Source organism: Cynocephalus volans, chromosome 6 (genome assembly GCF_027409185.1).
Source record: "Cynocephalus volans isolate mCynVol1 chromosome 6, mCynVol1.pri, whole genome shotgun sequence".
Taxonomy (NCBI): domain Eukaryota; kingdom Metazoa; phylum Chordata; class Mammalia; order Dermoptera; family Cynocephalidae; genus Cynocephalus; species Cynocephalus volans.
Genome location: NC_084465.1, coordinates 113,415,147 through 113,556,068, shown reverse-complemented (window position 1 = coordinate 113,556,068; position 140,922 = coordinate 113,415,147). Strand labels below are relative to the sequence as shown.

The following is a 140,922-nucleotide window of genomic DNA, read 5'->3' as shown; positions in this document are numbered from 1 at the left end:
AGAGTAGAGCTGAGACATGAGGCAATCTGCTCCAAAGGCCAACAGGTTATACTGCCTATGATGTTTGTTAAAAGAGACAAACAAGATTCAGAACAGTATCATAGAATGCTAGCATTTGTTGGGAAAAGGGGGAAATACACACAATAGCATTTTCTGGAAGGATAATCACCATAAACTGATAATATTGGTTACCTGTTGGGAGAGAATGAGGTGGTTGTGAGACGAGATTTTTCATTGTATTATCATTTTGTTTCTTTACATTTGGAACTTTAAAAAAATGTTTAAATATTTGAGTGTATTACCTACTTTTTAAAAAAGTAACTGTTCATGGGAGAATAAATTGGTGCCGCTATTTTGGAAAAGAGTTTGGCCTTAGTGAATAAAGCTGAACGTGTACAAACCCAGTGCCCCAGCAATTCCACCCATAGGGCATGCCCAGAGAAACTCTTGCACACGTTTCCCAGGAGACATGAATAAGAATGACTGTAGAGTTCTGGAAACTGGTTGCACAACAATGTGAATGTACTTAACACTACTGAACTGTACACTTAAAAATAGATGGTTAAAACAGTTAAGATGAGGGCCGGCTCGTGTCTCACTTGGGAGAGTGTGGTGCTGACAACGCCAAGTCAAAGGTTAGGATCCCCTTACCAGTCATCTTTATTAAAAAAAAAAAAAAAAATGGTTAAGATGGATTAGATCATTATACAATATGTGCATGTATTGAAACTACAAACTGTACTCCATAAACATGTACAAAGAAAAAAAAAAATAAAAATAATTCTTAACCCATCACAAAAAATGGTTAAGATGGTAAATTTTATGTTATACGTATTTTACCACAATAAAAAATATTTTAAAATTACATAGGAGATACAGATCTTACAGTATATCATTACATTTGGTTATTTATTTATTCATTTATTTATTTTTGCATATTATGGGGTACAGAGTTGACTATCAGTATTTGTGTACAGTATGTGATGATCAAATCAGTACTATTAGACATTTGGTTTTTATTACTGCACAATACAATATTGAGGCATGGAGTGAATTGGAAGGAAATTGAATGTTATAATAAGATGGAGTTGCAGTCTTGACTGTACAAATGACCTTTGGCAAATTATCTAACCTCAGTTTCATTACCTGTAACATAGTTCTTCACCGGAAGATAATAATAATACCAAATAGGAATGTTATGAGAATCAAATGAAAAAAATATGTGTATAGCACTTAACACAGTTCCTGGCTGATGGTAAACTCAGAATGAATGAGAACCTATTATCATACAGTACTGTTCATGTGGATGTAGGTCTGGACTTTAAATTTACAAAACTTACAACATCTTGTAAAGTTTTTGAAAGAATCTACTTAGAAAAATGAAGATTGAAAACAAAGAATCTACTTATCTTTCTTTTTTTTTTTTTTTTTTTAAAAGATGACCGGTAAGGTGATCTTAACCCTTGACTTGGTGTGGTCAGCACCACGCTCACCCAGTGAGCGAACCGGCCATCCGTATATGGGATCCGAACCCGGGGCCTTGGTGTTATTAGCACCGCACTCTCCCGAGTGAGCCACGGGCCGGCCCTACTTATCTTTCTTAAAAAATAAAAATGACTGTAAGAGCAACATGTGACATTGTAATATTTATGTATTGGAAACAATCTGTGACATTATAATATTTATATATTGGTTTTCATTCACAATTCCTGGCTCATGCTACTCTCTGGCCTTCTCCTGCCCTCCTTTCACCTGCTCCTTTTTCTCCCTGAGGCCGGAAATTCTCTGACCTACCTTGTCTGATTGTAGGTCATAAGACCCCCATTTCAGGAGGGGCCCTGCCTCATGCCCCAGAGAAAGGAATGCTGCACAGAGATGTCAGGAGGAAACTGTACAGACAGGCCTTGCAGGATTTCCCCACCCAGGCAGTTAGTGTTAGATCAGACCCTTTTTTTGTCCAATCACATTTCTACATGATTGTCCATGCTTCAGTCATGCCTACCTCATGAAACTTCCATAAAGATCCAAGAGCGCAGGATTCAGGGAGCTTCCAGATAGTTGGACACGGGGTTCCTGGAGGGTGGCGAGCCTGTGCAGGGCATGGAAGCGCTGCACTCCTTCCCCCATACCTCGCCCTATGCATCTCTTCATCTGTATCCTTTGTAACATCCTTCCTAATAATAAGTATGGGCTTTCCTGAGTTCTGTGAGCTGCTCAAGCAAACTAATCGAACCCAAGGAAGGGGTTGTGGAACCCCGATTTATAGCTGGCTGGTCAGAAGTTCCAGAGGCCTGGGCTTGTGACTGAAGTAGGGTGCGGTGTTGGGTACTGAGCCCTCACCCTGTGGGATCTGATGCTATCTCCAGGTAGATAGTGTCAGAACTGAAATAAATTAGAGGACACCCAGATGGTGGTCACTGAAGAATCGCTGCCTTGTTTGCTAGTGAGGAGAAATCCCCACACTTTTGGTCACAGAAGTCAGAAGTAGGTCTTCTGTAGTGTTGATTATTGCTTAGTAAGAGTGTATGAAAAACACTTTGTGTTTTTTCTGTATACTCATACACAACCCAAATGTCTGCTAACAGGAAATGCATAAATAGATTGTGGCATAATCATACAATGGAATATCATTTACATGTGAAAATGAATTATAGGTATAAGCATCATCAATATGGAGAATCTCAAAAAGCAAAATGTTGGTACTAAGAAGCAAGTTACAGAAGAAAACATAAACTATGATGCCATTTACATAAAGTTTAACCTCAGTCAAAATAATAATATAGTTAAGAGATACGTACATAAATGATAAAAACTTTTTAAAAAGGCAACAGAATACACTCAAAATTTAGGGCTTATTTCTGGGGAGGGGGACATAAGAAGCTCTTGGGCTATGTTGAATTCTGTTTCTTGGGTTGGTGGTGGGTAAATGGGTGTTGTTTAGACCGTACATATCTGTTTTCCCACACTCTTTTTGTAAGTAAGCTGTATTTCAACATAAAAAAAAAAGGGAAAATGAGGTCTTGCCTGTTAGCCCAGTTGGTTAGAGTGCAGTGTTATAACACTAAGTTCAAGGGTTTGGATTCCCATACCAGCCAGCCCCTTCCCCCCAAACTGTTATATTCAGAATTTTTAAAACAAAAAGGAAAAAATGGTACAGTGAAAAAATAATAGATGCAGAAACAAAAGACTTGTGGATTTTGTCTGACCTCGGAATTGCTATCAATGAGCTGTCTGAGTTCATGTATATCCTCTCTGCACCTTGGTTTCCACTTCTGTGAAGGTCAGAATCTCTGTTTAAGATGTGGTGTAAGACTATCTGCAATTGTTTGAGGAACCTCCATACCATTTTCCATAGAGGCTGCACCATTTTGCAGTCCCACCAACAATGTATGAGAGTTCCTTTTTCTCCGCAACCTCGCCAGCATTTATCGTTCAGAGTCTTGGATTTTAGCCATCCTAACTGGGGTTAGATGGTATCTCAGTGTGGTTTTGATTTGCATTTCCCGGATGCTGAGTGATGTTGAGCATTTTTTCATATGTCTGTTGGCCATTTGTATATCTTCCTTAGAGAAATGCCTACTTAGCTCTTTTGCCCATTTTTTAATTGGGTTGCTTGTTTTCTTCTTGTAAAGTTGTTTGAGTTCCTTATATATTCTGGATATTAATCCTTTGTCAGATGTATATTTTGCAAATATTTTCTCCCACTCTGTTGGTTGTCTTTTAACTCTGTTAATTGTTTCTTTTGCTGTGTAGAAGCTTTTTAGTTTGATATAATCCCAGATAGATCTACCATACGACCCAGCTATCCCACTGCTGGGAATATACCCAGAGGAATGGAAATCATCAAGTCGAAGGTATACCTGTTCCCCAATGTTCATCGCAGCCCTCTTTACAATAGCCAAGAGTTGGAACCAGCCCAAATGTCCATCATCGGATGAGTGGATACGGAAAATGTGGTACATCTACACAATGGAATACTACTCAGCTATAAAAAACTAATGAAATACTGCCATTTGCAACAACATGGATAGACCTCAAGAGAATTATACTAAGTGAAACAAGTCAGGCACAGAAAGAGAAATACCACATGTTCTCACTTATTGGTGGGAGCTAAAAATTAATATATAAATTCACACACACACACACACACAAAACCGGGGGGGGGAAGAAGATATAACAACCACAATTACTTGAAGTTGATACGACAAGCAAACAGAAAGGACATTGTTGGGGGGGAGGGGGGGAGGGAGAAGGGAGGGAGGTTTTGGTGATGGGGAGCAATAATCAGCCAAAATGTATATCGACAAAATAAAATTTAAAAAAATAAAAAATAAAAAAATAAAAAGATGTGGTGTAAGGACCACATGAAAACCTTAACTGTGAAAAGTTCTTTGCAAAATGTTCAGCATATTATACACGTGTACTTATATCACTAAGGGAAAAAGGAAAACATTCTATTACGTTTATAATCACCTCACCTGAGTTAAAAAGTGACTAGATCAGGTGCTGCTGGTTACTTGCTCTCTTAGTTCTTTGGACTTTTCCCTCTCAGCATTTAGCACAAGGTGTAACTCTTTATGCCATAACTATCTGTCTGCCCCACTAGTGTGTTTTCTGCACCCTGTTGCCCTAGTACTTTACATGGTAATTACATTTGTAGATTAATAAATCATTTCATATAATTACCCATACCATTCGCTGAGCACATGATGATCCAGGCATGTTGCTAAGTATTTTGCATTTATTTATCTCCTCATTTAATCCTCAAGGCAGCCCCCGGAAATTGGCATTATTATTTCCATTTTGTTTATTTTTTACATCCCCACCCTCCATTTTACAGAAGAGAAAACTGAGGTCCCTGAAAAGTGAGACTCTAGCAGACAGGGTCGCCAGCTAAGAAGCGACACAGCGAGAATGTCAGAACCAGATCCTCTACCTCTCAGCCAGGATCCTCCTTGGTAATACCACACCACTCCCCTCAAGGAAGTAAAAGTTTTTATCCATACGGTTTCCTGTTACCTGACTTGGAAGCAACTTTCACTTGGGCCAGTACAAAGAAATTTGCCTTGGCCAGTGACCAAGTTCGTTTGCCTTTGTGCAGGTGGTCCACATGGGCCTTGCAAGGATGGTCCCTGTGACTGTGAATCCTTTTTATCTTGTTATTGTTTCTCTCTGAGAGATCCATTGCACCACATTTCTCATCAGGGAATAGCATGTGGGTCAAAGATCACAAAAGTAACGAGCTGGGGGTGGGGTGGGAGAGCAGATGAGGAATTTTAAAGAATAAGAGGATCTGAGTACCAGCCTCTCATTTGTTCTTCACACACGACATTTGGGCTAGCTATTTTTTTTTTTTTATATAACTCAGAGTTATAACATTATGCTTTAAGGTTCAGTATTCTTAAAAAAAATTTTTTACTGATAAAATAGACATAGCTTCAGTACACTTTTAGTTACATTTTTTGCTTATTTCAAAATCATTCTGTTGTTATTGTAGGAAAACCATAAAATATAGCTTAGTAAAAAGAAAGAAAGTTAAAATAACTTGAAATCCCACTTCCCAGAAAGAAGTACTATTAACACCTCTTGGAGAGTATCTTAGACATTTTCTTTCATGTATGTAGACGGCCACCACCTCACAGTGAACTCTAGGGGGCGCTCTGTGACCCTTCACCCTGTGTGGAGCAGTGCACTAGGTGGGTGCCCTGTGTATGCAGCCTTTTTTTTCAAGCAAAATTGGGATGATACCATTTATTTCTGGTAAGAAATAAAATACATATGTCTAAAAATTATCCAGCATGTTATAGATGCTCAATACTCTCCCAGATTCATTCACGAAGACTGAATTTACTGAAGATCCCCTCTGTGCCAGCCACTGTTCTAGACACTGGAGGTACAGCAGTGAACCCAACAGACAATAATACCTGTCCTTGTGGAGCTGACATACTAGTGGAGGGAGACAGTCATCGATGAAATCAATCATTTGTTAGTTAGGGATGGATGCTAAGGAGAAAAAGTGAAATCTGAAGGAGGTTAGGAAGTGTATACCACACTGAGTGTGTATTATGCATCCGTGGCCAGGGAGGGGCCTCACTGAGAATGTGACTTTGAAGTAAAGGCTTGAATGAAATGAGGAATGAATACATGGGTCTCTGGGGAAGAGTGTTTTAGGCAGAGAACAGCAAGTGCAAAGGTCCTGAGGCCTCAGTTCCCAACATCCATCTCCCTCCGGAGACCCATGGGACCTCCAGCAACAGGCTCTGCCTCAGCAGACTTGAGGGGTGACACCCTGGCCACAGCACCCACACCCCCTCCACCCTCCCACTAGCAGAAAGCTTCAGCTTTCTATCTGGGGCAAATGTGAGAAGCCCGAGTGAGTCACCTCTTGCCTCAAGAACAGGAAAGAGAGACTCAGAGCAATGGCAGATGGAGGAGACAAGATAGAGACAGAGAATGAGAGGGTGGCTTTGAAGGGGTGAGGGAGGGTGTCATGTGACCATCTGAGGAGGAGCATTCCAGGCAGAGCAGGTACATGGCCAAGAGGCCGACCTTGCAGGGTCTTCGGGGCCACTGTAAGGCCTTTGGCTTTGATCCTGGGCAAGACAGGAGCCATTGGAGGATTTAGACCAGAGAAGTGATATGATAATTCTGGTTGCTGCTGAGGGGAGCCGGGGTGGGGAGAGTGGAGGCAAGACAGTGAGGAGGCTCCTGCAAAAACCCAGGGGAGGGAGGCAAGGATGGCTTGCTCGAGGGTGGGTCCGTGGAGATGTGAGAGGTGGTCAGATTCTGGGTATGTTTTGAAGATAGAGCCAACAGGACTTCCTGATGGATTGGACATAAGATCTGATGGGTCATGTGAAGGATTTCTGGACTTTTTATCCTAAGAGAAAGAGGAAGCCACGGAAGGGTTCTAAGCGGGGGAATGATCCAGTTGGATTTGTGTTTCTGAAAGATCCCTTTGGCTGTTGGATGGGGAATAGACTGGAGGGGCAGGACACATCAGAAGACCAGTGAAGGTGGGGGATGGCTTGGGCCAGGGTGGAGAGGGGGGAGGAGGTGGGCGGAGGTGCCCTTTGTCACCCAAAAGCCCTTTGCAGTGGCTGTTTCTCTGCCCAACAAACACTTTAAGACTCCAGGAAGTCCTTCTTCTGTGATCCCATAACCCTGGGCTTTCCTGTGTTCTAGCATTTACAAAGTCGGGTGTTCTCTGACACCTGCAAGCTCCTCAAAGCTGGAGCCAACCCTCACTGGGCTCCCTGAACCCAAGGCCCGACATGCAGTCTGGTGCCAAGAAGCCTTAGAGGGTGTTTGCTGTAAGAATAAATGGAAAGAATAAGAATAAGGTAAGAGAGCAGCAGCTGGCACTGAGAGCTAGCCAAAGCATCGCAAATCCTTTATTATTATCATTTCGTGGTTATAAAAGTAATATGTGCTTTTTATTAAAAAAACATTACATATATAGGTGTGTGTGTTTATATATATATAGCATGTGGAAGTTCCCCAAAACCTCATTTTCTATACTCTAGAGATAACTCAAGACATCTCCAGAATCTAGAAATAAAAACTATGCAGAATCCAGTAAATAGCCTCTCCCCGATTTGTTTTAATGTATACACTAAAGAATGTTAGATGTGGGAGTGAGAGGCTAAGAAAAACAGACTTCCTGCCTAGCAGACAAGTAAGATGCTATGCTCTATTGTAACTTGCTTTTTTTTTTGCTTATATTATCATCATCTTTCCATGCAAGTACATGTAAATCTACCATATTTTGTAGGCTGAATAATATTCTGTAAAGTAGATGTACTTAATTGATTTGACCAACTTCTTATTATTTATTTATTTTGGAAGGGCTGGCTGGTACGGGGATTGAACCCTGAGCCTTCGTGTTATCAGCACCAGGCTCTGACCAACCAAGCTAACTATCCAGCCCCCTCCTTCCTTTTTCTATTAAAAGATTTCCTTGAATATCCTTGTCGCATTTATCTTGAGGCACCAGATTTTAGGAGGAAAGTTGAAACAGGGTGGTCAGGGGAATTGAGACTTTGTCTTACGGGGAATATTAGATAGAACTGAGGATGTTCAGCCTGGAAGAGAGACGACCAAGGGGTGACGTGAGTCCTCTCTACATTTCTGAAGGGGCTTCCATATGTGGAAGGGAACAGATTTGTCCTGGACATTTCCACAGGGCAGAACCAGCTCAAAAGTGTGGAAGCCACCAGGAGGCAAATTCACGTGCAACACAAGAGAACATTTTCCTGTAGACAGAGCTGCAGGAGACACAGTAGATCTCCTCAGGAAGTCGTGAGCATCCTCTCTCTGGAGGTGTGTAAGGGGCTGGTTGAACACTTGCTAGGAAGTAATATGATTACAGAAGGGATTTGTGTGAGGCAGGGGAGGGTTGACTTAGGTGATATTTGGGAGTTCTTTCAAATCTGAAATTTTGTTACTACACTTCACCGAGGGTGTCATAAAAGATGGCACAGAGAAGTTGGCATGATGACTTAGAGGCTTCAACATGCGTTGGCAAGTGGTAGTGAGGGATGCACATTCCAGGCAAAGGGGATGGGCTGATGAGATGACAGAAGAGGGAGAGCAGGACACGAGGCTAGGGAGAGAGTGATAGAGTAAGACTGAGCCTCACCCCAGGTAACACATGACTATGGTGTCTGCCTAGCCCTGTGGCCTCTACATCAGAACTGCTTTCCCACCAAGTGAGGTGGCCAGATGCTGGACTTAGGACATGACCCTGTTCCTTTGGCCATATCGACTTACTGTAGGGTGGACATTTGACTCCAGGTGGACCAATCAGATTCTCCCTTCTAAGACTGGAAATTGAGACTTCAGCCTCGGTGGTCTTTTCAATTAAGAATATGTAAAGATGGGAACCGAGGCTGCCCCCAAAGGGCAGCCACCTTCACTCTTTGTCGAAGAGGTGGACGGAAGTGTCCTGCAGAGAGAGAAGAGTGGAGGACACGCATGCCCCCTTCCAATGCAACTGTTGTGTTTGGGTTCCCGTGAGGGTTTTGTGATTTTTTGAACAAATTTATTCCTTTGGTTTTAGCCATCTCAGATAGGCCACAATAGGAGCTTTGGCCAAGACCAAATAATAGGGAACCATTCTAGGCTTGGATGGGAGTCATCCAAACTCCCCAAGGAGCTTCAGGAATATTCTGCTCGAGGAGGAGTGGCAGAAGGGTTGAGGAGAGTCCAGTAGGTGGTCAGAGAAGGCAGGAGGACTTCCCAGTCATCTAGCTATTAGAGATGCTGAATGAATGGGAAAGATGCCCCATCCCACCCCACCTCCAGCGCTTCACCTCATTACCCAATGCAAACACCTCATACAGCAGCAAGCCCTCCAGCTCCTGGTCATGTGTTTTCTAGATGGACTCAGGCTACCTGGTCAGAAGTCCGGGAATGTTTTCCTTTTGCCCATTGAGGGAGAATGATGGCAGGGAGTTCACTCGCCTTGGTGTAACAAGATGAAAAGGGCAGGGGTTACCCACTATGAACTGCTGCAGGCCAAGTTTAGGTTTTGGCTACTTTAGAAGTTCCAAAATGACTGGGCGGGTCTGGAGAACTAATAAGGTGACCCTACAGACGAGTTTTTGCAATGGAGTAGAGAAACTTCCGGGGGTGGGGGAGGGGACTCAAACGAGAGGGAGCTTGACTCAGGAACACAGTCTTGGTCTTCCAAGGGGCGTAGTGATCTTTACTATAGCAAAGTGGCTATTATCCAAGCAGGTGTCTGGCTCAGGCACTTGCACATAAACCTGGGTTCGAGAAACAGAGGAGCATCGGTAAAAACTAAACCAAGCTGTTTCACCAGCCTGTACATGCTGGAGCCCAAGCAGTAGCTTGGGGACACCTTTATCAGGATGTAATCAAAGCAGAGAGAGCTGTTCTCCCCCACTCTGCTACAACCCCCTCAGCTCTGGCACTTCCAGGGCTCAGGGCCAATCACAAGGAGAACCACTGTGTCTAATGTCTTGCCTACAGAACAGCAGGTGAGGCACAGCCTGGGGCAGCGCACAGGAGGGAGCGGAGCGCCAGAGAAATAGCGCTGGAGACATTGTGCCACCGCACTGGAGATTGGCAGGAGGCTGGAGATCTTGCACCAGCAGGTGGGGGTAAAAAGGCAACAACGTGGGGGTATGGAGGGCAATGTGATCCTGTTGGAGCTCACAGATTGGTGAGTCCTGCGGAAGTCTGAGCTATAGACAGAGGAAGGCACGGAGGTCCAGGGAAGGGAAGGGAAGCATCGCAACAGGACAGCAAGAGAATATTGCCCATAGCTGTTCCTGGGTCTCTGGACCTGAACTATTTGCTGTTTTGGCCACACCCACCCACATCCATACACACACACAAATCAATCACACACCTAGAGGCTAGACATGAAGCCCCTGGAGTGATGTCACCCAGTGACAGTAGGGTCCCATGGACTTCATGTGAATGCCCAAGGGATGCCATCCTCAGAAAATCCTACCTGTGCTGTGTTCAGCTCAGCCCTCCCTCGGAAAATCCAAGTTGAGTTTCTAGAACTTTCTTTTTTTTTTTAATGTGTAATTTTATTTATTTTTTGTTGTTGTTGTTATATAAATTTATTTATTTTTTTTATTTTTTTTTATTTATTTATTTTATTTTTAAATTTTCTTTTGTCGATATACATTGTGGCTGATTATTGCTCCCCATCACCAAAACCTCCCTCCCTCCTCCCTCCCCCCTCCCCCCCAACAATGTCCTTTCTGTTTGCTTGTCGTATCAACTTCAAGTGATTGTGGTTGTTATATCTTCTTCCTCCCCCCTGTTTTTTTTTTTTTTTTTTTGTGTGTGTGTGTGTGTGTGTGTGTGTGTGTGTGTGTGTGTGTGTGTGAATTTATAGAGTTTCTAGAACTTTCAAACACAGAGGCCCACCTCCCATGAGATCACAAAGGCCTTGGCATAGGTTGGTGGTCTCCAAGGCTCACCCACCGTGAGCCCCCAGACCTTAGTGACCTCCTTTCCCCTGAGATGCAGCCTCCTTATAACTGCGGGGCAGGTGGGAAGAAGGGGAGGTGCATAGTGGTGACCCACATACTCTGTCAGAAGAACCATCCTGATCAAAGCAGCTATGTCTCCACGCTCAGGAGGAAGTGGTGGGAGGCTGCAGCTGATGGCAACCAGCAGCATCGCACCAGCACGTCTTGTACCAGCAGATCTTCCCTGCGAAGCTGGAAAGGGCTTTAGCCTTGATTTGTGCACGGTCTGTGGGTGGTCAGGCCTGCTGGGTGGGTGTTGGGAGCAGGGAGGCCCAGCCTGATCTTCCGGCCAGACCCCTGGTGCCATCTCCAGCATCACAGACCCACTGGTCCCCATGCTTGCCCAGAGGCTCCCTGCTGCCACGCCCTTGCTTATCCAACATTTTATTCATTTAAGAACCACAGGGGAGGAAGCGCTGGTTGATGAAAGCAGTGTTGATAACACCAAGGTCAAGGGTTCGGATCTCCATACTGGCCAGCCACCAAAAAAAAAAAAAAAAATGCCACAGGTGAGAAAGGTTCAGCATGAGAGTGTGCGGACTGGGACTAGAGAGGCCATTAGGAATGGAGACAGCTCTAGCTGTTGTTGCTGTTCCTCATATTTACCTCTCATGACATCTATTTCTCTGCCTGTCTGTGCTGTTCTTTCACTTATAACTGACCGATCCTCTTTGTGTTCTCCAGTGCAAGTTCTGGAGGGAGCCAACTGATGGGTGTACCTCCCACTGTGTCCTTTGGGCACAGCCCTTCAGGCCAGGCTGTTCATCATCCACTAGCCAGATGTGGCCAACACTCAGGTCGGATGCTCGTGTTTCAGCCAATCCTTAACTACCCCTGTGGAAGGCCAGCTTGGAGCTTTGTCTCTGAGCAGGTGGCATTGGTGTGACAGACAGTGTAAGTTAAAAGTAAAGTCAGGCAGAAGCAGGCACTTCATCGTGAGCATCTGCTCTCTGCCAGGCCTTGTTGCCAGGCCTTGTGCTAACAACCAGGAGACAGAGGCAGCAGAACAGGAGTCTAACCTCGAGGAGAGCAGACTAGTTGGAAGGCGGACATGTTCATCAATAATAATTGATTTTTTTTTTTTTGGCGGCTGGTCTGTGCAGGGATTGAACCCTGGACCTTGGTATTATCAGCACCACCACACTCAGAAGAACGATCCTGACCAACCCAGCTAACCGGCCAGCCCCCATCAATAATAATTAAGAAATGTCACTCGTGGTTGAAGGCTGAGGGTGGGGACAAGGGCTTATGGAGGAGGCATCATCTGGTGGGAACCTTGCGGGGTGAGTGGGATATTGACATGAATAGAGGGGAGAAAGGGAAGTTCTGGTGGAAGGAACACCATGAGGAAAAGCAGGGCAGCCCAGGAAAGCCCTGTGCACAAAGAACAGTTTGGCCATGAGCTGAAAGACAGGGGAAGCGGTGGGCATGAAGTTCATAAGAGAAATGAGACCAAAGTCCCAGACCAGCATCTGGAGTTTGAGATGATTCTATAGGCAGGCATTCATTCAACAAATACTGATTGACAAAGCCAGGTGCTGCGGGTATGATGTAAAAAAAGACAAAGTCTCTGCTTAACCGCCTAGTGGGGAAGTTAAACAATAAGCAGAAATAAAGGCTAGGCAGTGGGGAGCTATCACAAGGCCTTGAATAGAACAAATGGTGTGATCTGTCCCACGCTTGCAAGGCAGGGAAGAACGTGGTTCTGATTAAGTGCTCACCACCTCTTTATACCTGAGGGGTAGGTGTTCAGATCCCCAGCTTACAGGTAAGGAAAGAGCAAATGACAGTGGCTCAGAGAATGGCTCCATCCATCTATCTGGCACCCCCTGCCCCCCACGGTGGTGGGACCCAGTCTGCCAGGCTCCCGAGTCCGTGCCTTTTCACGATTCCTCCTTGCTCTAGGAAAAGGTGTGGGGCAGCAGGAACAAAGCAGGTGTGAACGATTTGGAGCAGAAAAGCCTCATCAGCAGGGAGGCTGTTGCAACCACACAGGAAAAGTAATGAGGGCCTGGACCATGGTGGAGGGTGGGGCTAGAGGGGAGGGGTAGATTCAGGAGCATGTCCCAGGAGGTCTTCAGCTGCCTGGCTGCTCTCAACATGATCCCACCTTGATGAGTCACCCTACCAGGCACCCCTTAAATCTTTCTACAAGGAACTTGAATCCCATCAACAATATTCCCACCAGCTGGTCAGATAGCCTGTGCTTAAGTCTGGGGAATCTCTGCTGAAAATCAAGTTTCAGAAGGACCCTCCCCTGAGTGGGTGATACTCAGAGGGAGGTATCAGTTCTAGCCTATTCGTTTTTGTTTTTCAATTTTTAATTGTGGTGAAATACATATTCCATGAAATACACCATCTTAACTATTTTGAAGTGAACAGCTCAGTGGCATTAGGTAATTGACATTGTTGTGAATCCTCACCACCACCCATCTCCAGAACTCTTTGATGATCCCAAGCTGAAACTCTGTAACCACCAAACGATAACTCCTCTGTTGCTTTGCCCCCCATGGATTTGTCACCCCTCTTCCCTTGGGTGACGGAGATGCAAAGGATTACTCAAAACTCATCTCTTCTGAGCAGTGAGAGACCCTGAAGTGGTTAATCTCCCACCAGAACCCTCAAGCAAGAGGCATTCCTTACTTGGGAAATTAACCCTGAATTGGGATTCTCTTCCTGCATTTATTTTCCCGACCAGGAAGTTAGAGGAAGAGAACATAGGTGGGGTTATAGTTTAACAATATAGGCTGGTAACTTTCAGTGAAACAAGTCAGATAACATTCCATTAGACAATTAACTGATCTTACAGCAATTTCTCAGTATCTTTACATAACAATCAGTAACTAGTCTGTCCTTGAGCCAGCAACCTTGCTGTGCCACAAATCTTTATCATACACCAGAGACTTTATAGCCTGAGGAAAATTTCCAGTCCTCTGCAAGGTCAATATTTGAAACTGCAAGGCTTTGGAAAACCAGGCCCTGTGAAGTACATTTGCTTTATGAATATTCCACACTCCTCATACTCCACCGCACCTCCAGCCCCTGGCAACCACCCTTTGCTTTCTGTTTCTATAAATTTGACCACTCCAGGTACTTCAGTAAGTAGAATCATACAGTATTTGTCCTTTTGTGACTGGCTTATTGCACTTAACATAATGTTTTCAAGGTTCATCCATGTTGTAGCATGTGCCAGAATTTCTGTCCTTTCTAAGGCTGAATAATATTCCATTGTATGTATATACCACTTTTTTTTTTTTTGGCATGAAACAACTAAGGCTGTTTATTAATACTATAAATTAATGTTGTAGGGAATTCAAGAACCTGATGACTGTACTAAAGGGCAAATGCAGAAGATTTCCCCTAGATGTCAAGCACACAATATTCTGCTACTGGTCTTTTTCTTTTTTTTTTTTTTAATTCTTTTAAAAAATCAACAAAATTTGCAAACTGTCACCTCTCCCCCAGGGTGATGGAGATGGAGACACAAAGGATTACTCAAAGCCCATTTTTCAAGAGCAGTGAGAGGCCCAGAAGAGGTTAATTCCAGGAGATCACTTCTTCAAGAGAGAAGGAATTCCTGGGAAATAACCCTGAACTAGGCTTTCTCTCGATTTTTATGGTACAGGCAAAAAGTTACAGAAAAGAACACAGGTGGTTAATCAGTCATAGTGAAAACATAAACAAACTAGCTACATGACAATTTTCATTAAAGCAGGTGCAACTGAAAAATAGTTCGAGCAATTTACAGTCAAAGGAGTCATAAAACTAAGCTATGTGACATATAAAAGAACCAATGAGATAATCATTATGGCAACACTTAGTTTCCTAGGAAACTTAGAGAAACACTTGAAAGTGAAATGTGGAATCAACCACTAACTGCCAGAGTAGCCTTGAAGATTTTAGCACATATTTTTTTCATCAATAGGTTTAGCTGCACCAAGGACATCTGCCCTTAGAGCAAGCACTTTTGCTGTGTTATAATTTTCATATCCACACCAGAGACTTTTTAGTGTTGCTTTGCCTCCCACGGATTTATCACCTGTTTTCCATTGGGTGACAGAGCTGCCAAAGATTACTCAAAGCCCATCTCTTCTGAGCAGTGAGAAGCCCTGAAAAGGGGTTAATCTTCCAGAACCCTGAAGAGAGAGGCATTCCTTCCATTTGGGAAATTAACCATGAATTGGGGTTCTCTTCCCACATTTATTCTCCAGACCAGGAAGTTACAGGAAGAGAACATAGGTGGGGTTTTTGCTAGGTACAGTTTAACAAGTTTAACAATAGAAGCTGGTAACTTTCAGTAAGACAAGCAAGGTGACCTTCCATAATGCAATTTGCAACAAAAGCTTGATTTTAGCAAACATTCTCTTCCTACAGCAATTTCCCAGTATCTTTACATGTCGATCAGTAACCTGTCTTTGAGCCAGCAACCTTGCTGTGTTACAATTCTTTATCTTACAACAGAGACGATAGCCTGGGGAAAATTTCCTGTCCTTTGCAAGGTCAGTATTTGAAACTGCAAGGCTTTGGAAAACCAGGCCTCGTGAAGTACATTTGCTTTATGCATACTCCACATCTCTCCCCATTTTATTTATTTAAAAGAAAAAGCAAAACCTATAGATCAGGTTTTCACAGTTGAGACAAAAGCATTTAAAGCAAAGTTGGTATCATTTAGCATGGCAAGTCCTTTTAATTTATTTCAGGTGAGGACTGATGATATCGTCTCAGAGTGGCTGGATTGGCATCACTCCAGGTGCTGTGAATTGGGTGTAATTACCAATTGTTAAAACTCGGGAATGAGATTCTGCTCCATATAATAGTTGATTCTGCATCCAGAGAGTTTGTTAATGTTCACCTGTCCAGGACATTACTGCTTTCAAAGCATCTAGTCTTTGTAAAAATTTTTAATGTATTATAAATTTTTTGTCTAAGAACAGGGATGTCTCATCCAAGTTACAAACACCCTCTTTAAGGCCAGGAAAATTTAGAGAACTGCTTTTATGGAGAAGATGTTATTTCCCCCTTTATGATCAAGGCATTCCTCATAAAAGCACTGATGATCAATATCTTGATTGGAAAGGTCTTACTTTTCTTTGTATAAATTCCATGCTGTTGGCAAGGCCCTTTCCCAGGTGGTGATCTGTCCCACATTGGGGGGGAAAGATGAACAGCAGGATGAAGCAGCAGTTAAGCCTTAAGACAACATGAAAGAGGGGTCAGCAAATTAGAAGTGAGACATGCTATCTTATATCCAAAGTTTTAAATTATATCCTGTTATAAAGAGAGAGAGTTAATTTTCATTGAATTTATGAAAGTAGCCACATTGTCATAATAATCATAAAGATACTTAAAGTTATTAAATTTGGGGGGGATCAAATAAGGAGAAAACAAATGCTTTTATCTCTGTTTTAAATGATATTTTACCAAACTGTTGTTAGTTATAGATAGCTTAAGAGGAGAGAGAGAGGTTTTTTTTTTTTTAATTTGGAAAACAAAACATTAAGAGAACCAGCAGTGTTTTAAAATAAGGAAATTGTAAAAACCCATAATTATTTTTAATTAGTTCACTAATTAACTTTTGTTGTTTTGACCTTTGTGAACAATTTCACAAACCCATCAGGTTTCTTCATTAGAATTTTGGAACTTTAGTTTAAAGCTATGAACTCAAAGTTTGTCAGGAAACTGTACCTATCAGAGTTTTTTCATGAAATATTTGAAGACATAACATTTTAAAATTATAATTAAACCAAGATTATGACTGGTAGTGTTTATATCAAGACACAGATATTTAAGAAGCTTACAAGACTTTGGAACACATATCCATAACACCTTCAGTACTGACAATGCTTTCCCATATAGTTTAATTTATTAAATAAGCCAATTAGTTTTGATACATTTTTTATATATCCTTTGACTTCTCCAGGGCCCTTGGAACTCCTCAAAGTTAGTTTATTTATTTATTTATTTATTTTTTTAAAGATGACCGGTAAGGGGTTCTTAACCCTTGACTTGGTGTTGTGAGCACCACGCTCAGCCAGTGAGCGAACCGGCCATCCGTATATGGGATCCGAACCCAGGGCCTTGGTGTTCTCAGCACCGCACTCTCCCGAGTGAGCCACGGGCCGGCCCCTCAAAGTTAGTTTAAACCAAAAGTTTGAGCTTTCAGAATTTAGCTTTGTCAAATAATAAAAGGCTTAAAACAGTTGAATAAAATCACAAATTATTATAAAAATAAAACCAAAGTGACAAAGGGTTTCAAAGGCAGAGAGCACAAGAAATTATCATGAAATAAGTTTCTTAAACCAGTTAGCTAAGGGAGAAAGAAAACCTTTCACAATTTTGTATTAAGAGCAGTCAAGTGAAAAGACCTCTAGTAATACTGTTTGATTAGTAAACCCAGGCAATGATGTGTGCTGATAACATTTTTATACATTCAGGTTAGTAAATAGGCATCCATTTATCAGAGCAAATTATGCAAAGCCCAGTTTGAGTTTTAGCTATTTTTACCAAATACACATTTATGGTTTCCCAGCAAAAACTTGGTGTATTAGATCTATACCCTTATCAGTTAATGTTAACTAGGGCCTGTGTGATATTGGGCATAGGTTTCCTTTCACTACCCATTTTGGGTCCCAGGTTTCCACATGGCATTTGGAGCCATGTGGAGCTTAAGACAGAGGGCGGTATTTACAAAGATAATGTCTAAAAGATATTGTTTCTCCCAGCATGGCCAGGAGGCAGAGCTGAGATAGCCAGGAGACATATTGATCTAGAGACAAATTTAGGTAAAAGGTTTAAATAAAAGTTTGAAAATATATTTATCAAAACTTTAGAAAATTTAAGTCACGTGAACTTGAAAAGTATACTTCTCTATTTAATGAGTGTGCATTAATTATAAGCCAATTTGGTACCTTGCAGACAGCATAATTACACATACAGACATGAACATATAGACATAACATACAGCTTACACATGTATATATGCAGATATAGACAACAAGAACAAACAAGGATCTTATAGGTTTTGTTCAAGATGTAAAAAAAGCTCACTAGTAAAAAGGACAGTCAGAAAAAAAAAAAAGGACAGTCAGGTTTAGACTGTGGTTTTTTAAGACTTATTGGTGAGGCCTCACCCTGTTTTAGAGACAGCAAGATAAATTTACATTGTAAAGCAAAGTATGCAAGCCTTTTCAAGAAGATGCAGAGAAAGTTTTCCTTTTTTAAAAAAATGGCACAGAACTTTACCAGAGGATTTTGTGAAGAAATACATAGATGAGACTAGAAGAGAATTTAGAAGTCTGTTTAAGATAACCAGCTGGATGCTAGAAAATTTGAGACCATCTAGTTAAACAGGTAGATTTTAGTTTAGTTTTTATTTTTCAAATGAGTTACTGAACTTAAGGGCTGAGCTATTGAAAGCTATTTGACTGTTGAAGTTTTTTAATTTACCCCAGGTCAATTTGGAGCTTGTTGTCATTATTTTCATTACTGGTGGTCTGATGTGTACCATCCCCAGTGAGATGAATTGAGGTGTGATGGCGAGGCGTTGAGATTTTGGGATCAGATTCAATTCCTCATCTGGTTTGGGGTTCCACATAAGGTTTAACAGCCTTAGGAGGAATCCATAGTGGGCCTGTGGGTGAGAAAACAGATGTATACCCTCTCCCCCATGTTAACAATTTGACAGGTCCCAACCATTGTGGTCCCGTAGGCAGGTGGCAGATAAAACCAAGGGTCTAGGTCTCTTTTTAGGAGGTATAAAGTATTGTTCTATGGCTGTTAATTTTGGGGAATTATGGTTTAAAATATTTAGTGTAAACAGAGTTTTAAAAACCTGTTTATGAGGAGCCATTCCTATATCTATATTACCCTTCCTTTGTTTACCTATTTGACATTTAGGAAGGCCGTTAGCTCTTTCAATAATTGCCTGGCCAGTGGGATTAAATGGGATTCCTGTGATGTGACATGTTTAATGTTTCAGTTGTCACAGAATACTTGAAAGACTTTGGAGGTGTATGCTGGTCCATTATCTGTTTTAATTTGATTAGGAATCCCCATTGTGGCAAAGGCAGAAAGACAATGTTTTTTTAACATGTTTAGCAGTTTCTGCTGTTTGGGCAGTGGCATGAGTAAGACCAGAGTAAGTACCAACAGTAACATGTAAATATTTAAGATGTCCAAAAGTGGAATAATGAGTGACTTCCATTTGCCAAATTTCATTACCTTTTATTTCTCGAGGATTAACTCCTCCAGGGAAATTAGATTTAGAAAACCTCTGACAATCGGGACAAACATGACCAATATCTTGAGCTTGCCTGTAAGAGATCTGATGCAGGTTAGCCACAGCTTGTGCATCCTGATGAAAGCACTGATGAGAATCAACAGCTTTCTGTTGATTATATTATTATGCATACATTATTATACATAACAAAGTGATCAGCCATATAATTTCCAATTGATAAACGGCCAGGAAGACCAGAATGAGAATGCGTGTGAGTTACATAGAAAGGATGATGTCTTTTTTGAATAAGTTTTTGTAAATGTTGAAACATTTCAAATAAAAGAAAATCATTTCCCTCATGGATATGTGCATCTTGAATTACCTGTAAGACTCCAACTACATAGGCAGAGTCAGCTACTAAACTAAGTGGCTGATTGTAAAAATGTTGTAAAGCTGCAATGGCAGCTGCCAATTGAGCCCTTTGAGTGGACTTATGATAAATAGTAACAAAATGTTTCCAGATTCCCTGGTCCTGCCATGTTATAGATCCCTTTCCTGATCTGCCAGAACCGTCGATAAACACAGTTAGTGCTTGAGGGAGGGGAATAGGGGATAAACAGGATTTTAATTGTACGGGCAGTACTTGGAGTCCTTGTAAAATTTTATCACAGGGTAATAAGAATTATATCTTACCAACAAAATCAGCCATAGTTATCTGTAAAGACTTGGATTGTTCAAGGGCAGTGTGAAAATCAGTTTTAGAAAGACCAGGATTAATATTATCAGGATCATACCCAGTAAGTACTTGACAATGGTGTCTCCTCCTAGTGAGTAAATGAATACCTTGTTCTAATTTAGTATTTAATTTATTTTTTTGTTGATGGGGTAAGAAAATCCATTCAATGACTCCTATTTGAGGAAGAAATTGGCAAAGCAAACCTGTGGGACTATGTGGGGGTGTTTAAAATAATGAAATGAATGACTTGAGATTTAACAATACATGTTAGTTATATTGGAATGTAAAAAGGATTCAATCTGTTTTAATTCTTTTTTTTTTTTTTTTTAAGATGACTGGTAAGGGGATCTTAACCCTTGACTTGGTGTTGTCACGCTCAGCCAGTGAGCCAACCGGCCATCCCTATATAGGATCCGAACCCATGGCCTTGGTGTTATCAGCACCGCACTCTCCCGAGTGAGCCATGGGCCAGCCCTCAATCTGTTTTAATTCTAATTTTGCTTCTTCAGAAAAGTAATGAGGGGCGGACAGATCAAGGTCTCCCTTTAAGGTATTAAACAAACGTTGTAATTGCTAAGTAGGAATGCCCATAAGGGTGGAGCCAGTTAATATCACCAAGTAATTTTTGTAAGTCATTTAGAGTAAAAGGCTCCTGAATATGGAAAGATATATTTTGTGGCCGTATATTTCTCTGAGTGATCAAAAAACCAAGGTATTTCCAAGGGTCCTTTTTTTGAATTTTATCTGGAGCTACTTGTAAACCAGCATTATTAACTTGTTTGATTAAATGTAAATAAACTTGTGATAGCAGTTCTGGATTGTCATGAGCATTATCAATTTGTCTAGTTATAGCATCTTGAAGACAATTAATAAAATCTATATAAGGCTCAACGGGTCCCTGTCTAATAGTAGCCAAAGATTTAGTGGGAGTATTCCAGGGACTATGCAATGGCTCTAAATGTCCCATTTGTAAATGTCATTTAACAAGTAAAGTAGCTTGATTCAATTTCTCTGATTAATTTTTTTCAACAGATAATGTCAGTAGTGACTGAGTCTTATCTAATCTTTGTATCCAAAACGCATCAGGGGAAGCAAAAGGGTGAAGTTTAGATTTTGTTTCAGGAATTTTGTTCCAAGCCTTTATGGCTGCCCTATTTGTTTGATCAAGTAACATGTCCATGCTAATTTGAACCTCATTTCATAAATTTTCAAGTGAAATAGCATGTAAGGCTTCCCGAAATTCTTGTAGCCATACAGTATATTGAGCAGGAGTTAAAACAGTTTTTCCAATCCCAAGGGGTCGTATTGTGCCCATTAGCAATTGATTCCAAGTATTCCTTAGTAGAAGTACTATGTAAGCCATTTTCTGTGATGCTCTTTTTAAATCTTTCAAACAAGGAGAATGGGAGGTTTTCATGTCTCGACTGAGTCCCAGTTCTTACAACAGGAAAGACATGATGAGCAGCAACTCCCATGTTATGTCCTTCTTTAAAACAGGACTCCATCAAGCAAATAAATGAGTTATTTATCTCCAAAGGAGGAGGTGGGGGGAGAGGAGGAGGAGGAGGAGGCGAGGATTGTTTTTCATCCTCTTTAATGGCATAAACACGTTTTTTCCCTTTGTTAAGGTTCTGAATAATTTTTAAAGCAATTTGACAACATTTCCAAACCACTATAATCAATAATAATTTAGTTAGATGACAGTTAGTTACTTTATAACCTACTGCCTTAAGGAGACATAGAAGGACTGAACTATGTTGAACTTCCCTCTTTGACAGTAAACTACCCATAATTGCAAGAATAGGTAGAAAAGTGAGAGAGTAAGAAAGCAAACCTTCCGGGCAAAGCCCTAGCTAGACACTGCAGCAGGCATGCAATCGCTTAATCGAAAGCCACCTCTGTGATCCCCTTTACCAGGGTGAGTCCCCCTTACCGGGATTTCCCTCTTGACGGGATGAGTAGACATCCTCTTCCTTTTTCTGGGTGTCTTGTTTCTTTTCCCCCTTTTGTTGGGGCCTCCCTTTTGTCGGGATGAGTGGTGGATGTCCTGTTTCTTTTCCTTTCCAAGGCTTGGCAGGTCAGTCTCTGATCCGTGGACAGAATTCATCATGTCGGGGTCACCATTTGTTGCTTTGCCTCTCATGGATTTGTCACTCATTTTCCCCTGGGTGATGGAGCCACCAAAGATTACTCAGAGCCCATCTCTTCTGAGCAACAAGAAGCCCCAAAGTGGGGTTAATCTCCCGGAATCCTCAAGAGAGAGGCATTCCTTCCATTTGGGAAATTAACCATGAATTGGAGTTCTCTTCCCGCATTTATTCTCCAGACCAGGAAGTTACAGGAAGAGAACATAGGTGGGGTTTTTGCTAAGTATAGTTGAACAATTTTAACAATAGAAGCTGGTAACATTCAGTAAGACAAGCAAGGTGACCTTCCATAATGCAATTAAGTCAATCCACTAACAAAAGCTTGATTTTAGCAAACATTCTCTTCTTACAGCAATTTCTCAGTATCTTTACATGTCAGTCAGTAACCTGTCTGTCTTTGAGCCAGCAACCCTGCTGTGTTACAGTTCTTTATCTTACAACAGAGACTATAGCCTGGGGAAAATTTCCTGTCCTTTGCAAGGTCAATATTTGAAACTTCAAGTCTTTGGAAAACCAGGCCCTGTGAAGTACATTTGCTTTATGCATACTCCGCATTTTAGTCCTGTGAAAGTTTTCTGTTTTTTCCCAAGCTTAGCATTTCTATGTGCAATACTAAGAAGTTAGGCCATTTCCTAAACTACGAGACTTTGGTCTTGCTAACAACTAAAGGGCTGTGGCCCCACTATGCTACAGCCTAAATTAAAGGGCTTTGGCCCTTCTAAAACTAAGGACTGTGGTCCTACTAAGATAAAGATCCTACTAAGCTACAGCCTGATCTAAGGACTGTGGTCCTTCTTATCTAAGGGCTGTGGCCCTACTAAGTTAAAGGTTAAGGCTCTGTGAAATACTTGTGCTTTATTAATTTTAGTACCCTCCACAGCAAATCTTTATGTAGACTGACTAAGAAAAAAGGAGAGAAGATAGAATTTACTCAGTCAGAAATAAAGCAGGGGAATGGTAGAGCAGTTGCTTCTTTTTTTTTTTTTTTTTTAAGATGACCGGTAAGGGGATCTTAACTCTCAACTTGGTGTTGTCAGCAGCACACTCTCCCAAGTGAGCCACAGGCCGGCCCAGAGCAGATACTTCTTCTACTACCCTAGAGTGGGCTTTGAGGAGAGAGACATCCTCTTCTTTTTTCAGTCTCCACTAGTGATTCTCCTTGTATCACTGTAGTCAGGTGTCTGCTGGGCCACCTGAAAGGAAGCTGTGGCTACTGCTATGGCATCAAGCCACTTTTGTGGCAGCCACAGCTGTGGCAGTGGCTGTAGTGGGCCACTGGGAGGAAGTGGTGTTTTCCACATGCTCCTTGCCCATTTCCCAACAGGGGATGCTGCCCTCAGCTTCTGCCTAAATGACCCTGGGCATGCTCTGTTCCTTGCCTCCTATTTGTTAAGTTTTTATGGATATTCCTTCCAACTCAAGGAACATCTTGAACAACTATACAGACATCATCCGTGAACAGTATTCATTCATTTGACAAACATCTTAATCACCCCTGTTTGTCAGGGGCTTCTATTTCATGATGTCCTTTAATGCTTTTAACTGAAGTTTAAGATATTGTTCCCATTTTGCAGATAAAGAAAGCAAGGCTCAGACAATTTATTGAACTTGCCCATTATCACACAGCTATCAAGTATCAGGATTTGGATTTGGACATAGGTCTAACTAACTTTATTGTCTAGATCGGGCATTCTAAATGTGTGGACCACCACCAGCAGCAGCAGCAGCTCCTGGGAACTTGTTAGGAATGAATATTCTTGGGCTTCATCCAAGACCTACTGAATCGAAAACATTGGGGAGGAGTACAGCAGTCTGGCTTTTAGTAAGCCCTCTAGATGATTCTGATGCACTCTCAAGTTTGAGAACAGATGGTCTAAACAAACATATCCATGGATACAATATGATAAGAGGTAAGAACAAATGAGTGAAGGGAAATTAGAGAAGAAAGCAGCCTGAGGAGGGCTTCCCAGGAGAGATATCATTTGTGTAGAGCTTGAAAAAATAACAGCGTTCAGCACGCAGCCTGCTGGACCTGCTGTCTAGTTCTTTAAAGTGGAAGACTCTCATTGCAGGTATAGCAGGTGTGAAAAACACTTAGGTATAAAATAGTTACTTTATTTTTCTAAATTAAATCTGATGTTGAGTCCCCTATGAACTTCTTGGGTGGAAATACAATCTCAATCATGTTTAGGGCACTCTTCCACTTTCCTAGGGTAATCGAAGGGTCCTAGGGTATACATTGCTAGTGAGAATACAAAATGCAAAAGATTTTTGGAAAACAGTTTGGCAGTTTCTTTCTTTCTTTCTTTTTTGGCATCTAGCCAGTATGGGGATCTGAACCCTTGATCTTGGTGTTATGAGCACCACACTGACTGACTGAGCTAACCGGCCAGCCCCACCACTTTCTTATAAAGTTAAACATACATTTCCTATATGATCTAAAAGTCCCACTCCTATTTATTCATACAAGAGAAGTAAAAACATATGTTTGCACAGAAGCCTGTACGCAAATATTTATAGCAGTTTTATTCATAGTCACTAAAAACTGGAAACAACCCAAATGTCGGTCAGCTGATAAATGAACAGAGCGATTGTGGTACTCAGGACGACTACTTAGCAATTTAAAAATATTGGACATGCAACAACAGCATGGATGAATTTCAATAGCATTATGCTAAGTGAATGAAGCCAGACACAAAAGGCTACAAATAATATGATTCCATTTATATAATATTCTGGAAAAAGCAAACTGTAAGGATAGAGATCAGATTAATGGTTGCCAGGGAGTTGGGGTGGATGGAAGGAATTGACTACTAAGTGGCAAAAAGGAGCATTTTGGGGTGATGGAAATATTCTACATCTTGATTGTCATGGTGGTTAGTCAACTGTATACCTTTGTCAAAACTCATGAACTATACTCTTTTAGAGGGTGAATTTTTTTGTATGGAAGGGATACCCTGACTTCCTAGAATCCTTAGGGCTTACTCTTACCTTGTATCTTCCTCAGCCTTATAGTTTTCAAACAGGAAAAAAAATTTTTGTTATGGTTTTTATGTGTCCTTCCAAAATTCATATGTTGGGATGTGCAAGTGTAAAGGCTGGATCTCCAGACTGAAAGGTGGGTGCTTCCTGCACGTGTTGGTGGTTGAGAATCTCCCCACAGCGTTGTAGAGTTCAGATCTCATGACAGAGATAATTCAGGAATGCATAGAAGATTGACTCCCTGAATCAGAGAAGCTAGAGCACATTGGACTATTCAGCCAGGTGGAGATTAAGGCCATCATTAAGAAGGCTTCCAATCTAGAGTACAGAATACAGCGAAGAGCCCTTTACAAGGAAGACTTTATCAATTACGTTCAATATGAAATTCATCTATCGGAGCTGATCCAGAGAAGAACATGCACTGGATATTCATTTAAGAAGGATGAGATTGAGAATTCTATTGTACACCGGGTACAAGGTGTCTTCTGACATGCTTTAGCAACATGGGAGGATGATGTTTAACTTTGGCTACCGTATATAGTTTTTTGTAAGAAATGGGCTACCAAAACTCATCTTAGCAAGATATTCTTTTCAATGTTAGCCATTCATTCAACAAGTCAGCTTTGTGGATCATGGTAGCTAAATGGGAAATCGAAGATCACTTGTCTTCAGAAAGTGCAAGACAACTATTTCTATGGGCATCTGTGCTTTCATCCATATAACCAAAACTTTATCAAGAATACTTTAGGATGGAGCTGATGAATGCTGAAAAACTGAGGAAGGAAAAGCAAGAATTTGAAAAAACTGACATGGATGTGGGGAATCGATCGTCCTGAACTTTAGGGCGAGTTGGCACGGATTATCTATAAACATTCTGTAAGCACAATTAAAGGTGCAGAATTGTATGTACCACTGCTTTCAATCGCACAACTATTTGACTTTGCCAAAGATCTACAAAAAGAAATTTATGATGACCTTCAGGCTCTCCACACAGATGACCCTCTCACTTGGGATGATGTGGCACAGCGAGAATTAGAGATCGAGTCACAGCCAGGAGAAGAACAGCCTGTAACGAAACAAACTAAAGCAGTGGAGATGGGCTGGAGAGGTGGAAGAGTTACATCAACTTTTTCTTGGAAAGATTTGCTAAGAACACAAATAGTGAGTTCCTCAAAAAGAAGAGGCTGGAAAAAACCATAATTGCATTCAGAAAGGCACATGAACTCAAGCTTCTGTCAGAATTCCAGCACAAGCAGTGATTGAGTTGTTGCTGTACCAGGACTTCTTGAAGGAAGCTCTGGAGGTAGCAGTAGCTGGGACTGAGTTGTTTAGAGACTCTGGGACAATGTGGCAGAGGAAGCTGCAGGTGCTGATTGACTCAAAGAGTCCTGACATAGCCATGCTTTTTGAAGAACACTTTGTGCACTTGAAACCCCAGGCTTGTCTGCCATTGTGGATTTCTTGGGCAGAGTGGAGTGAGGGTGCCAAAAGCCACGAAGACATGGAAGCAGTCTCTGAGGAAGCTATCTTAGCTGTCACAGGTGCCGACCCAGTAACTGAAGGATAAGTACCTGGACTGGGCTTATCGAAGTGGTAGCTTCAAGAAGGCCAGAACTGTGTTTAAAAGTTTACAGGAAAGCCATCTATTTTCAGTCCATTTTATCAGGAAAATGATCCAGTTTGAAAAGGAGCAGGAATCCTGCAAGATGGCAAACTTAAGAGAATATTATGAGAGGGCTTTAAGAGGGTTTGGATCTGTAGATACTGATCTTCAGATGAATTACATCAAAGAAGAATTGAACAACTCCCTTGGTAGCCATGAAAATGTTGCAGGGAGAGAGTCAGCAGAGGTGTTTGTAACTAAACATGCTGTGCATCAGGCTGGCCATTTATAAAGAGAAACAGTACAATCAACTTTGTGAAATAGTGCTGTCAGCCCTCTGGGCATGTTTGTATTATTATGAGTCAATCTGTAATTTGCTCAGAGATGGCAGACAAGCTCGCATTCTGATTTTTGAGACATGCTTTAATTTTGTGTTAGTGTGTTACTCTTTAATTCCAGAAAAGAGAACAGCTGATTTAATGACTACTTGTTGAGGCCAGACCTACCACAGGTCCTAAATGTTTTCCAAAGTGTATGGAAATTGTACAACTGAGTTTCATTTATTATCCCAGATCAAGCATTAGTATCTCTAATCTAGACCTAAGAGCCAGTTAAAACAGAGGAGAAAGTATAGTTCTGTTTGTTTATTCCCTCCTTATTATAAAAGTATGCATGATATTCATCTGTTTTAGAAGATATGGAGGAAATAGAGTTGTGTGGGAGAAGACAGTAAAAGCATCTTGTAATCCGTCTAGAGTAAAATGCAGTAATTTAGTGTTCTCGATCAGAATTGGATTTATACTGTTGGGTCATTCACTCATTCATTCATTCCAGAAATATTTGAGTGCTCATCATGTGCAGGAAAGAGGGGAGGACTTTGGGAATGGATGTCCTGAGAGCTGATTGAAGCAGCAGAGAAAGAAGTGCTGGGTGTTGAGAAAAAGTTGTCCTTTAAGAGGGCTGGCCCATGGTTCACTTGGGAGAGCACGGTGCTGATAACACCAAGGCTGTGGGTTCGGATCATATATAGGGATGACCGGTTAGCTCAGTTGGGAGAGCGTGGTGCTGACAACATCAAGTCAAGGGTTAAGATCCCCTTATCAGTCATCTTTAAAAAAAAAAAAGTGTCAACACTCTTAGCTGCACTATTATAGTTTAATTTTTACCATTTTAACAGGCGAAAAGTGAAATTTCATTGCTTTAACATGAATTTCTTTTGATATTAATGAAGTTAATGTGTTTTTCATGTTGCTCTTTTCACATTCTTAGACTATTTTAAAACTTTTTTCTTAGTAATTTGTAAGAGTTTTTTTAATATATTGAGAATATTAATCTTTTGTTTGTCTCTCATTTGTTATAAATAGTTTAACCATCAGCTTTTTCTTTTCTTTTCTTTTTTTTGGTGGTGTTTTGATGCCCATAGGTATTTTGTGTGTGTATTTCTATTGTTTTTAAAATGCTTTGAAAGGCCTTCATCTTGCTGAGGAGAATGTGGAGTATGTATAAAGCAAATGTACTTCACAAGGCCTGGTTTTCCAAAGCCTTGCAGTTTCAAATACTGACCTTGCAAAGGACAGGAAATTTTCCCCAGGCTAAAGTCTCTGTTGTAAGATAAAGAACTGTAACACAGCAGGGTTGCTGGCTCAAAGACAGACAGGTTACTGATTGATATGTAAAGATACTGAGAAATTGCTGTAAGAAGAGAATGTTTGCTAAAATCAAGCTTTTGTTGAAAATTGCATTATGGAAGGTCACCTTGCTTATCTTACTGAATGTTACCAGCTTCTATTGTTAAACTTGTTAAACTATACTTAGCAAAAACCCCACCTATGTTCTCTTCCTGTAATTTCCTGGTCTGGAGAATAAATGTGGGAAGAGAACCTCAATTCGTGGTTAATTTCCCAAATGGAAGGAATGCCTCACTCTTGAGGGTTCCGGGAGATTAACCCCTTTTCAGGGCTTCTCACTGTTCAGAAGAGATGGGCTTTGAGTAATCTTTTGCGGCTCTGTCAGCCAGGGGAAAAGGGGTGACAAATCCGTGGGAGGCAAAGCAACAGGAGAACTCATTTTTTTCCCCAAGGAGTTAATTTATTTTTCCAACACTATTTGGCAAATTTTTTTTTCTCTACTGATTTGTGATGCTGTCCTTATTATTATTATATTTCTATGAATATTTTTTTAAAAAATTCACATGTTGGAACTTAAACCCCAAGGTGATGGTATTAAGAAGTGTGTGCATTGGGAGGTGATTAGACTGTGACAGCTCCACCCTCATGCATGAGATTAGTGCCCTCATAAAAGACCTTGAGGGAGTGAGTTTGTCCCTTTTTGCCCTTCCACCATATGGGGACACAGCAAAAATGAGCCATCTTGGAAGCAGAGAGCAGCCTTCACCAGACATCAAATCTACTGGTGTCTTGATCTTGGACTTCCCAGCCTTCAGAGCTGTGAGAAATAAATTTCTATTATTTACAATTTACCCAGTCTGAGGTATTTTGTTAAAGCAACCTGAATGGACTAAGACAAAAACTGGTACCAAGAATTGGGGTGTTTCTGTAACAAATGCCTAAAACTGTGGAAGCAACTTTGGAACTGGGTAATGGGAAGAGGCTAGAAGAGTTATGAGCTACATTGCTGGGAAAGGAGCCTGAAGGACGATTCTGGTGAGGGCTCAGAAGAAGAGAAGAACTGTAGAGAGAGCCTCAATCTTAGAGATTACTTAAGTAATCATGATCAGAATGTAGGTAGAAATATGAACAGTAAAGGCCATTCTGATGAGGTCTTAGACAGAAGTGAGGGAATAAGTTATTGGAAACTAGAGGAAAGGTCATCCTTGTTATAAAGTGGCAAATAACTTGGCTGATCTGTTTTTGTGTCCTAGTGTTTTGTGGAAGACAAAACTTAAAAGTAATTAAATAGGATATTTGGTGGAAGAAATCTCTAAGCAAAGTCTTGAGGGTACAGCACGGCCTCTCTCGACTGTCATAAAGTGCAACAAGAGAGAAATGAATTAAAGATGGAATTTATCATCAAAAGGGAAGCAAAACTTAAACATTTGGAAAATTGTCAGCCTGGACGTATTAAGAATGAAAAAGCATGTTCAGGAGAGAACACCAAGGGTGTCTGATAAGGAGATTGGTATGGATATAAGGAAGCCACATGCTATTCATCAGAACAGTGGAAGAAAGGCCCCAAAGGCATTTTGGAGCTCTTCAATGCTGCCACTCCCATCACAGGCCGAGAGTGCCAGGGACTTGAGGGTTTCAAGAGAGGGGCCAGGGAAGCCATGGGATCTCACAGCTCACTGCTCAGGGTCACCTCAAGTTTCTGCCTTATGCATTTCAGTGCAGTGCTCCTTGGCTGCCCCAGCTGTGGCTGAAGTGAGCCCAGGTGCAGCTCAGGCTACCACTCCAGAGAGCACAGGTGATAAACCTTGGTGGTGTCCACACAGTGCCATCTCCATGGATGGGCAGAGTGCATAAACTGTGGGGGCAGGGCTACCTCCAACCTAGCTTTCAAAGGATGCCCCAGAAAGCCTTGGGGACCAGGCAGAGAACTGGCTTCAGGGGCTGGGCCTCTGCAGAAAGTCCCCATAGGGTAATGCCCAGTGGAGTTGTAGGGGTGGGGTCACCCCTGAGACTCCAGACCAGTGGAGCCACAGCATGTAACTTCAGCCTGAGAGAACCATAGGAGTATAAGTCCAACGTGGGTTGCCTAGAGCCTTGGGGGCTTAACCCTTGCCCCATTGTATCCAGAAGGTGGGACATGGAGCCAAAGAAGATTATTACAGAGCCTTAAGATTTCATGTTTACTCTTTTAGATTTTGGATTGACTTGGGACCTGTTATCTCTTCTTTTCTATTTCTCCCTTTTGGAATGAGAATGTCTAACCTATGCCTGTCCCAACATTATATTTTGGAGGCATGTAACTAGCTTGATTTCACAGGCCCACAGCTGCAGAAAGAAGTTGCCTCAGGATGAATAATCCCTGGAGTTTCACCTAAGTCTGATTTAGGTGACATTTAGATGAGGCTTTGGATTTAGACTTTAAAGTTCATGCTGGGCTGGCCTGTGGCTCACTTGGGTGAGCGTGGTTCTGACAACATCAAGTCAAGGGTTAAGATCCCCTTAACAGTCATCTTTTAAAAAATAAAAAATTTTTTAAAAAGTTCATGCTGAATTAAGTTAAGACTTTTGGGGCTATTGGGATGGAATGAATGTATTTTTGTGAGAAAGACATGAATTTTGGGTGGCTTGGGTCAGAATGCTATGGTTTGAATGTTTGTGCCCCTCCAAAATTCATGTTAAAGGGCTCACCCATGGCTCACTCGGGAGAGTGCAGTCCCGAAAACACCAAGGCCATGGGTTCGGATCCCATATAGGGATGGCCGGTTAGCTCACTGGGTGAGCGTGGTGCTGACAACACCAAGTCAAGGGTTAAGATCCCCTTAACAGTCATCTTTAAAAAAAAAAAATTCATGTTAAAACTTTATCCCCAGTACAGTAGTGTTTAGAGGTGGGGCCTCCACACTACACACACAAGACATAGTGAGGAGGCACCACCTTTGAGGCAGATGGAACCCTCATCAGATGCTAAATCTTTTTTTTTAAAGATGACCGATAAGGCAATCTTAACCCTTGAGTTGGTGTTGTCAGCACCACGCTCTCCCAAGTGAGCGAACCGGCCATCCCTATATAGGGATCCGAACCCGTGGCCTTGGTGTTATCAGCACCACACTCTCCCAAGTGAGCCACGGGCCAGCCCAGATGCTAAATCTGCTTGCACCTTGATACTGCACTTTGCAACCTCCAGAACTGTAAGAAATAAATTTCTGTTTTTTACAAACTATCCAGTCTAAGGTAATTTGTTATAGCAGCCCAAACAGACTGTGATAGTATTATTATTTTTAATCTGAAACCAGAATATGATAAATATGTAAACAAGTATACTTGTCTGCTGAAACATACACATAATCTGTAATCCAGGCAATGGAGACTTTGAGATTGTTTCCTGAATTCCTTTTATACCAGATATTCTATTCATTGCTGCTGATACACTTAAAATTTCTATAAACTTAAGTCTTAATTCAAGCATTTAAATTTTGAAGATGGTCTAAAGGAAAACTTTCACACTGGGGATGGCTGATTTGATTATTAATTCTGGGTTATATGTTCTACAGTGAGATAATTACAGTTTTTTCAAACAGGTCAAACCTGTATGGTTAATTAGTAGAACGAATACTTTTTTTTTCATGAAGAATGTACAGCTCCAGTTGTTAACAATGGTTATTCTTGGGATTTAGGGATGTGGATGGTTGTCCAAAGAAAATTTTATCTTTTTTCTTTACACACTTCTGTAGCGTTTGAATCTAAAAATGTATATTCTTTTTGTAATTTCAGAACAAAGCAAAAGAATTTGTTTAGTTGTGAATTGGGACTGCTCTACAGAGAATCAAAGAAATCAGTCTGAATTATCTGATTTTAACTGAATTTGAAAAAGACTATCCAATGTCATCTAATTACCACAGCCAACTTGTCGCGTTGCAGTTGCCTGGCAGTAGATTATAGAAAACCTGGTTGCAAAAGCCTTCCCCAAGGCAGTCACACTAGAAGTGACCTTGAAGGTTGAGCAGGATTTCTTCACAGCTCAGGGGGTATCTGAAAAGTCCTTCCCATTTTCCCATAAACAAATACAGTTCCTCTATTCTGTTCTGTTTTTAATTTTTTTTTTTTAATGGTAATTCTATTTCTTAAAATAGTAAAGTTATACATCCTCATTGTAAAAACAATTCAGGCAATATGGAAATGTGTAAACCTCATTCTGCAGAGATAACCACTGTTTAGAGTTTGGTTGTATATCCTTTCAGATTTTTATTTTTTAATTTGTTTGTTTTTGTTTCGGCAGCTGGCTGGTACTGGGATCAAACTCTGGACCTTGGTGTTATCGGCACCACACTCTAACCAACTGAGCTAAACAGCTAGCCCCTAATTATTACTTATTATTATTTTTTTGGTAGCATCTATTTTGAACTAAACTTTCAGATTTTTTATACACACACATATTAATTTTATTTTTTATTACTTTAAAATTTCTTATTGAGATAATTCACATATCATAAAACTCACTATTTTTTTTTTATGCCTTAAATAGGAACGTGTACTTTATTTATTTATTTATTTATTTTTCCAACCAGGTTTTCCCTCCTTCTTTTTTTTTTTTTTTTAAATTTTTATTTTATCGATATATATTGTGGCTGATTATTGCTCCCCATCACCAAAACCTCCCTCCCTCCTCCCTACCCCAAAACTCACTATTTTAAAGTTGCAATTCAATAGCTTTTATATATTAACAAAGTTGTGCAGTCATCCTCATCTAATTTCAGAACATTTCATCACCCCCAAAAAACCCTATACCCATTAGCAGTCACTCCCATTTCCCATTTCCCCCATCCGTGGCAACCACTTTCTGTCTCTATAGATTTGCCTATTTTGGTCGTTTTATTTAAATGGAATCATACAATATGTGACCTTTTGTGCCTGCTTCTTTCGCTTAACATATTTTCAAGGTTTATCCATGTTGTAGCATTTACCAGTACTTCATCTTTTTTATGGGTGAATAATATTGCACTGTACAGATATAGAATATTTTGTTTAACCGTTCATCAGTTGATAGACATGTGGGTTGTTTCCTGTTTTGGGCTCGTATGGATAGTGCTGCTATGAGCATTTGTGTATGAGTTTTTTTGTTTGTTTTGTTTTTTAAAGATGACCGATAAGGGAATCTTAACCCTTGACTTGGTGTTGTCAGCACAACGCTCTCCCAAGTGAGCGAACCAGCCATCCCTGTATAGGGATCCGAACCCGTGGCCTTGGTGTTATCAGCACCACACTCTCCCAAGTGAGCCACAGGCCGGCCCTCGGCCCTAAGTTTTTAATGAACATATGTTTTCAATTATTTTGGGTACATACCTAGGAGAGGAATTGCTGGGTCATATAGTAACTCTGTGTTTAAGTTTTTGGAAGGACTGTCAAACTGTTTTCCACAGCAGCTGCACCATTTCACATTCTCACCAGCAAAGTACCAGGGTTCCAATTTCTCCACATCTTCAGCAACTTATTTTCTTTCTTTTTAAATTCTAGCCATCTTAGTCGGTGTGAAGTGGTATCTCATTGTGGATTCGATTTGCATTTCTCTAATGACTAATAATGTTGAACATCTTTTCATGAGCTTGTTGCCCATTTACATATTATCATTGGAGAAATGTTTATTCAAACTCTTGTTTAAAAAAATTTGGTTATTTGTTTTTTTATTGTTGAGTTATGAGGGGGTTTTTGTTTGCTTTTATGTATTCTGGGTACAAGTCCCTTAGACATATGATTTGCAAATAATTGCTACCATTCTGTGGATTTCACTTTTTTACTTTTTAGAACCAAAATTAGTCACTAAATACACTGTCCTGTAACTTGCTCTTTTTCTTTAACAGTGTATCGTGGGCATTTGTCAATGTCAAGAGAAATCTACTGTATTTTCCCCCTATCTTATTTTTTTCTCCCTCATTTTTTCATGGCTACGTAGCATCCCATAATGGCAGTACCCCAGTTTACTTGGCCAGTGCTCTGCTGAGTGTTCAAGAGTCTTTCACCAATGTGTTAGTGAGAGTCTATGATGCAGCGGCTGCTGAGCAGAGTAGTCATTTAGCCACCATGCTTTCTGCTCTTGGATGATGTGAAAATCACACAGGCACAGGAAATGTCTCTAACTTGCTACACTTCCTCTCTGAACCCTGCAATTTCACACCCCCCACAAGCACACCCTCTGACCCCACCCACTGTCACCAGCCTGGCGCCTCTGTGAGAAAGTTCCATTGGAGGAGGCCCTAGGGCATTATCATTTCCCTCTCTCACCCTGTCTAGGTCACCAGCAAATCCCCAGGGCCCTCTGAGGCTCAGCCTGGGTCCACAAGTCCCTCCAGCTGCTGGAAAGATGAAGAATTCCTGCATCACCATACTGAGGCTGCTGCTGTGGGGGCCCTTTCTCTTCGGTAGGCAAAGGAGGCGGGGAGGGGACGAGACGTGTCTGCGACCAGGAAGACTACAGGGCTTTGCCGAACGGGAGAAAATGAGAAGTTGCTCTAAGGGTGGTGTTGGCCATAGGTAATCTGGGGCCCAGGAATCCCAGATGGAGAGGTGGGGAAAGAAAGAGAAAGAAAGTCAGAACTCAAAGTACAGGCCAAGTATGGAGGAAAAGAGGGGGGTGGGACAAGTTGGTGTAGTGAGGGGGTGGGCCTTACAGAAGACAGGTGGTTAATGGGTACCTAGAGCTGGCAGAGGAGTGCTGGGTTCTGGCGCTTCCCGTGGGACCCCCTCTCTGTGCCTCCTAGGCCAGTCCTTTCCCATTTCTCGCCTTCATCCCTTCATCTGAACAAACAAAGGCATCCCTGACACCCTGGGGGACCCTGAGCTATGCCTGATGCCTGAGGAAAAGCAGCGGGAGGGACAGCAGCACGTGAAAGGACAGTTTGGAGTTTGCAAATGATGCCGAGGCTGTTTGAGGAGGGGGATGGGATGGGGATCTGAGATCTGAGGTTCAGGGAGAGACTGGTCCCTGCGAACAGGGATCAGGGCATCTTGAATTCCCCATCTGTGGGAGGAAGCCTGGGCAGATCATGAGTTCTGGGGCGCCTGGGCCCCCATTCCTGGAGAAGTGGGCGTGTGGGGAGCCGCGCCCTATGCTGGGGCATCCCCTTCTCGTCTCGGTTTCTGCCTGTGCATCTGGCCGCCCCGTGTCTGGGGCCCCTTCCATCCTCTCCTCTCTCAGGCCTCCGCCTTCTCATTCTTCCCTCTTTGCCTGGAGGCCAAACGGGAAGTTCTCGGACCCTGGGAAGCCTGCCCGAGGTCTGGGTGCTTCCATATTCCCAGGGTTACGGCCCTGGAGGGGAAGTGCAGGTGCGGCCCCAGCTCCGCCTGGGTGTGGCGGCCGGGAGGGGCGCGCGGGGCCTGGGCTCGCAGGCGCTGATGCCCTCGCCTTTCTCAGCGCCGGCCTCGAGCTACAACCTGGACGTGCGACATGTGCAGAACTTCTCCGTCCCACGCGCCGGGAGGCACTTTGGGTACCGCGTCCTGCAGGTGGGAAACGGGTGAGCTGCCGCCCCCACGTGCTCCCTGCCCGGCAGAGCGCCCGATGCCCACCCCGAGCTGCCCCCGCGCCGAAACGGGGCAGGTCGCCAGGACATTCCCATCTGGAGGATCAGACCATAGGATGAGGACGGTCGTTAGGGCGCCACATAAGTGCCTAATAAGGGACACATCACAGCCCTTAAAACACTCTGCATCACCTCCTAGGCGCTTGGTTCTCCCTAAACGCGCAGTGAGCTCCTCGAACGCGGGGATTTTATGTCTCGCCCCCTTCCCTTTCCTAGCACTACCCCAGCCTAACACATAGCAGATAAGCCATAATTGGCTTTTGAATTGATGACCGAACTCTTAATGTGACACCCTGGCTGGTCATTCTCTGGGCCTCAGTTTTTTCTAGACTCCAAAAGGAAAGGACCCTTAACTTCCTAGAATTCTGGCATATGGAATTATTTCTCTGGGATTCAGTAGGGGGAGAGGCAGGGGCTAAAGAATCCTCCTGAAGGGGACGGCTGCATTGCTTTGAGGTATTTGGTGGGCTCTGAACCCCCTTACTAGGTAGCAGTAGGTGGATAAAGCCCTGGGCAACTCCATCTCACAGGTGAAATTTCTCAGCAGGGTTGTTGTGGGAGCTCCAGGTGAGGGGAACAGCACAGGAAACCTCTATCAGTGCCAGCCTGGCACAGGGCACTGCCAACCAGTCCGTCTGAGTGGTGAGTAACTGGGGAGGGAGCTGGAGGAGTGGTGTTTCAGGGAAATCGAGGGTGGCCCCATAGCCCTGGATTGCCTGAGTTCCTCCAGACCAACTTTCTGGTGCCTGCAGGTTCCAACTCTACTTCCAAGTACCTGGGAATGACCTTAGCAACAGACCCCACAGATGGAAGCCTTTTGGTAAGAATTTTGTGTTGTGGTGATGATATCAGAGCCTATGAAGCTCGATGCTAGGAAAGAGAGATTGCAAAGTGGAAGAAAGAAAATGGATAAGAGAGCCCATAGAAGTTTAAAGACATCAGAGAGATTCCAATTCTGTTAGTGATATTGAGAACCAAGTATGAGCCAACTCTTCTCTCTTTTTTTTGGCAGCTGGCCGGTATGGGGATCTGAACCCTTGACCTTGGTGTTATAACACCCGTGCTCTAGCCGGCTATTTGCAAAACCTTATTTACTTCAGTTTTTCTTCCAAATGTGAAATATCTGTCACGTTGATATACAACATGATTTTCGGTGACATACAAATTTTTAATGTTTTAGTAGTTATATATTTATTTGATGGCTTGTTAGAAAAAAGTATACTGCAAACTCATCAAATTCATGATTTCATGGATTGTATTGCTTAGGAAGACGTTTAAAAATAAAAAACAAATGTAAAGGAAGATGCTAAGTAATTAATAATATACCCACATGGCAGAAATTTGCACAAGTATTACACAGATGCCTAAAGTCTGGGAAACACTGCTTTATCTCTTTTAACTGTCAAGACACTCAGGTGAGATAGGGATCAGTACATACATTTTACGATGAGGAAACAGGACCAAAGGGGTTAAGAGACTTGGCCAAGGTCACATGGTTGTGAAGTGGTAGAGCCAGGATTTGAATCAAATTCCCAATTGATTCCAAGTTCATCGCTCTTTCCAATTTATCCCAGCCAGCATCCCTCGGACACAGGTGTGTGAGAGATGGAAGACTGAGTGAAATACTGATCCAGAATTTAATTAGCACTTGTTCACTTAGCAGCTATTATATGTCAGTCATCATGCTAGGTTCTGTAGGGAGCAGGGGAATGAAATACCAAGATGACCAGGACACAAGCCTTCCCTTTCCAGAAATTGCAGTCTGGCAGGAAAGATAGTCAAAAGTGAAAGAAACAGCATTTTATATACTGAGAATAGCGAGTATTTGGTTTGGCTTATACAGAATGTGATTGGGAATGGGAGGGCGTGGGCCTGGAAATTTAGGACAGCGCCCAACTGTAAACAATATAAACGTTAAGTGATGGCGTTCAGACTTCATCCTGTAGGCAGTGGGCATGCACTGGCATAGAGCATTGGTAGCAGGGATGGAGAGTTGGCTATGAGAGACGTGTGGAGTCAATTACCTTGCCTTGCTAACCAGTGGCTGAACGGAGGAAGGGAGGGGGACAAGGACTCTGAAGGTTCTTATTCTTGGCTGATGACGCCCAAAAGACACACAGCAGGAGGAAGCCCCAACCCTTTGGCCTTTGCTTCCTTCAGGCCTGTGACCCTGGGCTGTCTCGGACATGTGACCAGAATAAATATCTGAGTGGCCTGTGTTATCTCTTCCACCAGAATCTGGGGGGCCCTGTGCGGCAAGGCCACCCTGGTTATCAGGGTAAGGAACTGGGGACCCAGTGGGTGAAAATACCTCCTAGTGGCTGCCCATTCCTGGGAACCAGCATGGGTGGGCCAAATGCTGGAGACACCTCACCGGGTCCCTTTGTATGTGGCCTCTGCAGAATGTATAAAGGGCAACGTAGACCTGGTATTTCTGTTTGATGGCTCAATGAGCCTGAAATCAGATGAATTTCAGAAAATTGTGGACTTCATGAAGGAAGTGATGAAGAAACTCAGCAACTCTTCCTACCAGGTAAATATGTTAGGATTTTTGGTTGCAGGGGTGAAAGATGCCTACCTGAACTGGTTAAAGCCATAAAAAAGTTTTTTTAGTATGACATATCTCCAGGACCTGTGGGCATGGCTATAAATAAGCCTCTGAAAGGAACAAAAACCAGGGAGTAGAAAGCTTCTAGAATTTTCTATAGTTCTCATTTCTGTTTCTTTTTGTGCTTTTGCTTCCTCCTCCTTCTCGCTCTCTCTGTAGACTGGTTCCCTCAGCTTCCGTGGATCACATGGGTCTGTGGGAAGATCGTAAGTTATTGTGTTAAAGTTCCAGGAGGGATTTTTACCTTCCCCTCAACCAATCCCTTCCTCTGCAAATTTCAAACTCTCAGAGTAGAGATTCTGACTAGCTTAGCCTCAGTCAGTGGCCATCCCCAGCCCTGTCAACTGTATCCCATTAGCAGGGTCACACACTGGGAACCATCCTTATTGGTGTGTAGGCAGGACAAGAGCTCTGTGTTTGTGTATTGCCTCATTTTCAAAAGAATGATTTGGGGCAGGGCTGTGGAATTGGGTTGCCCAGGTCCTGCATAAAAAATAGAGATTGGAGTGGATAAGTGGGAAGACACAAGGAACTACATATCATTTCTTCTTTCCTTTCCTAGTTTGCTGCTGTTCAGTTTTCAACGAGCTACAAAGCAGAATTTAATTTCTTGGATTATGTTAGACTAAAGGACCCTGATGTTCTGCTAGCCAACACAACACACATGCGCCTGTTGACCAACACCTTTGGTGCCATCAACTATGTCATGTGAGTTCCCTTTTGCAGGAGAGAGCATATCCATTCATTTGTCCTGTGTGAGCTAGCTTCATCCAGTTGCAGAGTGGAGGAACTCAATAGGTAGGTACAGCAAGGGGCAGTTTATTGTATGAATTCAAGTGGAGCAATCTTAGTCCAGGTTCTTATGGTTGTAAGTAACAGAAATCTGCTATATACTAACTAAATCTAAAGGGAAATTCTTGAGAGGATTCAAGGATAGCTCATGAACCCTTGGGACAGGAACTATTGCCAGGCCTCATGAGGGACTAGACCAGGACTTGGAAAGTGATCGTGAATCCTGGCAGCCACAGTAGAGTCACATTTTAAACAGGGATCGGCTTTTTCTTTCTTTCTTTTTTTTTTTTTTTTTGTTTCGGTGGCTGGCCAGTATGGGGATCTGAACCCTTGATCTTAGTGTTATTAACACTGTGCTCTAACCAACTGAGCTAACCGGCCAGCCCTGGGGATTAGCTTTGGAACTCAGTGTATAAAGAAAAATCTCAAATAGTCAAAATTATCTTTGAAGAATTCCTTAAATTGTTGATAAAATTCAATATATTCAGGTCACACATTGGAAGCTACCAAAGCCTGATTTCCTAAATCCAATACAGAAATTTTTCCCCCAGAGTTGGATCAGATTGCTGTGTTTAAGTTGAGGCCTAGATGAAAGTAGTTAGATTGTGTTGAAGGACCATATTATATATTCAGAAAACACCTACCTTTGAGCATTAGAAGTGGCCGTGGGAACTGAGATTGATTTGGAGAATAAGAGAATTTATGTCTCCCATATCATACCCCCCTGGGCATAAACTCAAATTGGGTGAAATAGAAGGAAGGATCTCCTGAGCTATTTAGTATATTTTTTTCACTTTTCTTTGCCAAGCATGTAGTATGCATCGTTGAATTTGCATAAGGCAAACATGCCTGTGCGACGTGTCCTCAAGACTCTGTGCATGTGTTTCCAGATATTTCCTCTGGGGCTCCCATGTTCTGTCATGTTCACTTTATTCTCTCTCTGTAGACAGCTTTGGTTGGTACGTGGTCAAGCCACATCTGCTCAAAAAATAGCAGCTTCGTTCCTCAAGTTAGATGAACTACCTGCATTCCAGTTTCCAGGAGAGAAAATCTGGTTGGCTGAGCCTGGGTTAGGTGTCCAGGGGTCCACCCAGCCATAGTCTGGGTCTACTTTATGGTGCAAGATCCCAAGGCACAAACAGATTCTGGGGTCCCACTACGGGAAGGAGTCTAAGAGAAAAGGATCACAGCAGGATGAGAAGACACCCTAAATGATGTCAACTGTGAGAGCAAAAAGAAGTGGTCATGGGAATGTTTGTTGTAAACACCTCCTGACTACCTGCTTTGGTACCAGGCAGTGTTCTGGGTCAGGAGTTGGTAAACTTTTTCTGCAAAGGGCCAGATAATAAATATTTTAAGCTTTTCTGGCCACATATGGTTTCTGCTGCATATTCTTTTTAGTTTTTATAACTCTTTAAAAATATAAAAACCATTCTTAGCTCATGGACCATGCAAAAGCAGACTGCAGGCTGGATTTGGCCTATGAGTTATTGTTTGCTGTGTTCTAGGAACTGGGAATACAGCAGGGAATGAAACAAGGAAAAATCTCTGCCCTCTTGTAGCTTAACACTTTAGTAGGGGAGAGAAATATAATAACAGGATAAGTAAGTAAATTAGAAGATGAAGTTGAAGATGTAAGTTTTATAAAGAAAAATCAAGCAATATTCAATAGGAAGGTCAGGGAAGGTTCCATTGGAGCAGATTCTTGTTGGAGGGGAGGAAGCAAGCCATGTGGATCCCTGGGGGATGACCTCATGGAATAGCAAAAGCCTTGAGATGAGATGATGCTGCGGATGTTCAAGAATAGCCAAGACGCCAGTGTGGCTGGAGAGAAATAAGTGAGAGAGGAGAACACTAGGAGATGAGGTCAGAGAGATAATGGGAATCCAGATGAGTTGGAGGCTTGAAGACTATAGTAAGGACTTTGGCTTTTCCTTTGTGTACGATGAGAAGTCATTGATGGTTCTGAGCAGAGGAGTGATCTGATTTATGTTTTCAAAAAGATCCTTCGGGCTGCAGGGTTGATATTAGACTGTAGAGTGGCAAGGGTGGAGGCAGAGAGGCCAGTTAGGAGGCTACTGAAAAATCCAGATGAGAGATGATAGTGGTTTAAACCAGGATGGGAATCCATGAACTGGACCCATGATAGGCCCCTGTCTATATGGATGGAAGTTGAAGGAACACTTTGCTTCCAAGATAGAAGCCAAGGTCTTGGCAGTAGGCGTCTGTGGGTCAGAGTTTCACATAGAGCTGCTGTGCCAGCAAGAGCTGGAGACAAGCCAACGTGCTCAGGAGGCTGCGGCAGGACGGGAGTCCTGAGCCTTGACCCATCCAGTATTCAGTTCTCTCTTCTTTCATCTCACATGCACTGCACACCTAATCTATGAGGGAGCCAGAGACACAGCAGCAAATCACACGTGGCCCTTTCCTTGAGGAACTCGTGGTTTGGGGGAAATTGACACAGAAACAAGTTGCTGCAGTTCACTAGGATAAACGCTGCAGCAGAGATCTACAGGCAGTCTGAGGAGGTGCCATAGGGGCTTGCTCAGGAAGGTGACTTCTCAATTTTCTTTGACTGTGGAACCCTTTTTCCCCATTGAAATCTCACCTAGATCAACATCTTTAACCAGTTAAAGAGTGGTTGCATGTGGTTGAAATGGACGGTAGGAAACCCAGAGTTGCGGCTCACAAAACCTCCCCTCCCTGCCCATGGACTCTGGCCCACGACACTCCGCGCTGCCTAGAATATGGCACGAAGATCGCTGGTGCAGAGGGAGAGGGGAGGAAGCAAGGGCGAATGGGGGGTTCAGAGGAGGCTGCTGAAGCCCTGGAAAACCTGCCTAGGGGATGGCAAAGGACTTTTGCATAATCAATGGGGCAGTGTGAAGAGGGTGGGGACCTCAGGCCCTGGGATGGGGGGTCTCTCACATGCCCCTTTCCTGGACACAGGACAAACGTGTTCCGGCAAGAGCTGGGGGCCCGGCCAGATGCCACCAAAGTGCTCATCATCATCACTGATGGGGAGGCCACTGACAACGGCAGCATTGAGGCGGCCAAGGACGTCATCCGCTACATCATAGGGGTATGGGCCAGGCCCGGGCTGCTTCTTACATCTTGTCGTCCCTCTCCTGTTCCTGAAACCCAGGCTGCTTTCTCCCCAGGGACAGGGTCTTGTGAAAATCCTAGAAAACTGATCTGAGATTATGGGGATGCCAGCTCTCGACTCTTCACTCCCTCACAGATCGGAAGGCATTTTAGGACCAAGGCGAGTCAGGAGACACTCCACAAATTTGCCTCAGAACCCGCTAAGGAATTTGTAAAGATTCTGGACACATTTGAGAAGCTTAAAGATCTATTCACTGAGCTGCAAAAGAAGATTTACGTCATTGAGGGTGAGTGGCAGGCCCTGGAGAGAGCTGGGGAGGTTGTATACAGAAACTCACCAGGGACATTAGGTTAGAGACACACTGAATAATATTAACGAGCACTTACTGAGTATCTGACACCATGTTAAGAGTGCTCCTAAAATAAGACCTCAAGTAGGAATTTAGGAAAGAGTGATTTAGGAGCAGCCTCTGGTATTTCTCTCTGCAATTCCATCTTCCTTCTGGAGCTCAGCTTGATCTAGGATGGGGCCCAGATTGGCCTGTCTCTTGCTGATGTCATCTGAGCCCTGCAGAATGACTACGATTCCTTCTTCTCCTTGGTCAGCTGTCTCATTTTCACTTATCTTAGGCCTCAGATAACAAGATGGGCAAGCTGGCAGGGGCTAAGTGTGACGAGCCCGCAGGTCCTTTTTCTCGGCCTAGAATAAGCAAATCACCATATGGAGGACCGGTTATGGGATAGTACTGTCCCAGGAAGCCTAGTCTGCTGAAAGACACGATTCCCACAGGGAAGTCCCCTTTGCTAGGACACAACCTTGATGTTCAGCTCAGTTGAAGAAGCATTGTGATATATACACTTGTAATGGGACTGGGCAGACCTCCCCAAGAATCCTCTTATTTGCTGTGTGACCTCAGCCAGGTCACTTCCCTCTTTAAGAATTGTTCTTCTCTGTTCAATGGGGATAATAATACCAGTCTCACAGGGACTCAAGGTTTAACTGTTGTGTTTCCTAGGGCTGCTGTAACACAAGTATCAAAAACTAGGTGGCTTAAAGCAACCGAAATTTATTGTCTTGACAATCTGGAAGCTAGAAGGGCCATGCTCTTTCAAACAGTTCTAGGAGAGAATCCTTCCTGGCCTCTTGTAGCTTCTGGTGTTTGCAGGCAGTCCTTGGCATTTCTCGACTTGTAGATGCCTCATGCCCGTCACATGGCTGTCATCTCTCTGCGTCTCTTCGCACTGTCTTTCCTCTGCATGTGTCTGTCTCTGTGTCCGAATTTCTCCTTTTTATAAGAACACCAGTCATATTGGATTAGGGCCCTTCCTAATGACTTCATTTTGATTACCTCTATAAAGACCCTATTTCCAAATAAGGTCACATTCTGAGGTACTGGGGATTAGGACTTCAACATAGCTTTTTGGGAAGACACAGTCCAACCCATAACAAGTTTAGCAACTTGCCTGATACATTGTAGGCTCTCTATAGATCATAGCTCTTATTATCCTCTAACTTGACCTGCCCCTGCTCATCCTTCAGATCTCAGTTTAGATGTCACTTCCTCTGAATAAGTTCTCGCTGGTGCCCAAGTCTGGGTTAGCATTTCTTCCCATGCGCTGCGGGGATGCTGTGTGTTCCCTGTCCTCGCCCCTATGGCGTGCACAGTATTCTGATTTGTCTGTTCAATAACTGTCCCCCACACTAAACCCAGAGTTCTGTCAGGGCAAGCCTTGTACGTGTGTGTTTTTTTGTTTGTTTGTTTGTTTGTTTTCCCTTCAATGGCTGGCCAGTGCCGGGATCCAAACCCTTGACCTTGTTGTTATAACATCATGCTGTAACCGACAGAGCTAACCCGCCAGCCCGTTGTGTCTCCTTTTTCACCAAGACACTTAGTTACTCTAAATATTTATCAATGAATGAACAAATCATCATAATAGTTGCCGGTTTTCTTGAAAACTTACATGTCACCAGCATGTGATATCATTCAATTCATTTCTCAGCATGGTTGGAAGCTGGTGGTAGTATTTCCACTTTCTTGACTCATGCTTCCAACAGCCACGCACCAGGCCCTGTGAATGAGACACTTAGGATGTCCCTAAAGTGGAGCTCATTCAAGTTGGATACAAAAAGACAGTAAACGAGTCAGAAACTCGATAATTAAAGACGGTGAAAAGTGCTATAAGGAAAATAAATGAGGGCTGGCCCGTGGCTCACTTGGGAGACATGGTGCTGACAACACCAAGTCAGGGGTTAAGATCCCCTTATCGGTCATCTTTAAAAAAAAAATAAAGAAAGTGAATGAAATAATGTGATAGATTTAGCTGGAGGAAGCCACTTTGGATAGGCTTTACAAGGAAGCTTTTTGAGATGACTTTTTTCTTTTTTAATTGGTAAAATTCACTCTGAAATGACTTTTGAGCTGAGACAGGAAAGGCGAGACTCAAGCATCTACACGAGGCATGTGGGCAGAGAACATTCCAGTCAGAGAGAAGAGCAAGGCCGGGAGATGGGAATGGGCTTTGTTGGGCTATCGGAGGAACAGGAGAAAGGCCAGCATGACAGGAGCGTGTGACAGGAGGGGAGGGAGAAGGCGAGAGAGGGAGGCAGGGCAGGGCCTTCTGGGCCCTCGGAAAGACTTTGGATTTTAGCGTGAACTGGAATGGGAAGGAATGAAGTGTTTTTAGATAGGGAAAGAGATGATCTGATATTTTATATTTTTAAAATATCAGATCATTTCTTTTTAAAGACAATTTTTTAAAGACTATTTTAAAGATTTTATAAAGACTATTCTGGCTTTTCTGGAAACAAAGAATGGGGTCAGAGACCAAATGAACAAGCTGTTGTACTCATCAAGCAGGAGATGCAATGTCTTGTCCCGTGTGGTGGCAGGAAGGGGCAGTGAGGTGGTCCAGAGCAGGGGCAGGTGTATTTTGAAGGCAGGACCATGATGATTTGGTGATGTGTTGGAGCTAGGATGGGGGGAAGGGAAGAATCTAGGCTGCTTCCTGGTTTCTTTGCGTCACTCACTAGATGGGTGGGTGCCAGTCACTGACAGTGGGAGCCTGACCAGGAGCAGAAACCAGGAGCTGCTTCTTAGACATGCCGAGTAGCTGGGCATCTGAATCTGGGGCTCCTGGAGTTTTGCCTGAGAAAACTCAGAGTGTTAAGCCACTTTTCCAGGTCCATCTGACTCCAAAGTTCATGCTGTGTCTAACGTGCCCAAATGTGACTGTGGTGCCTCTTCCTCAGTCCTTGCACATGTATCCCTGTTTTTATGGCTCCCTGGGGCTCGGCCCCTTCTCCTCTTCTTTGTCCTTCAGGCACAAGCAAACAGGACCTGACATCCTTCAACATGGAGCTGTCCTCCAGCGGCATCAGCGCTGACCTCAGTCGGGTATGTGGGGAGCCTGAGCAACAGGCAGAGGGGGTGAGAGGGCAGCTGGTTCCAGGAGGATGCTGACCTGCTCACCCCCTTCCCTGGGCAGGGCCATGCAGTCGTGGGGGCAGTTGGAGCCAAGGACTGGGCTGGGGGCTTTCTAGACCTGACGGTGGACCTGCAGGAAGATGCATTTGTTGGAAATGAACCACTGACACCAGAAGTGAAAGAGGGATATTTGGGTGAGTCCATCTCTTTTCTACTGGGTTCTTCCAGTTTTAGAGGCCAGAGAGTTGCTCAGACTGGCTTTCAAAATAATAATGAAAGCAATTAAGCAACCAGCAGGAACAAACTCAGAGTGTAAATATGGTCATAACATTCTTAATTTCCCCCTTAATAACCCCTGACCTGTATATTTATCGGGTTTTTTATTTTCTGATGTTTTGACATCTTGGGCCTTGCTAATCCTGGAGAGACTGCTTCTCCCAGGGCTAGCCAATTCCCGGAGTAATGAACACCTTGCCTCTGAACATGGCTTTCATATGCAAACCAGCCAATCCAGGGCCCGTGGTCCCAGCCACCTCTTTCATTTAACTCTCACACCAAGGCAAGAGTTCCTTGGCCCTAAATCACCCAGGGCCAGGTACCAGCCAACTAGACACCACCTCTATCACCCAGAGCCTGCCAAAACTACTCAAACTGTCCAATCCTAAGCTCGTTCAAACTTGCCTACCATACCTCACTCATTCCACTCCAGGAAACCACAATAAAAGCTCTGGACCATTCTCTCCCCTTCCTCCTTCTGCCTCCCCCATCTGGCCCTGCATGATGTGCTATGTCCTCAGCTTCTGGGGAACTGTGAGTAATAAACTTCTTTCAATGACAGTGACCTCTCCATGTCACCACTCAGTCATATATAGGTACATTTTTTAAAAATTTTAAAAATTTTTTTAGAAAAGATGACCAGTAAGGGGATCTTAACCCTTGACTTGGGGTTGTCCCCACCACGCTCTTCCAAGTGAGCTAACTGGCCATCCCTATATAGGGATCTGAACCCATGGCCTTGGTGTTATCAGCACCACACTCTCCTGAGTGAGCCACAGGCCAGCCCCTATATAGGTACATTTTAAAACAACCTGCGTTATTAGCAGGAGGACTAGTAGCTCCTTCTTGAGGCTTCCTCCTCTTGAATTGCCAGAGAAAGAACTCTAGGGCTTTATTCAGTTTCACAAGTTTTGGGGGTTTTTTTGGGGGGGGATTGAACCCCAGACCTTGGTGTTACCAGCACCATGCTCCAACCATCAAGAGTTCTTTTGATGTCAAGTGTAGAAGAAATGAGCCTTATCAACCCACAACTGCTGTTGCTTCCCTTTACCTCAAGGTGTCACTGTTGTAGTCTTGTCCTGTGCAGTTCTGTGAATGTTTGTCCACCCTGGTGATGCCAGTCTCAGGCTGCCAGGGGTCTCACCCTTGTGCTCTTTCAGTTTCTATTCATATAGTCAGCCTGCCCCAAGGTATGAGTGGCTCCAAAAGCCCTAGGACAGGACTGCTTCCAGGTTCTACTTTCTCATGGATCTAGAACCACCATTCTTTTACCCTGTCTCATCCATGACCACTGCATAGGGTGAGTCACTCCCTTGTTAAGCTCTCAGAACATAAGGTCTCATTAAATTTTCCTCTGGAAAATTGGTGCTATTCATCTTACATTTACCCTTCTGAGGTAGGTTTTTTTTTCTTTTCTTTGTTTTTATGTTTATTTAACATTTTTTACCAAGCATGTATTGTGTGCCAGGCACCATTCTAAGCACTTTACATGTGTTAACATATTTTACCTCATTTGTCCTCACTAAAACTCAGTGAGAAGGTATTTTTTATTATCTTTATTTTACAGATGAAGAAACTGAGCTAAAGAGGGCTTAAATCACTTTCCCAGGGGTACAGAACTAGTGGTGGAGCCCAGGTGATCTAGCACAAAGTCTGTTCTGTAAACCACTACACTTACACTGCAGGACCTACAGTAGTGCCTTCAAGGTGATTTTTTGTTCTTCAGTGTACTGTAAAATAGCTGGCAACATTGCTCACTAAGGAAGAGGAAATAAGTCTAAAGTTTATCCTCTGGTTAGGCACCCTCCCCACTGTACACACATACACATACATAAATATATACATGTATGTGGATATTTATGTGCATATATATAAATAATATGATCTTGAGATTCTTCAGATCTTAGTTTAGCTATCACTAGCATAGTGCAAAGCATCTTATGTCCACAATCTTATTTAATCTTCAAAATCACTCTATGAGGTTCGTACTCATAGGGTGAGAAAACAGAGCCTCAGAGGCATGAAAGAATTTAGTCAAGATTACACAGCTAGGAGGAAGTAGCACTGGGATTTAAACGTCTGATTTCGAAGGGCAAGTTCTTACCCTTCGTGCTTGAGGACTCCACATGACTGAGTGGAGAGGTGGCTCAGGGTCCTCACCCGTCCTCCCATGCATTTCTGTTTCTCTCACTCACTTTCACCTGCTCTGTGCAGAGAAGACCACGGTGGGTTAGTGAATGGTCTCTGGAGTCAGAGCACTCCTATTGGGTGGCTCCTGGTTCTCACCTGGCCCCTGGCTCTCTCTTGATCCTGGGTCCAGTCCCCTGCAGCATCTCCTGAGACATTTTCTCAGTGTCCCCTCAGTAATAGAGGGGAGAGAACTCACCACAGGTGCGAAGCAGGAAGATAGCCTGGAGTGATATCTTTATGTATGACATTTTTCAAGTCTGCTTTGTTTTTAATATTCATGCTGAGTTTACGTTCTCCTTACTAATATATCCAATTGCATTTTATTATTAAAAAGAGGAATCCTCAGGTAAATTGAACCTCAGAGGATGCACCATATTTATCCTGTGGTTCACTGCTGCTTTTCCCTGGGCGTGCATGTCACCCACGGTTTGAGAAATGCAGTATTAGGCCAAGAGGGCAGTGTTTGTGCTGCTCGGAGCACCTGGCTGCTTTTCTCAGGAGAAGGTTTTCTAGCTGTTTTGATACATCTTTGCTACTAATCCAATTTCCAAGCCTCTGCCCCTTTCCCCTTGGTGTCATGTTCCTCCAGAATCCTCTGTGTTCTTAACTCTGAGCCCCTCGCTCTTTCTCTCCTCAGGTTATGCAGTGACCTGGCTGCCCTCCCGAGGACACGCAGCACTGCTGGCAGCTGGAGCCCCCCGATACCAGCACGTGGGGCGGGTGATGCTGTTCCAAGAGCCACAGGGCAGCAGAAACTGGAGCCAGGTCCAGAAAATAGATGGGGTCCAGGTGAGCACAGCCCGAGGGGCATCTGCAGGACGTGGCTGGTGTGACATGAGTTACGTTCCCTGCTGTCCTTTGAATACTCACCCACTGACTGTGTGGCAGGCACTGTGCCAAACACAATCACACTTATTTCTCACAAGCCCTCTGAGGTAAGCCTCATCATCACTACTCTCCAGTTTAAGAAACTGCACTTCAAAGAGCCTAACTTGTCTTAAATCACATAGGTTGTAATGGTGAATCCAGGATTTGAACCTACATTTGAGGGATTGGAATAAGATGGACATGACCCAGCTGAGGGGGAGGGAGGTATCCTGCCATCCCCTGCCATCCCCCAGGGGCTCTTCCTGAAATGTCGTCCTCTCCCTACAGATTGGCTTTTATTTTGGTGGGGAGCTCTTTCTGAAACATCTTCCTCTCCCTACAGATTGGCTCTTATTTTGGTGGGGAGCTATGTGGCATTGACATGGACCAAGATGGGGAGACAGAGCTGCTGCTGATTGGAGCCCCCCTGTTCTATGGGGAGCAGAGAGGAGGCCGGGTGTTCATCTACCAGAGAAAAGAGGTGGGGACCAGGACGTTGAGCTGAGGGGGCGGGGAGAAACAGAGATTCGCAGCCCTCCTCGGGTCCCAATTATTTTGAAAGGCTTTCCTGTCTGATCGTGTGTTAATCAACCTTTAGAACAACAGACGATAGCTAATACCCACTGGGAGTAGACTGTACACACGGCCCAGCACCAAACTTTTTTTTTTTTTAAGATGTGATTTTATCAATATTATTTTTTACATTCTAGGATGTTGTTGCAGAGCAGTTGGGAGGGAGGGGGAGAGGGAAAAGGGGAAGGAAATAGGATGGAAGAAGGAGGAAGGAGGAAGGGCGGGATTGAAGCCTGTGGCACTCCCCTCATTCCCACAGGGGAGATTGGGGGGTTTCCAGCCATGGCTTGGTCATTGCTGGGCTGGGTGCAGATGTCAGGGGGTTGTAACAAAAGCCCTCACCTCCACCATCCCAGCTTGGGAAACCAGGGCCCTTCTTGCTGCAGCTTGGTGGTCGCAGCTGGGCTGGCTGTGGGTGTCAGGGGGGTGTGGCCAAGGCCCAAGGCCCCCCACTGCCCTGGCTTGGGAGAGCCCGGGGTGCATCCCATGGCATCTCAGTGGTCGTCCAGTGCCAAACTTTTTATGTACATGACCTCATCTGATCCTAACGATCACCTCTGAGATCCCACAAGCTTTATTTTACAATGGGGGACACTAAGTCTCAGCAAGGCTAGGATCATTCCCAAGCCACGAGGTCACACAGATAGTAAGAGGTGCAGCTGGCATTGAACCCAGTTAGTCTGATGGTGTCATTCTAATTCTATAAGGGACCACATCGTACATTTCTTTAGAGTTCTTCACTAAATTGTTCTTCCCAGTGCTGTATTCTGTGAAGCTTGCTGAGTGATGGGCCTGTGACCTATTTCCTTGCTCTTTCCCAGCTGAGGTTCGAGGTGGTCTCAGAACTGCAGGGGGATCCTGGCTACCCCCTTGGGCGGTTTGGAGCAGCTATCACTGCCCTGGCAGACCTCAACGGGGATGGGCTGGTGGACTTGGCCGTGGGAGCCCCTCTGGAGGAGCAGGGGGCTGTGTACATCTTCAATGGGCGGCCCGGTGGGCTCGGCCCCCGGCCAAGTCAGGTGAGGTACCCTGTCTGCCAATCAAAACCCATTCCCAGGCACCTGGAAGCCTCCAAGCCTAGACCCCACTCCCCAGGCTGACTCTTCCTGCCCTCCAACCTGTCCTGTCCCCAGCTTAGCATGAATTTCTCTCTTGCTCTCAGCGGATAGAAGGGACCCAGGTGTTCTCAGGAATTCGGTGGTTCGGACGCTCCATCCACGGGGTGAAGGACCTTGGAGGGGATGGCCTGCCAGACGTGGCTGTGGGGGCTGAGGGTCAGGTGATCATGCTGAGGTGAGATGAGACGCCTGCACTCCACCTGATAATCTCAGCTCTCCACCTTTGAACAGTTGCTGTACGCTGGGCACCATGCTAAATGCTGTATGGCATTTTCAGTCTTCACCCCAGTCCTGTGAGATAGATTCTCTTTTTATAGAGGCTTCATGTCTTACTCTGGGTTAAACAGCTGCCATTCAGTGACAGAACTGGGACAGAACCCAGGCCTACGTGGCACTAAAACCTCCTAGAGGATTAACACCATGTGACAGATAAAGGCATGGCTTTAGAACCTGGTGACTGGACTCACGTCAAAGCTCTGCCACTTACTCTTGTGTGATCTTACCCCAGTCACTCAGATTCTCAGGACCTAAATTTCTTCATCTTTGAAACCGTCATGACATTTCCTGCCTTACCCATATCTTAGAGTTGCGAGAAGCATCATGTGTGATATATAGAGAATAGATATTTATTGATCACCTGCTGTGTCTTAAACACTGAGCCAGGCATTGGGTACAGGGTGTACGTATGGGAATATATATAACAAAAAATGAAATAAGTAGATAGGTAATTGCAAATTGTAATAGGTGCCATGAAGGAAATGAACAGGGTACTATGAGAGAGACAAGCAGGGGATGCCTACTGTAGAGGAGGTAATATTTGAGCTAGGAAGTGAAAGCTGAGAAGAGCCAGGCTTGCAGAAATCTGGGGTAAGAGCTTACTGTGTAGAAAGCCCAGCATGTGCCAAGGCCGTAAGGCCAGCAAAAGCTTGATGTGAAAGAGGGCCAGTGTGGCCGGACCACGGTCAGCTCAGGGGAACGTGGTGGGGGTTAAGACTAGAGAGACAGGAAATAGAGCATGTACAGTAAAAAGCTTGAATTTTAGTCTAAATGTCATGTGGCATCATTGAAGGGTTATAAGCATGGAAGTGACTCAATAAGATTTTTCTTTCTAAGAGCTCACCCTTCTGTATGAAAAATGGGTCAGAAGGCTGCTAGAATGAACGGGGGAGCCTTAATTAATTATTATGATTCTTTTCTTTTCTTTTTTTTTTTTAAAAAAGATGACCGGTTAGGGGATCTTAACCCTTGACTTGGTGTTGTCAGCACCACGCTCTCCCAAGTGAGCTACGGGCCGGCCCTATCATGATTATTTTCACTGAGAGGAGACAGTGACGTTGAGTCGCTAGGGAAGGAGAGGGCTGCTGGGTGGGGTCCCGGGTCTGGCGGGGATGTGCAGTTGAGGCGGGGGAGAGACTTGGTTGTCTTCTGCCCACAGCTCCCGGCCCGTGGTGGATGTCATCACTCAGATGTCCTTTTCCCCAGCCGAGATCCCAGTGCACGAAGTGGAGTGCTCATATTCCACCAGTAACAGGAGGAAGGAAGGCGTTAATATCACCGTCTGCTTCCAGGTCCAGTCCCTCATCCCCCAGTTCGAAGGTCAGTGCTGTCCTCCTGCCCACCCCCCCAGCAGCTGCCCGCCTCAAATCCGGGCTTCTGGCCCCAGGACCCCCTACCATTCAACTCCCACCTTTTTCACCCACCCAGGCCGCCTGGTTGCCAATCTCACTTACACTCTGCAGCTGGATGGTCATCGGACCAGAAGCCGGGGGTTCTTCCCAGGAGGGAGCCATGAACTCAGCGGGAACACAGCTGTCACCCCAGATAGGTCCTGCACTAAGTTCTGGTTTCACTTCCCGGTAAGGGAGCCAGTGCACGTGCTGTGGGGAGGGAGGATGAGCTGACAACAGCACAGCGGGGCAGGCTCAGCTCTGCCACTGTCCAGCTGAAGACAAGTCACTGTGATCTCTCTGTATTACCATTTCCTCCACTGTACAATAGGAGTAATAACACGCTTGGCATATTTCCTTCTAGTTTTCAATGTATTTACATAGGCGTTATTAAGATGATCACGATGGCAGTGTAATTATGTTTTTCCTACTCCTTTCACACGTTATATATTAATGCTGCCACCCAGGTTTCGTAATTATTTCTAACGGCTATAGAATATTTAGTCATGCTGGTGTGTCATTATTTGCCGGGAACATACGGTCATTTACTATTAACACCTGTCTCAGAAATAGTTCTTTTAAATATTAGTTTAAACAACTGCTGAAGTATCCAGATTCCATTTGCTTATAGCAGTCCTGTGTAAAAATGGGATTGATATCGAATTATTATGGTCTCAAATATTTCATAAAAGGCTGAGTATAGGATTGATGTATAAGATTTTGAAGTTCAGGCTGGCCGGTTAGCTCAGCTGGTTAGAGCATGGTGTTATAACAACAAGGATAGGGGTTCGGATCCCCCTACAGGCCAGCCACCCCCCAAAAAAGAGTTTGAAGTTTGTTTTAAATTTTTTCTTTTTTTTCTTTTCTTTCTTTTTTTTTTTTTAAAGATCCAAACCCGTGGCCTTGGTGTTATCAGCACCACACTCTCCCGAGTGAGCCACGGGCCGGCCCTTAAATTTTTTCTTATGGAGGGTGTCAGACATACAAAATTAGAAGAAAATAGTTTGATGATCACCCAGTTTTGACAACTATTAACTCAATCTTATTTCATGCATACATCCACTCAGTGCCTCTCTGCCCCCCGCACCCCACCCCTTACAAGATTTGGAAGTTTTAAACATGAAATTGCCAGAGAAGAAGGCAGTGTAACATGGTGGAAAGACCTAGTACTTTGGATTTAAACAGATGTAGATTCAACACTTGGCTCTGTTTCTGCTAGTTTTAGACCTTAGGACAAATGTGTCATTGTTTTAGGCTTCATTTTCCTCATTTTTAATGTGCGATAATAATGCCCACCTTTTTGGACTAGCAGAAACTCTAGGCGAAATGCAAATTGAGTGCCTACAAAGTGCCAGTGTCAGGTACTGGTAGTAAAAAAAGACAAAGACCCATCCCTGTTTTCAAGGAACTAATATTCTAGAACTAGGATATTCTAGTTATTCTAGAATATTCTTTTCTTATGTGAACTTTGATAATGGCTGCCTAGTGCAGTTTGACAAAGATTCAGGACTCCCATTAGGATTCCATGGGGAAAGTGCTGTGATTCATTACTGATGTCTGCCATGGAATTGGGGCTGAGAAGCACCCCTGGGCATATTATAAACATCTAATATAGAGTAAATGTATTTTTACTACTGGTAAGGTCTTAGGCAACTAACTACTGAATTAATCATTTGTAAAGTGCAGATAAGGTATGTGTTTAATTGAAGTGTGGTCAAGGTCAGAACTGTGACAGCTTGACCTCTTATCATTCTCAGATGTGCATTCAAGACCTCATCTCCCCCATCAACGTCTCCCTGAATTTCTCTCTTTGGGAGGAAGAAGAGACGCTGAGGGACCAAAACGCAGTAAGAAGACTGGCTGGGGTATTGAGGGGGGATAGGGGAGAGCAGAAATTCCGTTTAGCAAGAAGTGACTGCATTTATACAGGAGTCTTCAATTATAAGCAACAGAAAGCAAATATGGCTTACTTACACAGTAAGAAGTGTGTAAGGAAAGGAGTATACAGGAGTTTACACTGAAGATGAATTTGAAAAACCAAGTTTGGGAAGAAGGGGGGACAGGGTGTTGGCTCAGGGGGCTCTCAAGAGGAGGCAGTAATGGGCGGGCTCTTCAGGGCTCCTTCGGGGAACCTGCTCCTGGCCCTGCTGTGCATCAGCTCTGGACCTCCTGAGGCTTCTAACACTATTCGCGATGCAGATTCCAGGAAGAGAACTTCAGAAGGCCTAGCTTTAGGCCAGGGCTACACCTTATTGGTGAAAGGACAGGGCACCTTGATTGGCCTTCTCGCCTATGTGTGTTCAGTTAGGGTAATTCCCCTAAAGCCAAATTGGGGTAGTGTTATTATGTAAAAGGTGGCAGGATACCATATCTACCCTAGTGTACTGGATCTGACACTCCCTGCCCAGTGCCAAAAGCCTATTTCCTTTTCTGAAATCCTTGACACGCTGCTGGTGATTTGGCTTGTCTAAAGGCAGCAAGGTGTGGTGGAAAGAACCTGGGCCTGGAAGCCTGAAGATGTGGATTTTTTTCTTCTTCTTCTTCTTCTTTTTTTTTTGTCACAAGCATGAGCAGGTTCTGTCCACCTCTGGGGCTGTTCCCCACCTGTAAGGTGAGTCTCAGCATTGTGAGGTCTCTCCCGGAGCAGGAGACCTCTCACCCCTGCAAGGGGACTTTCCTGGGGCTTTTGGCAATGCATACTGGGTGCACCCCACCCACCCAGGCTTGCTCTGCTGAGAGCCAAAGATAACACTGGCATGCTGACCAAAAATAAAACCCCTGCCTGCCAGATGCTCAGCATGCACTTGAGGAAAGGTGACTGAGCACCTGCCCTGTGCTCAGGCCTCTGCTGGGCTCCACAGCGGTAAATAAACATGGTCCCCACCTTAAAGAGCTCACAGTCTGCTGTTGGAGAGTCAAAGTCCACAGACTGTCACAGGCGCTGTGATGATGGTATGATAGAGTTAGATACAGGGTGGTGATGATCTATGCCAGAGATTTGGGGAGATAAGGAAAGCCTTTCCACAGGGAGAGGGGACCCTTAAGTCCCCAGAGGTGGGCACCCAGAAAGAAGTTGTAATGTGAGCACAGAGAGAGAAAAGAGGAGGAGGAGATTGGCGGCTCTTGAGTGGCCTTTTCGCTGAGAGCATTGAGGAGCCATTAAAGGATTTTTATACAGAGGAAGGAAATATTAAATATGAATACGATTTTTTGATTTCAAGTGTTGGAAACCCAACTCAAACCTGACCTAAGCGAAAAGGGAATCTCCTGACTTTGCAGAGACCAAGGGAGGAGCCTGGCTTCACACAAAGCTGCATCCAGGCACCCAAACAAGGCTGTCAGGAATCTGTCTTTCTCCCTATCATGGCTCGTTATCTGTGTGTTGGTATTATTGCTGGACATGATCTTTACCACTTGGTAACCCGAAGAGTCTGGGCCGTATTCACACTCCTAAACCAACCCCTGGGATCAATCCTGGGTCAGATGCCCATCGCCAGCCCTGGAGTGGAGCAGACATGCATGCAGAGGAGTTGGGAGAAGGGAGAGTGGACATCTCTACTGTCACATATGTATTCTAGGAAGCTAATTCCAGCAGCGACATGGGTTTGGCTTGTAAGGATGTGCTCCTAGAAGCTGGGTGGCCGGGAGGCTGCTATCGTGGTCCTGTTGAGGGACAGTAAGATCTGAACCAGGCTGCTTCTGCAGGAGTGAAGAAGAGGGGTGCACTGAAGAGGGATGTAAGAGTCAGAATTGTCAAGGTGCTGAAAGTCAGGGGAGAGGCAGAAGATGAGGTCCATTTCTGACTTGGATCTGGGTAGATGATGAAGCCGCTCCCCACATCAGGGAGCACTAGGGGAGAAGCAGGTTTGTTAGGAAGGGGAGCTGGTGAGCTCAGCTTTGGACTGGTGGCACTTGGGGCCTGTGAGTCATCCAGGAGGCCAAGGCAAGATGTCAGTCAGATTAGTTATCTGCAAACAGCAGAGATTCAAATTAAAAGTGGCTTTAAAAAAGAAAAGTTGGGGGCCGAGCCCGTGGCGCACTCGGAAGAGTGCAGTGCTGGGAGCGCAGCAACGCTCCCGCCGCGGGTTTGGATCCTATATGGAAATGGCCGGTGCACTCACTGGCTGAGTGCCGGTCACGAAAAAGACAAAAAAAAAAAAAAAAAAAGAAAAGTTGGGCTGACCAGTTAGCTCAGTTGGTTAGAGCATGGTTCTGATAACAGCAAGGTCCAGGGTCTAACCCTGTACCCTCCAGCAACCAACCAAACAAACAAACAAAGAGAGAGAAAAGTCTTTCTCCTATAAGGCAGGTATGATAGTTCTGTGGCTGTAAATCAGGGGTTGGCAAACTTTATCTGGAAAGGGCCAGATAGTAAATATTTTTGGCTTTGCAGGCTATATGGTCTCTGTTGCAACCACTCGGTTCTGCTGTTGCAGCATCAGAGCATCCATAAACAATACATAAACTCACCCTGGCCAGCCACCAAGAAAAAAAAATGTTACTAACAGATAAATTAATGGGTGTAGCCCTCATTTACGTAGAAGGTGGGGGCTGGATTGGCCTTCCAGCCATAGTTTACTTACCCCCACTTTACAATGTCAGCCTTAGCTGCCTTCTGTATTCATCCTCTGTGTGCCTCTTTGTGGTTGAAGATGCTGCTCAAGCTCTAACCCTCATGTCTCAGCCTTGCCAAGGAGGCTGGAAGAAAAGCATACATCTTCCCTTTCGGAATACTTCCTGAAAATCCACATAACACTTTTGCTTATGTCTCATTGGTCAGGACTTAGTCACATGATCACACCTAGCTGCAAGAGAGGCTGGAAAACTCATCCTCTGTCCACATGACTGTGCAACCTGATAAAAAGTGGAGGCTCTATTTTAAAGGCAGGAGGTGAGGAAGGCTATATGGGGACAACCAGCAGTCTCTGCCATAGGCACTAATTAAATGCCAAACTGTATGGTATAGAAACTCGGAGGACAAGAAACCTGAGATCACAGTTGTCAAAAAAGACTTCCTCGGGGAAATGTCATTGGTTCTGGATCTTGAAAAATGAGTGGACTTTGGGTAGGTGGAGAGAGGAGGAAAGGTACAGCAGCAAGTTCAAGGGAAATGGGGAAATGGGCTTAGTTTCTGGCAGAAAGATGGCTGAGCAAGCTTGAGGCCCTGGCTGTGGTCCAATGGGTGATGGGAATCTGTGTATAAATGTTGAGGGTGGGTGGCAAGCAGTCAGCAGAGGCCACCAGGACTCCAGCTCCTGAAGGAAGAGTCTGGAGGCTGCTTGGCAGGTGGCCTGGAAGCAGAGGAGGCTGGAGTCTTTCTAGAATATTCAGTTGATAACCCATAAAATCCTTCCAGGGCCCCATTACCCTTAGGATAAAGTCCCAGCCCCCTAACATGGCCTGTAAGGCTCAGTAGCATCTGGCCCCTGCTTCTCTCCCTGTCCTTTCTAATGCACATGGGGCTCCAGCCAGTCTGAGCATCTTCCTGCTCTGAGCACAAGACACAGTCTCTCCCTTCTCTCTGGGCATCTGTATAGAACTTTCTTCCTCTTTCTCCATTCTCATCAACTGGCTCCCTCCTTCTCATCCTTTAGATTTCAGTTGGGATGCCATTCCTTCAGGAAGCTTCTCTGATCCCCAAGTCTAGGATGGGAGTCCCTTCTGCTGCTCTGAAGATACCTACACTTGTCCTGTCATAACACTTGACCCACTCTGTTGAAATACCATGTCGTTTCTTCCACCAGATTGGGAGGGCAGGCAGCATGTCTGTTTGGTTCTCTGGTGTGTATCCACTGCCCAGCATGCAGCCTGGCCCAGAGTAGCAGTTCAGGAAATGTTGAAGACTTGGCCTTGGTTTGATAAGTAATGGAGAGCTATTCTAGGGCAGATGGGATTCACAGAAGAACCAGAGTGGAAGAGCCATTCACAGGCAGGCGAGTCCAGAGGCTGTGTAGCTAGAGATTCCTGCCAAGGGAGGAGTTTGGGGGTCCACTTTGTCATGACCCAGATCTCCTGTCCCCTGAGCTTCGGCCTTCCATCTAGGAGCTGCTGCCAGAGAGGGCTGCACAGACAGTGTGGGTTGAGACCTGGGAAGACAGCCCAGGTGAGCCCCAAGCTCGGAGTCCCTCCAGCCCTCCTTCATGAGACCTGCTGCCTCAACTAATCTCTGCTGTCTCCAGGTCCCCCCACTCCTTGGTACTCAGCAGGGGAGGGACATGCAGCCCATCCTGAGACCCTCACCACACTTGGAGACCAAGGAGGTAAGTGGGGGAGAGGGGCAGGCAGAGAGGCCTGGGGTCCGGCCGCTCCTGGGTCTGGGGTCCTGAGCCTCCTAGTCCTTTCTTCTTGACATTTCAGGTCCCTTTTGAGAAGAACTGCGGGGAGGACAAGAAATGCGAGGCAAACCTGGAGCTGTCCTTCTCTCCAGCAAGGTCTGTGAAGGTCCCCAAACTCCTGCCACCACCCCACTCCTGTGACCAGTTCCAATCTGTGTTTTCCTGAGGCAGCTTCTGTGTGCTGGAAAGAACATTGAATTAGAGTCAAAAGACCCCCCTCTCCGCTCACTAGATGTGTCCTCTGGGGACACCACTTCCCTCTCTGGGCTTTAGTTTCCTTCTCTGAGAAACGCAAGTCCCTTGTGGAACTCCCATCAGGACCAGATGAGATTGTAAAACTTCAAACCTGAGCATAGGAGCTTTTTTCTTGGTATTTATTTCTTCCGGTCTACCAGATCCCTCCATTCTGAAATCCCCCACTCTTATGCTGCTTCTTTCATCTCAGCCCCCATAACTTTCCCTGATCTCACCCCCAGATCCAGAGTCCTGCGTCTGACCCCCTCTGCCAGCCTGTCTGTGGAACTGACCCTGAGTAACTTAGGAGAAGATGCTTACTGGGTCCAGCTAGACCTGAACTTCACCCGGGGACTCTCCTTCCGCAAGGTGGAGATGCTCAAGGTGAGCACGAGGGCGCACCTGCCTGCATGCTTCCCCTCATGCTTCCCCTCATGCTTCCCGGCATGCTTCCCCCACATGCTTCCCTGCATGCTCCACCTGCAGCTTCCCTGCATGCTTCCCATCATGCTTCCCCTGCATATTGCTTTGCCTCCCACGGATTTGTCACCCCTTTTCCCCTGGGTGATGGAGCCACCAAAGATTACTCAATGCTCATCTCTTCTGAGCAGTGAGAAGCCCAAAAACGGGGTTAATCTCCCGGAACCCTCAAGAGCAAGGCATTCCTTCCATTTGGGAAATTAACCATGAATTGGGGTTCTCCTCCCACATTTATTCTCCAGACCAAGAAGTTACAGAAAGAGAACATAGGTGGGGTTTTTGCTAAGTATAGTTTAACAAGTTTAACAATAGAAGCTGGTAACATTCAGTAAGACAAGCAAGGTGACCTTCCATAATGCAATTTGCAACAAAAGCTTGATTTTAGCAAACATTCTCTTCTTACAGCAATTTCCCAGTATCTTTACATATCAATCAGTAACCTGTCTGTCTTTGAGCCAGCAACCTTGCTGTGTTACACTTCTTTATCTTACAACAAAGACTTTAGCCTGGGGAAGATTTCCTGTCCTTTGCATGGTCAGTATTTGAAACTGCAAGGCTTTGGAAAACCAGGACCCGTGAAGTACATTTGCTTTATGCATACTCCACACCTGCATGCTTCTTCCCCCTTCTTTGAGCCTCAGACAGCCAGGACAGCCTGGACATGGGACAGCAGCTGGTAGGCAGAGGTCTTTGGGTCACATCTGGGTTCTCAGCCTGATGTGACCTTGAACTATGTGATCTGAGGTACCAGTTTTACCTTCTTTGAGCTTTGGATTCCACAACCAAAAAGTGAAGCTGGGCACACCTGCAGGGTTAGTGAGAGTGGTCGCATGAAATGGAGTGTATGAAAGAGGCTCATGGAAGGTGCTCCCAAGTGTGTGCACTGATCAAGATGTGCACAGTTGAGATTAATTTACCTCCCCCATAGAGCTGACCAAAGTGTTTTTGAGACATGGCCTGGATTGTTTTAAATATAACTTTTATTTATTTATTTATTTATTTTGTGAATTATTATTATAAGAGTAATACATGATCATCATGGAATCTTGGAAATCACAGAGAAGTTTAAAGAAGAAGACAATTACTACTTTCAATCTTTTGGTGTTTATCCTTCTTTTTTTTTTTTTTAAAGATGACCGGTAAGGGGATCTTAACCCTTGGCTTGGTGTTGTCAGCACCACGCTCTCCCAAGTGAGCTAACTGGCCATCCCTATACAGGATCCGAACCCATGGCCTTGGTGTTATCAGCACCGCACTCTCCCGAGTGAGCCACGGGCCGGCCCTGGTGTTTATCCTTCTTACTTTCCTATATATATTTATATTATCTGTTTATCTATATACCTTCGCACACATTAAACTGTGTATTTACTTATCCTATGATTGTTTTAACTAATTGGCATTTTGCGCTCCGTATGGTTATTTTTCCTCCATGTTTTTTTTAAAAAGTTTTTATTGTGATAAAATATGTGTAATTTAAGTTTTACCATTTTAACCTTTTTTTTTTTTTTTTTTTTTTTTTTTAACTATTTTTTGTTTTTTGGAGGCCGGCCAGTTGGAGATCTGAACTCTTGACTTTGGTGTTATCTGCACCATACTCTGACCAAGTGTGCTAACCAGCCAGCCCCCACCGTAACCATTTTTAAGCATACAATTCAGTGGCATTGAGCACATTCACAGTGTTGTGCAAACATCATCAATGTCTGATTCCAGAACTTTCTCATCATCTCAAACAGAAGCTCTCGTCCCGTTAAGCAATTACTTCCCATTCCCTGCACCACCTCCCCCACTCCGCCCATCTGTGGTAACCTCCAATCTACTTTCTTTCTCTATGCATTTACCTATTCTAGATATTTCATATAAATGGAGTGATATAATATTTGTCCTTTGTGTCTGGCTCATTTCATTTAGCATAATGTTTTTGAGGTTCATCCACGTGGTAGCACATATGAATCTCCTACCTTTTTAAGGCTGAATATCCCAATGTATGCATATACCACATTTTGTTTATCTATTCAACTTTTGATGGAGACGAATTATTCTTATACAGTGATATTAAACGCTTCCTTGAGGGGCATCTAGTGGAGAGATTAAGAACTTGACAAGGGGCTGGCCCGTGGCTCACTTGGGAGAGCGTGGTGCTGACAACACCAAGTCAAGGGTTAAGATCCCCTTACCGGTCATCTTTAAAAAAAAAAAAAAAAACGTTGAGTTCTGGAGTTCAGATTCTTATGGGATCCCTGCTATTACCCAGTTGTGAGACCTTGGGGAAGTCACTTAACTTCCATGAGCCTCTACTTACCTGTTTCTCTTCCTAATCTGAGGCCGAAATCTGTCCCTCCTAACATTGTGATGAAGACAGATGATTTAATAATGGTTAGCTCAGGATCAAGCTCATTTCAAAAATGGTTGCAGAACGTGTACATGTAGCAGCATTTTAATGATCTCACAGTACTCTCTTCCTCGATTGTGTTGTAATTGACTGAACCATTCCTACCTCTTCAGACTGTTTGATCACTTCCACTTTTTCACTCATAAATAGTGTTGCAGTGAATATCTTTGTACTAAACCTCTGTCTGTGCCTGTGATCCTTTGGCCCTTCCTCTCTGAGAACCTGTCATCACAAGGACAGCCCTGGAGGAGGGGGGCCCTGAGGGTTCGTGGCCTCTGGGGGAACATTTAACCTTGTCGGCCAATGAACTTCTCCCTTTCCTCACTCCCAGCCCCACAACCAGATGCCTGTGAGCTGCGAGGAGCTTCCTGAGGAGTCTGGGCTTCTGATGAGGACACTCTCTTGCAATGTGAGCTCTCCCATCTTTAAGGCAGGCAGCTCGGTGAGTGCTTCCCGTCCTAGGAGCCAAGCAGCCAGGGGCTATGAGCTGGCAGAGGAGAGGGGGCTCTTGGTTCTGGGGAAGGGCACAGATGATTTTGAGGAAGGGCTTTACAGTCCCTATTCCAAGGGGAATGCATGTGGAGCTGTTTTGTGTCATGTCTGCAAGCCTGGACTTTGGATTCAGACAATCCTGGGGTCGGGTTATCCATTTTCTGACCTTACAACATGACCTGACCATTTGCAGCCGTGGTTTGCTTGTCTGTACAATGGGAATAAAACACCTAGCCCGGTTCTCGAGATTATGTGCTCACTGCGATTATAGTGATTAGGCACGGGGGCTGCGAGGTGCCAAAGCTGTCCCTGAGGCCCCTTCCATCTTCATTCTTCTCTCTTCCCCTTTCAGGTTGTTATCCAGGTGATGTTTAATACTCTGCTGAACAGCTTCTGGGGGGACTTGATCGAGCTGCACGCCGCTGTGGAATGGTGAGCAGGCCCCACTGGCGTCTCAGACTGCAATGCAGCCCTGGCCAGGCCCTTCAACTAATATTGCCCTCTACCTTGCTTCAATGCAGTGACAATGAGGATTCAGGCCTCCTGGAGGACAACTCTGCTGCTACCAGCATCCCAGTCCTGTACCCCATCAACATCCTCATCGAGGAGTGAGTCCTTCTGAGCTGCTGTCCAACCGTCTCCTCCCACCTCAGCCTCCCCAGCCAGGGCCCCGACCTTGCCTCCCAGGGCTCTTGCTCTAAGCTCCATTCCTTTGCCAGAGCCCCCAGCAGTAACTGGAACTGATTCTAGCCAGAACCCCAGCAGTTTTCAACACTCCAAAGAGTGAGGTCCCTTTAAGGGCTCTGGGTCAGACAAGTTTCACAATGGCCTGTGCCCTTTATTTGGAGAGACCAAACTCATGCACACACAAAAGCAGTGAATCTCAGAAAGCTGTGGAGGAAGGATCCATGGGGATCACTAGTTGGGTTTTCTCATTTATAGAAAAGAAACTAGAAACGTAGAGTGGCTTTTTCAGTGGTTTGCTCAGTGAGATCAGGACAGGGACAGTGTCTGAGCCCAACTCTTCAGTGCTGTTGAACACAAACGCTGAACAGAATGATATTGATTTGAAATTAGACCTGGGAAAGATCAGCATGGGTTGGCAGAGAGATGGAAGGGTTCATGGAGAAGGTAGGGCTTGGGCTGAGATCTGGAAGACGGGGGGATTTGGATAAGGGGCAGGAAGGAGGCCGGGCGTTCTCATGAGAGCACAGCACAGGCCAAGACAAGGGCAGGTGTGTTTGGGGGAGCAGTGGGAAGGCAGCTGGGATGTGGGGGTTTGGGACCTGACCCTCATGGGCAGCAGGGGGCCATTGACGAGTTCTGAATGAGTGGCAGGATCAGGGAGTGATATTTGGAAGGTCAGCCAGCAGTGTGCGTTGGAAGGACAGGATGGGAGGGCAGTCAGAGGTTGATGCAGTTATCTAGGAGATAAGCAGGGAACCAAGGACAGTGGAGACACTGATGAGGTGGCATGAAGTGAGGAGAGCACAGCCCTGGGCTCCAGTCCTGTCCCTCCACTGTGGTGCTTTGGGCAAGAGTCTGACCCCCTCCAGGAGCCTTAATTTCCAAAGGGAAATAAGATCGTGTGGTCCTGTGCAGTCCCCAGCATAGTGGCTGGCAACACAGAGGTGTCCTGGAGTCTGGATTGCCATCTCCCTCACCTTCCCTCTTTGCTCTTTTCTCTCCACAGCCAGGAAAACTCCACACTCTATATCAGTTTCACCCCTAAAGGTCCCAAGATACACCAAGTCAAGCACATCTACCAGGTATGAACCTCAACATGAAAGGACCTTTATAGATCACATATTCGTTCGTCCCTGTCCTGGGGACTGAGGATGCCGATGCCAATTAGAGGCAGTTCCCGTGCTCAACAGGTCCAGCCCTCCACCTAGTTCTAGAAGCCTTTCTCTGTAGCTTCACAGCCTCTGCTTAAACCCTTCCAGTGGCAGCACACCCACTGACTCCCTTCCACCCCTGGATAGTTATTTATAGAATCACAGAACTTGAGAGCAAGCAGGACTGTGAGCAAGAACCTAGTTTTTGATTCAAGAATTTAATGAGTCACTGTTCTAGTTTAGGTAGTTTGCAAGGTGCTGGGTCAGCAATAAGTAAGACAGGGTCCTTGTCCACCCACCAAACCCAAATTCTGTGCCTGGTGCTTTACATAGGCAACCCCCTATAATTCTCACACCAGCCTGTGCAGTCCTATAAGACAGGCATTGCATTCCCATTTTATGGATGAGAAATCTGCAGCACAGACAGGTCAGTAACTTGCCCAGTTTACACAGCTAATAAGGGGAAGGGGTCAGGCTCAAGCATGTCATTGAATACCAAAATCCATGTATTTAACCTCTAAGTGAATGATCCGCCATTTCTTATGCACCGTAATAGGGATCTTCGTTACAGGGGCGCAGAGGAAGGAGGCTGCCCCCTGAGTCTGAGACTTCCCTAGAAGTAACCTCTGAGAGAGGAGTGGGTGCTGCCTGAGGCAAGAGCTTGTTCATCCCGCCCTGGAGAAGTGCAGTATAGAGTAGTGCAGTATAACTAGGAGTACGATTGCTATTCCTGAAGCTTTGGTCTCAACATATTCTAAACCAAGGCCTCTGGCTTGCTCAGAATCGTTTAAAAGCACCATCTTTTCCTCAAGCATGACTTCCATGTCTGGATGGATTTCTCCTTCCTCTGAGCCTGGCCCCACTGCTCCTTAAGTTCTGTCGTCTGTATCCCCCTCTCTCTTTTACCCCTGCTACCACAGAGACTCAGCTCCTCATCTTGCAGCTGGGCTATGGAGACAGGCTTCCAACTTGGGCTGAGATCCATCTTTCCCAGCTTCTTTCCATGCTATGCCTGCAGTGGAGGAATCTCCCTGGAGCCACTCCCTTCCTCATCTACCTTCCATGGCTCCCCATTGCCTAGTCGATAGTACCCTGACTCCTCGACTTCGGACCTTCTGGGCCCTGCAGTCTGGTCCCAAGCTTCCTTTCCTGCCTTATCTCCTACGTCTCCTTCCCAGACGCCCTCCCCTCCAGCCGTATCACACTCACCTGGGGCTGTCCTAACTCTCTGCATCTTCTCTTTCTGGATTCCCTCCTCATCTTCATCTGCTAAAATCCTGTTCATCTTACACAAAATTCAAATGCTGCCTCTGACATTACACCTTTTCAGTTTAGTTTAACTGATATTTTTAGTGTCCCCAATGTTTGTTGAATGAATAAACGACAGAACCCCTTGAATCGCCTGACCCCCCTAAGACATGATTGGTGCTATTCCTGTGTTGATTTCTTATATGGTTCCAGGTCTCCCAGCTGTAACACAGTTAGCTTTTTATATAAAATGCACTCAGGAAATGTTTCTTAATTCAATGTAGTTGTCAAAATGAGTCTTTCACAAACTGCCCCATGCAAATAATTTTTACATCTCTCCTTATTAAATGTCATTCATTCATTCACTCATTCAAAAACCTTTTTTTTTTTTTTTTCAAAAAGCTTCTTTATTTGATGCCTATTACGGTACTGGGTACTGTGTCAAGCAATAGGGAATTGGAGGTGAAATAAGACATGGCTCCTGTCCTCAGGAAGCTCCTGGTCTAGTGGAGACACAGACGCACAAGCAGATTCTTTGCAACTCTGCTGGGGGTGTACAGAGAGGTGTGGACATACAGCAGGGGGAAGCTGCCCTATCCTTGGGGAGTCAGCCAAATCTTCAGAGATGACATTGGAGCAGGACCCTGCAGAATGCACGAGATTTTGCCACATGGAGAGAGCAGGGATGAGCATTCAGCAGAGGGAAGGGCATGGGACGGGGCGGGCTGTAGCTGATCGTTCCACACTGCCTAACAAATAGTGGGCCTTTGAGATTCAGCCAATGAAGACTGGAAGAGGAATGGAGGGTGTGCAGGGTCTGGGGTGGCAGGTGGGATGGCTGGCATTCAGGGCTCTGCAGTCCCTTGTTCTCTGTGTTAGGTGAGGATTCAGACTTCCATCCATGACCACAACGTGCCCGCCCTGGAGGCCTTGATCAGGGTGCCACAGCCTCACAGTGGGGGGCCCATCATGCATACATGGAGTGTGCAGATGGTAAGTGCTGCCCAGACGAGGGAGAGGGTGTGCAGGGCTGTGGGGGGTGAGCACATACTGGGGAACAGAGGGCAGATGTGTAGAAGGGAGTGAGGATGGACTAATCCAGATCCTGCTAGACTCAATGATGTCTAAATTCATGGAGGGCCAGTGGGGGTGAAGAACCAGAGGCCAAGGTCTCAGCTGGGCTGGGGAGCTCTGGACTAACTGAAGACCCACCCTCTCATTCCTAGGAGCCTCCTGTCCCCTGCCATCATGAGGATCTAAAAAGGGTGCCCAGTGAGGCTGAGGTATGGGCATGCAAGCTAAGAACTTGGGGCGGGCCAGGGCGGGGCAGGTGGGGAGACAGGCCTTTCTGACCCCCTGGATTCCTTATCCCCTGCAGCCTTGTCTCCCCGGAGCTGAGTTCCACTGCCCAGTTGTCTTCAAGCAGGAGAGCCTCATCGAAGTGGTCGGGACCGTGGAGCTGGTGGGAGAGATCGAGGTAGCACCTGCTCATGCCAAACGTGAGGTGGCAATCGGGGGAGTGGCGGGTGGGTTCCCCACCAGGTAGTCTTTCTCCATTTCCCTTTTCCACCTGGATGAAAAATCCCCCATGTTTATACAGTTACAGTTGAAATAGAACCACTATTTGATTGAAATTTGCAGGGCTATTTTCCTGGGTCTACAGATAGTTCTTAAATGTTCTTTACAGAAAAACTTTCCTTCCTCCAGTGGGGAGTGACCCATTAGCATGCTACAGTAGAGACTGAGTAGGGATGGGAGGATCCCACTGGGACCCCATTGTGCTGAGGTGGGGGCAGAAGCCCATGGGATCTTGGTCCTTGTTCTCCTGGTCCTGACGCCTCCCCCTGTCTCCTGCAGGCCTCCTCCATGTTCAGCCTCTGCAGTTCCCTCTCCATCTCCTTCAACAGCAGCAAGCATTTCCACCTCTACGGCAGCAACGCCTCCCTGGCCCAGGTATCTCCACCTCCTCAGAAGACCCAGGAGCAGGCAGCAGAGGGATCTGAGGGACCCCTGGGCAGAGCTAGACGTGGGAGAGCTACATACATGGGAGCATTTTGGGGCTCAGCACAAGTCAGAACTTCCCCATGGTCAGAGCCATCAGCCTTGGGGAAGTTCCCACCCCCCCCCCCCGGTGGGCAAGCAGGCCACAAGGTCACCTGTCTGAGACACAGTAGGCTTACATGCTAGGTAAACACCCATCTGCTGGCAGCTTGGCAAAGGCTACCAACCCAACAGTCAGAGGGTGCAGCGGAGGCTCTGTGCGCAGAGACAGCGACAGGTGAGAAGCCAGTGAAAGCTCAGGTGGGCCATGTACCCATTGGCCAAGTCCCCATGGTGACTGCTGGGGGTGATGTGCTGTGGGGAGATGGTCTAGAGCCAGAGTCGGTGCTGCGATTCAGTCCAGACAGACATGGCAAGACGGGGGACCGAGAACAGGTTCCCAGGAGCTTCTCCAGGTGGGAAAGAAGTTCCTTCACTTGCCTCCTGCCTCCTCCCTCAGGTCGTGATGAAGGTTGATGTGGTGTATGAGAAGGAGATGCTGCACCTCTACGTGTTGAGTGGCGTTGGGGGGCTGCTGCTCCTGCTGCTGATCTTCATCGCGCTCTACAAGGTGGGCGTATCTGGGAGAAACGGGCATTGCCAAGACATCCAGGCCAGGAAGGGGAATTGGCAGGAGCCAGGGAGAGTACCAAGACCAGACAGCACTAAAGCAGGAAGGGCCTCGACCTACTCCCTCCTGCTACAGAGAAGGCCACTGAAGCCCAGAAAGCAAGGGAGACTTTTCTTTTTTTTTTGTCTTTTTGTGACCGGCCACACCGCAAGCGCACCGGCCATCCTTATATAGGATCCGAACCCGTGGCGGGAGCACTACTGTGCTCCCAGCGCCGCACTCTCCCAAGTGCGCCACGGGGTCGGCCCGCAAGGGAGACTTTTCCAGCATCGCTCAAGCTAGCAGTGGCAGAGCCAGAACTGGGTGTCCTTGGAGAGGAGGGAGAAGGACATGCCCACACATCAAGGGCCTTCTGGTACCAGGCATTGTACCAGGCACCAGCCACAGAGGCACATACCGCAAACACCATCCCTGCCTTTGTGGCCCTCACAGTCTAATGGGGAAGACAGACAGGAAGACGAGGCTACGCTGGGGGCCTGTGTGCTTTGGAGCCTGTAACAGAGGAGCCTCACAGGCTGGAAGGGCCCAAGAGAGGTGGCTTCCTCGTTGGTTTTAAGGATGAGTAGAAGTTACAGATAAAGAGTAGCGGAAGCTTGATGTTCCATGTACATGTCTCAAATGTTACTGAAAAGAGAACATAGTAAATCAGTTTTTCTCTATAGCACTTCCAGGGGGTTGTCATTGACAACCATTTTGTTTATATTCTTCCAGGTTCTAATTTTGAGTTAACATGCGTATATGTGTGAGCATGAGAGAGAGAAAAAGAGAAAGTTGGTATATGAATGCATATGCAGAAAACATAAATACTATATCTGCAGCTTGAGAACTTGTATTTTCCATTTGATTCTGTATCTTGATGTCTTTCCCTATGAGCACAGTCAGGCCTACCCCTTGCTTTTTTTTTTTCTTTTTTCTTTTATTGAATCGTAATTGATTATACATATTCAGGACATTCAATATTGACATATGTGTATCAAATCAATATTACTAGTATGTATATTGTTACAAATTGTACTTATTCTTTATGTCCCTTGTTCAATCTCTCCCAATCCCCCCTCCCTCTGCCCTCCCCCCTCTAATTACCCTAAATTTCTTCTCTCCCTCTGAAAGAGTAATGGTTACTCTCTTGATTTGTTGTCTAGATGATCTGTCCAATGCTGAGAGGTGTGATCAGGTCCCCCAATATTATCATAGAGCCGCTGCTTCTTCTGTCACTATGAAATGGGCTTTGTGGAGAGAGACATCCTCTTCTTTTCTTTGGTCTCTGCTGGTGACTCTCCCTGTGTCAATGCACTCCTACTTCTTGCATTTTAACCTGGCTGGTTTTCTGCTGTCCAGATGTCCATCTTTTGTTTTACAAGTTCTCTGTTGATGAACATTTAGATTGTTTCTAATTTATATCTATTTCAAAGAATGTGATTGAAAAAAAAATACTCGTTACCCACATCTTTGCACACTTGTCCAAATATTCGTTGGAATTAATTCTGAGAGGTCAAATTTCTGGGTGAAAAAATTATGCGTTTTGAGCTTTCAAGGGAGAGTGCACGGCGCTCTTACTAGTAGGATTAGATAAGGTCAAATCACCTGCCCAAAAGATTGGCATGTGATACTTCGATGAGCCTAAAAAAATGAACTATTAAACTTAAAGCTTTTTAAAATATTGCCAGGAACCAAGCATAGAGATACCTGCACCCAACCCGAGCAGCACCAGGTGACTGAGGCACTTGTGACTCATTAACATAAAATGTTATCACATCTTGCTGGGGCCAATGGTCTGAAGTGCTTTGTAGACTTTTTGCTGAGCCAATTTTTGTCTTCCTACAGGTTGGCTTCTTCAAACGGAACCTGAAGGAGAAGATGGATGCTGATGGCGGTGTCCCAAATGGAATCCCTGGAGAAGACTCTGGGCAGCTGGCATCTGGGGAAGAGGCCATGGATCCGGGCTGTCTGGAACCCCTCCACGGGGAGGAGGGCCAGGACGAAGGTGGCAAGGACTGAGGCCCAGGCCCAGGCACAGAGGGCCCAAGACTGGACTCAGGATGCTGGGGTGGTCTGCCTCGACCTTCATTTCACTGTGTGTCCTCAGACAAATCACTGCCCCTCCCTGGGCCTCCGTTTCCCTATTTGAATATGGAATTCATTCCTGCCTGCCTCCTTTGCAGGCTCATGGTGAAAATCTGCTGAGGGATGGGCCAGGAAGGCTACAGAATGTGGCCTTGTAATTATCAGATGGTCCTGGCTTCCACCAGCCTCTCTTAGTTTCCTGCCCTGGAAGAGAACATCTGATCTGAACTTGAAGAAACTGTAGTCTCAGGACCTAGTGACACTCTCGGCCCTCACACCTACCCTTGGGTGTCCACAAGTGCCTCAGACCCCCACACCCATCCCTGCACTGTCCCCTGCCTGGAGTCCAGTCAGCTTTCTATTCTGCTGCCAGAGAGCAAATCTGACCCGTGTCACTACATAGCTATTGCAGGCGCCTTGCTGTTTGGCCAAAGACCAAATTCCTTAATATGCCTTCCAAGACCCTGCGAGATTGGGCTCTGTGGCCTTCCCAAGCCTCTTCTAGAGACATCCCACCTCATTGCTTCTCAAGAGCCATACACCCCACCCACTCACACCCCACCCCACACCCTCCGTGCCTGGAACATTCCTCCCTGCTCTGCTTTCCCGGCTTGCTCTCACTCAGCCCTCAGGCCTCAGCTCACATGTCAGTTTCCTCGGATCAGCCCTGACCCCGACTCACTTGGGTTCCCACATTGTACACACCTCCTCCAGCCTGCACTCGTCCCACTCAGCACGGGTCATATTTGTTCACCGTTTAATGATTGACTTCATATCTGTCTCTCAAACAGTGCACCCTACGGGGTAGGAACATACCTGTCTTGCACCTAGAGATCTCTGGTGATATCACAAGGGCCAGGCACATGCTTCAAAAAGTTCATGGAAAAATGGGATTGAAAGATAAGATGGGTCTTTCCACAAACTTTCTGAAGTACCCTTGTAGTGGGTGCTTCACATAATGTCATTGGTTTAATCTCAGAGCCTGTGGGAAGATAAGGAACAGCTCAGTCTTCCCAGACCCTGCCTTCCCCTGGCGCTCAGCCTCTCCCAGGACTACACACCTGGTTCAGGGGCCCCATGGGGAGACCGTGAGCTCAAGGTGGGGGCTATGTGTTCACCTGGAGCCCCAGCGCCAAGCATGGTGGCTACATTTATTTACCCAATAAATGTGAAATTCCATTCAATTTTGTGATATTTTCGTGCTGGTGCAACATTCCAGCCTGGCTCAATTAAAAGAATATTTCCTTCCCAACCCTTTTGCTAAGTGGGACCAAAATAGTCAACTCTTGTTTTTCTTTCTTTCTTTCTTCCTTTTTTTTGGCTACAATGACCCTCAGATACTGACCTGCGCCCAACATTGTGGGTTCATTCAAAAGGGAAGTGGGGGGCCCGGCCCGTGGCTCACTCGGGAGAGTGTGGTGCTGATAACACCAAGGCCCCGGGTTTGGATCCCATATAGGGATGACCAGTTAGCTCACTGGGTGAGCATGGTGCTGACAACACCAAGTCAAGGGTTAAGATCCCCTTACCGGTCATCTTTAAAAGAAAAAAAAAAAGATGGGTGTATAGACCCTCCACTTTTTTTATTAAAGCAATGATTGAAGGAGCATAGCCCTAACGCCCTCCTTTAGAAGTGACAGAGGGGGCCAGTCACTGCTGCCCTCTTGTGGTCAGTAGGACCCCCAGGGAATATTGAGTGACTAAGGCCAGCTCCCAATCCAGCACAGGGAGAAGAGAGAAAATGGTGTGTCCAATGTATCTGTAGATGGCAGGAGGGTAGAAGCAACATTTGGTCCCCCAAGCATTGATCTTTGATGGCCCCATTCTGCCTACACCTGACCATTCCCAAACCTGGCATGTAAGACGCAAAACAATCTTTAAAAGCCCACTAGTTTCTCCAGCCTGTACTACTCTCCTGACCCAGCCCCCAGGGAGCCAGTGGGCTGGCTCATAAGCAGGACATTGGGAAGGAAGAAGTAAGGCCCATTTCCCAAAGAGGGAAGGAGTGTTTAACTGTCAGGAATATCACAGAACTACTCAGTGTACATGAAACTATCTGTGGGTATCCTGAAACATCAGTCAGATTCCATTCATTCCTTCATTGTTTCTTGAGTGCTCTGCATCAGGCCCTGTTCCAGGCTCTGAGAACATAATGGTGAACAAGACAGACGAGTCTCCCTTCTCAGAAAGCTTTTGTGCCAGTGGGAAAACAGAGTAAACATGCAAAAATGTGATTTCAGATAGTGATGAGGGCCGTGAAGAAAAGAAAGCAGGATAATAGGCAAGGGTGTGATGGCAAAGGCTGTTTTAGACAGGTGGTCAGGGAGGTGTCTCTAAGGAGGTGAGATTCCACGACACTAAAAAAAGATTGTGAATATCTTCATTAAGGTTAGAACCAAAAAAGTGAAGTTCATTTCAGAATAAGAGCTGCCACCGTCGTGTCCCGGAATCTGTACCTAGCTCACTTGACAGCACCTGTCCTCACATACCTACTTGTCTTCCCCACCTCTGTGCATTGCATATGCTGGTCCCCTTGCCAGCACACTCCGTCCCTCCTCTTTCCTGTCCATTCAGATCTTCCTTACTTTAAGGCACTTCCAAGCTTTCTCATCTGCTTGATCCCATCAACCCTTAGTTTCCACTGCACTGAGGCTCATGGCACTGACTCAGGACTACTCCTCTCTTGAGACTGTGAGGTCCTGGCACACAGATGTTTCATAAAAATTTAATTCAGGGAACTTCAAACATTTTGTTCTCAGGACCCCTTTACACTCAGAAATTACTGAGGATCCCCAAAGGACTTTTGTTTATATGGATTATATCTATTGATATTTATCAAATTAGAAATTAAAGTGGAGAAAATGTAAAACATAAAAACACCCAAACCCACATCCCACAGGAGATACCAGAGTCATGACATATGGCCTTATATATCATGCAGCCTCTAGAAAACACTGTACTTGTGAGAGAAGGAGAGAGAAAAAAGTGATTAACATCTTTGGGGAAAAACACAAGCCCTTTCTGGGCTTTGTTACTCCACCTTGGCTCTGGAGGTACTTCAGTGTCATGGAAGAGAGGAGCGGGTCTGAGCAGCTGAGTCCCCATCCTCCTTTGATCTGGTTTTATATACTGAGTTCTCTGTAAACAGGCCACTTTATCAATTAAGCATCACACACACCATGTCTAGGGCCTTCCAGCTTTCAAGGGCCTATAAACAAGTTTGTGAGCTGAAAATAAAAATCAACTCTAAAATATGAAAAATTGAATTGTAGAATTCAAATGAATGTTTAGGTAAATGTCTATATATATAACATCATGTCAGGTGAGTGATTGCAGTTTATTCAACATATATAGCTATATATATGAACCATCCCAAAATAATTTGAAAACCACTAAGCCTGTCACCTCTCCCAGGGTGACAGAGACACAAAGGATTACTCAAAGACCATTTCTTCTGAGCAGTAAGAAGCCGCAAAGGAATTTCCAGGAACTCTCAAGAGAGCGGCATTCCTCAGAAAATAACCATGAACTATAGGGTTTTCTCTCAGTATTTATTCTCCAGGCCAGAAAGTTATAGAAAAGGAACACAGGTGGTTACAAAAAGAATGGTAAGATAATTGTCATGGCAACAATCATTAGGTTTAGCTGCACCAAGGACATCTGCCCTTACAGCCAGCAACTTTGCTGTGTTACAATTCTTTATCTACAAGAGACTTTATCTCAGGGAGTTTTCTCTTTCACAAGCTTAACATTTCTATGTATAATTCTAAAAAATTAGGCCCTGTGAAATACATTGCTTTATAAATGTTAGTATACTCCACACACTGTGACCCTAGTCTTAGAGTCAGGATCTGGACAAGGTGGTGGCTAGAAGTTCCAGCTCAGGAGATTGGGCAGCTGAGTGTCAGGAACCAGGGGGAGATGGAAAAATGGGCTCCACGCCTGGATGTGAGAATGAGGGTCTGTTTTATAGTCCAAGGACAAACCTTCTGTTTAGGAAGAGGAATTGCCACAAAGTTGGGGGCTTTCTCACGCCTCCCCCACATGGCCCCCTCTGTGTTGGTGCAGCATTCAAAGCATGAAACACAAACTTGGGCAGATATGGACAAATCATGTCTTCTGAGCCTCAGATTACGAGATTCCACTGAAACGTGGAATATAAAACCACATCCAGATAAGGCCCCAGGGCTTCACTGGCTGTTCCAGCTGTGACTAGTGTCTTCCACTGCCCAGGGCACCGGACACACTCACATTTCAAGAACAAGTCTCTTTTACCACATAAAGGTTTTTATTGAATTCAAATTCAGGGGCTCCAAAGCCTGAGGAAGGGAGGCTGGGGTTTGCACTGAGGCCCAGGCCCACCCCAGGGCCACACTCCCCACCCAACCTACCCTCTCACCCCCTTCCTGACTCAACGAGGGTCTCAGCAGCTACCAATCAACCTAAGCTACGCCACTCTAATTACATAGCCCCCCCTCCCTCCCCCCACCCCTCTAGCACTTGGCCAAACCAGGCACCCACCAAGGCGCATGCTGCTGAGGCCAGCTCTCGGCTGACCTCCTTCTGGATCTCTCCCAGAGCCTCTTGCCGCCTGTCTGGCCTCCCTCCAACCCCTCCTCACAGCCCATTTCCCATAAGTCTCCAGGGCATATAACTTCCTCCACCCTTGCCCGTCTTCTAGAATCCTCAACTCCTCCATTCTCCTCCAGTTTTTCCACCATCCTCTCTAAAAGTTTCTCTAGCTCCCTGTCACCTTCTCTTCTGCCCGCCACCTCCCCACCCCTGACGGGGGCCCTGTCAGCGCCGGCCGGCTGCGTGGGTCCGCTGGTGGCGGATGAGGTCAGAGCTCTGGGAGAAGGCCTTCCCACAGTCATCACACTTGTAGGGCCGCTCACCACTATGGACCCGGTGATGCTGCAGCAGCGTGGAAGAGCGGCAGAAGCCCTTGCCGCAGACAGCGCACCTGTAGGGCCGCTCGCCCGTGTGCGAGCGCTGGTGCTGGATCAGCGTGGACGAGCGATTGAAGGTCTTGCCGCAGTCGGGGCAGTTGTAGGTGCGGCCAGGCAGGTGGGTGCGGGCGTGGATGGCCAGCACTGAGCTCTGGCCAAAGCGCTTGCCGCACTCAGGGCACTTGAAGGGCTTCTCACGGGCGTGGCTGCGGGCGTGGGGGATGAGCGCCGACCGCTGGGAGAAGCTCTTGCCGCAGATGCCACAGCTGAAGGGCCTCTGGCCGGTGTGCACCCTCTGATGGCTGCGCAGGGAGGAGTTCTGGCTGTAGCACTTGCCGCACTCGGTGCAGCTATAGGGCCGTTCGTGGCTGTGGGTGCGCTGGTGTCGCAGGAGGTAGGAGCTGTCGCCAAAGGCCTTGCCACAGTGTGGGCACGTGTAGGGCTTCTGGCCAGAGTGGGTGCGCTGGTGGCGAAGCAGGTAAGAGCTGTCAGCGAAGGCCTTGCCGCAACGGGGACACTTGTAGGGCCTCTCACCCGTGTGAGTGCGCTGGTGTTTGATGAGGTCAGAGCTCTGGGAGAAGGCCTTGCTACAGACCTCACATTTATAGGGCTTCTCACCCGTATGGATGCGCTGGTGCTGGATCAGGGTGGAGCCCCGCCCAAAGCTCTTACCGCAGATGCCGCAGATGTTAGGCCTAGGGCCCTGACCACCCCTGGCCCGGCCACCCCGTCGGCCTGGACCCCGAAGGGCCCCCGTCAGACCCAGGGGATTCTGGAGCATCTCAAACTCCGGTGTAGCTAGCAGGGCCCCTGTGGGCATCTCAAAAGGTGGCCCTAGGGGCATGCCCTCTGTGGGCTGCTCCCCAAACCCCTGAGTGAAGGAGTCCAGGGGATGAACTCCTAAGGGAATGCTCAAGGGATTCTTTTCCTCAGGATTCAGAAGCATCTGTGCACCTTCCTGGAATTTGGAACTTTGAGTTTCAAACTCAGGGCTTTGGGTTTTGAACTCAGAATTCTGGGGTTCAAATCCAGGGTTCTGGCGTTCACACCCTGGGCTCTGGGATTCATACCTGGACCTTTTTGATTCGTATTCAGGGCTCCGGGGTTCATATCCGGGGCTCTTAGGTTCATACCCGGGGCTCCGGTATTCATACCCAGGACTCCGGGGTTCATATCCGGGGCTCTTGGGTTCATACCCAGGACTCTGGGGTTCATATCCAGGGCTCTGGGATTCAAACTCGGGGCTCTGAGAATCTGATTCAGGGCTTCTGGGTGCAAACTCGGGGCTTGGGGGCACAAACCCAGGGCTTTGGGACTCAAATCCTGGGCTTTCAGGCTCAAACCTGGGGCTTTGGGGTTCAAACTCTGGGCTTTGTGACTCGAACCCAGGGCTTTGGGGTTCAAGCCCAAACGGTATCTCTTCGACTTCATAGTCCCCAGTGCCTTCTTGCTGAGAAATGTCCTCTTCCTCATTCTCACTCATGTTGCCTGCAGGATCAGAGAATTACAGAAAACCCAGATTGTGTGGAGCCTGGTAGGTCATCTGGCCCATTAGTTGCCACAAACCTCCCCCCAACCCAAGCAGGGTCGCTGGCCCTTGGGCAGGTGCTTAAATTCCCACGGCCCCCTCGGCAGACCCAGGACACCCAGTCCCCCACCGGGGCCTCCTTCAAGTCCCAGGTGTCCAAGTCCCCGGCCCTCTTTCCCTCTCACGACCACAGCCCCTTCTCCCACTGCCAGGTACACTTCTCGGAGGATCGGTCCCTCCCTCACCTTTGAGCGACCCTTCGGGGCTCCTCACTTCGTCAGGACTTTGCACCTCCTGGGGCTCGAGGCCCCACGGCGACTCCTCCCGCTCCATCCCTGCCGGATCCCAGTGCAGCGGCGATGGTGAACGATCTTGCGACCCGGCCTGAGTACCCTGAGACCCGGGCCCTAGCCACTCGCCCGCTCAGCGTCGCCCTGGGTACCCGACTGCTCAGCCCCGGCCTCGAGGCCGGACGTCTTGACCCTGGGCCTCCCCTGCTCGCCGGGCCCCTCCCCTACCCGCGGCCCCGCCCCCCTCCCAAGATTTCGGCTTGCCCTGTGGCCCTCACGGGCTCCCACGCGTCGTGGCCTCGGAGATGAGGAGCTTCACGACTCCTCCTGCCGCCCCCAAACACCGCTCCCAGCCCGAAACCCAGTCGTCTGGACCCCCAGCCCCCGGCTGGGCTGCGGCCGTACAGCCCCCTCCCCCCGCACAGGAAGTGTCCGTCCGCGGCCAGTTCCCCCCGCTGGCTAGTGCCGCGGCCTCTCTAGGAGCGGCTGGAGGTGGAAACTCGTTGGCATTAACCCTGGGCTGGACGGCCCGGCATTGGGGTAGGGGAGGACCCGGTGCCCCGAAGCCAGCGGGAGGGGCTAGGACAGTTTCTGTGCCTGTGTCCTAGGTCTCCGTCCGGGCAGGGGCCTGTCTGTCCATCTCCTGGGCCCTGCGTCGTCCAATGCGTGTGGCCAAGGGCGAGGCGACGAGCGAGACCAAGGTCAGCGAGAAGGAGCGACGCTTCCCGGCGCCAGCGGGGGCGGTGTCTAGCTCCCCTCCCCTCCCGGGCCTCCGGGTTAGCTCTGGCCGCGCCTCGGGAACCTGGACGGACTCTCTCTTAGCCTCATCAAGGTTCTTGAAGCTGGAACCCACTCCTCGAAATCTAGTCCCCCAGCACCGGCGCGTCCACCCTCACTCCTCCAGGCCCCCTCCCCTCTCCCCTCCCCTCTCCTCTCCCCTCCTCCTAATCCGCCCCCACCTCTGGGAGGGCTAGGATCGTTGCCAAGGAAACAGCCCCGCCTCCGTTTTCAGAGGCACCGCCCCTACATCCCAGGGAACCCAGCCATTGGCCAGTGAGTCTCGTGCTCTCGCCGCCCCGCCTCCTCTAGCTCCGCGGGCCGCTGGGCATTAGAGGTCGCCGGGGAATGCGGGCTCCTCTCTGGTTGGCTGGAGGCGTTCAGGCCGGTTCCACTGCCGCTGTCCGCCAGAAGTGCCTGCGGGATGAGTGGGACGGCGGTGCCAGGCGTCTCCCCTACTTTCAAAACTTTTCTCACCCCCATGTATCCTCCATTATGTCTTTATCTTTATGAAGAATGAAAGCCAAGGGATCTGAGGACAGACACCTTCCCCCGCCCCAATCCCGGTCTCCCCGACACCCCTTCCTTCGCACTTTACTTCTTCCACAGGTTCCAGTTGCTGACGGGCCCGTCCAGGGATCCTCCTGCAGAGAGAAGGCCTCTTTTCTCTTACCCTACCATTCCCCTCCAACTTTGCCAAAACCTGAGTTTAACTCGATCCCTAGGAGCCTTAGTCCCTGGTTCCTGGTTTTTCTCACAGGGAGGCAGGATTCCTTCCAGGTGAGGGTGATACAACAATTGAGAACTGGAGAGAGCACCATCTGGCCTTTAAGGCATCTAAGAACCCTCCAGTCCTGTCTGACTTGAATGGAGGCTTGTAGAGGAAGGGAACTGAGAAACACTGCCCGAGGTGCAACTCTCAGTTGAGAAGTGACCCTAGAAAGCCAACTTAATGTCATCCAGTTCTCGTCCTTCGTTTACCCTTTGTGCTGAAACGAGTTTGGTAGCTTTCTTGACAGCTAGTGAGCCAAATTCTCATGTGTGTGTGATGTAGGAGCATGGATTGTGTGTTTTCTTGTTGCCTACCAGACAAATGAAGGGAAGAAACTGGTTGGAAGGAAAGATGGTGTTGCTTTGCCCCCCACAGATTTGTCACCCCACTTCCCCTGGGTGACAGAGCCACAAAGGATTACTCAAAGCTCACCTCTTCTGAGCAGTGAGAAACCCCGAAGTGGTTAATTTTCCTGAACCCTCAAGAGAGAGGCATTCCTTCCTTGGGAAATTAACCACGAATTGGGGTTCCCTTCCTGTATTTATTCTCCAGCCTAGGAAGTTACAACAAGAGACATAGGTGGGGTTATAGTTTAACAATATAGGGTGGTAACTTTCAGTGAAACAAGCCAGATGACATTCTATTAGGCAATAAGTGATCCACCAACAAAAGCTTGATCTTAGCAAACATTCTCTTCTTACAGCAATTTCCCAGTATCTTTACATATCAATCAGTAATTTGTCTGTCTTTGAACCAGCAGCCTTGCTGTGTTACAACTCTTTATCTTACAACAGAGACTCAATAGCCTGGGGAAAATTTCCTGTTTTTTGTAAGGTCATTCATTATTTGAAACTGCAAGGCTTTGGAAAACCAGGCCCTGTGAAGTACATACGCTTTATGCATCATCTACATCTCCCCCCCCATTTTATTTATTTAGAAGAAAAGGCAAAAGCTATAGATCAGGTTGGCACAGTTAAGACAAAAGCATTTAAAGCGAAGTTGTTATCATTTAGCATGGCAAGTCCTTTTAATTTACTTCAGGTGAGGACTGATGATGTCATCGTCTCTCAGTGGCTGCATCGGCATCATTCCATGTGCTGTGAATTGGGTATAATCACCAATTGTTGAAACTCCGGAAAGGGATTCTGCTCCATATAATAGTTGATTCTGAGTCCAGAGAGTTTGTTGATGTTAAATTGTCCAGGACATTATTGCTTTCAGAGTGTCTAGTCTTTTGTAAAATATTTGATCAATTACAAGTCTTTTGTTTAGGAACAGGATGTCTCATCCAAGTTACAAACACCCTCTTAAAAGCCAGGAAAATTTAGACAGCTGCTTTTGTAGAGAAGACGTTATTTCCCCCTTTATGATCAAGGCATTCCTCATAAAAGCATTGATGATCGATATCTTGATTGAAAAGGTCTTACTTTTCTTTGCGTAAATCCCACAGCACTGGGAATTCCTTTCCCAGGGGGTTATTAAAAGAAGCATCCCGGCTCACTTTCTTTCAGTGATCTGTTCCATGTCGGCGGCGGGGGGGGGGGGGGGGGGTGAACAGCAGGATGAAGCAGCAGTTAGGCCAAATTAAGGCAACATGAAAGAGGGGTCAGCAATTTAGAAGTGAGACATGCTATCTTATATCCAAAGTTTTAAATTATATCCTGTTATAAAGAGACAGAGTTAATTTTCATTGAACTTATAAAAATAGCCACATTGCCATAATAATCATAAGGATACTTAAAGTTATTAAATTTGGGGGGATCAAATAGGGAGAAAACAAATATTTTTATCTCTGTTTTAAATGACATTTTACCAAACTGTCATTAGTTATAGATAGCTTAAGAGAGAGAGAGGGAGTTTTCTCACATTTGGAAAACATTAGGAGAACCAGCAGTGTTTTAAAATAAGGAAATTATAAAAATCCATAATTTTTAAAAATTAATTTACCATTACACAGAGGAAAGTGTAAGAGATAGCATCTTCCATTCTCCTGAAAGATGAGAACAAGAATTTGGAGAATACCAAGTGGTAAAAGGCTAAAATGATCTATTGAGAAAAGATCTCAATAGAGACTATTAGAATCATAGAGATGGTCCCAAAAATGAACTGGGGGTAACTTTCTGCCCCCCAAAGGAACAGCCTCCAGCTCCCATCTCAAAGTCTGTTTGTCCTAAAACCTTTACTAAGAATGGCTCACCTGGTCCAGCATTAGAGAGCCCACACAGGCAGAACACCCTACAAATGCACCCACTGGGAAGAGATGGATATGGGGCACTCCCTGGTCATCCTCAAAGCACTCACACAGGTGAGAAACCAAAATGTCCTTCATGAGACACTTTTCTCTGACCTCCAACTTGCTCATCTTCCAGAAAAATCACACAAGAAGCTATCATACCCTACAAAATGTGTTGCAGGCCCCCAGCCCCAGCTCTGATATGGTCAACTGCTTACACTCTTCATGCCACAAGCCCCAAGGGTGGCAGAAGATGGGCCAGGGTTTCAAGTTGTTCTAGCACCAGCATTTCCACGTGGAAATACAGCCTCATTGATGCCTACAGTAAAAGAATGGCTGACTTCCAGCAAGCCTCCTCCAGCACCTGGGTCCTGCCTATGCACAGGGAATTCAACAGGCAGCCAACCTCAGCCTGCCACACACCCACAGCAGTGAGGCTCTGTGCACAGGAAGCCTCTGATAAACCAGAATTACAACTTGACCCAGCACCAACTAATTCAAGAGAGGACAAGGGGGAAGTCCACTGGCCTTGTTATAGCACTGTGTCCATGGAGAGGAGGAGCCCCTGTGCAGGTGCTGAGTTAGGTAGATGTCCCCAACATCCTCCCTTGGTGTGCAGCAGCACTGGGCAGAGCCATTCAGTGCACCGATGTTCATGGTCCAGCCGGCATGGCCTGCACCACAGCACCTGTGCTAGGGAGAGCCTGCACAAGGTTCTAGTGTGAGAAAGCCTTCTGCATGAACTGCTGCCTTGCTGTATGCAAAGGACAAGCCCTCTAAATGCCTCTCTGTCAGATGCTAAAAGAGATGCCCCAGTCTATTCAGTCTGATCTGAGGTACCCGACAAGAGACCAGCCATGGCACAGGGCTCTCTGGGAAGAACAAAGAGAATGAGGGTTCTTTGTGTATGAGTAGGTCATCCCCTGGCCTCACACATTTGGGACAGGCCCTGAGATTCTTGCAAAACTAAAAGCAGCTAGAAAATAAAGTTTTTTCAGAGCAATGGTTTTCGCTGACTTCAGCAAGCATAAAATTCCACCCCTGTAGATTCTGATTCAATAGGCTAGGGGTAAGGTGCAGGTCTCTAGCTACATTTTTAATTTTTTTTTTTATTTTTTAAAAGACTGGTAAGGGGATCTTAACCCTTGGCTTGGTGTTGTCAGCACCACACTCAGCCAGTGAGCGAACCGGTCATCCCTATATAGGATCTGAACCCATGGCCTTGGTGTTATCAGCACCGCACTCTCCCGAGCCATGGGCCAGCCCTTCTAGCTACATTTTTAAAAGATACTCCCGTCTGATTCTGTGGCAGGGAGGCCTTACTTTGAAAATGCTGGCCTATAGGGCTGGTCAGTTAGCTCAGTTGGTTAGAGCATGGTGCTATAACGCCGAGGTCAAGGGTTCAGATCCCCATACTGGCCAACCACCCAAAAGAAAAAGAAAATACTGGCCTAGAGCAGTTTTTAGCTTCTTTGAGTAATAAACATCTTGGAGTGTTCTATTCCTAGAAAGACACACACAGATAGACATTCCAAGGAATCATAGGGGTCTTTGGAGCTCAAATTAGTACCTACTCTTGTTTTAAGTGGCCTCGACAAGCTAGAGACAGGCCCTGTGGTCATGGCCTCTATTTCTCATTCTTGTAGGCCACTGGGCTGGGGATTATCATGTCTGGTGCAGAAAAGCTTTTCTCCTAATGCACCGATGAAGCCCTGGGAAAACCCTCTCCCTTGCTTAAATTGCTTCTGGGCTGAGCATCAAAGACCTGTGGTAACTGAGAGAAACGGAAGCCCTACTTTGGATGGAAGTATCTGTGCCAAGAGACGAGGAGCTGAGAATGGAGTGGGGCTGAGGCTTAAGGGTTTCATGACACTAAAAAATTGATTAAATGGTGGAAGGTTGGGTCATGAGGGCAGGAAGCAGAGGAGTTGGGTCTGGTTTCTGGTCCCTAAGCAAACCTTCCAAACTTCAAAGCACTCAGAGATCTCTAAGTAGTAATTATGGCACTTTTAATTGGCAAGCTGAGGGCAGAGTCTAGATCTGGTTTTGAGTCTGAGCTGAGAACTTGTGTTGCAAGCTAGGCTTTCCCCAGCAGCACGGGGGATTGGGGAGGGAGGGGGTTGTACACTGCTAATAAAAGCTGGCACAAAGGTAGCTCCTACTGCCAAGGTGCCTCTTCTCCCTCCATGTCCTCCTTGTGACAAGGTGGCACATGAGCCAATCCTCCCCAGAAAAGCTTAAAGCAAGGGAGGATTTGGTGGGGTGGGATTTGAAGATTTGGTTGGGATCGAGTCAGTTCACTACTTCATCTGAAGTGTCTTTTCTTCAAATATCCTACCTCCTTCTTTAGAATTTTCTCCAGGTTGACTCATTTGGTTTCTTCCTCCCTAAGGTAGCCAGACGCAGGGCTGAAATGAACGAACAGGCTGTGTGCACAGCCAGCAGAGGACAGAAGCCCTCGCTACTACTCTCTGAGGGAAATGTCCTGACCACAGGCAGGCAGGGTCTGCCCATGGCTGGCTGCTTCTGTTACCTGCACAAGAGTGGGCTCTGACCACAAAGGACTTAGTGATAGATGCATAATGGAGTCACAAGGTGGTGTGGCGGCGGCGGGGGGTGGGGGAGCGGGATTCTCTGCAGAGCATGGGAATACAGATGGGTATGGTCCCCTATGGCTACAAATCTAACACAAATGTTCCTGGCCTAGTCCCCTTTGTTCACAGTGGTGGGGATCTAAACAGCAAAGATGCAAGCTTTGCTTTCACCTTGGAACTCTCATCCCAGGCTGGTTTCTCCCTCAACCTGGTCTGTCATGTGGCTGTTTTGTCAGACCCATCTGGTGCCTGGGCTTTGCTGACACTGGGCTAGCCTGTCCCAGTCCAGATTAAGGCCTACACATTGTCATAGGGAGTGGGCAGATCCCTCCGGAACCCTGGCTGAGACACTGGCAAGGAACTCAGGAGGGATGTGGTAAAGACAGCAGTAAACCAAGAACCCTGGGGTCTCATTCTGCATGTGACCTTGGACAGGTTGCTTCGCCATCCCTCTCAGTGTCCTCAACTGCAAAAGGATGGAAAAGCTGAGATCTCTGGTTCAAAAATGTGATGAGGCCCTCCTGGCTGGGACTAGGCTGACCAAAAAGGCCTGAGCCATCGGGCTCTCCCAGGGAGGCCAAGGGAGGACTGAGGGACCTCTCGGGGCCTTCCCTTTCAAAACTAGGAATAGCCGGTCAGCTGAGAGTGCTGCCGTGGCACAGCAGACATACCACTTGGATTGGGATGAAAGATTCAATCCTGACTGCCTCCTTTTGACTGGGATGTCCTCTTCAAGCAAGTTGCTTTCATCTCCAGCGATGAGCATGACATGACTTGATGGACAAGCCAGTACTTTGAAAATCATAAAATGCAGGGCTGGCCCGTGGCTCACTCGGGAGAGTGCGGTGCTGATAACATCAAGGCCACGGGTTCGGATCCCTATATAGGGATGGCCGGTTAGCTCACTGGTTGAGCGTGGTGCTGACAACACCAAGCCAAGGGTTAAGATCCCCTTACCGGCCATCCTTAAAAAAAAAAAAAAGAAAGAAAGAAAATCATAAAATGCGATACAAGCAAAGATCTAAAAAAAGCCTATTTTCACTTCTCTTCTGCCACCCTTTCACATACATGCTCTCTCCAATTCAGGAAAACCTGAATGCTGTAGAGAATGGTTTGCAAACTCAAATGACTATAGGAGCCCAGCAGGTCATATAAATGAATGGCAAATGCCAGGTGAATAAGGCCTGCTTTGACAGACACGGGTTCAAGAAATATTTCACTTTCTTCTTTACTCTACTTGAAGAAAAACACCAAAAATGCTAAAAGCGAGCCATGACAAATGTTAACAGATGCTTGGCCAGGAGGGTCATGGTGAACAGTTCTGGCTGCAGCTCCATCGACTGGATGGATTGGGGGCACAGGGGATAGATTAGGGGCACCAGGGATGGACTGGGAGCAGGGGGGATAGACTAGGGCCACAGGGGTGGGCTCAGCTCCCACCAACTATGGTCTTGCAGGAGTTTAGGATAAGCTGCCAAATCTATGAATTTTTCCAAAAAAGCCAGAAACCTCGATTTTTGTGTGAAGTATCCCAATTTTTAAATTTTGACCACTAATTCATAACATTTAAAAATGCTGCCTGGGCCAAAAAATAAACAAACAAGGTAGCTACAGGCCAGATTCATTATGCCACCATCAGTTTTCAACTTCTGCAGTAAAAAGACATGGGTAAATCAAGGTTCCCATTTACCTCAATCCTCTTAACACATGGGGGTCTGATGGGGCTTTTCACCTCAGCCCTGGCTCAGCAAACGGGGCTGCTAGAGTCTGGGGCAGGAGGGACCAAGATGAGGGCAGACGGAGATGAGACTGTTCTCATCCCCCAGCTCCAGCTCCTGCCAGGAATTCTGTGACCTCCCTGGAGCCATGCTGGGCCCCAGACAACGTCTAGATCTTCACCCTGTGCCTTGTCACTTTTGAGGTTGTCACCCGCACTCCTGGAATATCTCTGGATAGTGCTGGAAGCCCACAGGTGGGTCCAGGTCCCCCCGGCCAGGGGCCAGGGACACAGACAACCCACTGGCTCTCCGGCCCCTGCGCCCCCCGGCCCCTGGTCGATGGACCCACTGGTGCTTGGCCATGGCTGACTTCTGGCCGAAGCACCTGCCACACTGAGGGCAGGGGTAGGGGCGCTCGCCGCTGTGGGTGCGCCTGTGGGCTGCCATTTCGGAGCTCTGGCGGAAGCAGCGCCCGCAGTCCGGGCACGGGTAGGGCTTCTCGCCAGTGTGGGTGCGCACGTGGCGCCGCAGGTCCGAGGCGTGGGCAAAGGCGCGGCCGCAGTGAGCGCAGGGGAAAGGCGTCTCGCCGCTGTGTACCCGCTGGTGCTGGTACAGGGCCGAGCTCTGGCTGAAGCTGCGGCCACAGGCAGCACAGTGGTAGGGCTTCTCGCCTGTGTGCACCCGCAGGTGGGTGGTGAGGGCAGAGCGCTGGGTGAAGGCCCGGCCGCAGTCGGGGCAGCAGTGGGGCCGCTCACCTCGGTGGATGGCCCGGTGCTTGCTCAGGGAGGAGGCCTGGCTGAAGCCCTTGCCGCAGTCCGGGCAGCCGAAGGGCTTCTCGCCCGTGTGGGTGTAGAGGTGCTCCACCAGCGTGGAGCGCCAGGCAAAACTCTTCCCGCACACGTGGCAGCCGTGACGCTGGTCTGCTCGCAGGACACGGGGGTGGGCGCCGAGCGGGGGGCGACCCCGGCGAGGCCCCTTGGACGGCTGCTCCAAACCGTAAGGGAGCCCAGGAGAGGGGACCAGGGGAGCCTTCAGCCCAGGAGGACCTGTGGCCATTGAAAAGGTCTTCCCCAGAGCTTCAGTCCCTTCCCTTTGTCTCTTCTTTTCCTTGTTTCTGGAACCTGCTGGGAGGTAAGGGGAGAGCTCAGACTCTGGCTCAATCCTAGTCCTTGAATCCCATACCCCATTTGGTGACAGAGAAGACCCTTAAGTGCAGCCGCCTTGGCGCTCAGCACCCAGGCAGGGCAGCTAGGACGGACATCTTTTCCTTGCCTGCAAAGACAGAAAGAGGAGAAGAGGGAAGGAATAGAACATTGTGCCTCAGGGCTGGGGAAATGGCACTTGCAGGGAGGCGGGAGAGATGACATCTGGGCTACATTACGAAGGACGAGTGTACATCGAAGATGCTCCAGGAAGCAGGAACAGCACAAAGAAAAGCGTGAAAATGGCCGGCACTGCTAAATTCAGTGGGGCTGGGCACTTTGCAAAGGTTAACAAGATGAATTGAAGGAGGAAAACATTGGAAGCCAAGAGAAAGTAAACTAACACAGGAGGTGGCAGAGGAGCCAGAGTGTGGGAACACAGCAGGGAGGATGACCTGGAGATAGATACACGTAGTCAACAGCGTTTAAGACCAACTAGGTGTGAGGAGCTCAGAGGCGGGTATGCCAGGGCCTGAGTCCAATCACAGCCCGTTTCTAGGGGAAATCCAGAAGCCAGGCAGGGGCCAGGAAAGCAATTCAGGGAAGAAACTGCTAAGCAGAGGGTGCCAGGATGGGTCAGGCACAAAGTCCTCATGAGACTGAGTACCCAATACTTCACCTGTATCTGCTCCTGCCGGACCCTTCGCCACCTCCGGATCCTGGGCATCGGGTCCCCACAAGTCCGCCTCTCCCTCCACCCAGGAGATGAGCGCTGGCTTGGTGCCTCCGACTCCTGGAGGAGAAGAACGCAAACCCCACGCTGCGGGGAGGCCGCCCTGCACGGGCCCACTGCCGGGACCTCGGACCCCCCACTCCACGTGCAAGACCGAGACGGGCAGGGAATGCGGGGACTGCGGGCCGGGGCGACTGGGTAGGGCTCTCACCGAGCGCGCCCAGGTGGCCATAGGTCTCGCGCATCACGTCGCGGTACAGGGCCCTCTGCGCGGGCCGCAGACACCCCCACTCCTCCGGGGAGAAGTACACGGCCACGTCCGCGAACCTCACGGCCCCGGGCTTCCTCCACTCGCGCCCGGCCCCGTCTGGGTCCCGGGAGGGGCGCGGGGCCGGAGGCGGTGCCATGGGAACCGCCGGTCCCGGCGACGCGCCAGCCGCCCCCCTGGCCGGGCCTGGGTCAGCAGAACCTCTCTCGCCCAAGAACGCGTCCCCAGACCGGGTCCCGGGGTTGGAAGGTGGTCATTACGGAGAGAGAGAGCAGGGACCGGCCTCTCGAGGGCCCACTAAAGTGGATGACAACTAAGAGCCGAAGGCTGCGAGGACGTCATCAGAACTGCAGGATGCCTTCATAAAACATGGCGGCAACGCGGCCTCCCGAACTTTGCTCCGGCGCAAAAGCGGGCCCACGATGACGCCACCCGGCGTCTCCGGGCAGCTTTGTCTTCGTGCCCTCACCCAAAATGGCCGCGGCGGCGACCGGCGCCCACCCCCACACCCAGCCGGGCGTCCACGGCCCGGCTCGCAGCCCCGCCCGGGGCGCGGGGACAAAGGAGCAGCCGGCGGAGGGCGGCGCGGACCGGGGCTGGCCGCTGTCCGATGTTAGTTTTCGTTTCTGGACCGTTCGTAATCGGGCTCAAGCCCATCACTCTTGCTCTGTCCTCATTACCTCAAAAACTGAGTAACAGCATCCTGTTCCCAAGGTGGAGGGTGAAAAAAATGGAGTGGATAAAAGAAAACCGCTGTTGGAAACTGGTTGGAGCCTGAAATTCTGGGAGCTTCTAGATTGTGGGGGCAGCAGGGGAGGGGCGGGTAAGGCCTGAGAAAGGTCAGAAGGACCGCTTTTCTACCAGCTTATCCTCCCCGCACCTGCCCTGCAGGACGCCTCCCGCTGAGGCCTGGCTCCCTGCCCCTGCACCGATGTCCCACGTGTACCTGGGACTCTGCAGGGCTCAAACCCAGTTCATCCCTTTCTTCCCCCATCCTGTCCCTTTGGAGTCTTTAACCCAACAAATGTCACCGACTCCCCCCCATTTCTACCCCCAGACCTCTGCTTTTATTTTTAAATGTCACACTTATTTTAAAATAAATTTATTTTATTTATTGACTGCCTACTCACATTTTTCCCCACTTTGGACGGGTAAGGGGATCGCAACCCTCGGCATGGTGTGGTCTGCACCAGGTTCAGTCAGTGAGCATGCCGGCCATCCTCAGCACTACCAGCGCGGCACTCTGGTGAGTGAGCCATGGGGCTGGCCCTGCCTACTCACGTTTATTGACTGCCTACTCTGTGCTCCCACATGCCATCATGAATACCCTGCCCTGGGAAGACTTGGGGTTTTTTTGTGTTTTTTTTTTTTTTTTTTTTTGGCTTGTTAGATAATTTGCAGCATTTCACACACTTCTTGAAAAAGACTTCATTCACCTCTTCAGCAGGTCTGGCGTCCAGCCTGGAGCTTCTGACTGTTTGCCTCCTTTCAAAGGCTCCCCCAGAGGCTTCGGCCCAACACCTCCAAGCTGGTAGATGCTTCTCCCCACACCCAGGGGACCTGGGCAGGTAAAGTGTTGCTTTGCCTCCCACGGATTTGTCACCCCTTTTCCCCTGGGTGACGGAGCCACAGAAGATTACTCAACGCCCATCTCTTCTGAGCAGTGAGAAGCCCCCAGAAGGAGTTAATCTCCTAGAACCCTCAGGAACGAGGCATTCCTTCCATTTGGGAAATTAACCACGAATTGGGGTTCTCTTCCCACATTTATTCTCCAGACCAGGAAGTTACAGGAAGAGAACATAGGTGGGGTTTTTTCTAAGTACAGCTTAACAAGTTTAGCAATGGAAGCTGGTAACTTTCAGTATGACAAGCAAGGTGACCTTCCATAATGCAATTTGCAACAAAAGCTTGATTTTAGCAAACAGTCTCTTCTTACAGCAATTTCCCAGTATCTTTACATATCAATCAGTAACCTATCTGTCTTTGAGCCAGCAACCCTGCTGTGTTACAATTCTTTATCTTACAACAAAGACTCTATAGCCTGGGGAAATTTTCCTGTTCTTTGCAAGGTCAGTATTTGAAACTGCAAGGCTTTGGAAAACCAGGCCCTGTGAAGTACATTTGCTTTATGCATACTCAACAGTAAAGAGTTGATCATAGCAGGCCAGGGAAGGAAACAGAAAGCTTGGGAGGGGTCAGCCTAGCCAAGGAGAAAGGTTTGATGGAGGGCAGGCTGGAAAGAACAAGGATGCAGGGTTGCCCACAGGGTCTGGACCCCAGCCCTAGCTCTCCCAGCCTCTCAGTCCCCTGAAGGACACAAGAAAAAAATGAACACTTCCCTTAAGAGCAGTGGCGTTTTGTCACCTGTCAGTGCCCACCCCTCAGTGTGGTGTCCATCACCCACAGGCCTGGAAAAGCTTTGGGTAGTACTAGAAGCTCTCTGGGGAGTCTGGGCCCTCCTGGGAAGAACCATGGGCATAGTTCACAAACCTGGGGTCCCCTGAGGCCCATGGCACCAGGCCACTGGTGGGCCTCTGGCTGAAGCACCACCCACAGTGGGGACAGGCCTGGGAGCACTTGCCTGCTTGGGTCAGCAGGTAGCATGAGGGGTACTCACTGTGGTAGAAGCAGGTATCCTATGAGCTGCAGGTGAAGGGTCACTCCACGGAGTACACCAAGCCAGGCTGACGATATTGGCAAAGGGTGACTGCACTTGGGACAGGAATGAGGATGCTAGGTGAATACCAGGTGTTGAGGCCAGGCACAGATGGAGGGTTTGGGGAAGGCCTGGTTACAGGGAGCCTTGGCCAGAGGCTCAGAGATCAGGTCAGTGTCTCCAAACCCAGGGACTCATGACAGCTCCCAAACAGACTCCTGCTGGTCCCTTCCAAATGTACCATTTTTCTGAGTGGCTGTCAGGAAACATAGCAGATTCAAACTTACCTGCAGCCCTATCAGCTCCCCAAGGGCTGCTTATATTCAGGAGACAGAATCAACCCTCACAACAGCAGAAGAATTCAGATAAGTACCTAGCCCCTGGGGACCACCCCACCCCTGGATTCTGCTGGCCAATTCAGGGGCTCATGAGGCAGGGACATTCATACGCACCTCAAGGCCTACCAGAGGAGCAGCTGTTATAGGGTCCAGGGACCTGGAGACAGAAAGGTGAACTGCTTCCAGCATGAATTCACACGCTGCCACTGACCTAGAATTTGGATGACTCATACAGTATGGCCTGATCATGTTACCACTGGATGTCTCCAAGCCAATTAAGTGAGAAAGAGAAGGTCAAGGTCCAAGGCTCCAGTAGTGTCAAAAATTCAGGTCAGCAAAAATTAATAACACCAGCAGCAAGGAACATACAGGTGGCATTTCTTGCTCAACAAAACATTTTCCCTTCCAACTGGAACTGGGACATGGCCCCCACTTCTCACCATTCTGGCTTCCTTTTAGTCTTCCTTCTTCAGGAGGCTCCTGAGCATCTGGGCCCCACAGCTGGAACTCCTCCTCTACCCAGCAGATGAGGGCTTGTAAGACTGGCCCGAAAACACGAATCTTACTTGTTGGGAAGGCTCATCTCGCAAAGACCAGGAGACAGAGATCACTGCAATCAAGCAAGAGGTTTTTTATTCCAGCATGCTGGGGTCACTCCATCTTCAGGACAGAAGCGGCCCTGAGCTCTTAACATGAGCACTTTTTATTCATTTTGGTAGGCAGACTTTGGCAACAGGATGAGTTGTATACAGCTTATTGGTCACCTGAGGTGACTTTTAAATTCATTGGTGGCTTTCAGTGGGGTGGTATACAGACGAGGAACTGGGGAATTGCCCAACAGCCCACCCCTTGTGTGGTTAGGCCCTTCCCAGAACTGGGTGAACTTTGGGCAGTTTGAGAAGTCCTTTATCTGCCCTTACCAGAAAGTCCCACCCGCAGGGGCTTGTAAAACCTTGTGCAAGCTAATTACAGAAGCAGAAAAGCTAGTCAGTTAATATTCAAGGGTGGGGGAAGGGGTTCAGGTCCACAGGCTGGTTTGGGGTTTGGTAATCCTGGAGAAGAACACGGATCACTCCAGAAACATAACCTAAGACTACCTATACATTCACTTAATGAAAGCCAATTGGGCACCTCTTGTGTGCCAGGCATTGTTCTGGATGTTCTGGGTATAGAGTGAAATAGAGTTCCCTACACCCTCATAACGTACGCTATCTGCTTCTGTAGAATTGCGTGCTTAACCTAAGTAACTCCATTCTGCCCCCTGTCTGACCTGCAGACTACCCTCCTCCCTTCTGCATGAGAAACCATTGACCTTCTAATAGAAACAAAACCAAGTGCATAGAAACAGGAGCCATACACAGTGAATTATTACATGGGAACAGGAATCATACACAATGAAAACTTGTGTGCTTGATTTCTCGAATGGCTCATTCTTGGCCTCTGTGACCTAGCTCCCTAGCTTACTTTGTGCACCTGGACAAACCCATGTGCCAATGGGATGTAGTTTTTGCCTTTAAAAACCCTACAAGACCAAGGCCCGAGGCTGCTCTTCCTTGGTTGCTCCTTGGGAGATGGACACTGGCCAACTGGAGTGAATAAACTGCCCTTTTTTTTTTTTTTTTTTTCAAAAAGATGACCGGTAAGGGGATCTCAACCCTTGGCTTGGTGTTGTCAGCACCATGCTCAGCCAGTGAGCAAACCGGCCATCCCTATATAGGATCAGAACCCGTGGCCTTGGTGTTATCAGCACCGCACTCTACCAAGTGAGCCACGGGCCGGCCCTTAAACTGCCCTTTTCTGCATGAGTGGCATGTAAGTGTATTTCTTGTGGGAGGGTGCCTCACAACAAGAGATGTTGGCAAACCAAGATGAAGTTCCTGCTCAAAGTTAACACTAAACTACGGGAGAAAGATACCAGGTATGAATTCTGCTGGCACAGGTTTGGGAAGACCTTCTGGGCAGATAATGCTCCAGGCTGTAGAGATAGACATAGAGCCACAGTTCTAAGGAGGCTTCTAGCATGGGGCCATAGGGTAGGAAGATGTGATACTTTTCCTTACCTATCATAAGGGTCGTGCTTGACACTCTCATAACAAAAGATAGGTTAAAAAGAGAAAAGCGTAACAAATTTATTTAACCAAAATTTTATCTGACACAGGAGACTTCAGAAATGAAGACCCAAAGACCCAGGGAAAACTGTCCATTTTTATGCTTAGGTTTGATGAAAAATGGACAGCCATGTAGAAATGTGATTGGAAAAAAATGTATGATCTTCCCCATGCCGGCCAGGGGCCAAAAAAAAAAAGAAAGAAAGAAAGAAAGAAAAAGAGTATGATCTAATGGTAACAGACTGAGGGGGGATACCCAGCAAGGTCTGTCTGTCCAGATTTTTTGTGGCCTTACCTCTGTGTAGCATTCCTTCCTACCCAGTATAGGGCAGTACCCTTCTGGAACAAAGGTCTTATGACCTAATATGAGACAAGGAAGGTCAGAGAATTTATGGCCCACTCCCACTCAGAAAGGTAGGAAAAGGTTACAGTAATATTTCTAGTTTCTATGACCTGTCTGGGGGAAGAGGAATTTTAGTTTCTATCGCTTGCCTTGGGGAAGAAAGTGGGTAGAGAAACATCAGAGCAGGAGAAGTCTAGCTAGGGATGATACCCGTGGGGGCACTCAACTCCTGGCTGAGGCTCCCCAAATCTTGTTTCTGGGACACAGGTGTGGCTGCCTGCCCCCTTTCAAAAGCAAACCACTCAAAAGTCAAATGTTGATTGTTAGGCAATTATGTTTTAGCCGATGTCTAAGATGGTGGCGGGTGGATGGGAGAAACACCCAAAATGGCTGCGGAGAGTTTCAGGTCCCTAGAATAACAGCACGTTTTCCAAGAATCACAAGAAACCCCCTCCCCCTTCTTCACCACCACATCCCCTTCCTGCACCCATGAATTTCTCCACCTATAGAAAAATCCCAACTCAGCTTAAACCCGGCTCGCTTCCCTCCCCTTCCTTCTTAGCCAATAGGAACAGTCCAGCTCAGCCTGACTGGATATAAAAGGCTGACCCTGACTCTCCCTGCTGCTGCTCCCGCTTCCAAGAGGGCAGCCCGCTTGTTCCTTTGCCTGCCTAATACACTTTGGTTGAGTCCCTGTCTCCTGGTGTGTTTCTTTTGCGCTCGGGCAGGGGTTTTTTCCTTTCATTGTTTCCATGACTCAGATGGAGTTTCCCCACTCCTAGTGGGACCCCCATCCATTTCTCTGCCCATGGCCCGGAGTCCACACCAGTGATGACATTCAGCCCAGCCCTTCTTCCCGATTGCCATGCATATGCAACAGTGATCTCCAATTTGGTGAGTTATCCCTTATTGGTGTCTTTCGTTGGTCCCAGCCTTTTATCTCTCAGGTAGAGACTCCGCCAGATCGTGTGGGAGTTCCCCCTTCTCTACCACCGCGCGGTTCCAGAAAACCAGTTTTCTCTCCTGCCCTCGTGGCACTTTGAAAGCCCCGGCGTCGGGTGCCCCAAGGCTGTTGGACCCACTGGGGTCCCCTTAATCATCGGAAACCAGTGACGACTGTTTTGGGTGATCCGAGGCTTCTCAGTTCTTCAGCGAAGTGGGGACCCTTATAGGTGCAGTTGCACCATCTATGTCCCTTATGGGGGCTGCTCCCTCTTTCCCGGCCGACTCTCCCCTGAAGTGCTTGTTACAACATCTACGTACACTAGGCTTAACTCCAGATTTAAAACCCAAACAGCTTATTCGACTTTCCACTCAGGAATGGCCAAATTATCATTTAGAGAACCAAAACAAGTGGCCCCCTTTTGGGTCTCTCAACCCCGACATCTTGTGGGATCTATATAATTTCTGCAAGTGACCGGAAAAATGGGCCAAAATTCTTTATATCCAAGCTTTTCTTACCTGCCACAGGCAACTATAACACCAGATGAACAACTGTTAATACCAATTTTACTTTTTCGTCTGCTTCTTTTCTTCCCTCCATTTTTTTTACTTTCATTTTGGAACCGGACTTCCTCGCTCAAACCACATCGGCTCCGTCTGCTCCAAAAACCCCTGAATCCTTCCCCCCTTCTCCTCTGTCCAAACCCCCTGAAAACCTGGCCAGCCCGCCGGCTCGGGGACCAGCAACTCTTTCTCCCCCTCTCGCCCCTTTTTCCTGTACCCTGTCTTCCGGGCTCTTAGCTCAGTTTTGGCTGCTCCACTCCTGGCACCCGAGGTCTCTTCCCCATTCTTTTTTCTGGAGCTCCTGGAGCTCCCTTTATCCACTCCCTGTTACCCCCATTTTACCCACTGCCTGTTTCGCCTTCAGTCAACTGTAACTGCTCCGTCCTTGTCTCCGGAGCTCCTGGAGCTCCCTTTATCCATGACCTGTTTTACTTTCGGTTACTGGAACTATTTTGTCCCCCTCGCTCCTTTTACCCGTTTTACATGTGCTCGCTGGCTTCTCCCCCACTCTTGTCTTTTAAGTTCCCCTGCCCAGATCGGACAGAATTTTTTACTTTCTTTTTCCCTTTCTCTCTTCTTCTTTGTCTTAGCCAGGATCCATGGTTATTTCCCTTACCTTTACCTGTTTTGAGCCTTTTTTCCAGGGACTGCCCGGCAGGAATTATGGGAACTGCCCAATCTCAATTCATTTTAAGCGGACCGGCCTCTCCTTCTCGAACTCCTGGAGTTCCGCTCACACTTCCGAGCTCCTGGAGCTCAACCTTAACTTCTCCTCTGCTCCTCCACCCTCCAACTTCTACAGCCATTGTTAAGCTCCTAATCCTTTTTCACTTCCGCTCTGGAACCGGACCGGGTTTCATTCTGAATTAACTGGCTTCTCCTTTCTGAATTCAATTTTAATTTCCTCCTCCTCCTTTGAGCTCCTGGCGTCCGACTTTGATTTCCCGTCTGTTTGACCTGTTCCTCCCGACCCTCCACCTGCTCCTCTGACTTCCTACTTGTCTCTGATATGGCTCCGGCCGGCAGCCTTGCCCCTGTGTGCTCACGTCCCTTCCCCTATCGGCCCCACCCATCTGCCCTGCCATTGCCAACCGTCCTACCCACCCATTTCAAAGTCCTCCTTACTCAGACACCCCCCTTTTTTTCACATTGGTTCCTTTGGCCCTAAACGTCCCTAAATTTTCGAACCCTCTACCCCGGCGGAAGCTATTCTCCTGGCCCCCCATTTTCTTTTTTAATCATTCCCGCCTTCAAACTCCCATTCCCGGCCTGGTGAGAATGGCATTTAAAGATTTTAATGCCCGGGAGGAAATGGCCGAACCTAAAAGACAAGCCCGGGTCCAGCAGAAGATCCAACTCCAAACCCAAGCCTTGGTAGCAGCCCTGCGGCCGGCTGGCTCAGGGAGCCAATGGAAAGGGGTAACCCAGCGCCCCCCAGGGGCCAACTTCAAGTGTGGCACTGACGGACACTGGGCCCATCAATGTCCAAATCCAAAGGAACCAATATGCTCTTGTCCTCAATGCCAGAGGATGGACCACTGGCGGTCTGACTGCCCAGCATCGGAAGGTCCCTGGCGCTTCCACGTGGAGGAAACTCCAAGCCAGTAAGTCCCACCTTCCAGGTCCTTGGCCTGGATGACAACAGACGGGGCCCAGATTTGGAAACCCCTCTAACCCACGCTGAACCCAGGGTCATGCTCCAGGTAGCAGGTAAGTCCATTTCCTTCCTGTTGGACACGGGGGCTATCTACTCTGTTCTGCCTTCCTACTTGGGCACCAGCTTCCCCTCCCCAGTGGCGGTCATGGGAATTGATGGCACCTCTTCTAATCCACGGACCACCCCGCCCCCTTCCTGTAGCCTGGATGGATTTCCTTTCTCTCATTCTTTCCTAATAATTCCCTCCTACCCTGTCCCCCTTCATCCAGACTCTTATTTCCTTTTTGCCTTCACTTGGGAGGACCCTGACACATATACTTCGCAACAACTTACCTGAACTGTTTTGCCACAAGGCTTTTGAGATAGACCCCATCTACTTGGCTAGGCTTTAACCAAAAATCTTAGTCTCTGCACTCTAAAGTACAGCACCCTCCTCCAATATGTGGATGACCTCCTTCTTTGCAGCCCCTCATGATCCTCTTCCCAAGAGAATACTGCCACCCTTCTCAATTTCCTTGGGTCTAGGGGTTATTGGGTCACTCCTTCCAAGTCTCAACTTTGCACCCCCACAGTTACTTACCTAGGCATATCCCTAACCCCCACTTCCAAGTGTCTTACAGTTGACCATATCCACCTCCTCTGGGATCTCCAATCTCCCCAGAGAGCTGATGACATCCTCTCCTTTCTGGTCCTTGTGGGTTTCTTCCAACAGTGGATCCCCAACTTCACCCTTCTAGTGCAACCCTTATACAAGGCAGCTAAGGACACCCTACAGCGACCATTAACTAACCCCACCACTGTTAAACACCTTTTCTATAGGCTATGGGATTGTCTCACTGCAGGACCCACTCTGGCTCTCCTGGACCCTTCAAAGCCCTTTCATCTACTTACAAATGAGCGTTCTGGCTTGGCTACTGGCCTCCTGGCCCAGCCTGCAGGACCGGCCTATCGGGCAGTGGCATACCTATCAAAACAGCTAGATGTCACGGTCCAGGGATGGCAGCCATGTTTCAGGGCATTAGCAGCTGCTGCCTCCCTAACCAAGGAAGCTCTCAAGCTTACTCTGGGCCAACCCCTCATTGTCTTTTCTTCCCATCGCTTGGGGGACCTGCTCAGCCACAAATCCCTCGCCCATTTGACTCCTTCCAGAATCCAACTGTACCACCTCCTTTTCATTGAAAATCCCCAGATTTCTTTATCCACCTCCCCTTCCCCCGCTTAGACCCCACAACCCTTCTGCCTACTCCCTCCACTACTCCCAACCCTTTACATTCCTGTCCTCAACTTTTAGAAGACTTTATTCCCTCACATCCAGGGCTCTCTGACCAGCCCCTATCTAATCCTGACCATGTGCTTTTCATAAATGGTAGTTCTTTCATTGCCCCAGACGGCCAAAGGCATGCAGCCTATGCTGTCGTTACTCTAGATGCCACCTTAGAGGCTATACCCCTTCCCCTCAGAATAGCCTCTCAAAGGCGGAGCTAATAGCCCCCACTTGGGCCCTCCACCTTGTCCAAGGGACAACAGGTCACTATATACACAGATTCCAGATATGCTTTTCTCATCACCCATACTCATTCTGTCCTCTGGCAAGAACGAGGATTCCTTACTACTAAAGGGACCCCAATAATCAATGGGCCCCCTCATCTCAAAGCTACTCAAGGTCCTTAGCCTCCCAACTGAGGTCGCTATCGTTCACTGCCATGGCCACCAGTCCTCTAAAGACCTTATATCTAAAGGCAACAACAAAGCCAATTCCACAGCCCAAGCTATGGCTCTGGGCTCCGCCCCAGCTCCTCTCCTTTTCCTCAACACACCCCATTACCCCTCATATACCAAAAAAGAAACTCAAACCCTCAAGCGGTTGGGGGGAATTATCAGGGACAAGGGTTGGATTTTTATCCCAGATAAGGTAGCCCTCCCAGGCCACCTAGTCCGCAGCATCATTACAGATGTCCACCAATCCCTCCACATTGGCCCAAAAGCTTTATGTCGGTTCCTAGAACCCCTTTTCCATAACCCACACCTCCGAAAGCTCATTGAGGAGGTTCATCAGTCTTGCAACACCTGTTCTGCTGTTAACTCTCAGAGGGGAATTCACAGAGTGGGACCTAACCATCAACTCCAAGGCCATCAACCGGGGGAGGACTGGCAGCTTGATTTCACCCACATGACAACAGCCCAGCCTTCACCTCCAGTGTCACCCAGCAGGTCTCCGAAAGTCTGAACATCACCTGGAAACTCAACATCCCTTACCATCCCCAATCCTCAGGAACGAATTTGAGAGGTGTCTAGGGTATCTGTCAGCCAGCTTCTGCTCCACTCCTACTCCAGCGTGCCCACTTCTGACAACCCCTACGACACCCCCCATTCAGCAGGAAGTAGCCAGAGACGATGGCAACACCCGTTTTCCTATCTAAACCAAAAAGGGGGGAATGTTAGGCAATTATGTTTTAGCCGATGTCTAAGATGGTGGCGGGCGGATGGGAGAAACACCCAAAATGGCTGCGGAGAGTTTCAGGTCCCTAGAATAACAGCACGTTTTCCAAGAATCACAAGGAACCCCCTCCCCCTTCTTCACCACCACATCCCCTTCCTGCCCCCCCCGAATTTCTCCACCTATAGAAAAATCCCAACTCAGCTTAAACCCCACTGCTTCCGCTTCCGTCCCCTTCCTTCTTAGCCAATAGGAACAGTCCAGCTCAGCCTGACTGGATATAAAAGGCCCAGCCTGACTACCCCTGCTGCTGCTCCCACTTCCGAGAGGGCAGCCCGCTTGTTCCTTTGCCTGCCTAATACACTTTGGTTGAGTCCCTGTCTCCTGGTGTGTTTCTTTTGCGCTTGGGGCAGGGCTTTTCCTTTCACTGGTGAAAATGGAAGTCAACTTTTATTCAGGAATCCCCGTAACCTGAGGAGAGATGTTAGACTAACCAATCTCCCCAGTAAACCTAAAGGAGAATGGCCAGATTAAGGCCATCTCCAAGACTCAGTTTTACTGAGCAATTTTTAAAGACGGGGTTGAGGGAACAGAAGGTGGGAAATGAAAAGTAGGAGGGAGAGGGATGTGAGCTGTGGGGGCTCCGTGCAGGGAGCCAGGTGCAAGGTCTTGCCAAGGCTCCATCTGGTTTCTGCTCCCATCCTTGCTGTTATCTCAGGGTCCTGCTGGAGGGGTGGAATCAGCCTAGCTTTATCAATGCATTCCTCTGTTTCCCAGGGTCTGGATAGTACATGTCTTGTAGCAAGTCTGCAGCTTCAGGCTGGCTGGAAAACAACGTTACACTTATGTAAATAATGTCATTTTGCCCCACAACCAAGGTTCAAATATCAAATAACCACAGGGAAACAGGGAACTCAGAGATATGCATGCCAAGAAAAAAAAACTGTCTTTTTAAAATCTTGTAGAACTTAGGGGGTTTTAGGTCCCAACATGGCTTCAGTCCTGCTCACTACCACAAAGAGACTTTGCTTCTGAGACTTCTTTTGAGGCCTTTCCTTCTCCTTTAGTTAAAAGTACTAAGCATAACCAAAGCGCCATACTTTGGGGTATTTTCTGAGCCCCAACAGGGCAGAAGTGCCCCAGGAGGAATTTCTTGGAAATAGCATTTGAGGGCATTGAAGGATGGGTTAGATTTTGAGGCGCGAAGGCTCCTTAAGCTAGACGCATGTCCAGAGAGCTTCCCTGCAGGGAAATATCTGGTTTGAATTTGAGCAGGTTAGCGTGCCCTGAGCCTTGAAGGCTATTGGGGTACATAGGCTCTGAACTTTTTGCAAGAGGTGCTGAGGAGCTACTGAGTCTGGCAAGGGAGGCTGTTTTGAACTTGTGATGCCGAATCTAGGCTGGGATCGTAGGAAGCTGAGTCAACGAGGGGCAGGAGTTGGCGCGACTCAGGCACCCAGCCCTGTCCCTACCACCCACCCCTTCCCTGGATAGGGGTGGGCCGGGCCTCGCCGAGCACGCCCAGTAGGCTGTGGGTATCTAGCACCACGTCCCTGAAGGCTGGGGGCGGGGGTCCTCAGCGCCCGGCGGCCGGAAGTAGCACTGGCGGGGCCGCTCTAGGACGGCGGGAAACGGCCGACACCGCGAACTCGGTGGGCCCGGAGCCGAGGAAATGGAGGCGCCCTCAGAAAAGGTGGAGGCGCCCCGGCTTCTTTTCCCCTTAGAGAAAGGCAGTGAACAGTTTGAAGGCCCATCTGGTGTTGGCGACCTGGTTCGCTCCCCCTCGAATTGTCTTCCCTGGCGGATCCTCAGGCGGCCCTGGGGGCGCCTCTTGCCCGAGGTTCGGGTGGCGGCAGCCGCCGGGGCGCCCGCGCTCAGGACGAGGCTGGGTGCGCGAGCGCGGCGGCGGGGGCACAGGGGAGGGGACCCGGGCCCGGATCCCGGGGTCGCCGCCCTGACGTCCCTCCCCAGTCCCTGGCGAACTCATTTCTAAAAAAAAAGGGGTGGGGTGGGTTCATTTACAAGCTACGGTGGAATACTCGGTGATGTCTCCCCACCGTATTCCTCTATGAACAGCTTCTTAAATATCCCTCCAGAGATGGGCTACCTGTGACATTTCCACATTTACTAGTTCTTTAACTGAGTACACCGGGCCGATGCTTCTCAGTGCTTTAGCGTTCAGAGTCATTTTACAGAAAAGAAAATTGGAGCCCAAGGTCAGGCAGCCCCGTAGGAGGTCCGGGCTGGGGGCGAGACTTTCCCACGGTCTCTCACTGCCCCCTCCAGGCCTGCTCTAGGAAAGCAACGTGAACACTGAAAGTTTACTGACCCCTGCTGGCCATGTGAAACGAATTGGATTTTTAATGTATTATGGTTGTATTAAAAATTAGACGAGTTACTGGACGACAGGACTCATTTGTTTTATCAGCATCACGCACTACCGAGTGAGCTAACCCAGCCCCCAGGACTTTTAATACCCCACTAATATATGCCCCAGGATTTCCCTATTCCAAGCTCTCTAAACAGAACAGAATGGCGGAGTATACAAGAGCTGCAGTTGATTCTGTGATAGGACTGAAGAGATTAATATTTGCTTACCTCGATCGATCACTTGCTATGTGCCAGACTCTGTTTTAAGTGCTTTTGCCTGTTAACTAATGTTAACAAAACATTCATAGATAGGGAGGTAGCCTTACTTACAGATCAGGAAGCTAAGGCCCAGAGAGGTTACCTTGCCCCAGGCCACACAGCTAGTAAGTGGTGAAGCCAGGATTAAAACCCAGGCAGTCTGACTCCAGAGCCCATGCTGGAATGTCTCAAGCTATTGAAGGCAAAATTGCAGCAACCAGAGAGATGTGGGATTTTAAGCCAGGTTACAAGATGCAGTTGAAATGTGGGGTAGTACAAGAGGCAGGGATCTAGGAAGTCAGAGAGCTACTTCTGGCCACATATACAATCCACACTCTCATATAAATGTAAAAAGAAAAAATTAAAATGACAGGCTATGATATGTATGGAAAAGTAAATAAGAGGGTATGTTTAGGGGTCATGTAATGGGTGGGAAAAAGTCATTCGAGTGTTTAGGAACTATATGAAATTGCCCAGGAGGAAGGGTGACCCCAGGTCTCACAACAGGGGCCCTGCAGCAGCCCTCATCTGTGGGCTCCTCTTGCTCAGGCCCTTGCGGGTTTAAACCTGGGGTCTCCTCGCAGGTCCCTGGGCTTCGAGCCTCTGGCCTTTCCCATCCATTTGGCATGGTACTGCGGCCTGGCGTAGTGAAAACAGGAAGGGCTTTGCCTGGAAAATCAGGAGGTTTGGGTTCCAGTCCTGCCTCTGCCACTGATTCAACTATGTGACCTTAAGTGAGTACCCTGCTCTCTCTGGGCCTCAGCTTTCTCAGAGAATATTCTGAGGAACAGTATTCCCATGAGATACTGTTGCAAAAAAAACAAGCGTTCTTCCCCGTGATCTTGGAGACTCCCCTTTAGCATATTGAAGGTGCAGGGCAGTCTTCCATAAAGAAACCTGTTCCATCTACTGCTCCCCAAACCCTGCTTAAAGCACTGAACTAGACAGCTCCAAGAGCTTCCTTCTAGCTCTAAAATGCCGCAGTCCACCCCCAGGGCCACCCCAGGAACTGGCATCTCCATTCTCCTCCTCACTCAGCCAAAAGCTAATCACCATTCTGGGCTCCTCTGATGCCCTTAGCCCCCACATCCAGTCCTGTTGTTCCCCTGCCAGCATTCACTTCCAGCCCATCTGCCACTCTCCATCTCCAGCCTGCCTCTGCTTGCCCTACTGCAGACCATTCTCTGAGCAGATGCAAATCAGATCACCTTAACACTCTGCTTAACCCCCCAGTGGTTTGCATGAGGTACTTAGAGTAGTCAAATTCATGATGGAAGGAAGGAGAATGGTGGTTGCCGAGGGCTGGGGCAGCAGGGAGGTGAGGGGTGTTCATGCATACAGAATTTCAATTGGGGAGGATGCAAAAGTGCTATAGACTGATGGTGGTGATGGTTGCACAACCATATGAATGTCTTAATGCCACTAAACTGTACACTTAAAAACAGTTTAAATTTTACGTTATGTATATTTTACCACAAAACTAAAACAACCCAGTGGCTTCCTGATATATTTATTTATTTTATTTTTGGTGGCAGGCTGGTATGGGGATCTGAACCCTTGACCTTGGTGTCCTGATATATTTAGAATCAAATCCCAACTTTGCATCATGGCAGGCAAGAGCCTCTGTGATCTGCCCCTCCCCCTCCCCAGGCTCATCTGGAAATCTTCTCCATCAGTTCCTCAGTCTAGCCACAAGTATCCTCTCAGCACCTCACCTGAACTCATCCCCAGCTCAGAGCATCCCACTTGCTGTTCCTCCTGTTTGGAAAAGCTTCTACCCACTGCCCTCCCTGACTCCCACACTCCCAGCCCTACTTCTGCATGGCCTCTTCTCATCATTTGGATCTCAGCTCAAATGTCTCCTCCTCACTAAAGCCCAGCCTAAGTATCCGTCTGCAACTGGCACTTTCAGCATATCCCTCTGTGCTATGGGTTAAATGTGTCCACTAAAAGCTCATGTATTGGAAACTTGAACCCAATTGTAACAGTGTTAAGAGGGTGGGAAATCCGATTATGGTGTTTGAAAGGTGGGGCCTTTAAGAGGGGATTGGTTCATGAGGACTGTGCCCTTGTGCATGGATTGATCTATTCATGGAGTAATGGTTATCAGGCAGTAGACTGCTGGCTTTATAGGAAGAGCAAGTGAGCACTTATGGCGCTCTTGCCATTCTCACCATGTGACACCCTGTGTCGCTGTAGAGAGTCATCACCCAGAAAAAGGCCCTCAGCAGATATGTTCCCCAGACCTTGGGCTTCCCAGCCTCTAAAACTGTAAGAAATTTCATTTCTTTATAAATTACCCAGTTTCAGGTATTCTGTTATAAGTGACAGAAAACAAACGAATACACTCTGTTTTAGTTAGCTTCTCTGTAGTGCTTATTATTTTCAATTACAGTACCTTGCTTTAGTAATGTTCTGGTTTATTGCTTGTCTCTTCCTACCCTGCTAGAATGTAAGCTCCAAGAGAGTTTGTGAGTCTGTTTCCCCTGCTATATCCTGACACACAGAATAGCGGCTAGTATGTGGTAAATGCTTAGTGGCTGTCTTGGGTTGAATGTCCCCCTAAAACTTAATCCTCATCGTGACTGTTAAGAGGGTGGGAAATCCTATTATGTTAATTGCAAGGTGGAGCCTTAAAGAGGTGATTAGATTGTAGGACCTTGCCTAGTGAATGGAATAAAAATGGTGGTCATGGGAGTGGTTCTGAAGGCTTTAAGAGGAGAATGCATAAGGAGCTATTTCTCTGCTGCACCATTTTCTGCCATGTGAGACCCCTGCATTGCTGTAAAGCCACCACCAAAGAAGACTCACCAGGTGTGTTCCCTGGACTTTGGACTTCCTAGCCTCTGAAACTGTAAGCAACAAATTTTATTTTCTTTATAAATCACCCAGTTTCAGGTATTTTGTTATAAGCAAGAAAAATTCACTAACACAGTGGATATTGGTTAAGTGGATAAATGAGAAGAAGAGAGAGGGCGACAGCACTCACCCTGGGCCATGGCACCAGCGCTGGTGCTGACCGGGCAGCTCTGTGCTTGGCACACCATGCCTGCTCTGCTTCTCCCTACCTGGCGGCTCCTCCTCTCTCCAACTACACCTTCTCTTTGGACTCACCCCTCCCTGTACACCCTCCTGCTCCTGATCACCCCTTGCCCAGCACTGGTGCTCCTTTTCTCCAGCTCTCCATGCTTGAAACCTCTGGGTCTTACTTGGTCACAGCTCATAGTCAGTCACTGAGCCAGGTAGATTCTATGGCAGAAGCCTCTAGTGAGTATCTTTCTTCCCAATTCCAAGTTCACTACCTTTGGTCCCAGTTCCTGATGACCTCCACCTAGGAATAGGTGCACAACAGATCTCTAGTGTCTAGTCTCCTCCCACAAGTCACATCCCACACTGCTTTGCAAAAACATCTTCGGACAGCATCTGTCAAACAGCCCTGCTCTTGCTCAAGAAATTTCCATGGCTCCTCAGTGCCTATAGGATAAACCTCAATCTCCTTTGCTGGGATCTGTGGTCCTCCCAGATTTCAGCCCACCTCTCAGTTGCAACTGGCTCCTATTATTCCCTGTTTTTTTATGTTTCAGTCAAGAGGAACTGCTGACTATTCTCCATACATGCCTACCTAGGTCTATTGAAATCTTTCTCATTCTTCAAGGCCAGTTTGAGCCACCTTCTCTGGGAAGTCTTCCTTGATTCAGAAGACCTGCCCAGATCTCCTCTAGGTCCTCTCATATACAATTTTGTATTGTGTTAGAATAATAAAATAACCAATGTTTATTAAACAGTAATGTGCAAGGCACCGCTCTGTTATCTCATTTAATCTTTACACCATTCTCATGAGATAGGTGCTGTTATCATCCAGGTTTTATAGATGAGTAAACTGAGGCACAGAGAGGTGCCTTGAGCAGGAAGTGATTTGCCCAATATTGCACAGCATAAAGCAAGTGAGTGGGATCTGAACCTGGACAGTCTTATCCAGAGCCCATTCTCTTAACCTCTGTTCCACAGTGTCCATGTTTTCTTCTTTCTATGAAACAAGCCTCCTGGCTGCTCCCTCTCCCTGCAACTCTCCCCCAACACCGATTTTACTTGATGCTATGGGAAACACAGCCATCTCCCTTTCAGTAAGCATCTCCTGGCACATAGCCAACCAGGCAGAGTTAGGTGATGCCTCTGGGCTTCCTCTGTCACAGCCCTGATCACTCTCTTCCCACGTGGATTGTGGGTCCTGAGTCAGCTATGTCCCCAGAGCCCAGCACAAAAACACACAGAGGCCTCAGATGGTGTTTGCTGAATGAATGAACGGAGTCAGCTTTCCTCATCTTGGAATTATCTTCTCATCTGGCACAATCCCATCAACAGAAGGCACTCAACACACAGTCATTGATGGTGATGGCACTTTCTCACTGAAAATGGGCACCAGCCCTGCTGGGGCTCTCAGTGTCCTGCTCACATGTCCCAGCCAGACTGAGCTGTGTCCTGCATCCAGAGCCCCCTTCTTCCCCCATGTTTTCTGCCCAGATCTGACTTCTTAGAGGAAGTGGTAGAAATATCTGGGCTCTGTGTCAGTTTCTAGCCTTGCTGCTGATAGCAGTAACACTTTGAGAGCATCACTTCATGTCTCTGAGCCTCAGTTTCCCTATCTGCAAAACATGGCTATTGATATCCATACCCTTCCTCCTTAGCAGGCTTCTTTACACTTTCTAAAGTGTAAAATGGCGACAATAATCCACGCTTTCAACGAATGTTTATTGCACATTTACTGTGTCATACATATTATCGTGTTAAAATTTCAGTCCCTGGGCTGGCCGGTTAGCTCAGTTGGTTAGAGCGCAGGTGTTATAACACTAAGGTCAAGAGTTTGGATCCCCATACAGGCCAGCCTCAAAAAGAAAAAAAGTTCAGTCTTCACAGTAACCCTTGAGGTAGATATTATTAATCCTCACTTTACTGATAAGGGAACTGAGGCTCAGGGAGGGCATGTGACTTACCAGCCATGCCTGGGGCAAGTGGCAGAGACTAGATTTGTACCACAGGTGTCTGCTCTTCGCACCCATGCCATTTCCCTGGCTCCCTGCTGGTGACAATTAGCCAGGGCTTGACCATGCCCTCCATCTGGGCCCCCTCCCCGGGCCTTAGCCCCTTCAGCATTTACCTCTGAAGTAGATAAGGAATGTGTGCGGATGTTTCCTGAGATGATGGAGACATCTCAGTTGCTGCTGAGATAACAGAGAAAAGTCCAGCATCTCACTCTCTTCATTTTTTTTTTTTTTTTAAACAAAAGACTGGGAAGAGAGATGTCAAGTTTAATCTATCTGAATCTTTACAGGCACTTTTCTTTTTACAAGTTTGGAAACTTGAGGGATCCTTGAGGGAAGCCCAAGGGATGGATTTTAGTTCCCAAGTCCCTGACTCAGGAGCCTCACTCAGGGCTCAGTCAGTCCTCAGTGTCGAGGTCAGGCTCAACTCCAGCCTGTGGGAGCCACTCATCCGCACTCCTCAAAGATGTCCGGGTAGTGCCGAAAGAGCACAGGTGGGTCCCGGTCACCACGAACTGGGGCCCGAGGCACAGCCCGGATCCCAGGCCTGCGGCCCCGCCGCCCGCCCGAGCAGGAGCGGTGGATCCACTGATGCGCCTCCACAGCGAACTTCCTCTTGAAGCGCATGCCACACTCGGGGCAGGGGAAGGGCCGCTCCCCCGAGTGCATGCGCCGGTGGCTGGCCAGCAGCGAGGGGTAGGTGAAGCGGCGGCCACAGTCTGTACAAACGTGGCGCCGTTGGCTGGCCTGGGCGTCCACGCTGGGCACCACGACAGGGGACTGCGCGCCTGCCATTTGGTCCCTGGCAGCTTTCGTGGATGGCTGTGCTCTTGCCGAGGCCACGCTGATAGTCGAGCCAGGGTTGTATGTAACCAGCTCCTCCCACCGCTCCTTCCCAGGAATCTTTCCAGGTCCCTTGGTTCCTGGCTCTTCCTCGGGTTCGTCTTCCATCTTGTTTGGGGTGTCTCCTGGGAAACAGGAATGAAGTTACATTTAAAAACACTTTGGGGGCTGACCAGTTAGCTCAGTTCCTTAGAGCGTGGTACTGATAACACCAAGGTCCAGGGTTCCATCCCTATATCGGCTAGTCAATAAAATAAAAATAAAAACACTTTAGAGGGGCTGGCCCGTGGCTCACTTGGGAGAGTGTGGTGCTGATAACACCAAGGCCATGGGTTCAGATCTCTATATAGGGATGGCCGGTTAGCTCACTTGGGAGAGCGTGGTGCTGACAACACCAAGTCAAGGATTAAGATCCCCTTACCGGTCATCTTTAAAAATAATAATAATAATAATAATAATAAAATAAAATAAACACTTTCGCATAGACGGTCTCAGGTTATAGGGTGCTTTTACTTACAGTAGTGCCAGAAAAGTACTGCCTAGTGCTTTGAAGGAAGGTAAACAGGGTTCAGATCTCTTAAGAGTGACTTATCTGGGCCTTGGTTCCTCATGTGTCAAACAGGAATGCGAATGGTTTAACTTTACAAGTTATGGGGAGGATTAGATAAGTAGATGTATATTTAGCACTTAGTAAATGCTTAGTAAGTGGTAGCTATTATTAGTGTGGTGTTTCCATTTTTTGAGTTTTACAGATGAGGAGACACATTTGGTCAAGATCACTCCACTGGGGGATGGTGAGGAGGGAAAAACCAAGCTGTCAATTACTGGGCATTTTCTCTTGTACCAGTTTGTCTTGCTTGAGGATATGAAAGGCAGACCCGAAGCCACTTCTGCTCTTTGGGGGTTTTAGTTGTTCCTAAAAGAGGGAGAAAGAGTGGTGTTTTCTACTAGAGGGACCTGGAAACCTAAGACCTTGGACCTGGTCTCCTGATTGTCCCACTCTGGTCACATGACTACTGTCCCACGTTTTTAAAACTTTGTACCAGGTCTGCCTTCCTTCCCGCTCTAGTGTCCAACACAGGTTAGCTCTTTACTTTCCATACGAATGCTTGAATTGGGGACCTGAAAGAAAACTTTGCTAGACGGGAAGCCCTGGAGAACAAAGTCAGGAGAGACCCGGGACAATCCCTCACCTCTCAGAGCTCCTCCCAGGCTTTCCCCCTCCTCAGGATCCTGGGCGGCGGGGCTCCAAGCCTCACTCTCCTGTTCCATCCAAGAGATGAGGGCTGGTTTGGGGCCCGGGAATCCTGGGAGAGAACAGGGGTCACGGTGCTGGCCTAAGAGGCTATCCTGGGAAGATGACATCTCCCTGCCAGGGTGAGGGCTCCTCCTCAAAATTATACTCAACCTGGACAGGGTCTGCAATGCTCCTGCCTGAATGAAGAGGTTGCGGGACCGAAAGACTCCCCAGGGGGTACCTGAAGCCCAGGAATGGGAAGTGGCTGGTGCTGTTGGTGGAACAGTGCGGGGTTAGGGCTTGCAATCCTCTGCACTCTATCACCTCCCCTGTGAACCCCGGTGAGGGAGGAGGGGCTCTGACTAGGGGCCTCACCGAGCGCGCCCAGGTGGCCGTAGGTCTCGCGCATCACGTCCCGGTACAGGGCCCTCTGCGCGGGCCGCAGACACCCCCACTCCTCCGGGGAGAAGTACACGGCCACGTCCGCGAACCTCACGGCCCCGGGCTTCCTGCAACCAGGCCGGGTCTCCCCGGGTCTCAGCGCCAGGAGCGGGGCCGGGGGCGGCGACATGGGGCCTCCCAGCCCGAGCAGCGGCCGCCTTGTGCCCGGGGCCACCGCCTCCCCGCTCCGGGTCTCGGCTTTTGTCGTCCGCAGGAAGGACTGCCCAGGCCCGGGCCCCGCCCAGCCTTGGCGTCCAAACGTAGCCGAGGACACCAAGCAGCAGGGACTGGCTGCTAGGGATTCTGGTGGGGACAAATAAAACTTGGTGTTTATTCACTTCGTGGCCGTTTGGACACAGACACCCGAGTTAAGGGACCCGGAAGGTGTCTTCAGAAAATATGGCGACAACCTGGCTTCAATTGTCACCGGCTGCTCTTGAGGGCGTCAGTCTTTGAGAATATCAAATATGGAGCCTCTCTGGCGTCCAAGGCCTCATCATCCCACTTGCCCTTAAATACAATGGTCGTCTCAGCGGCTTTTGAGTAGGAGACCTGCTGGGAAGGCGGGGATAGGGAAGCCTTCTTGCCATCAAGAAAGATGGACGCGCCCGCAGCTTCACGGGCCTCTTCTCGCGCGCAGTACACGGCGGCTGGTGATTGGCCGGGGCCTCGGGAAGAAACGGCATCGTGATTGGTCCCGGCCTGGCGGGGCCTTTGAAAGGACCCGCGGCCCTAAAGCCTTTGTTGACAAGACTGGAAAGCAACGGGGACTTCGGCGTCTGTGGTGCCCGGGATTGTGTCCCCGACGGTCTCCCAGCAGGCCTCCCGACGGCGGGACCTGGCATCTGGTCCCCAGCCCCTGCGGGAAGATGCACACACTCTGGCAAACGCGGGGTACAGCCGAGGTGGAACCCGGGTGCATGTTGACAGTTCGGACCGCTTGTGTCCGCAGCTCCGCTCCTCAGAGGCAATTACTTTTAACTCTTTTTATTATTTATTTACTTATTTTGGTGGCTGGCCGGTACTTAGCAATTTTTATTAATTTGAGTTATATCGCACATTCACTAAAATGCACAGATCTTCAATGTAAAGTTCGCCGAGTTTTGACAAATGTATACAACCGTGTAACCATCACCCAAAACGAGATATAGGACACTGATGTCACCTCTCAATGTTTCCTTGTGCACCCTTTCCGGTCAATATTTTTTATTGTGGTAAAATACACATAAGATAGACTAGCCATTTTAAACTGTACCATTCAGCGGCATTTACTATATTCACAACGTGCAGCCATCACCACCACCTATTGTCATCACCCCACAAGGAGACCACCCCTACCCATAAGCAGCCACTTCCCGTTCTCCTCTCCCCCCGCCCCTGGGAATTACTAATCTGCTTTCTATCTCTATGGTCTTTTTTTTTCTGGGTATTTTATATCAACTGGATCATATAATATGTAGACTTTTGCGACTGGCTCCTGTCACTTAACATACTGTTCTCAAGGTTTGTCCATGCTGTAACTTTTATCAATACTGTACTTCATCCCTTCTGATGGCTGGATGATGTTAATAATAATATTACGTTACATTTTGTTTATTCGTTTATCAGTTGATGGACAGACACTTGGATTGTGCCCACCTTTTGGCTGTTGTGAGTAGTGCTGCTGCGAACATTTGTATTCAAGGTTTTTTTGTTTGTTTAACAGTTTTATTGAAATACAATTCAGTTAGTACACAATTCATCCATTTAAAGCATACAATGGTTTTGGTATATTACACTATTTTTTAAATTGTGGTAAAAAATATATATATATATATAATTTGCCATTTTAACCATTTTTAGGTTTATGATTCAGTGGCATTTCACAATGTTGTGCAACCAACACCACTATATTTCCAAAACACTTTCATCAGCCCAAAAGGAAACCTGAATCTGTTAAGCAGTCAGATTCCTCCCTCCCTCCCAGCCCCTGGTAACTTATAATCTGCGTTCTGTCACTATGAATTTGCCTATTCTAGATCATTCATATAAATGGAATCATAAAATATTTGTCCATTTGGGTCCAGTTTATTTCACTTAACATGTTTTCAAGGTTCATCTACATTGTAGCATGTATCAGGACTTCATTCCTCTTTTTTAAAAAACTGGCAAAATATACATAACATAAAATTTATCGTTTTAATTATTTTTAAATGTATAGTTCAGTGGTATTAAGTACATTCACATTGTTGTACAACCATCACCACCAACCATCTCCAGAATTTCTTCATCTTCCTAAACTAAGTCAATACACTTATTATCTTACTGTTTCTTCTGGAACTTTCATTTTTAAAAATACGCTTTTATTACTATTTCTTTTTCTTTTTCTTTCTTTCTTTTTTTTTTTTTTTTTTTTTTTTGGCGACTGGCCTGTTTGGTGATCCAAACCCGAGACCATCTCTAGACCATCATGCTCTAACCAAGAGAGCTAACCAGCCAGCCCCCTTGCTATTTCTTGATATACTCATTTTAGACATTATCTAGGACATCCTGCTATGATACTATCAAAGATAAATGAAGCTGGAAACTAGTTAAAGTGGTAAGGACAGATTTTAATCAGTAATATACTATTGCAATAAGGAAAAGAGTCCAGTGTGAACTGAACTCAACTTGAATTGTACAGAGGTGTCTGGGCATTTTAAAGAGAGAATGAGAGAATAGGGAGGGGGTGAGCAGGGACTCAATACAGTCAGGGAAGTGAAAATTTACAAAAAGGGGGAGGGGGAAAAGAGGAGTTTGGTCCATGTGAAACCCACCTGGGTTTGCTAACTGGCCCTTTTCGAAGTTAGGCTCCTCCCCTCCTGAACAAACACTCTGTTCTTTTGGCAGCCTTGAGTTTTCTCAGGCAGCCATTTTATTTTTATTTTTTTTGTCTTTTTTGTGACCGGCCGCACCGCGCTCAGTCAGTGAGTGCACCAGCCATCTCTACATAGGATCCGAACCCGCGGCGGGAGTGCTGCTGCGCTCCCAGCGCCGCACTCTCCCGAGTGCGCCACGGGGTCGGCCCGTCAGGCAGCCATTTTAAGGGGAACTAGGGTCATCTTAGGGATGGGGCCTTGAGCTGCTAAAAACTATGTTAGTATTTTGTACAAGTTTTTATAGGCCAAGGTGGAGGCCTAGTTGAGAAAGGGCTCAGATTTGGTCAAGGAGAGAATATTTCAATATTTAATGCTTTAGTTCCATTCCCCTCACCTCTATTCCCAACATACTTAATACAATAAATTATAGTAAATATTTCCCATATGTGCTATGTTTATATTTCCATTCTTGTTCAACTGTTTGGTTGAAGTTTCTAATTATCTTTCTTTTCTCTTTACATTATCCTCTCTGCTTCTGTAAGTTGTTCCAGATGACCAAGGATAGCATCAGATCTCAAGTCCCATTTTTTTCACGGGAAACATCCTCCTTGAGCATTCAGTCCTCTCTCCAAAATGGACTGGGACTCAGCTCTCATCCAGGGTCTTACCTTCCTGCTCCCCTGGGTTGTATCCTCTGCTTCCTGGATTCAATGTCTTCCTGTTTATTTTGTAGTCACAATGGGTCATCTTAGCGGCTGGTAGTATTAGACTATGTCAAGCTCTTTTACCTGCTCGTAATCCTGCACCGACTGGGCCAATTGTTGAGCTAGGGCTGAGTCTGGAGTTCACAGAACCCTCAAGCCCGTTGTTCAGACTGGGTCACAAACCCTTCACACGCCAGGCTGGGTCCCCAGACCCCTCACACACCGGGCTGGGTCACCAGACCCCTCTCACACAGGTCTATGAGTTAGGCAACCAGCAAAAGGGTCCTTGGAAGCTGTAGGTTGGAGAGCATGGCCATGCACGGCGGATGCCCAAGGCAGATGCCAGCCAGGTTGTGGCACTGCACATGCGCACTAACTCTACCCACACACAACTTATTTACAAAGAATGCACCACACCACCCCCAACCGGACAGGCAGGCAAGAGGGCCTGATTAAATTATTCTATTTTCCCAACAAACTATAAGTCTAGATGTCTTCATCCCCACATTTGGAATATTTCTACAGTAAGCTGGATGCTAGAGCACTGTTTGCTGAGCATGGTGCTGGTCACTGGAGATGACAAATGAGACCTACCAGGTCCCTGCTGTCAGGAGCCCAGTCTGGTCCTGGAACCATTCCTTGCATAGCTCTCCTGCCTCCCCTTTCTGTTCAATAATGTTCTTCATTGCCAATAATGCTAGTGCCTTTTCAGTCAAGGTTTCTTTATATTTTCTGGCCTGCCTTTGCTGTTTTTCACCCAGACAACTTTCAGGCTTTTAGTGACTTCTGTTGATCTTGCCTCTTAACAATTATAGCCTTATTTTATAAACTTTGAGTTCTGGAGGTGCCTCACTGCATTCATTGTTGTGAATAGTGTAATGGGGTAAGGAAAAATATACCCTCAGAAATGTCTCCTTTTAAACAGAGAATCAACTTGAACTAATGAGGTACTATGAAGCATTTCACCTGGACTGAAAACTACTTTTGTTTCTTCAGGTACTATGAAGTAAATTTCTTGTCTTTGCATTAAGAATGGAAAAGACCTATGTAGATGGAGCAAAATCATGAACTTTCTCACCAAGGTCAAGAGTTCAGATCCCCTTACCAGCCAGCCACCCCAAACAAAAAACAAACAAAAAAATCAACAACAACAAAAAGAAACAAACTTTCAAGTAAGACTAAAAAAACTGTTCCATCCTAAGTGACTGATGTCATGTTGTTTTCCTGTCATTCATTATAAAAATACAAAGATGCTCTTGCTTTAAAATTGTTTTATTGCCCATCAAACTGTAAATGTTTGTTCAAGACTCCTGATCAGATAATTACTAGAAGTCATAAAACATACAAGAGATAATTGTGTTTCATAAATAAATTTTACTTGTTAATAACAGGGGACATCTGAACTTTAAGTGAGAACTAAAGTTTCCTGCATAAAGCTCAGCCTTATGCTGAAATGTTTAGGCGTGAGGTATAAAGATGTTTGCAACTTACCGTGAAATAATTTAAAGAAAATAAGATGGTCAGACTGGCCAGTTCAGTTGGTTAGGTTTGCTGCTGATAACACCAAGGTCCAGGGTTCAATCATGGTATCAGCCAGCTGCAAAAAAAAAAAAAAAAAGATGGTTAAATGAATGGATAGAGGGATTGTATTAGTCCATTTTCTGTTTGCTGATAACAGAATACTGAAACTGGGTAATTTATAAAGAAGAGAGGTTTATTTCTTACAGTTTTGGAGGCTGGGAAATTCATGGTCCAGGAGGCACATCTGGGGAGGGCCTTCTTGGTGGGAACTCTACAGTCTCATGTTGATATGGGTCATCACTTAGCAAAAGGGCTGAGCAAGAGCACTCTTTACATGCTTTCTTCCTCTCCTTGTAAAGTCCTAAGTCTACTCCCTGATAAGCCATTAAACCATTAACCCATTACTCCATGATGGATTAACCCATTCATGAGAGTACAGTACCCACAATCCAATCACCTTTTAAAGGCCCCACCTTTCAAATACCATATTGGGGATTAAATTCCACATGAGTTTAGGAGGGGACAAACATTCAGACCAAAGCAGGGATGGAGAGATGATTGACATGTGTAAAACAAATAAATTAACAAAATGCTAATTGTAGAATCTAGGTGATGGGCACATGAGTGTTTACTGTAAAATTCTTCCCATTCTTTTTTTTTGGCAGCTGGCTGGTATGGGGATCCAAACCTTTGACCTTGGTGTTATATTTCCACTCTTTTGAATGTTTGAAAATTTGTATAATAAAATGGTGGAGGCATGGAAAGTTCAGCTATTTGAAACTGTAAAAACATGGGCCGGCCCTGTGGCGCACTAGGGAGAGTGCGGCTTGGGAGCGCAGTGGTGCTCCCGCCGCAGGTTCGGATCCTATATAGGAATGGCCGGTGCGCTCACTGGCTGAGCGTGGTGCGGACGACACCACCCCTAGGGTTGCGATCCCCTTACTGGTTACGAAAAGACAAAAAAAAAAAAAAAAAAGCTGTAAAAACATGCTAGATGCCTTTATACCTGTCACATTTTATCTCAAACATTGTGAAGTTGCCATTACTCACTTTCTTTTTTTTTTTTTTTTTTTTAAAAGATGACCGGTAAGGGGATCTCAACCCTTGGCTTGGTGTTGTCAGCACCACGCTCAGCCAGTGAGCAAACCGGCCATCCCTATATAGGATCCGAACCCGTGGCCTTGGTGTTATCAGCACCACACTCTACCGAGTGAGCCACGGGCCGGCCCGCCATTACTCACTTTCAACTAAGGCTCAGAAATGTTGGATCATATGCTTAAGGCCACACAGCTAGTGGGGACTGAGCCTGGAATCCAGGTCTACCAATTCAGGAGAAGTAAAAATAACACTCAGTTCTCATGAATAATCAATCATCTTTGCAACCGAGGGTTTCAGAGAAACAGTCTTTTGTTCAAAGAGGTACTTGAGTCAGGCAGCATCAATCCTGGCATGCAGACATGCTTAGTCCCGTCTTCCCCTTCGTTTATTCCTTGAACAGTTTCTTGTTCAAAAATAGGGCTAGCAGATCTGAATGGGTCAGAAAGACCTCTCCTAACTTTTGACATATACTGTATAGGCATTACAGTAAAAATGAGATGGGATGGGCCAGCCCGTGGTTCACTCGGGAGAGTATGGTGCTGACAAAACCAAGTCAAGGGTTAAGATCCCCTTACCAGTCATCTTCAAAAAAAAAAAAAAAAAAAATGAGATGGGAGACTATGCCTTGATTTCAACTCTAATCACAAGTAATCTACACTTTCTTAAAAACGAAGTCCCCAGCATCATATTTTCTTAAAAACGAAGTCCCCAGCATTGTGTGTGTGTGTGTGTGTGTGTGTGTGTATTTTTTTTTTTTTTTAAATGACCAGTAAGGGGATCTCAACCCTTGGTTTGGTGTTGTCAGCACCACGCTCAGCCTGTGAGCTAACCGGCCATCCCTATATAGGGATCTGAACCCGTGGCCTTGGTGTTATCAGCACTGCACTCTCCTGAGTGAGCCACGGGCCAGCCCTGCATTATATTTTCTTAAAAACAAAGTCCCCAGCATTATATATGCTGTGGCCCAAGAATATACCATTATTCAAAAGATGCAAAATCCAGAGAAAATGCAGATATCTGAGGAAGAAAAAAACATCACAATCACCAATTCATACAGTGAAGAGATGGCCCAATCTTAAAGTTCACTAGTTTGATACTTCAGTGCACTATGTGCATAGTGAGCATGGGGTAGGAGAGACCCCACTTGAGGCCACTGTCCTCTCTATGGCCACCTCTACGTTTTCAAGACCAAACCAAGGAGATACCAAATGTGTCTCCTTGCCAGATGTTTCACCTGCATTGGCTAAAAGACAAAAGACTTGGATGAGCTTCCCCTGTGGATACAGGCCCAAGATGTGCCCTCTATTCTGAGGGATCCAAAGTGGGTGATGGCTCCTTTAATAGGCTCTCACATCTAGGGGACCCCATCCCCGAGGAGCAGGAGAGCTACAGGACAGAAAGCAGAGCACTCTAAGGGAGAGAACAATCCAGAAAGAAAAGCCAGTTAGGTGAATGGTTTGCAGTGAAATAACCTCACGTGGTACTTGGAATAAGGGGCTCTGTGAGCAGAAGCCTCAGAAAATGGGTTCAGCCCTCAGGCAGCTTTTCAGATTCCTGCCTCCTTTTTCCCAGACCTTCTCTGTGCTCCCTTATCTCTGCTTGTTTCCTAATACAAAACGTGGTTTTCCTTAAATGCCTACTTCCTCTCCTTATCCCCCAAATGTATAAACTTAAAAAAATTTTTTTTTAAAAGATGACCGGTAAGGGGGTGTTAACCCTTGACTTGGTGTTGTCAGCACCATGCTCTCCCAAGTGAGCTAACTGGCCATCCCTATATAGGGATCCAAACCCTTGGCCTTGGTGCCATCAGCATCACACTCTCCCAACTGAGCCATGGGCCGTCCCCTAAATGTATAAACTTTGCCTCTTCCTTTCCAAAGAAAACAGATCAGCTTGTGTGAACTCCATCAACAAATAAATCTGGAAAGTACCAGAAATGAACTGGGGAATCCTGGCCTCCCAAAACATTGATTGGCTCTGAAAGCCCTGCTGCAGCCTGCTGCCACCTCAGTCTCTTGGTGCCAGAGCCATGGACCCACCAATGGGCTTCTAGGGCGTACTGGCCCTTGAAGACTTTCCCGCACTCAAGGCAGGGGAAAGGCTGGTTGTCAGGGTGAATGTGCTGGTGACTGAGGAAGAAAGAAGAGCAGATAAGGCAGAGGCTGCAGTCGGGACCCCATTGCAGGGTTCCTGAGATTGGGACTTACAGAACCCCAGAGGTGAGTAGGCTGGAAGTGGGGCGTTCTCGCCTGTGTGCTTGAGCTGGTGGGTGGGCAGCCAGTAGAGGAAAGTGAAACGACTCTTGCAGTCTGGGCATGGGTAGGGCCTCTACCCCATGTGAGCCCGCTTGTGGATGGCAAGGGAACGCCAGTGGAGGAAGCAGTGTCCACAGTGAGGGCAGGGATAGGGCTTTTCACCTGTGTGGATGAACTGATGCTGGGGCAGGTACTTGCAATGGGGAAACAGGCCTGGCACTGGTCACAGGGGAAGGGCTGCTTCCTGGAGTGGACCTGCTGGTGGCTGGCCAGGACGGATAGGTAGCTCAAGTTGTGGCCACAGTCTGGGCAAGAGTAGGGTGATCTGCGGGTTGCAGTGTCCTTGAGCCAAGGCTTGATGGAGCTCTGCTTGAGAGACACTTGCTCATGTTCCATCTCTTTTTGTTTTGGACTCTTCTCCAGTCCTTCTTTCTCCTCATTCCCATCCCTGGATCCCGACACAGGGGAAAAGATGCAACCTGAATCTTAGCAGCATTTTCCAGACCATGTCCAGCCCTGAGAGGCAGCATGAATGGCTAAGTGTATGGGTTCCTGGGAGCAGCTCAACGACTGGGGCCTTATGAAGCCCTGAAAGCTAGCCCAGACAGAGTAAGAGCAATTCCATTGCCTGGAGGTTAATGCAGGAAGGCCCTGAACGCCAAGAAGTGAACAGTATTGAACATCTACTATGTGTCAAGCACTGCTGACAGTGATGGGCCCATCCCTCATGAAGCTTATAATCCTGAACATGCTTATGATCTCTTTGCAAAATAGCCATTAAATGACGTTCCTTGGCGCCATTCAAGGCCATCTCCAAAAAGTCTACACTTGGACTGCACACCAGGTTCCATGGAAAGACCTTCTGGGAACAAATATTTATTATGACATAACAGCTGCAGGTAAAACACTTTATCTTCATTTTAAAATCTGATGAATGACATTAGCTATTACACTGTGATCCACATAATTAATATCCAAGAGGAGCATTTGTCTTCATTTTATCACACACAAAAAAATCAAATTATATGCTTCCGGGCCGGCCCGTGGCTCACTCGGGAGAGTGTGGTGCTGATAACACCAAGGCTAAGGGTTCGGATCCCATATAGGGATGGCCGGTTAGCTCACTGGGTGAGCGTGGTGCTGACAACACCAAGTCAAGGGTTAAGATCCCCGTACCGGTCATCTTAAAAAAAAAAAAAAGTTATATGCTTCCCCTTTCCCTTGACTTCCCAGAAAGCTCAAGCTCTATTTTGCCTTAAACTAGGGTTTTCCACTATGATTAAATGGTTCTGTAAGTCCCAATCTGGCTGTTCTATCAGGCCATTTTGCGGTGAGATAAGAACCTTCTTGGAGAGAGGGTGCAGGGAGACACGATGCGATTCTGGAAGGCGCAGTGTGTGCTGAGGATCAGAGTTGGGGGGAGCTCTGAAGTCCCTGTCACCTTTCTCTTGCCTCTGCTGACCGCTGCCGGTCTCTCACCCTCTGGGCTCCAAGCCTCCAACTCTTCTTCCACTCAAAAGGCAAAAGCGGCGTTGGGCCCTGAAAAGCCTGAGGAGACACTGAGAACGCAGGAGGGGGGGCTGCGGCTGCTTCCTCAGCGCCCCACCGCCAGCTCACTCGCCTCTGGGGACACCAACGTCCCTTCCCACAAACACAAGCGCGCCCAGGTGGCGGTAGGTCTCGCGCATCACGTCCCGGTACAGGGCCCTCTGCGCGGGCCGCAGACACTCCCACTCCTCCGGGGAGAAGTACACGGCCACATCCGCGAACCTCACGGCCCCGGGCTTCCTCCACTTGAGCCCGGCCTACCCGCGTACATCCGCCGGCAACGGGACCGGGGCGGTGCCATGAGAAACCCCTCAGTGTTAAGCAAAGAGAGGCTTCCGGGATACGCGGAAACGCTGCAGCTTTTCTGTCTTTTCTCTGAAAAGTCCGCAACGGCGCCCCCTCCTGCCCTTAACCAAGATGGCGCTCTGCGGCGTCAACATCGCTGGCCTTTTCTCTCTGCCCTTGCATTCCGCGGGGGAGTCTAGCAGGGAGGTCGCACCCCATGACCCAACCGACTGATAGATTGCGTGCTTTGATTGGCCAGCCGTGCGAGGCCAGGGGAAGAAGGAAGGCTGTGATTGGTCTGTCGGGAGCGGCTTGTTTGAAAGGCTGAGGGTGAAAGGACGATTGCTCTGAAAGTGGCCGGAGCTGAAGGGCCGGCGAGGTCTCTACTGGCTCGCTTTTCCCGGACAGCAACCTAAGAGGGAGGTTCTGCCCGGTTGACGCTACTCTCTTGTGTTTCTTAGATGACACTTCTTGCGGGCGGGTCCGGGTACCCAGGGCTTCGAGCTGAGTGAAAGCGAAGAGCGAAGACGGAGGCTGCTGGTGGCGTTGAGCGAGCCGGGGGGTCCAGCACCGGCGGCCGCGGGAACAGGCTCCCACCCGGCACTTGGCTTGGCCCCTGTTCCGAGGGCCCAGACTTCTTCCCGTTTAGAGATGCGGGGCAGAGCCGGCCCCCAGGTTCAGTGCTTAGGCCTCTACAGGGCCCTGTACAAAGTATGCTCTTAACAAATATGAGTTTATAGTTATTCCTGTAATAATTATTACCATCTGTCTCCTGTCTCAATCAGAAAACCTGTGTTCACGTTACAGCTGAAAAATGAGTAATAAAACTGGGAAAATAATCAGATCATCTCTTAAGACTGTTTATCAAACCTTTCCAGCCACCTGTTCATAGGAGCAGAAGAGGAAAGTTCTAGATGTGTTACACGAAGCTTTCATCCCATGTGAAGCCGCTTTTGAAGATGTAGCTTTAAGGCTGTCCCGTGGCTCACTTGGGAAGAGTGTGGTGCTGATAACACCAAGGTCACGGGTTCAGATCCCTATATAGGGATGGCCGGTTTGCTCACTTGGAGAGTGTGGTGCTGACAACACCAAATCAAGGGTTAAGATCCCCTTACCATTAATAATTGCAAAAAAATAATAATGTGCATTTGCATTCTGTTTTATAATATAATACAGTTCAAAAGAATATATAGTCAAATGTAAGTTTCTCAAGTGTTGGACTCTCTGACACTATTGGTGGAGTGTAAGTTGGTACAACCACTTTGGAAAACTGGCAATATCTACTAAAGCTGAATGTAAGTACACCCTCTGACCCAGCAGTTCCACTCCTAGGTGTATACTCAACAGAATGCATACATATGTTTACTCCAAGACATGTACTCACACGTTCTCAGCAACACTAGTTAGAATAGCCAAAAACTAGAAACTATCCACAGCAGTAGGATGGATAAATAAGTTGTGGGATATCCATTAAATGGAATACTATTCAGAAATGAGAATAAATGACATATAACTATGTGCATGATATGGATATATCTTAAAGCAAAAGAAGCCAGCCCCCAAATAGTATGTAATGTATCATTCCATTTATGTAAAATATAAAACATGTACTGGCTATCTGCCAAAAAAAAAAAAAAAAAAAAAAAACAGACTATGGGCTGGCTGTTTGGTTAGAGTGTGGTGTTATAACACCAAGGTCAAGGGTTCGGATCCCCATACCAGCTAGCTGCCAAAAAATAATTTTAGGATAGTGGGTTAAGCTTTTTCCTTCTAGAGTGCTGATAATATTCTGTTTCATGATCTAAGTGCTGGTTACTCAAATATGTTCAGTTTGTGAGAATTGATGAGTTGTTCACCTATGATATGTGAATTATCCTTATATATATTACCCTTCAATTTTAAAAAAGTCTCCTTTCTCCTTCCCTTCCCCAGAGACAACCTCTTCTACCAGTTTCTTCTGTCTTTCCTGACGTATATTAGGTGAATAAAAGCATATACGTCTTTTGTGTTTTTTTTTCACAAGTACCTTAACACACTGTTTACATTTCTTTTTTTTTTTCACCTATATCTTGCAGATTGTTCAACTTCAGCATATGTAGATCTGCTTTTTTTTCTAAAAAAATTTTTGCTGCATAGTGTTCCATTGTATGGATGAAGCAATTTGTTTAACCCATTCTCTGTTTTCTTAATTACCTGTTTGGATAGTTTAATTAGTTTGTTTCTAGTCTTACTGTGATAAACTGCTGCAATCATATCCTTAGAAAAACTTTATTGGGTATATATACGAGCATGTCTGTAGAATTCCTAGTCAAATTGCTGATTCAAAGGGAAGACTAGTGTTTTCAACCATTTATCAATTTAAATTATTTAACTTTTCTCCTAAACCCACAAGAAAAATTGATATATCCTGAAGATATACAGTATTTATTTTGTACCTTCTGGTTACCCCATTTTAAGAAACATCGTCTTAAGGTCTTTTAATTATTTGGGTTACCTGGTAAACAGAATAACAGACCCCAAAGATGTCATGTCCTAATCCCCAAAACCTGTGAATATGTTATCATACATTGGCAAATGGGACTTTGCAGATGTGATAAAGCTAAGAATCTTGAGATGCAAAAAGTATCCTGGATTATCCCAGTGGGTCTGACATCACAATGGTTCTTATAAAATGGAGGCAGGAGGGTCAAAGTCAGAGAAGGAGATGTGATAACAAAAACAGAGGCGGGAGTGCTGCAGTTGCTGGAAAGGGGCCACAAGCCAAGGAATGCAGGCAGCCTCTAGATGATGGAAGAGGCAAGGAACAATTTTCTCCTGGATCCTCTAGAGAAGAAATGCAGTTCTGCCAACACCTTGATTTTAGTCCCATAAAACCTATCTTTAGGGCTGGCTGGTTAGCTCAGTTGGTTAGAACACAGCCTTATAACATCAAGGTCACAGGTTCTGATCCCCTCCCCCTCCCCCACAAAAAAGACCTATTTCCAGACTTCTGACATGCAGAACTGTAAAAATAATAAATTTGCGTTATTTTAAGCCACCAAGTTTGTGGTAATTTCTTTCTTTTTTTAAAGATGACCTGTAAGGGGATCTTAACCCTTGACTTGGTGTCATCAGCACCTCACTCTCCCTAGTGAACCACAGGCCATTCCTGTGGTAATTTCTTACAGTAGCAATAGGAAACTAATACAGGTAACAGTGCTGAGCTATTTCTGAGCTTTGTCAAGTACTCTACTGTGTGTGGGCGTACACCCATCTCTGAATTCAAGAATTGAAGATCTAAAAGAGAAGCAGGTCTCAAAGACAGTATGCTGAGTGAAAGAAGCCTTAGACAAATGAATACACACTGTGTGATCCTAATTATATGAAGTTTTATAACACGGAAAACGAGTTTAGAACAGTATAGTAGTTTTATCTGGTGAGGTGGGGATAGGAATTAACTAGGAAGGGGCATAAGGGAACTTTCTAGGGATGATAGTCGTGTTCTATATTTTTGGGTTACATAGGTGTATGTATTTGCCAACTCTCAGCAAATAAACACTTAAAATTTGTGCACTTTGTTTTGTGTACTTTTAACTCAAAAATATAGAAAAGAAATGTTGAGCTCTAGTTAATGACATGTATGCTGAGGTGTTTAGGGGTGAAGTGTACTAATATCAGCAATATTTTTGAAATGCATAAAAAAAAGTAAAATGGACTGGTAGAGAGATGGACAGTTACTTGATAAAGCAGGTGTAGTAAAATGTTAGTGGTAGTATCAAGCAGAGCCCCATGGGGAGGAGGGACTGTTAATGGTAGAACCTAGGTGGTTAATATATGGGTGTTCACTGTAAAATTCTTTCACCTTTATGATTGAAAACTTTTAAAATAAAATGTTGGGGGTAAAAAAGAACGACAAGCAGGCTGGATATTGCCTAGACAAAGCATGATTAACCATTTTAAAGTGTACAAATAAGTATTTGGTGCAGTCACTATATAACCACCAATCACCTCTCTCTAGTTTTAAAACTTCATCACTGTTGGGATTTTGATAGAGATTACATTGGATCTGTAGATTGCTTTGGTTATTATTGTCATTTTAACAATGTTAAGTCTCCAGTCCATAAACACAGGACCTCTTTCCATTTGTTTAGGTCTCCCTTGTTTTCTTTCAGCAATGTTTTGTAGTTTTTAGCTAGTACTTGTGCCTCCTTGGTTAAATTTATTCCTGAATATTTTGTTCTTTTTAATGATATTGTAAATGGAATTGTTTTCTTAATTACCTTTTTGTCTTTTTTTCTTTTTGGATTGGTCATTGCTAATGTACTGATTTTTGTGTGTTGACTTTGTATCTTGCAGCTTTTCTGAATTAATTTATTCTAACAGTTTTTTGTGGAATCTTTACAGTTTTCTATATATAAGATCATGTTATCTGAGAATAGAGATAATTTTACTTCTCCCCTTCCAACTTGGATGCTTTTTATTTCTTTTTCTTGTCCACTTGCTCTGACTGGAACTTCCAATACAATATTGAATAGAAGTGGCAAAAGCGGGCATTTTTGTCTTGTTCCTGGTTCTAGGGGAAAAGCTTTTCTTCAGTCTTTCACCGCTGAGGATGTTAGCTGTGGATTTTTTTATATATGGCCTTTATCAAGTTGAGGAAGTTTCCTACTCTTTCTAGTTTATTGAGTGTTTTTAGAAAAAAAAAAAAGTGTTAAATTCTGTCAAATTCGTTTTCTGCATCATTGAGATGATTATATTTTTCTTTTGTTCTATTAATGTGATATATTACATTGATCGACTTTTGCATGTTAAGCAATTCTTGCATTCCAAGAATAAATCTCACTTGGTCATGGGGTATAATCTTTTTAATATGCAACTTTGGTTTGCTAATACTTTGTTGAGGATTTTGGGAGCGGGGGCGGCTGGCTGGTACAGAGATCTGAACCTGTGACCTTGGTGTTATAAGACTGTGCTCTAACCAATTGCACTAACTGGCCAGCCCCTATTTACTGAGGATTTTTGTGTCAGTATTCATAAAGGATATTGGTCTGTAGTTTTCTTTTCTTGTAATGTCTTTGTCTGATTTTGGTATCAGTTTAAGAGTTTTTTGGTTTGTTTTTTGGTTATTTTAATATGTTTCTTAGTGATAAAAATCTCTTTTCAGATATATTTTCTCTCAGTCTATGGGTTGTCTTTTCCCTCTGTTTTTTTTTTTTTTTTTTTTTTTTAAGGGATCCGAACCCCGGGCCTTGGTGTTATCAGCACCGCACTCTCCTGAGTGAGCCACGGGCCGGCCCTTTTTTTTTTTTTTTTTTAAAGATGACCAGTAAGTGGATCTTAATCCTTCACTTGGTGTTGCCAGCACCATGCTCACCCACTGAACTAACTGGCCATCCCTACATGGGATCCGAACCTGTGGCCTTGGTCTTATCAGCACCACACTCTCCCGAGTGAGCCACGGCCAGCCCCTGTCTTTTCCCTCTCTTGATGGTGTCCTTTGAACACGAAAGGTTTAATTTTTTTTTACTTTCTTTTATTTATTTTTTTTTCTTAATTTTATTTTGTCAATATACAATGTGGTTGATTATTGTGGCCCATTACCGAAACCTCCCTCCCTCCTCCCTCTCGCCCCTCCCTCCCAACAATGTCCTTTCTGTTTGCTTGTCGTATCAACTTCAAGGAATTATAGTTGTTATATCTCCCCCCCCCCCGGTTTTTTTTTTTGTGTGTGTGTGTGTGTGCGAATTTATATATTAATTTTTAGCTCCCACCAATAAGTGAGAACATGTGGTATTTCTCTTTCTGTGCCTGACTCGTTTCACTTAATATAATTCTCTCAAGGTCCATCCATGTTGTTGCAAATGGCAGTATTTCATTCGTTTTTATAGCTGAGTAGTATTCCATTGTGTAGATATACCACATTTTCTGTATCCACTCATCCGATGATGGACATTTGGGCTGGTTCCAACTCTTGGCTATTGTAAAGAGTGCTGCGATGAACATTGGGGAACAGGTATACCTTCCACTTGATGATTTCCATTCCTTTGGGTATATTCCCAGCAGTGGGATAGCTGGGTCATATGGCAGATCTATCTGCAATTGTTTGAGGAACCTCCATACCATTTTCCATAGAGGCTGCACCATTTTGCAGTCCCACCAAAAATGTATGAGGGTTCCTTTTTCTCTGCAACCTCACCAGCATTTATTGTTCAGAGTCTTTTGGATTTTAGCCATCCTAACTGGGGTGAGATGGTATCTCCGTGTAGTTTTGATTTGCATTTCCCGGATGCTGAGTGATGTTGAGCATTTTTTCATATGTCTGTTGGCCATTTGTATATCTTCCTTAGAGAAATGCCTATTTAGCTCTTTTGCCCATTTTTTAATTGGGTTGCTTGTTTTTTCTTGTAAAGTTGTTTGAGTTCCTTGTATATTCTGGATATTAATCCTTTGTCAGATGTATATTTTGCAAATATTTTCTCCCACTCTGTTGGTTGTCTTTTAACTCTGTTAATTGTTTCTTTTGCTGTGCAGAAGATTTTTAGTTTGATATAATCCCATTTGTTTATTTTTCCTTTGGTTGCCCTTGCTTTTGGGATCGTATTCATGAAGTCTGTGTCCAGTCCTATTTCCTGAAGTGTCTCTCCTATGTTTTCTATAAGAAGTTTTATTGTTTCAAGGTTTATATTTAATTCTTTAATCCATTTGAGTTGACTTTAGTGTATGGTGAAAGGTGTGGGTCTAGTTTCATTCTCCTGCATATTGATATCCAGTTCTCCCAGCACCATTTGCTAAAGAGGCAGTCTCTTCCCCAGTGTATAGGCTTGGTGCCTTTGTCAAACATCAGATAGCTGTAGGTGTGTGGGATGATTTCTGGATTCTCTATTCTATTCCATTGATCAGTGTGTCTGTTTTTATGCCAGTACCATACTGTTTGGGTTATTATAGCTTTGTAGTATAGTTTAAAGTCAGGTAGTGTTATGCCTCCAGCTTTACTTTTTTTGATCAGCATTGCTTTGGCTATGCGTGGTCTTTTGTTATTCCATATAAATGTCTGGATAGTTCTTTCCATTTCTGAGAAAAATGTCTTTGGAATTTTGAAGGGGATTGCATTAAATTTGTATATCACTTTGGGTAGTATGGACATTTTCACTATGTTGATTCTTCCAATCCAAGAGTATGGGATATCTTTCCATCTTCTCATATGCTCTCTAATTTCTCTCAGCAGTGGTTTGTAGTTCTCATTATAGAGATTTTTCACATCCTTGGTTAACTCAATTCCTAAGTATTTTATTTTTTTGGTGGCTATTGTAAATGGGCAGGCTTTCTTGACTTCTTTTTCTGCATGTTCACTATTGGAGAATAGAAATGCTACTGATTTTTGTGTGTTGATTTTGTATCCTGCTACTGTGCTGAAGTCATTTATCACCTCCAAGAGTTTTTTTGTAGAGGTTTTAGGCTGTTCGATATATAGGATCATGTCATCTGCAAACAGGGACAGTTTGACTTCATCTTTTCCAATCTGGATGCCCTTTATTTCCTTCTCTTCTCTGATTGCTCCGGCTAGTACTTCCAACACTATGTTGAATAGGAGTGGAGAGAGTGGGCATCCTTGTCTAGTTCCTGTTCTTAAAGGAAAAGCTTTCAGCTTTTCCCCATTCAGGATGATATTGGCGGTGGGCTTATCATATATGTCTTTAATTATGTTGAGATACTTTCCGTCTATACCTAACTTATAGAGGGTCTTTGTCATGAATGAGTGTTGAATTTTATCAAATGCTTTTTCAGCATCTATAGAGATGATCATATGGTCCTTGTGTTTGATTTTATTAATATGGTGAATCACATTTATTGATTTGCTTATGTTGATCCAACCTTGCATCCCTGGGATGAATCCCACTTGATCGTGGTGAATAATTTTACGTGTGTGTTGCTGTATTCTGTTTGCTAGTATTTTAGTGAGGATTTTTGCATCTATATTCATCAAGGATATTGGCCTGTAGTTTTCTTTTTTGGTTATATCTTTACCTGGTTTTGGTATCAGGATGATGTTTGCTTCATAGAAAGAAACAGACTTGCGTCTGTTTCAATCTTTTGGAATAGTTTGTAAAGAATCGGTGTCAATTCCTCTTTGAATGTTTGGTAAAATTCTACTGTGAATCCATCTGGTCCTGGGCTTTTCTTTGTTGGGAGCTTTCTGATAACATCTTCAATCTCCTTTATTGTTATTGGTCTGTTCAGATTTTCTACATCTTCATGGCTCAGTTTTGGGAGCTTGTGTGTGTCCAGAAATTTATCCATTTCCTCCAGATTTTCAAACTTGTTGGCGTGTAGTTGTTTATGGTAGTCTTGAATGATTCCTTATATTTCAGATGAATCAGTTGTAATATCACCTTTTTCATTTCTAATTTTTGTTATTTGAATCTTTTCTCTTCTTTTTTTTGTTAGCCATGCTAATGGTTTGTCAATTTTATTTATCTTTTCAAAAAACCAACTTTTTGATTCATTGATCTTTTGTATTGTTTTTTGGGTTTCAATTTCATTAAGTTCTGCTCTGATCTTAATGATTTCTTTCCGTCTGCTAACTTTAGGTTTGGTTTGTTCTCGTTTTTCTAGATCTTTAAGGTGAAGTGTTAGGTTGTTTACTTGCCATCTTTCCATTCTTCTGAGGTGAGCATTTAATGCAATAAATTTCCCCCTTAATACTGCTTTTGCAGTATCCCACAGGTTTTGGTATGATGTATCATTATTTTCATTAGTTTCAATAAATTTTTTGATTTCCTGCTTGATTTCTTCTTGGACCCATATGTCATTAAGTAGAATGCTGTTTAATTTCCATGTGTTTGTATAGTTTCCAGAATTTCGTTTGTTATTGATTTCTAGTTTTAACCCATTATGGTCTGAGAAAATACATGGGATAATTCCAATTTTTTTGAATTTGTTGAGACTTGATTTGTGACCTAATATGTGATCTATCCTGGAGAATGTTCCATGTGCTGATGAGAAGAATGAATATTCTGAGGTTGTTGGGTGGAATGTTCTGTAGATATCTGCCAAGTCCTATTGGTCTAGAGTATTGTTTAGATCTTGTGTTTCTCTGCTGATTCTTTGCCTAGATGATCTGTCCAATATTGACAGTGGGGTGTTCAGGTCCCCTGCTATTATGGTATTAGTGTCTAATTCCTTCTTTAGGTCTAATAGAGTTTGTTTTATAAATCTGGCTGCTCCAACATTGGGTGCGTACATATTTATGATTGTTATGTCTTCTTGATGGATCAGTCCTTTTATCATTATGTAGTGTCCCTCATTGTCTCTTTTTATGGTTTTTAGTTTAAAGTCTGCTTTGTCAGATATAAGAATAGCTACTCCAGCTCGTTTTTCTTTTCTGTTTGCATGGTAAATCTTTTTCCATCCTTTCACTCTTAGTCTATGTGAGTCTTTATGGGTGAGGTGGGTCTCTTGAAGGCAGCATATAGTTGGGTCCTCCTTTTTAATCCAGTCAACCGGTCTGTGTCTTTTGGTTGGGGAATTTAAGCCTTTTACATTGAGTTGTTATTGAATAGTGTTGATTTATTCCTAGCATTTTGTTGATTGTTGTTTGGTTGTCTTAGGTGTCTTTTGTTCCTTGCTTTCTGATTTACTGTTCGTTTTCTGTGTTTGTTGGTTCCTTAGGTTGTAGATAGCCTTTTTGTTTGTTTGTTTTCTCTTCATGAATGCCATTTTTATTATACTAGTGTGTTTTGATTTTTCTTGGGTTTTTATGGCAGTGGTAGTTATTTTACAGGAACCAAACCCAGTACTCCCTTGAGAATTTCTTGTAATGGTGGTCGTGTGGTAGTGAACTCCCGCAGTTTTTGTTTGTCTGAGAAATATACTATTTGCCCTTCATTTCAGAAGGATAGCCTTGCAGGGTAGAGTATTCTTGGCTGACAATCTCTGTCTTTTAGTATTTTGGATATATCATCCCATTCCTTTCTGGCTTTTAGGGTTTGTGATGAAAAGTCTGATGTTAGCCTGATTGGGGCTCCCATATAGGTGATTTGATGCTTCTCTCTTGCAGCTTTTAAGATTCTCTCTTTGTCTCTGAGTTTTGCCAATTTGACTATAACATGTCTTGGAGAAGACCTTTTTGGGTTGAATACGTTTGGAGATCGTTGAGCTTCCTGGATCTGAAGATCTGTGATTTTTCCTATACCTGGGAAGTTTTCTGCCACTATTTTGTTGAATATGTTTTCAATGCAATCTCCTTTTTCCTCCCCTTCTGGAATACCCATGACTCGGATATTTGAGCACTTAAGGTTATCTGATATCTCTCTCAGATTTTCTTCAATGCCTTTGATTCTTTTTTCTTTTTCTTTTTCTTTTTTTTTTTTTTTCTTTTTTTGTCTCCTTGTGTTATTTCAAACAGCCCATCTTCAAGTTCAGAGGTTCTCTCTTTAACTTCCACAAGCCTGTTGGTTAAGCTATCCGTTGTGTTTTTTATTTCGCTGAATAACTTCTTCAGTTCGGCAAGTTCTGCTACTTTTTTTTCAGGGCATTGACTTCCTTGTACATTTCCTCTTTCAGGTCCTGTATACTTTTCCTCATTTCATCATGATGTCTAGCTGAGTTTTCTTGTATCTCATTCAATTTCCTTAGAATTATCACTCGAAATTCCTTGTCAGTCATTTCAAGGGCTTCTTGTTCTATAGGATCTAGAGCTTGAGATTTATTATCTTTTGGTGGTGTACTTTCTTGATTTTTCGTATTTCTGGTATCTTTTCTTTGATGTTTATTCATTGTGGCAGGGGGTTTCACAGTCCACAGGTTTGACACTATTGACTGACTAAGATGTTGCTGTGGTTGCCAATTTGGTATTGCTACCTCAGTGACTCCCTGTTCCAGTGCGCTCTGGTCCAGGCTGCTGGGATGCGCCGAGGCACCGCAGAGCGTGTGGTCTCTGCAGAGCTTCCCCTTCCCCTGCCAGACGACTCCCTGCTCTGTGTGCACTGGGCTGGGCTGGGAATGAAGCTGGGTGGCGGCAGTGAAGCCTGCCTGTTGGATCACACAGTGGCGGCCCCGCAGGGCGTGTGGTCTCCGTGGAGCTTCTGCCTCTCCCGCTGGACATCTCCCTGTCTCGGCCGCGGGCTGATTCGCTTCCAGCTCCAGGGACGGGCGGGTGGGGGCGGGGGGTCCGAAGCCGTGGTCACCGCTGCCGCCCGGGGTGACACACGCCGGCTCACGCCTCCATGTTTCCACGTCTGCAGCTGCGGTGCACCGGCGGGTCGCGCGCGCGGGTTGGGGGAAGATTCCCGGTTCTCGGCAGTGTAAAGACACCCTTTCGAAGCTGTTCCTTTGCGCCGATTCTGCTACAGCTGCATCTGGCGCCGGCCTCAGGCTGCTTCTACTCATGGCGGAAGAGCGGCAGGCAGCTCTCCTCTTCCGCCATCTTGACCTCCAGCACCACAGTTTCTGAGGCTGGGAAATCCAAAATCCGTAGTTTCTGAGCCTGGTAAGTCCAAAGATGAGGGAACACAGCTGTTGAAGGTATTGGTAGTGGCAACAGTAACGGCAGGATATCACATTGTGAAAATGATGGAGCAGTCGAAAGGTTTAATTTTGATGAAATCCATTATGCCTGTTTTCTTTTGTTGCTTGTGCTTTTGGTGTCATAGCTAAGAAATCACTACCTAATCCAAGATCACGAAGATTTCTGCCTATGTATTCTCCTAATAGTTTTATAGTTTTTGGCTGTTACATTTAGGTCTTCTAGTCCATATTGAGTTAATTTTTGTATCTGGTTGAAGGGAGAGGTTGAAATTCATTCTTTTTATTATTTATTTTATTTTATTTTATTTTTTTTAAAGATGACTGGTAAGTGGATCTTAACCCTTGACTTGGTGTTGTCAGCACCACGCTCACCCAAGTGAGCCACAGGCCGGCCCTTGTTTTGTTTTTTTGACAGCTAGCTGGTAGGGGCCAAACTCATTCTTATGTATGTGGTTATCCAGTTTTCCCACCACCATTTGTTGAAAAGACTATAAATTGTCTTGACACCTTTGTTGAAAATCAATTGATCATAAATATAAGGATTTACTTCTGGTAGGACATTTTATTTTATCTTATTTAATACATTTTTCTCATTTAATTAGTCCTACTCTACTCTTTAATTCTAGGGAAGTGCCTCTTCTGTGACTTCGATGGGAGTATATAATTTAAATGAAGGTGTTGTAAGGTCCTTATACTGTTCTAGAGTATGGAAATTTTGGTCAACATTAGGTTTTTTTCCCCCTAAAAGATAAAAACCTTTTAAATTTTTCAGTAAGTCCCTGTGAAAATACTATGCCTTCAATAAAAGTGAAACGTGAGTACTTAGTATCACCCCCAAGAGGCTTGCTATACCATTCAGCATTTTTTCCCAGCCTCCTGTTTGCTTTTGCCAATGACAAAATGTCCATTTTATGATAGTTCACTGATTTCTTTGCACCATTGCTGCCAACTAAGTTGCTTCTAAAGATCAAGAAAAACATAGTTTCAAAGATGGCTGTTTCCTTGAGACCAGTGCCCCAAACTCCCCACTCAATCAGATGTGCTCTGGCAAATGAAGTCCATGATATCTGTTATGAGAAATAGGGTAAGTTCCTTACAGGTACTACTCAAAGTGTCTGTAGCAGCCATTAAGCTTTCTGCTATGCAGTATGGAATGTATAAAAGGATGGCGCGGAGGACAAAAACCAGAACAAAGAAGGTCCAGTATTGGCTAGAAAAAGAAAAATAAGTTCATATAAATTTTGCTATTCACATCATTTCCCCATGTAATATGCAGTTTTAAAAAGGACTAAGGGAATATGCAAAGTACAGAACATGATACATAAGCAATGTGCCACCTGAACATTGAAATGGGAAATAATATTTTGAATCACAGTAGCCCCAAATCAATTACAGCATAACTGACAAATGTTTTTATAATATTAAAATGAACTGTTTTATAAATTATAACAATTGGAATCAAAACTCAAGGTATTTTTTCACTTTATTTTTATTTATTTATTTATTTATTTTTGGCAGCTTGCCAGTACAGATATCTGAAAGTATTTTTCACTTTAAATTAAAAATAGGCAGCAGATAATAGGAAATAAACTTTAAGTCAAATACATGTGTTAAAAATTTAAGGGTAAAAAAATAAAAACAAACACAATTTAAGGATACATTCCAAAAGAATGTATAACTTTCAAAGAACAAGGGATGAAAACCTACATAAAGAGAGAATATATGGCAAAAATGCCCTTAAGAAGACAATATACAGTAGTAAATGGAGAAAAATATTTGCAAATTATATCCTAAACAAAGGACTAATTTCTTTATTAAAGAACCACAAATCCAGGGGCTGGTCAGTTAGCTCACTTGGTTAGAGTTCGGTACTGATAACACCAAGGTCAAGGGTTTGGATCCCTGTACCTGCCAGCAGCCACACACACACAAAAAAAGATAAATATACAGAGATGTCTTAAAACATTGATTAAAAATAATCAGTCATAATAGAAGAATGCAAATTAAAATTACATAATAGTATTTTTTTATCTATCTGATGAGCAAAGATCAAAATAGTTGCTGATTCTCCTGTCCAAAATTTTTCCTCTCACTACTTTCATCCCCTCATCCAGCACTTACTACTTATGTTACTGAACTCAGGACTGGCTGCCAGCCCCCTTGGGAAGGAAAAAAAAAAAAAAGACTCAGAAGTCAAATGGTTGGTGTTAGAAAAGCAGATGTATTCAGCTGAAGGAGATAGTAGGCTATCCCATCTCAAAGACTTCGGTTTACTGAGGGGTTTTTAAAGGAGGGGTTGAGGGAATGGAATGTAGGAGGTGAAAAGCTGGAGAGGAGACGTGAGCTACGAGGGGTCTGTGTCTATGAGTCAGGTACAAGGTTTCACCAAGGCCTCATCTGGTTTCCGATCTCATCTTCACTGTTACCTCAGGACCCTGCAAGATTTTGTTTGCTGTGGAGTAGAATCATCTTTTCCACAGTGTTTTGCGTAGTTTTGCTTCGCAGAGCTCTGGTTGACTTGGCTGGTGCCCAAGGTCAGCTTCCAGTCATTGGGCCTTGATCACTTCTCAAAACTCTCAAGGAAAGAACTGTTAGCTCTGCAAAGTACTGATTAACTTCTCAGCCTTGTTCTCCTATTTAGCAAGCAAGATAAGAAAGTCAGGGAGTGGGAAGAAAAGAGTGGAGAGGAAAAAACAAACTGTCCTTTTTAAAATCTGCCCCCCCCCCCTGCAGCCCATGCAGTTTTAGGTCCCAATAATGGCTTCAGTCCTGCTCACTCCAATACTTCCTGACATTGTCTTTCTTTTCCTTTAGCCTTTAATCTCCATGAGGGCAGGGACTTTGTCTGTTGTTCACTACTGCATCTCCATCTTCTAGAACACTACATGTCATATGGTAGTTGCCCAAGATATTTGTTGAATCAAGGAGTGAATGATACACTGTGTTATTAAAGGTGTAGGTGAAGAGGCACTCCCATACACTGCTGATGGGAGTGCAAATTCACACAACTTCCTAGAAAGCAACCTGGCAATAACTATTAAAATTACAACGTTCTGTTTGACCGATTTCCACTACTTGGAATATCCTATAGAAAGCTTCATATCTGGGCACAGAGAGATATGTAAAAGGATATTCACTGGGACATTGTTTATTTAATAAAAGATAAGAAACAACCAAAATGTCCATGTTAAATAAAATAAGGTATAGCTGTGCCATGGAATACTATGCTGTTTCAACAAGAATGAAATAGCTTTACATGTGCTGATCTGGATCAACCTCTGAACAAGATATATTGTTAAGAAAAAATCAAGGTGCAAAATAGTGTCTATAATATACTACTGTTTGTATTAAAAGGGGAAGGGGTGATATACCTATGTGTTTGTATATCCATAAAGAAGGAAGTTATAGGCCGTCTGAGTGCCATGGTGTTTACAACTAATTAATCACAACTAGTTACAGATTTGTTTTTCTTCTCCACCCCCACCACTTCACTTGACTTGCCTTTAAAAAAAAAAAAAGAAAAAGAAAAAAACGTGAAAAAAAGAAAAGAGGTTATATAAAAAACTGGTAACAATGGCTTTTAGGTAGGACAACTTGGAACATGGAGGATAGTGGCAGGAGAAAGATTTTATTTTTACTGCATACTTTTTTTTTACCTTTTAAATTTGGTGCCATGTTATATGTGTTTTTTTAAAAATAAAACAATTTCTTTTTCTTTTTTATTTTTTTTTTTTAAAAGATGACCAGTAAGGGGATCTCAACCCTTGACTTAGTGTTGTCAGCAACACGCTCAGCCACTGAGCAAACTGGCCATCCCTATATAAGATCCGAACCCGTGGCCTTGGTGTTATCAGCACCTCACTCTACCGAGTGAGCCACGGGCCGGCCCCAAAAATAAAACAATTTCTAAAAAAGAGTGTCATTTGAGGAAAAAGTAGAGATGGGTAACAGGCTCAGATGGCAATGTATGTCAAAGTTTGCCAAGAAAAATGAGAGAGGGTTCGGGAACATGAGCATTCTGAGTATCACTGACGCATTTGCTGCTTTGGGCCTGGACCCTCAGGATTCTATACCATTCCTAGACGTCTACCCAGGAACCTGAAGACTGACCTAAACTTCTGAATAACTCACCCTGGAGAGCATACTTAGGCATCCTGGTTCCTGACAAGGTAGTGTCCTCTTAAGGAGTTAACCTATTAGTGGCTTAATAGGATTAGGTCATCTCTCTGAGTCATATCCACTTAGGTCCTGACAAGATCAAGTTTTTGGACTTGTCAGCCTGAGATCACAGCCTAGGCCATGACTGAGAGCTGGCCTGTGCTCCCCTAGCAGACCTCTCTATTCTATCACTCACCTGATTTAACTTAAATAAGGAGGAATTTTGTCTTGGCATGTTGAGTTTGACATTACATCCATGTGGAAATGTGTAGACAGAATAGTAAGACTGAAATGGAAGAAAGAAATCCAGGCTGGAGATATGGACTTAGAAGCCATTACCACACAGCTGTGTCACAGCCGTGGGAGTGGAAAAAAAGAGTGACGAAAGGATCACAAAGAGGATGTCTTTGTGCAGTAAGTGCAGCCAGAAAAGGAATCCATAAAGGAGCCTAAGGAGAACTAGTGTCTCCATATTTTGACAAGACACTAATTTTTGGTATTTGGGAATGTGAAACCAGAATTCCTGAAATCCTGTTATTCTTAAAATATTTATACACTTCATCCACTTTACTCATTATAGTAGATGTCTAAAAAGTTTGTTTAATAAATAAGAAATATTAAGTTTAGTATTATTTACAAATAACTCTAGCCTATAGCAAATATTCAAGCACTGGAAAACACCAGTGACCATTATTTAGTCGTAGTCAAATAATGGAATATTTGGCTCTCCTAGCAAGTTTAGTCACATTACACAGAATCATCTGTCAAAATTGCCAAATTAAAAACTTATTTTACCCCAGAGATAAACCTTCACGTATACGGTCAATTGATTTTTGACAAGGGTGCCAATAGTGTTCAATGAGGAAAGGACAGTCTTTTCAACAAATGGTGCCTGGAAAACTGGATATCCACAAAAGAATGAAGTCAGATCTTTACCTTACACCATATACAAAATTAACACAAAATGGATCAAAGATCTAAACTTAAGAGCTATAACTGTAAAGCTCTTAGAAGAAAACATAGGGAAAATCATCAAGATATGGATCTAGCAATGATTTATTGGATATGACACCAGAAGCATAAGCAACAAAAGAAAAAGTAGATAAATTGGACTTCACCAAATCGAAAACTTTAGTGCAAAGGACACTATCAAGAGAGTAGGCTGGCCAGTTAGTTCACTTGGGTAGAGCATGATGCTGATAACAGGAAAGTCCAGGATTTGGATCTCCGCACTGGCCAGCCACAAAAGGAAAAAGGAAAAAAACTAAAGACAACCCACAGAATGGGAGAAATATTCACAAATTATATATCTGATAAGGAATTAATATCAGCAATTATAAAGAACTCCTATAGCTCAACTACAAAAAAACAAAGAGCCCAATTCAAAAATGGGCAAAGGGGTTGATAGACATTTTCCCAAAGAAAATACATATGCCTCTCAACTTACAATGGGGTTATATCCTGATAAACCCATTGTAAGTTGAAAATGTCAGACAAAAAAGCACTTAATACACCTAACCTACTGAACATCATAGCTTAGCCAAACCTACTTTAAATGTACTGGCCCGTGGCTCACTTGGGAGAGCGTGGTGCTGATAACACCAAGTCAAGGGTTAAGATCCCCTTACCGGTCATCTTTAAAAATAAATAAATAAATGTGCTTAGAACACTTACATTATCCTACCATTGAGCAAAATCATCTAACACAAAGCCTATTTTATAATACAGTGTTGAATATTTCATGTAGTTTATTGAATACTGTATACTAAATAGTCTCAGTTGTTTACCCTCATGATCATGTGGCTGTCTGAGAGCTGTGGCTTGCTGTGCTGTCCAGTATCATATTGCCCTTCGTTAGCCAGGGCAAAGATTAAAATTCAAAATTTGAAGTATAGTTTCTACTGAATGCATTTTGCTTTTACATAATCATAAAGTTAAAAATTGTAAGTCTAAGCATTGTAAATTGGGAACCATGTATACACAGATGGCCAATAAGCAATAAAAAGATGGTCAACATCATAAGTCATTAGGGAAATACGAATCAAAACCACAGTGAGTACTTAATGCCCCTGAACTATATGCTTTAAAATAGCTAAAACGGTGAATTTATGTAATATATATTTTACCACAATAAAAAAGAAAACCTTAGTGAGATAACATTTCATACCCATTGGGATGGTTATTAACAACCAAAAAGAAAAAAAAGGAAAAAATAACAAATGTTGCTGAGGATGTGGAGAAATCGGAACCCTTGTGCATTGCTGGTGGGAATGTAAAATGGTGTAGTTGCTATGCAAAACAGTTTGGCAGTTCCTCAGAAAGTTAAACGTAGACCAACTAAATGATCCAGCAATTCTGTTGACAGATATATAGCCAAAAGAATCAAAAGGGATTCAAACAGTACTTGTATATACTTGTACACCAATGTTCATAGCAACATGATTCACAAAATAGCCAAAAAGTAGAAACAACCCAAGTGTCCATAATTGATGAAAGGATAAACAAAACATGGGATATTGATACACAATGGAATATTATTCAGCCATCCAAAGGAATGAAATTCTGATACATGCTGCAACAGGGATGATCCTTGAAAACATTGTGTTAAGATAAGCCAGTCACAAAGGACAAATATTGTATGATTCCACTTATATGAAGACATATAGAGACAGAAAGTAGAATAGAGGTTACCAGGGATGGGGAAAGGTGGGTATAGAGAGTTATTGGTTAGTAGGCACAGGGCTTCTGTTTGAGATGATGAAAATGTTATGGAAATAGTGGTGATGGTTACACAACATTGTGAATGTACTTAATGCCACTGAACTATATGTTTAAAAATGGTCAATATGGGGCTGAGCCCGTGGCGCACTCAGTAGCGTGCTGCGCTAGCAGCGCGGCGACGCTCCTGCCGCGGGTTCGGATCCTATATAAGAATGACCGGTGCACTCCCTGGCTGAGCGCCGGTCACGGAAAAAAAAAAAAATGGTCAATATGGTAAATTTTATGTGGGTTTTTTTTTCCCCAAAAAGATGACCATTAAGGGGATCTTAACCCTTGACTTGGTGTTATCAGCACCACGCTCTCCCAAGTGAGCTAACTGGCCAACCCTACATAGGGATCCGAACCCATGGCCTTGGTGTTATCAGCACCACACTCTCTCAAGTAAGCCACGGGCATGCCTATTATATGTATTTTACAACACACGCTCAAAAAATCACAATGTCACATCCTGCATAGTAATGAGATTTGTACGAAGTATGCTGTGGTATATTATGTTTACAAGAATGACTCACGGTGACAGCAGACAGACATAAGATGACAATAGCCATAAGCAAGACTGCCTGATCATACCCATTATGTGACATCTTTTCTTCTAGGTACTCCTATCCCTTTCCCAGAAATGTTGACATTAACTTTCAGTTCTTTGTCAGCAACTGTGTGTGTCAGATGATGTTTCATTATCTGCTTTCAGTGATATCCTTCAAACTAGTAACTTCTCTGTGTTGATTGTTAAGCTTTAATCTCACAGGAGAATTATAATACTTTTTGCATTTTCCTAATTTCTTGAATGATTGTTCTTGGGATTTGGAAAAACATATACATTTCCCCAGAAATGCTGGTTAGGAATTTCCTCGTGTGTACACTAGAAGGAACCACAAGAGACACCAAAGACTAGAGGAATATAGGGCATGAGAGCGAAGTTACAAGAGAGTTTGAGTAGGAAAACTAAGACAAATAAGATTAAAAACTGAAGTACTGATTTGGTAATTGGGTTATCACTCATCTTAAAGGACAGTTTTAGTGGAACAGCACCTTGTGTAGTAGCTGGCTTTGAAGTAAGACCTGGCTTGAAATCCTGGCCCTCAGAATTATCAGATACATTTATGTGATCCTAGGCAAGTTATCTAATATCACTGAGCCTCAGTTTCCTCATCGGTTAAAGGGAAATAAGACCTACTCAGGTTTGGAATTTGAGGCTACCCTACTTGCAAGTTAATAAGTTAGTCTGTTACTGTTTCATGGGTACTGACAGAAAAGAGGTTCCTGGGTCAGAACAAAAGACCTTATTGTTCATAGCACAACAGGCAACATGAGCATGGAAGTGTTGGTTCCTTTCGCCTCCCAAGTTTCACAGAAGCAAAATAGAGGAGCCCAGATGGAGGCAGGGCTTGCAGTGAATTGCATTACAGGGAGGGAAAAAGAGCTTGGGGAACCTGCTGTCAGTAAGCAAACTGCTCTTTGTCCCAAATGGAGACTTGCTGCAAACACAATCCTGAGAAATGGCCTGGGTAAAAAGTGGCTAGAGCTTTCCTTATTTATTTAGTTCTTTGTTATACTCACAATAATAGTTTATTAAAGCACAGGATACAGATTAAAATTGACCAAGGGAAAAGCTAATGGGGCAAAGTACGGGAGAAACCATGAGCAAACTTTCAGGGGTCTTCTCCCAGTGGAGTTGCACAGGAATGCATTTAATTCTCCCAGCAGTGATTTGTGACCTGTGCAAATTGTTTCCAATGAGGGCCTTGGTGTTCAGGGTTTTTGGTGTCTGTCACATAGGCTTGGAGTGCCCACATAACTGACCTCAGCTACTCAGACCCCTGCCCCCCCCCAGAGCAAAAACAGGCATTCACTATAAATCACGTTATCACTTTGTTAGGATAAACTTATCTGGTCAGATTGGTATGGCATGACCCAAGATATCCAGCAAACAAAAACACTCTAATCAGATAAAATATTCTAAGGGCTCAGAATTTATTTCCCAGAAGTAGGCCAAGTGCCATTCCTGAAGATGAGCTTTCTTTGGAATGTGCAGGGTTTGAGCAACCTACAGCTGCTGAGCTAACCTCTTCCTGCACACACTTGAGCTCCAGGAGTCCACTGTACCTGGTGAACTACAATGATATTTTGGATCTCCTAGAATTAGAATCAGTTTAGATCCAATGTTCAGTATTCCCTAAAAACTGTAGTTATTCCCCCTTCTCCAATGCCCAGTAACCTTGGGAAATGGCTGTAGGTACATTTGGAAAAGGCTGGGAAGAAGATCTGCAGCATATCTTTTTCCAGTATAGCGTGGTCCTCCATCAAGGGGACCCAGCCTCCTCTTTATTCAAGGGGCCCTAGTTCTGTAAATTGGCTTAAGTCTGAGAATTTCTTGAAGGCAGGGCCTTACATTTTTGGCATACTAAGCAAGATGTGTGGAAATGTGAGAGACCCATGGAGGACACCTACTTAATAGGGTTCTTGTAAATAATAGATTGGAATGTATATAAAGTGCTTAGCACAGCATGTGGCACATCATAAAAGCTCAACCAAGTGGCTATTAATAATATTGCAGTAGGCCAGAGAATAAACAGAAGTGGATAGTGAATGTAGGCTACTGCTTCAAGAAACTTGGCTGAAAATAGGATATGGGGACTGAGGCCAGAGGGAAAGTTCTTTTTTATTGTTTTAAAGACAAATCTGCTGGTAACCCTAAGGTCAAGGGTTTGGAGCCCCTCACCGACCAGCTGCCAAAAACCAAATAAATAAAGACAGATCTTAGCATGTTTATAGGCTGGAGTGTGTGTGTTTGGGATGAGAGACTCTAAAATCACAAAACTGAAAGAGGAGAGGGAAGGAGTAATAGATGGAGCAAAGGCCCTGTGGGAGGCAGACGTGGATGAAATTCAGGCACAGCTATGGTGACTAACACTGCATGTGAGGACTTCGCCTGACGTAGGATGGGAGCAAGTACAAGTGGTCACACAGGTAAATTTGGAGTCGGGGTGGGGAGTGGAATGTTGAAGGAGTTCCTATTTGACACCTGGTTTCCTTAGTGAAAGAGGAGACGTTCACTGGTTAAGGGTATATGAAAGACATAACATTGAAGGCTTAACAGGTTGGAGATCAGGAAAGGTATGTCCCCTCTCAATAGCACCATAGATTTTTTTTCTCCACAGCTCATATATAGGCATGAAGGTACATGGGAGAGTAACCCAGATTGGAGATATGTGTTAGTCAATTCTTTTGGTTGCAAGTAACAGAAACTCAATTTCCTCTTAAGCAAAAAGGGGAATATATTAGAAGGATACTGGGCTCTCTCACTGAATACAGGGCCAGGATCACAGCTGGCCATCGAAAGGACCCTGGGACCAAAGTGCCTTAGGGAACCTAGGAAGCTGTCTCTCATTTCTGCTCTCCACAGACCACATAATGGAATTTAGGCATCAATGGCTCCCAAGTTTTATGAATTACAATCCAGGCCCAAAGAAAGCTATGAAATTGCTAGGTGAGGAAATACATTTGGTCAGCCTGGTGATAAAGGGTAGGGGAGAGAGCCAGTTCTAACACAGGGGCTAGCAGACATCCTGATAGGTCCCTGCGAGGGCAGAGCAGTTCTCCCAGTCTGAGGGGCTGGATCTCCACCAGAACAGTAAAAATTTCTGCTTGTCAAGGAGCTAGCTTTACATTTTGTAAAAAGCAATTCCACAAGCAACATGATTCATTCATCAGACAT

General features: G+C 45.7%; 4 protein-coding genes and 2 pseudogenes across 10 annotated transcripts; 2 read left to right on the top strand and 4 right to left on the bottom strand.

Moving 5' to 3' along the window:
* Positions 1-25,299: 25,299 nt before the first annotated feature.
* LOC134381017 (U3 small nucleolar RNA-associated protein 6 homolog) lies at positions 25,300-26,993 on the top strand (annotated as a pseudogene).
* A 7,691-nt stretch (positions 26,994-34,684) lies between these two features.
* On the top strand, positions 34,685-71,360 carry ITGAL (integrin subunit alpha L). Of its 2 annotated transcripts, XM_063099885.1 has the most exons (31): positions 34,685-34,742; positions 35,735-35,837; positions 36,451-36,545; positions 36,656-36,723; positions 38,064-38,181; positions 38,306-38,436; positions 39,074-39,219; positions 42,253-42,385; positions 42,545-42,695; positions 45,730-45,803; positions 45,895-46,027; positions 48,937-49,088; positions 49,510-49,647; positions 50,561-50,758; positions 50,902-51,032; positions 52,293-52,453; positions 52,562-52,713; positions 54,282-54,371; positions 58,728-58,784; positions 58,882-58,955; positions 59,336-59,477; positions 62,294-62,404; positions 62,807-62,886; positions 62,976-63,062; positions 64,148-64,223; positions 66,420-66,533; positions 66,767-66,823; positions 66,919-67,017; positions 67,398-67,493; positions 68,041-68,151; positions 70,036-71,360. In XM_063099885.1, the coding sequence occupies exons 1-31, from the start codon at positions 34,685-34,687 to the stop codon at positions 70,207-70,209; spliced, it is 3,510 nt and encodes a 1,169-aa protein (XP_062955955.1). In that variant the 3' UTR covers positions 70,210-71,360. The 2 variants fall into 2 exon arrangements, with proteins under 2 accessions (XP_062955955.1, XP_062955956.1); XM_063099886.1 differs by lacking the exons at positions 38,064-38,181; positions 38,306-38,436 and having other exon boundaries at positions 58,731-58,784.
* A 3,409-nt stretch (positions 71,361-74,769) lies between these two features.
* ZNF768 (zinc finger protein 768) lies at positions 74,770-77,911 on the bottom strand. Its single transcript, XM_063100086.1, has 2 exons — positions 76,998-77,911; positions 74,770-76,712 (listed from the first exon to the last, which is right to left on the bottom strand). Exons 1-2 carry the CDS (start codon positions 77,083-77,085, stop codon positions 75,073-75,075), a joined length of 1,728 nt encoding a protein of 575 aa, XP_062956156.1. The 5' UTR covers positions 77,086-77,911; the 3' UTR covers positions 74,770-75,072.
* Positions 77,912-79,035: 1,124 nt separating this feature from the next.
* On the bottom strand, positions 79,036-87,745 carry LOC134379852 (zinc finger protein 764-like). 2 transcript variants are annotated; one of them, XM_063099112.1, is made up of 3 exons: positions 87,223-87,745; positions 86,958-87,071; positions 79,036-86,260 (listed from the first exon to the last, which is right to left on the bottom strand). In XM_063099112.1, exons 1-3 carry the CDS (start codon positions 87,416-87,418, stop codon positions 85,344-85,346), a joined length of 1,227 nt encoding a protein of 408 aa, XP_062955182.1. In that variant the 5' UTR covers positions 87,419-87,745; the 3' UTR covers positions 79,036-85,343. The 2 variants fall into 2 exon arrangements, with proteins under 2 accessions (XP_062955182.1, XP_062955183.1); XM_063099113.1 differs by having other exon boundaries at positions 79,036-86,257; positions 87,223-87,742.
* Positions 87,746-106,243: 18,498 nt separating this feature from the next.
* On the bottom strand, positions 106,244-108,736 carry LOC134379853 (zinc finger protein 688-like). 5 transcript variants are annotated; one of them, XM_063099115.1, is made up of 4 exons: positions 108,447-108,736; positions 108,028-108,141; positions 107,660-107,750; positions 106,244-106,959 (listed from the first exon to the last, which is right to left on the bottom strand). In XM_063099115.1, exons 1-4 carry the CDS (start codon positions 108,640-108,642, stop codon positions 106,497-106,499), a joined length of 864 nt encoding a protein of 287 aa, XP_062955185.1. In that variant the 5' UTR covers positions 108,643-108,736; the 3' UTR covers positions 106,244-106,496. The 5 variants fall into 5 exon arrangements, with proteins under 5 accessions (XP_062955185.1, XP_062955184.1, XP_062955186.1 ...); XM_063099114.1 differs by having other exon boundaries at positions 107,679-107,750; XM_063099116.1 differs by lacking the exon at positions 107,660-107,750.
* Positions 108,737-108,935: 199 nt separating this feature from the next.
* LOC134381016 (zinc finger protein 785-like) lies at positions 108,936-118,915 on the bottom strand (annotated as a pseudogene).
* Between the last annotated feature and the right edge of the window lie 22,007 nt (positions 118,916-140,922).

Coding starts and splice junctions, on each gene's coding strand:
- ITGAL (XM_063099885.1), top strand. CDS start 34,685: ATGAAGAATTCCTGCATCACCATACTGAGGCTGCTGCTGTGGGGGCCC. Junction 38,437..39,073: donor TCAGCAACTCTTCCTACCAG/GTAAATATGTTA, acceptor TTCCTTTCCTAG/TTTGCTGCTGTTCAGTTTTC. Junction 58,956..59,335: donor CTGTCCTTCTCTCCAGCAAG/GTCTGTGAAGGT, acceptor TCTCACCCCCAG/ATCCAGAGTCCTGCGTCTGA.
- ZNF768 (XM_063100086.1), bottom strand. CDS start 77,085: ATGGAGCGGGAGGAGTCGCCGTGGGGCCTCGAGCCCCAGGAGGTGCAA. Junction 76,713..76,997: donor CCCCGAAGGGTCGCTCAAAG/GTGAGGGAGGGA, acceptor CTGATCCTGCAG/GCAACATGAGTGAGAATGAG.
- LOC134379852 (XM_063099112.1), bottom strand. CDS start 87,418: ATGGCACCGCCTCCGGCCCCGCGCCCCTCCCGGGACCCAGACGGGGCC. Junction 87,072..87,222: donor TGGCCACCTGGGCGCGCTCG/GTGAGAGCCCTA, acceptor CTTCTCCTCCAG/GAGTCGGAGGCACCAAGCCA. Junction 86,261..86,957: donor TCCGGCAGGAGCAGATACAG/GTGAAGTATTGG, acceptor CTTACCTCCCAG/CAGGTTCCAGAAACAAGGAA.
- LOC134379853 (XM_063099114.1), bottom strand. CDS start 108,642: ATGTCGCCGCCCCCGGCCCCGCTCCTGGCGCTGAGACCCGGGGAGACC. Junction 107,751..108,027: donor CCTGGGAGGAGCTCTGAGAG/GTGAGGGATTGT, acceptor TCCCTCTTTTAG/GAACAACTAAAACCCCCAAA. Junction 106,960..107,678: donor TCCTCAAGCAAGACAAACTG/GTACAAGAGAAA, acceptor CCTGTTTCCCAG/GAGACACCCCAAACAAGATG.